This window comes from Bos grunniens, chromosome 24 (assembly GCF_055505025.1).
Source record: "Bos grunniens cultivar Pamir isolate PY7600 chromosome 24, Bosgru_T2T1.0, whole genome shotgun sequence".
Lineage (NCBI taxonomy): Eukaryota > Metazoa > Chordata > Mammalia > Artiodactyla > Bovidae > Bos > Bos grunniens.
In genome coordinates, this window is record NC_141188.1 from 1,879,616 (window position 1) to 2,001,511 (window position 121,896).

Genomic DNA, 121,896 nt, shown 5'->3' on the forward strand with positions numbered 1-121,896 from the left:
ATCCAAATAGTCTTTAGAAAATTACATTATACTTGATCAGACAGAACATTGAGTGTTTACTGCTTGATAATTTTCTTAAAATTAAATACAAACAGAACCAGCAAATCCTAGTAAAGCAGTTTTTAAAGAAAAGAGTTAAAAAAAAACAAGGGTAAAGAGATTAAGGGATGTCTCTTTATCTTAAACATATATGTGAAAGATAGTCATTGAATCTAATTTTATACAACACAAAAAGTTTTAATTTTTATAGCCATGAATATGTTTAGTATGTTTTTATTAAGGTAAATTGAAAGTGGAAGGAGTTGGACTGTAATTAATTTCCTAATATGTGAAATATTCTATGAACAACAAATATATTATCTGGAATATAAAATAAAATATTTTAGAGTAATATATACTTTTGTGTTAAAACTCAATTCAAACAGTAATTGAAAGCAAATAACCTGCTGATAATTATGTTTTAATGTGTTGCTTTATTCTTATGATATTTTAAAGTACATAGTATTCAGCACTTTTATGCCTAATGAGATATATAGAATTGGAAAAGAAATTAAATTGAAAACCTTGTATAACTCATTATCCCATCCTCCTGGAATCAGAAAAGAGTGACCCCATGTTCATTTTTGATGATGTAAAATAAAGTGAGTGGTCATGACAACCTGATATAATGTTATGTTTTTCATAAATGGATTAACTGCTAATTTATTACTGTGAGAACAACCTAAGCGCTTAATTTAGTGTTACAAAGTGAGGATTACTTAATATCCATCTACTTGGCAATCACCACTATTTAAACTGTTAAGAATACAGTTCCTGTTTATTTCACAAATACACAGAGAGCAAATATAAGTACTTACAAATGGAATACTAATACAAATACTACTTTTTCCCCATTGAACACAATTTTTTTAATAACCATTCCTTTACAACTGCAACTGTATTAACCAGTTTGTTTGTTTTTTGGATTTTTTTTGCTAATTTTAAGAAGAATGCTATGAGCACATGAAAAGAGATGGAGTCTTCTTTTCTAGTGAGCTTTAGAGAGGGTCCTGGTACATTGCCCCCAGCTCCCATTCACGTAGTTACTACCAAGTTGTTCCCGCTGATGTAATCAGGGCAGAATGACGAAGAATAGAAGATTGAGAAATTCTCTACATCCAATGACCCCTGCCTCTGATACATATTTAGCCTATGCCAAAAGATAGACGCATAAGTGAATTTTGTCTAAAATAGACATTCTGGAATAAACTATTAAAAATATAATATTTTTTTATTTCAAAAATTGGCAAAATTCATTTCTGCATCAGTTTTTCAAGGGACACTCATTTATTTATTCATTAAATGTTTCTGAATGGCATCATGAAACCAAGTATTTTAAGTAGCAAAGAAGCTTTGAAACAAGACAGGCTAGGGCCTTGTATTTATGAAACTTTGAGTTAAGGTAGGAGGTTTTTCTTTTCTTTCTTTCTTTATTTTTATTACTTAAGTACTACTAAGTGTCATGATGGAACATGTGTTACTATTACACAAGAGAGGCAAAAACAAATCTTTTAACCCACCAACTCTCACTTTTGAGGGAGAAAGTTTATTAATCCCATTGTTTTTTAAAAAATTACTGGAATATTTGGACCACAAGTTGAATTGGTGTGGGAAGAAGGATTGCTCTGCCCATGATATCTCTCTGAAGCATACACATGAACAGAGAAGAGATATAATATATCTTTCCTAAAAAATAGCAAAGGGAACCCATAACTATTCTTCATTAGTTTAGAGAGACAATGAAGATAAATCATTTTTGACCCCCACATTCATTTTAGGCATAAAGATAAGCGATAGAAAATATCTAGAAGTTATATTGGTGAGATTACCAGACTCAGTCAAAGTACCTGAACATTAGCTATCAAAATCTTTAAATAAATCATTTTGGGTAAAAACGTAATTTAGAGACAATTGCTCTTTTCAGTGCATTTTCACATCCTTGTTTCTTAAACTGTAGATCAGTGGATTTACAGTCAAATCAGTGGATTTGACTGCATCCTCCAGACCAGAACCTGGGGTCACACATCCACCATCTTCATCGTGAATCCACTCCCTACACCCTGCAACTGGGATCACACGTCCACAGTCTCCAGGGTGACCCCACCACCCAGATCCTGCACCCAGGGTCTCATGTCCACTGTCTCCAGGGTGACACCCCTCCCAGACTCTGAACCTGGAGTCACACGTCCTCAGTCTCTGGGGTGACAACACCTCACAGTGCCTCCATCTGAGGTCAAATTTCCACAGTCTCCAGGGTTACCCCCTCCCAGACCCTGTACCTGCAGACACACGTCCACAGTCTCAAGGGTGATCCCACACTCCAGACCCTTTTCCTGGGGTCACACATCCAGTCTCCATGGTGAAACCCTTCCCCAGATCCTGTAGCTGGGGTCATATATCCACAGTCTCAAAGGTGACACCCCTCCCCACATCCTGCACCAGTGATCACATGTTAAGTCTCTAGGGTGATCCCACCCTCAAGACCCTGTACCTGGCTTCACAAGTCCACACTCCCGGGTGACCCCACCTCTCAGACTCCACACCTAGGCTCACACATCCACAGTCTCCAGGTTGACCCCACCTCTCAGTACTGTACCTGGGCTCACACGTCCACAGTCTCCAGGGTGACCCCACCTCCTAGACCCTCCATTGGAGTCACACGTACACAGTCTCCATGATGAACCCACCTCCCAGACCCTGCACCTGGGTAGAGGTTACAACAGACAATGCAGAAATATAAAGGATTATAATAGACTATTACGAACAACTATATGGCAATAAAATTGATAAACAGAAGAAATGGACAGATTCTTAGAAAAGTTTGATTATTCAAGACTGTATCCACAGTATCCAAATTTGGTGAAGACTGAAACAGACACCTGGCCAAAGAAGATAAAAAGATTATAAATAAGCATACAAGCATATACTCAAGATGCTGGTGGAATGTATGTTCAGTCAACTTTGGAAGACAGCTTGGCACTTTTCTCCAAATCTAAAGAGTCTCACCTTAGGAATCAAGAAGTGCACCTCTTGTATTTAGACAACTGCTTTGGAAAACTGAAATAAAAACTAGCATCAAGTAATGTACAAGAGTGCTATTCATAATTCATAATAATTAAAAACTTTAAAATATCAGGATATCCTTCCATAGATGTGCATTCACAGGTAAATTAGGGCACAGACATTTCAAGGGGAGCACAAAACAGCACACCCAAAATATGCACATTTGACAAAAGGATTATTTTAGACTGATTAATTAAAAAAAAAAAAAGCAGCCCCCAGAGAATTTTTGAAAACCAAGTAGAAATGCCATGTTATGAAGTAGATTTACATTTATTAAGGATATCTCCATCTGTAGGATATGTCCCTCTCTGGACAAGGAAATGGAGGATGACTAAATATCAAGAATGACTTGACTAAATGACTTGACTAAATATCAAGAAGGTCTATGGAATGGACCTGGATGTTCATCTGCATAACCACCATACCTTTGTTCACTGTGCTTCACTTAATCTCCCTTAAATGGCTTCTTCCATCCCCTAACCTCCTTCTTTCATTCTTAGCTGATGATAGCATTTAAGGTAAAGTCTTGGACCATTTCAGGAAGAGACTTAGTTTTCCCACGTATCTTTCAATTATACAAGAGGTATGCATGGTGGAGCATCTCAATGAAGAACATTGAGGGTAGAGGGAAAAATTAATTTTCTTCTCATATAATGCAATACAATAGTATTCAGAGAAATAAAGGAATGAACAACCAACCCATTTATTTAAAAAAAAAAAAAGGAAAAAAAAAGCATGAATCTAACACTTATATTACTAAGTGAAGGAATCCAGCCTCAAGTGCTACACACTGTATGACCTTATAAGACATTTTAGAAAAGGTAAAACAGACGTGATAAACAGTTTATGGAATATGTGGCTGAAATATTTCATATGGTATTTTAGTGATGAATACCTGCCACTATGCATTTGTCTAAGCACATAGATTTTTGTTTTCAGAACCCAACAAGTAAATTATTACCTATTAACATTTATTTATTTATGGTATGGGAGTGTCAAAGACTGGAATGCAGAATTTAACAAAGAGTCTAACAGACTGAGAAATATATCTTCCATCAGACTTCCCTGGTGGGCCAGTGGTTAAGGCTCCATGTTGCCAATGCAGCAGAGGTAGGTTCAATTCCTGGTCAGGGACCTAAAATCCCACATGCCACAGCACAGCCAAGAGATTAAAAAAGAACAAGAAAGTTTTTTTAAAGCCACTCTTAGTGTTAAGACAAAATTATCTGACTTAAGTTCACTGTGGAAATGATTAGAATCTGCAGGCCAAAGGCAAAATGTACCAAACATAAACAATGGGCTCTGTAAGTTCTTCCCACAGGGGTTGTAGCTAACAGGACGGAAACTACCGTATCAGTCACTGAATGGAGCAAGCACTGAATTTGGTAAATGACAAGTAGTGGAAGCCAAGTTTCTTACCACTGGAGTGGGAAGTGACAGGCAGTCAAAGGGAGAAGGTTATAATACCTGTGTCATAAAAAATCAGGTTGGAGACATTATTATAAACTACTTTAGCCTAATACAGAAACACACAGCTCCATGTGAAAATCTTCAGAACCATGTGTATGTATAGTCTGGGATACATGCATATGTATTTGCATTCATTTTCTGCTGAGATTACTAAGTTCCCACATTCAAATTTTTATTAACATTCTTTAATAAAAAGGAACAAGGACTCTTTAAATATTTGGCTGATACTAGGACTGAGACAGTAAATATGTTAAGCAGCATAATCTTAAAATATGAGAAAGAAGAACCAAAAAACCCCATGAAAGCTGAATTATGTAAAATAAAAACAGGAGAGCATGGAGAAAGCTCTCAATAGTTAAAGCAAGAATGAACTAAGCAGTCTAATTGGATGGATTATAGTCAAAAGAAAGTAAAAGTGAAGCATCTCTGTCGTGTCTGACTCTTTGAGACCCCATGGACCGTAGCCTATGAGGATCCTTCATCCATGAAATTTTCCAAGCAGGAGTACTAGAGTGGGTTGCCATTTCCTTCTCCAGGGGATCTTCCCCACCCAGGGATCGAACCCAGGTCTCCTGCATTGCAAGCAGATGCTTTTACAGTCTGAGCCACCAGTGAAGCTCCCAAAAGTTTAAAATAATTTTCAGGTGTCCAAACAGGTTAAAAAAAAAAAAAACATAGGTTTTATGAGTAATGTTGAATAAAAATCTCTACACAGAAACATTCTAAATAATTGATACAGACACTCAGCTGTCCATCAAGTATGTGACGCTAACTCCCCTCTCCTCAAATGTGGGTCCTGCATTATGACTTCCTCCTTAATAAGGCACTCAGGATGGACGTAGGGGAAATCAACAATAAAGACAAATGACAAATATTGGGGAAAATGTACAGAAATTGGAACTCATACTTTACTTGTGGAGATGTAAAGTGGTGCGATCTATGTGTACAAACCAGCATTTTCTCAAAAACATAAAAATGTAATCATATCACTCAGCAGTGGCCACAGGACAGGAAAAGGTCAGTTTTCATTCCAATCCCAAAGAAAGGCAATGCCAAAGAATGGTCCAACTACTGCACAGTTGCACTCATCTCACACGTTAGCAAAGTAATGCTCAAAATTCTCCAAGCCAGGCTTCAACAGTACATGAACCATGAACTTCCAGATGTTCAAGCTGGATTTAGAAAAGGCAGAAGAACCAGAGATCAAATTGCCAACATCCGTTGGATCATTGAAAAAGCAAGAGAGAAAAACTTCCAGAAAAATATCTACTGCTTTATTGACAATGCCAAAGCCTTTGACTGTACGGAGCACCACAAACTGGAAAATTCTTCAAGAGACGGGAATACCAGACCACCTTACCTGCCTCCTGAGAAATCTGTATGCATGTCAAGAAGCAACAGTTAGAACTGGACATAGAACAATGGCCTAGTTCCAAATCGGGAAAGGAGTATGTCAAGGCTGTATATTGTCACCCTGTTTATTTAACTTATATGCGGAGTACATCATGTGAAATCCCAGGGCTGGATGAAGCACAAGCTGCAATCAAGACTGCCGGAAGAAGTACCAATAATCTCAGATATGCATATGACACCACTCTTATGCAGAAAGCAAAGAAGAACTAAAGAGCCTCTTGATGAAAGTGAAAGAGGAGAGTGAAAAAGTTGGCTTAAAACTCAGTATTCAGGAAACCCGAATTGAAATAGACATGTGTACCCCAATGTTCATCGCAGCACTGTTTATAATAGCCAGGACATGGAAGCAACCTAGATGTCCATCACCAGATGAATGGATAAGAAAGCTGTGGTACATATACACAATGGAATATTCAGTTCAGTTCAGTTCAGTCGCTCAGTTGTGTCCAACTCTTTGAGATCCCATGAATCGCAGCATGCCAAGCCTCCCTGTCCATCACCACCTCCCAGAGTTCACTCAAACTCATGTCCATCAAGTCATTGATGCCATCCAGCCATCTCATCCTCTGTCGTCCCCTTTTCCTCCTGCCCCCAATCCCTCCCAGCATCAGAGTCTTTTCCAATGAGTCAGCTCTTCACATGAGGTGGCCAAAGTACTGGAGTTTCAGCTTTAGCATCAGTCCTTCCAAAGAACACCCAGGACTGATGTCCTTTAGAATGGACTGGTTGGATCTCCTTGCAGTCCAAGGGACTCTCAAGAGTCTTCTCAAACACCACAGTTCAAAAGCATCAATTCTTCAGCACTCAGCTTTCTTCACAGTCCAACTCTCGCATCCATACATGACCACATTACCCAGCCATTAAAAGAATACATTTGAATCAGTTCTAATGAGGTGGATGAAACTGGAGCCTATTATACAGAGTGAAATAAGCCAGAAAGAAAAACACCAAAACAGTATACTAATGCATATATATGGAATTTAGAAAGAAGGTAATGATAACCCTGTATGCAAGACAGCAAAAGAGACACAGATGTATTGAACAGTCTTTTGGACTCTGTGGGAGAGGGCGAGGGTGGGATGATATGGGAGAATGGCATTGAAACATATAAATTATCATATGTGAAATGAATCACCAGTCCAGATTTGATGCATGATACAGGGTGCTTGGGGCTGGTGCACTGGGATGACCCAGAGGGATGGAATGGGGAGGGAGGTGGGAGTGGGGTTCAGGATGGGGAACACATGTACACTCATGGCAGATTCAAGTCAATGTATGGCAAAACCAATACAATATTGTAAAGTAAAATAAATAAATAAATCATTCTTGGAAGAAGATTAAAAAAAAAAAAAACTCAGTATTCAGAAAACTAAGATCATGGTACCCGGGCCTATCACTTCATGGCAATAGATGGGGAAACAATGGAAACAGTGACAGACTTTATTTTGGGGGGCTCCAAAATCACTGCAGATGGTGACTGCAGCCATGAAATTAAAAGACATCTGCTCCTTGGAAGAAAAGTTATGACCAACCTAGACAGCATATTAAAAAGCAGAGACATTACCAACAAAGGTCCATGTACTCAAAGCTATGGTTTTTCCAGTAGTCATGCATGTATACATGTTAGAGCTGGACTACAAAGAAAACTGAGTGCCTAACAAGTGATGCTTTTGAACTGTGGTGTTGGAGAAGACTCTTGAGAATCCCTTGGACTGCAAGCAGATCCAACCAGTCAATTCTAAGGGAAATCAGCCCTAAATATTCATTAGAAGGACTGATGCTGAAGCTGAAACTGCTATACTTTGGCCACCTGATGTGAAGAACTGATGCATTGGAAAAGACCCTGATGATGGGTAAGACTGAAGGCAGGAGCAGAAGGGAGTAACAGGATGAGATGATTGGATGGCATCACCAACTCAATGGACATGAGTTTGAGCAAGCTCTGGGAGTTGGTAATAGATAGGGAAGCCTGGTGTGCTGCAGTCCATGGGGTCGCAAAGAGTCAGACATGACTGAGTGACTGAACTGAATTATATGTTTTGGCAATTCCACACCCATATATACATCCAAAGAATTTAAAGCATGTGTTCAAATATAAACTTGTACACCAATATTCACAACAGCAGTGTTCTTGAGAGCCCAAGTTAAAAACAATGAAAATGCCCACCAACAGGTGAATGGAAGAGCAAATAGGGTAGATCCATCCATAAGATGAATTACTCTTCCATATAAAGGAATATAGTAAAATAGTACCACAGCTGCAGAAAACAGGGGGCTTCTCAAAAACGTAAACACAGAGTTAACATAGAATCCATCCATTCTGGTTCAGGTTATACACCCAAAATATTCAAAACCAAGAACCAGAACAGATATTCGAACCTCATATTCATAGCAGTGTTATTCATAGTACCCAAAAGCTGGAAGCAACACATGTATCCAACAGATGACTGGACAAGCACAGTGTAGTATAAACACAATGGAATATGATTCAACCTTTAAAAACAAGATAACTCTCACACATGCTATAATGTGGATGAAACCTCAAGTTATTATGCCAAGTGAAAGAAGCCCGACACAAAAGGAAAACTGTTCTATGATTCTACTAGTATGAGATATCCATATAAGACAAATTCCAAGTAGAATAAGATGGCCAGGGATTGAGGGTGGTGAGTGTTTAATGGTTACAGTGTCACTTCAGGAAAAGGAAAAGATTCTGGAGATGAATGGTGGGGAAATTTTTACAATGTGAGTGCAGCTAATGCTATAGAAGTGCATACTTAAAATGACTCAAATGATAAATGTTGTTATATGTCTGTAAGCTCAATGAAAAAATGACACGTGGAACAACATGGAAAAGCACTGAAAACATTCTTGGTGAAAGAAACCACACAGAAAAAGCCACCCAGATCATAGGCATCTTGTCACTTTAAATCCACAAAGGTTTTTAACATGAGGGAAAGCCCCAGTGATGGCTACAGAAAATGAAAACTGCATTAGAATGGAGAAGGACATTTGCACAAAGCTTGGACAGCTGATGAAAGTTGAACTGGTCCTATGGATAGGATTGTAATGCGGAAACAACAATTATCCCCCATTTTGGGGTTATGGGCTGGTTCCCCAGGGAAGTGCTCCTGTTTGGGGTACACAAACACAAATACACATTGCAGTGTTTGGTGTGAATGTAGAAAACTTTGTACCATTATTTAAAGTTGAAGCATTCAAAATTTTACTAGAAAGTAAGTTACTTTTCAATACAATCATGTATGTCACAAGCCAGAAAATCAGAGATGACATAGAAAGTTGCAATAGAGGCCAAGACTTAACCAAACCAAATTTAACGAATGTAGTGATGCTAATTGCCTTGTACTAGTCCACATGGTATTAAAAGGCACCATAAGAAGAGTATGTTAGTAGACACCATGCCTTCTATTTGGATGACCCAAATAGAACTAAAACTATGAGATGTCTTAATTCTAGTTTTCCACATAACACTACACCAAAGCAACTTTCAGAACTAAAAAGCGAATTCATGGACTTGCCTGGCAGTCCAGTGGTTAAGACTCTGCACTTCCACTGCAAGGGGTATGGGTTTGATCCTTTGTCAGGGAACTAAGATCCAACATGTCGAGCTGCAGGGCCAAAAGAAAAAAAGAAAGCATGAAACTGAAAGAAAGTAGAACTGTAAGATCATTTGTGATTCTCTACACTAATAATGAACTATTAGAAAGAGAAATTAAGAAAATAATCCCTTTTACAATTGCATTCCCCACCCCCAACCCAGCTAAAATCTAGGAATCTAACCAAGGATTTGAAAGACCTGCAAGCTAAAAAACTCCAAAACAATGATCAAAGAAACTGAATGGACACAAGTAAAAAGATATCCCATGTTAATGGGTGAAAATACCATTAAAATATCCATTCTAACCAAAGCAATGTACACATTCATGCAATCACTGCCAACATTTCAATGGCATTTCTTACAGAAACAAAAGCAATCTTCACATCTGTGTGGAGCCACAAATGACCCAGAAGAGCCAAAGGGACCCTGAGAAAGCAGAACAGGCTGGCAGCATCTCCATCCCTGACTTCAATCTAGAGTATACACCCAGAGTCACCACAAGACGTGTGGAGTTGGCACAGAAATAGGCACAGAGACAAGAGAGCTCAGAAGTAAACCTACAGGTACATGGTAATTAATTTACAAGAAAGGAAGTAAGAACATTCACCCAGGAAAGGACAGCTCCCCCCGACCCCGCAATAAACCGTGCTGGGAAAAACGGAAACCACACACCAAGGAACAATACAGGGCACCATCTTATACCACAGACAAAAACTGACTAAAATCCCACAACTTTCCACATCAAGCCCTAACAGTCCTGGGTTCTCATAAGGCAGACTTTCAGCGACAGCCACACACAGAAAGCTTCTTCCCAATTTTCCTCACATTTTCCATCAGCATCACCACCTCCTTACAGGTCTTGAGGAAACTAGACTCCCATCAGACTCAACTGAACCCCACAATGTCCCAAAGCTGAAGCCCCAGCAGGTCCTGAGGAGACCAGAGTCCTGTCAGCCTCAACTGAACCCCACAATGCCCCAAAACTGAAGCCCAAGTGTGTCCTGAGGGACCAGGCTCCCATCAGCCTCAACTGAGCCCTGCCATGCCCCAAAACTGAAGCCCAAGTGGGTCCTGAGGAGACCAGATTCCATCAGCCTCAACTGAACCCCACCATGCCCCAAAACTGAAGCCCAAGTGGGTCCTGAGGAGACCAGATTCCATCAGCTTGAACTGAACCCCACAGTGTCCTGAAGCTGAGGCCTCAGCAGGTCCTGAGGAGATCAGATTCCATCAGCCTGAACTGAACCACACCATGCCCCAATACTGAAGCCCCAGTGGGTTCTGAGGAGGCAAGACTTCCATCCACCTGAGCTGAACCCCACCATGTCCCAAAGCTGAAACCACGTGGGTCCTGTAGTGACCCATCTCCTGTCAGCCTGAACTGAACCTCACACTGTCCTGAAGTTGAGGTCTCAGCAGGTTCTGAGGAGGCCAGAGTCCTGTCAGTGGCCACCCACAGCCGCTGGAAGTGCTCTAGCAGAGCAGGGAGTTCCCCTTGGGGTGGGGGGATTGTCAGGGAGGCGGGCTCTACATTATCACGGACAGGCTTGATCAAGCAGGTTTGCAGGGGCCAGGACAAGGGTGAGGGAGGCAAGCTCCAGCTCCAAGTATTGTAAGTCCCCACTTTCTGAGACTGCGTGACCTACATGATCCAGACTTTGCAAGGAGCAAGCTGAGTTACAGAGGCAGAAGCGGCAGGAGGTGATGTAAAATTTTAACGTTTCCTCTTCAGGTTCAGGAACACGAAGGCCTCCAAGGTTCCCAGTTCCTTGTGCCCCAGTGACTGTGAGCTCCTCCTCCAGGGCGTATGGCCAACCCCCATACTAAGTCCCTTGACATCCACAGCCCTGGCCCAAGCCTAACCTCTCCATCAGGCCCTGATGAAGCAATCAATGTAATACACCACATTAACAAATTGAAAGATAAAAACCATATGATTATCTCAGTAGATGCAAAGAAAGCCTTTGACAATATTCAACATCCATTTAGGATAAAAACCCTCCAGAAAGCAGGAATAGAAGGAACATACTTCAACATCATAAAAGCCATATATGATAAACCCACAGAAAATATTATCCTCAATGGTGAAAAATTGAAAGCATTTCCCCTAAAGTCAGGAACAAGACAAGGATGCCCACTCTCACCACTACTATTCAACATAGTTTTGGAAGTTTTAGCCACAGCAATCAGAGAAGAAAAAGAAGTAAAAGGAACCCAGATTGGAAAAGGGAAAGTAAAACTCTCACTGCAGATAACATGATCCTCTATATAGAAAACCCTAAAGACTCCATCAGAAAATTACTAGAGCTAATCAATGAATACAGTAAAGTTACAGGATATAAAATTAACACACAGAAAACCCTTGCATTCTTATACACTAACAATGAGAAAACAGAAAGAGAAATTAAGGAAACAATTCCATTCACCATTGCAATTGAAAAGAAGAAAATACTTAAGACTAAAGCTACCTAAAGAAACAAAAAACCTATATATAGAAAACTATAAAACACTGATGAAAGAAATCAAAGATGACACAAATAGATGGAGAAATATACCATGTCCATGGATTGGAAGAATCAATATAGTGAAAATGAATATACTACCCAAAGCAATCTATAGATTCAATGCAATCCCTATCAAGCTACCAATGGTATTCTTCAAAGAACTAGAACAAATAATTTCACAATTTGTATGTAAATACAAAAAACCTTGAATATCCAAAACAATCTTGAGAAAAAACAATGGAACTGGAGGAATCAACCTGCCTGACTTTAGGCTCTACTACAAAGCCACAGTCATCAAGACAGTATGGTACTGGAATAAAGACAAAAATATAGATCCATGGAACAAAATAGAAAGCCCAGGGATAAATCCACACACCTATGGATACCTTATCTTTGACAAAGGAGGCAAGAATATACAATGGAGAAAAGACAATCTCTTTTAACAAGTGGTGCTGGGAAAACTGGTCAACCACTTGTAAAAGAATGAAATTAGAACACTTTCTAACACCATACACAAAAATAAACTCAAAATGGATTAATCATCTAAATGTAAGACCAGAAACTATAAAACTCCTAGAGGAAAACATAGGCAAAACTCTCTCTGACATAAATCACAGCAGGATCCCCACCTCCCAGAGTAATGAAAATAAAAGCAAAAATAAACAAATGGGACCTAATTAAACTTAAAAGCTTTTGCACAACTAAGGAAACTATAAGCAAAGTGAAAAGACAGACTTCAGAATGGGAGAAAATAATAGCAAATGAAGCAACTGACAAGCAACTATTCTCAAAAATATACAAGCAACTCCTGCAGCTCAATTCCAGAAAAATGAATGACCCAATCAAAAAATGGGCCAAAGAACTAAACAGACATTTCCCCAAAGAAGACATACAGATGGCTAGCAAACACATGAAAAGTTGCTCAACAACACTCATTATCAGAGAAATGCAAATCAAAACCACAATGAGGTACCATCTCACACCAGTCAGAATGGCTGCTATCAAAAAGTCTACAAACAATAAATGCTGGAGAGGGTGCAGAGAAAAAGGAACCCTTTTACACTGTTAGTGGGAATGTAAACTAGTACAGCCACTATGGAGAACAGTGTGGAGATTCCTTAAAAAACTGGAAATAGAACTGCCATACAACCCAGCAATCCCACTACTGGGCATACACACCAAGGAAACCAGAATTGAAAGAGACAGGTGTACCCCAATGTTCATCGCAGCACTGTTTACAATAGCCAGGACATGGAAGCAACTTAAATGTCCATCGGCAGACAAATGGATAAGAAAGCTGTGGTACATATACACAATGGAATATTACTCAGCTATTAAAAAGAATGCATTTGAATCAGTTCTAATAAGGTGGATGAAACTGAAGCCTATTATACAAAGCAAAGGCAGAAAGAAAAATACCAATACATTATATTAACACATTTATGTGGAATTTAGAAAGATGGTAATGATGACCCTATATGCGAGACAGCAAAAGAGACACGATGTAAAGAACAGACTTTTGGATTCTGTGGGAGAAGGTGAGGGTGGGATGATTGGAGAGAATAGCATTGAAACATATGTGAAATATGTGAAATCAGGTTCTCAGGTACTGCACAAAGGCACAGACCTGGCTGGGCCTGCGTTTTTTGCCCTTTCCATGTACAAGGAGCTCAGGTGACCAGGTGCTTGGTGAGCGCACTGTCCCACGTGGACCATGCGTCTTAATCACCTCCCTGGTCCCAGCTGCTCGGTTTCCCAGATGCACCGAAAGAGCACTGTCTCAGGTGTGCCGCGTGTCTCCTCTGGGGAGCTGATATCAGGCTGTGACCCTCCTGGCAGATGTCAACCATCCAGGATCCCAGGAAGACTTGGTTAGCAACTGGAAGCCTGCTCGCAGTTTGACAGAGGATGCCGTCTCTGGGGCTGAGTTTGCCCCTTGCCTTCCAGCTCTGGCTGTCGCCCACCTGCCTCTCTGCCTCCAGCAGGGGGATGGGCCGGTCTGCAGCCCGCCAGCTCTCCTCTGGTATTGGCTCAATCCTTTGTTCTATGAACTGGCCAGGCTGTGCCTTAGGTTATAGGTTAGAGCTTTTCACAGGAAAGTTCTCTCTCTCTCTCTCTTTTCTCTCTCTCTGGCTATCCCACAGTTTGGGTTGCTATCTTATGTTAGCTCCTTCAGATTGTCCTCAGGGCATTCATGCCCAGTCCTTATCCTAATCATGCAGCCCACGCCTCCCCTGCCCGCTGGTGGCAGATGCGAGCGTCTGGGCTCTTTATCCACTGGGAGTTGCAGTTAAAGGGCGTATTCTGAGGGGTTGTTTCTTTTCCCCCTCCCCGTTATGTTGCCCTCTAAGATTCCAAAGCACTCCACAGACCCGCTGGTGAGAGGGTTTCCTGGTGTTTGGAAACTTCTCCTTCACGACTCCTTCCCCGGGACAGGTCTCTGTCCCTAACTCTTTTGTCTCTCTTTTTGTCTATTTTGTCCTACCTTCTTTTGAAGTGAATGGGCTGACATTCTGGGTGCCTGGTGTCCTCTGCCAGTGTTCATAAGTTGTTTTGTGGAGTTTGCTCAGCGTTCAAATGATCTTTTGATGAATTTGTGGAGGAGAAAGTGGCCTCCCCATCCTACTCCTCCACCATCTTAGGATCGCCCCCCCTCCCTTCTGTGTATTCTTGCCACCTCTTCTTAATATCTTCTGCGTCTGTTAGGTCCATATCATTTTTGTCCTTTATTGTGTCCATCTTTGCATTAAATATTCCATTGGTACCTCTAATTTTCTTGAAGACAGCTCTAGTCTTTCTTTCCCATTCTATTGTTTTCCTCTATTTCTGTGCATTGATCACTGAGGAAGGCTTTCTTATCTCTCCTTGCTATTCTCTGGAACTCTGCTTTCAAGTGGGTATATCTTTCCTTTTCTCCTTTGCCTTTAGCTTCTCTTCTTTTCTTAGCTATTTCTAAGGCCTGTTCAGACAACCATTTGAGAAGACAAACCAGAGTTGGGCAGGAAAAATGCTGCCGCCTTGTGGCCATTTCCCATAACAACAACTTTAAAACGGGTATGGATGTGAGAGTTGGACTATGAAGAAAGCTGAGCACCGAAGAATTGATGCTTTTGAACTGTGATGTTGGAGAAGACTCTTGAGAGTCCCTTGGGCTGCAAGGAGATCCAACCAGTCCATTCTAGAGGAGATCAGCCCTGGGATTTCTTTGGAAGGAATGATGCTAAAGCTGAAACTCCACTACTTTGGCCACCTCATGCAAAGAGTTGACTCACTGGAAAAGACTCTGATGCTGGGAGGGATTGGGGGCAGGAAGAGAAGGGGATGACAGAGGATGAGATGGCTGGATGGCATCACTGACTCAATGTACATGAGTTTGAGTGAACTCCGAGAGTTGGTGATGGACAGGGAGGCCTGGCGTGCTGCGATTCATGGAGTCACAAAGAGTCGGACACGACTGAGCGACTGAACTGAACTGAACTGGATGATCTCTGAATATTCACAACGCATGCAGGGATGGAAAGGACACCCACTCTCAAGCAAAGTCCTTGGGGTAAATCACCAAACAAAGAATTCAAAACAGAGTCAACGTTCAAGAAGCCAATTGCAACAGCACACTGTACTCTCACTGTATAAGATCAAAAAGCACATGGAAACATACTCCACATGACTTATTATCAAATCAATGCAAATCAAAACACAGGGAGGAATTACCTCACCATTGTCAGAATGGCCATCATCAGAAAGATCCACAAATAACAAATGCTTCAGATCTTGAATACAAGAGGGAATCTTCCTACACTCTTGGTGGGGGTGTAATGGGTGCAGCCACTGTGGAAAACAGCATTCAGTTCAGTTCAGTTCAGTCACTCAGTCGTGTCCGACCCCTTGTGACCCCATATACTGCAGCACACCAGACCTCCCTGTCCATCACCAACTCCTAGAGCCTACTCAAACTCATGTTCATCAAGTCGGTGATGCCATCCAACCATCTCATCCTCTGCCGTCCCCTTCTCCTCCCGCCTTCAATCTTTCCCAGCACCAGGGTCTTTCCCAATGAGTCGATTCTTCACATCATGTGACCAAAGTATTGGAGCTTCAGCTTCAGCATCAGTCCTTCCAATGAATACTCAGGACTGATCTCCTTTAGGATGGACTGGCTGGATCTCCTTGCAGTCCAAGGGACTCTCAAGAGTCTTCTCCAACACCACAGTTCAAAAGCATCAAATGTTCGGTGTTCAGCTTTCTTTATGGTCCAACTCACATCCATACATGACTATTGGAAAAACCATAGCTTTGACTAGATGGACCTTGGTCGGTAAAGTAATGTCTCTGCTTTTTAATATGTTTTCTTGGTTGGTCATAGCTTTTCTTCCAAGGAGCAAGCGTCTTTTAATTTCATGGCTGCAGGCACCATCTGCAGTGATTTTGGAACCAAAAAAATAAAGTCTCTCACTGTTTCCATTGTTTTCCCATCTATTTGCCATGAAGTGATGGGACTGGATGACATTATCTTAGTTTTTTGAACGTTGAATTTTAAGCCTACTTTTTCACTCTCTTCTTTCACTTCCATCAAGAGGCTCTTTAGCTCTTCTTTGCTTTCTGCCATAAGGGTGGTGTCATCTGCATAACTGAGATTATTGATGTTTCTCCCAGCAATCTTGATTCCAGCTTGTGCTTCGTGGAAGTTCCTTAAAAAACTCAACACACAGGTACCATATGATCCAGCAATCCCACTCTTAGACTCAGATATGGAAAAAATCATAATCTGAAATGATTTGTGCACCCCTTTATTCAGAGCAGCACTATTTATTAGAGTTGAGATAGAGAATCAACCAACAAGATCAGGGATGGAAAAGTGAAGACTAAGTGAGACAACTAGATACAGGAATACTCCTCACTCATAAAACAGAATTAAATAAATAATGTCCTTGGAGCAGCAGAGATGGACCAAGACATGACCATGCACAGTGAAGTCAATCAGAGAGAGAGAAATACCATCAGGTATCACCTACAGGTGGAATCTATCCATTTATACCAAAAAACTACTATACAAAAGAGAAACAGACTTACCAACTTCGACAGCCAACTTACAATTATTAAAAAAAAAAAAAAATTAGGAAGAAGGATAAATTAAGACTTCTGCATTATCACATACACTAATATATATCCAATAGATAATCATAAAGGACATACTGAGTTGCACAGAGAGCCCTACTGAGCACACTGTTCAGAGCAAGAATAGATACACATCTACGTATATCTGAATCAAGTTCCTGGACACCTAAAAAAAAACACATTGGACACCTAAAAATCCACACTATTCTAATATATAATAAAGAAAGGCAATGACAAAGAATATTCAAAATACCATACAATTGCACTCATTTCACATTCTAGCAAGGTAATGCTCAAAATTCTTCAAGTTAGGCTTCAACAGTACACGAACCAAGAAATTCAACGTACATGCTGGATTTAGAAAAGGCAGAGAAACTGGAGATCAAATTGCCAACATCCAATGGCTCACGGAAAAAGAAACAGAATTTCAGAAAAACAACTTCTTCACTGACAACACTAAAGCCTTTGAGCGTGTGGATCACAACAAACTGTGGAAAATTCTGAAAGAGATGGGGATACCAGACCACCTGACCTGCCACCTGAGAAACCTGTATGCAGGTCAGGAAGCAACAGTTAGAACCAGACATGGAACAACAGACTGATTCCAAACTGGGAAAGGAGTACATCAAGGCTGTATATTGTCACTCTGCTTATTTAACTTATATGCAGAGTACATTATGTGAAATGCCAGGCTAGATGAAGCACAAGCTGGAATCAAGATTGCTGGGAGAAATGTCAATAACCTCAGATATGCAGATGACATCACACTTATGGCAGAAAGTGAAACCACCCTTATGGCAGAAAGCGAAGAAGAGCTAAAGAGCCTCTTGATGGAAATGAAAGAGGAGAGTAAAAAAGTTGGCTTAAAACTAAACATTCAAAAAACTAAGATCATGACATCCAGTCCCATCACTTCATGACAAATAGATGGGGAAACAGTGGAAACAGTGTCAGACTTTATTTTTTGGGGCTCCAAAATCACTGCAGATGGTGACTGCAGCCATGAAACTAAAACACGCTTACTCCTTGGAAGAAAAGCTATGACCAATCTAGACAGCATATTAAAAAGCAGAGACATTACTTTGCCAACAAAGGTCCATCTAGTAAGCTATGGTTTTGCCAGTAGTCATGTATGGATGTAAGAGTTGGACCATAGAGAAAGCTGAGCACCAAAGAACTGATGCTTTTGAACTGTGGTATTGGAGGAGACTCCTGAGAATCCCTTGGACTTCAAGGAGATCCAACCAGTCCTGGAAGGACTGATGCTGAAGCTCCAATACTTTGGCCACCAGATGTGAAGAACGAACTCATTGGAAAAGACTCTGATGCTGGGAAAGATTGAAGGCGGGAGTGTTGCCGAAACCAGTACTTGAGAAACCAAGCACCACACTTGGAGAGTTGGAGAACTCAGGTTTATTATGCCAGTGGGCCCAGAGGAGTTAACACTCCAAACTCTGAGCCCTGAACAAAGGGATTACAGAGATTTTATAGACCTACTATAGTGGGCAACACTAGCTGGTAATAGGCTGGTTTAAACTAAGGGGTTTCGCACACACAGGAACAGTGATCAAGATGGGGAGGTGAATGCCTGACCTGGACAGGCATGATTAAGCAGGTTTGCAGCAGCTGGGTGGCTCCAAAGAGCAGGACAAGGGTGTATGAGATAAACTCCGGTTCCGAGTATCGCAAGTCCCCACTTTCTAAGACTACGTGACCTATGTGATCCAGACTTTGCAAGGAGCAAGCTGAGTTACAGAGAGAGAAGGAGGTAAAATTTTAACTCTTCCTCTTCATTCCCTCCTCTTGATGCTTCTGTCACTCATTGTAGAAAGCATCATCTCATGTTTTAGTAGGACATTCAGAGCTCCCCATTGTTTAGGGGGCTATATTGAGTGGAGAAGGCAATGGCACCCCACTCCAGTACTCTTGCCTGGAAAATCCCATGGACGGAGGAGCCTGGTGGGCTGCAGTCCATGGGGTCGCTAAGAGTCAGACACGACTGAGCAACTTCACTTTCATTTTTCATTTTCACGCATTGGAGAAGGAAATGGCAACCCACTCCAGTGTTCTTGCCTGGAGAATCCTAGGGATGGGGGAGCCTGGTGGGCTGCCGTCTATGGGGTCGCACAGAGTCAGACACGACTGAAGCTAGTTGTTGGTGGTCTCCCTTGAGCTTTTTTATCACTGGGGGTGGTCTCCCATATAAGATCTCAAAGGGAGAATAGTCTGAGGACCCCACGGTGCATTTACAGAGGGCAATGAGAATAACGCAGCTTGTTCTGGCAGCACTGTCTGGGTGTTGGCTGGGGGATTTTCTTGTCGTACTACTACTTGGAGAAACAAACTTAACAAGAAAGTTAAAGATGTATGACCCAAAGATTAATAGAAATAGGAAAGCTGCCAAGGCACTAGCTAGGAGAACCAGGTCCAGACATTGGTTTGTGACATTAGTGCTTCTCTAGGCATGAGAAGATGTAAGAATTTGGACTCATAAAAATCCTTACCTGAAAACATCTGACTATCCAAAGGCCTGTTTTTATGGGTTTTCCCACAGCACAGAATGCCTTATTTTTTGAACTCCTTTCAACGGGGTGTTGAAGGTTGGCATCTTGTAGTGGCCATGATTTAATCTTTGTAGAGGCAGCTGGCAAGGGCCAACTTCTAGTCAGCAGGGCCCCTTCATAGTCATATTTGACTGTGTTTTGGGGGCATTTCATGGTCGTTGTGTCCTGCGGCGCTGGGAAGGCCCATTCCCAGATCTAACAAAGATTTCACTTACAGGCCACTCATGTGTTGGCACCAGACCAGGCCTTGTAAGTAGCAAGTCTCTGGACCATACCTGTCTTACTAGCCTCTTGTTCCAAGAAAATATTTCCTCTTGTTGCTTCTTCTCATATCTAGAGTTACATTATTACATTTATTGATCTCATATGGAACTGCATATCAGCAGTTTATCACAGGCTCAGTCACACATTTTGTAACATAAATAATCTTCTGAAACAAGCTACATAGAAAATAATATAGCTAGCAATTATTAGTAAAGTCACAAGCAAGAATTTAAGTCAAGAACTTTCATTGGGTATAGCCCAGTATACCCCAGGTCATCTGTCTCAGTTAAATGATTATCAGTTCAGTTCAGTTCAGTCGCTCAGTCGTGTCTGACTCTTTGCGACCCCATGAATTGCAGCAGGCCAGGCCTCCCTGTCCATCACCAACTCCCGGAGTTCACTCAAACTCATGTCCATTAACTCGGTGATGCCATCCAGCCATCTCATCCTCTGTCGTCCCCGTCTCCTCCTGCCCTCAATCCCTCCCAGCATCAGAGTCTTTCCCAATGAGTCAACTCTTCGCATGAGGTGGCCAAAGTACTGGACTTTCAGCTTTAGCATCATTCCTTCCAAAGAACACCCAGGACTGATCTCCTTTACAATAGACTGGTTGGATGTCCTTGCAGTCCAAGGGACTCTCAAGAGTCTTCTCCAACACCACAGTTCAAAAGCATCAATTCTTCGGCGCTCAGCTTTCTTCACAGTTCAACTCTCACAGCCATACATGATCACTGGAAAAACCATAACCTTGACTAGATGGACCTTTGTTGGCAAAGTAATGTCTCTGCTTTTCAATATGCTATCTAGGTTGGTCATAACTTTCCTTCCAAGGAGTAAGCGTCTTTTAATTTCATGGCTGCAGTCACCATCTGCAGTGATTTTGGAGCCCAAAAAAATAAAGTCTGACACTGTTTCCACTGTTTCCCCATCTATTTCCCATGAATTGATGGGACCAGGTGCCATGATCTTCGTTTTCTGAATGTTGAGCTTTAAGCCAACTTTTTCACTCTCCTCTTTCACTTTCATCAAGAGGCTTTTTAGTTCCTCTTCACTTTCTGCCATAAAGGTGGTGTCATCTGCATATCTGAAGTTATTGATATTTCTCCTGGCAATCTTGATTCCAGCTTGTGTTTCTTCCAGTCCAGCGTTTCTCATGATGTACTCTGCATATACGTTGAATAAGCAGGGTGACAATAAACAGCCTTGACATACTCCTTGTCCTATTTGGAACCAGTCTGTTGTTCCATGTCCAGTTCTAACTGTTGCTTCCTGACCTGCATACAGGTTTCTCAAGAGGCAGGTCAGGTGGTCTGATATTCCCATCTCTTTCAGAATTTTCCACAGTTTATTGTGATCCACACAGTCAAAGGCTTTGGCATAGTCAATAAAGCACAAATAGATGTTTTTCTGGAACTCTCTTGCTTTTTCCAAGATCCAGCGGATGTTGGCAATTTGATCTCTGGTTTACAGCTTGAACATCTGGAAGTTCACAGTGTATGTATTGCTGAAGCCTGGCTTGGAGAATTTTGAGCATTACTTTACTAGCGTGTGAGATGAGTGCAATTGTGCGGTAGTTTGAGCATTCTTTGGCATTGCCTTTCTTTGGGATTGGAATGAAAACTGACCTTTTCCAGTCCTGTGGCCACTGCTGAGTTTTCCAAATTTGCTGGCATATTGCATGCAGCACTTTCACAGCATCATCTTTCAGGATTTGAAATAGCTCAACTGGAATTCTATCACCTCCACTAGCTTTGTTCATAGTGATGCTTTCTAAGACCCACTTGACTTCACATTCCAGGATGTCTGGCTCTAGGTCAGTGATCACACCATCGTGATTATCTTGGTCCTGAAGATCTTTTTTGTACAGTTCTTCTGTATATTCTTGCCACCTCTTCTTAATATCTTCTGCTTCTGTTAGGTCCATACCATTTCTGTTCTTTATCGAGCCCATCTTTGCATGAAATGTTCCCTTGGTATCTCTAATTTTCTTGAAGAGATCTCTAGTCTTTCCCATTCTGTTGTTTTCCTCTTTTTCTACAAATGATTATAGCCAAGTGTTACTCTCCTGGTTGTACATCATAGAGCATCTGACCTTTATCCAAAGACTGGTTACTGAGATAAGCTTTGGAAACAATCTTAGAGTGTCCTTTTTAATAATTTAATTAAAACTTTTAGCAATATAACCTAACAAGGAACTATCTCAGAAGTGAGTCTTAGTAAACACAGACCTTAATTAACAAAACTAGAACTTAATACTTAGTGACACATAATTTTTTCTTTTCTTTTTTTTTTTTTGGAGAACTCATTGTGAGGGCATTAACAGTGTAGCCAGGTAAGGCTTTAACCCATCAAATAAAAATAAGGTCTGTCAGGGAACTGGGAAAAGCCAAGGGGCCATCTTGGATTTCCCATAGCCCTGGCTCTTTGATTTTCAGTTGTTGTTTATCCATTTTTAATTTGCTGATTTAAGAGCAGACTATCGCCATGTTTTAAGGATATCAAGATAGTAAAAGTCTAACCATGAGGGGTTATTTTTTGCAGAAGCAGAATGAGCTGTGTCCACAAATACCATAATCTTAAATGTTTATTTACTTTACCAAAGTAACAAAAAGATTTTAAAAACAAATATAAATCACTTAAAGGCAAAGAAATTCATAATCTGTTATCAAAAGCTGCATTTTAAGAAAACTTTGTTCTCTAAACAGAGAGAAGACCAAATTCCAATCTGGTACCAGCTTACTGTTAATAACAAAATTTGTTTATCTGTTTAATCTTAGAAAGTCTTTTCCATAAATCTTGAAGAACTAGCAATATTCTTCTAAAAACATGAGAGTAAAACTGTAGAAGGTATGTTTAAAATCTGATTCTATTGCAATTGACAAAGAAACCTGTTCATAACACTTTAATGTGATAACTAGAATTATAATTGACCATATGTTATCAGGGCATATCAGATCTATATGAATTTCACATAATTTTAGGATATCTATATTAGTAACATCAACCATACAGTATAACCTGAAAAGATTTATCACCCCTTCAACAATAATTCCCATGTAATTTAACATGTCCAATGAACCCAGGTAGCTTAATAGCTCTTTAGGATGTCTCAGGGGCCCTCTGAAGCATCCCAAAGTTAGCTAGAAATCAAGTTATTTAGGAAGTTTTGTTGATAAATATCAAAAGGGTTTATAATAGTCAGGTGGGATCATATAAGTTACCACGAAATAATAGTTATTTACTCAGCCAAAGTTAACAAAAAATTTCAAAGGTAAATATAAAACAGGTCAATTAAGAGGTAAAAAAAAAAATTAAATCTAATATTAAAAGCAGTTCAACACCTGAAGAAAGTATGTCCTCTTAACAGAGAGAAAGGCCAAATTTAAGTTTTTCCACCAGCTTACTTGAAACTCATTTAGGTAAACTTAATTAAATTTATTTTAAATTTAGTCAGTCCTAACCATGCACAAAATTTTTTCAGGGTCCACCTTCCACAAACCTTTTAATTACTTTCTGTAACAACTACCTGTAAATCAAACCTACTTTCTTTTCCCTTTATAAAATGTAATTTTATTTTTTTGTATTTTCTTTATTAAAAACATACATCCTACTTTCTTATTAGATTACCAAACATTAATACTAGATATTTAACATTGAATATTTCCCAGTTCACTTGAATCTGAAATTTATTTAGGCTAGTTTTTCTTGTATTTAGAATTGTTTGATTTGTAAGGGCTTACTTTTCTTTAGGCCAATTAAATTAGAACTCATTTACAACTTCAACAATATTATCAGAAAAAAAGATATATAGTGAGACATACATAAATCCAGACAGACTGACTGACTGAGATCTTATAGTTTTCTGCTTGAGATTTAAAATATACCTTTGGGTCCCAGCAAAGGTCCGTCTAGTCAAGGCTATGGTTTTTCCAGTGGTCATATATGGATGTGAGAGTTGGACTGTGAAGAAGGCTGAGCACCAAAGAATTGATGCTTTTGAACTGTGGTACTGGAGAAGACTCTTGAGAGTCCCTTGGACTGCAAGGACATCCAACCAGTCCATTCTAAGAAATTCTAGCAATGACGAATTTAGTAAGTGCCTATCAGAATAATGACATCATTGAATTTGAAAAGATTCTAAAAACAAATCACAGCAACATCATGGATGATTCCTTCATAAGGGAACACAATGAAGAGCTTTTGCGAAACATCAGAACACAAGTGCTTATAAAATTAATTAAGCTTTACACAAGAATACATATTCCTTTTATTTCTAAGGAGTTAAACACAGATGTAGCTGATGTGGAGAGCTTGCTGGTGCAGTGCATATTGGATAACACTATACATGGCCGAATTGATCAAGTCAACCAACTCCTTGAACTGGATCATCACAAGAGGGGTGGTGCCTGATATATTGCACTAGATAAATGGACCAACCAACTAAATTCTCTCAACCAGGCTATAGTCAGTAAACTGGCTTAACAGAGAACAAGCTTTTACAGACATACTTAAGGCAACAGTGCAGAGATGTAACCCTTAAAAGAACTGGGAATGGTAAAACTACTATCGGTTGATGTGCCCTGAAAATTACTGGACTTATGGCAGAAATGGTTTTTTTTGATCAACTGGTTTGTGTTTTGCTGCTGCATTTATCCCAAGGCCGGGGGGGGGGGGGCGGGGCGGGGGGGAAACAGCTTTAATCTCTAGAAGAAAACCAAAATGCCACAGGATTTATGCTGTATTGACATCTTGCCCTAAAACATACAACATCGTAGTAATTTGTCGTGGGCAACATGACCAGAGAGATTTTTGTCATGATTTTAAATACACTGACACGCTGCTGCTGCTGCTGCTGCTAAGTCCCTTCAGTTGTGTCCGACTCTGTGCGACCCCATAGACGGCAGCCCACCAGGCTCCCCCGTCCCTGGGATTCTCCAGGCAAGAACACTGGAGTGGGTTGCCATTTCCTTCTCCAAAGCATGAAAGTGAAAAGTCAAAGTGAAGTCGCTCAGTCATGTCCAACTCTTAGCGACCCCATGGACTGCAGCCTATCAGACTCCTCCATCCATGGGATTTTCCAGGCAAGAGTACTGGAGTGGGGTGCCGTTGCCTTCTCCAACACTGACACGCTACTGTTGGTTAAATTTAAACATGTTTTACCTGCAGAAATTCTCTCACAAATAACCTGCAATAACTTGAAATGCATACCCTTTTGAACACTTCCTTTTCTCATGTATAAATTAAAATGTTTGCTGAATTTTGCAAAAATAAAATAAAATATATCTTTGACCCCTTTTTTTCTTCACTTGAAGTTTTAATTTGCCCAAGGCTGAGGTCTCAGGCAAAGCTGGCTGTATATTTCAAGGACATGGAAAGGGTTAACTTCAAGCTTTCCCCTGAGCAGGTCTTTTTACAAGCTCATTGTTTTTAATTACATATGCAAAAAGAATTGGTTTTGCAGTTTCCAAAAAGAAAAATTTCTCTCACTCTGTTCCATCAGCCATCACGCACTCACAATCATCAGAGGCTATCACAATGCTTTCCTTACCCTGAGTCCCCAGGTCTCCCTATCTGATGCTCCCTTCCTGGGAGCCCAAGGAGGTGATCAGTCTCCTCTTCCACCCACTGGGGTAGGTTCCTGCCTAGGGATTGGCCTTGGGCCTTACCTTATCCTGTGGCCATTCCTGGTGAGTTGGTCCGTCCCTCCAGTGAGTACAGTTGGGGCTCGGCCGTCTGGAGAGTCGGAACGCAGGTCCAAAAGAGAGCCCGGAATACCGTCAGGTGGCGCGCCTCCTCCTTCGTCTCAGGGTTCCTTCACTCCAGCCCGGCCGAGCCACCAGTCTGGCGCCTCAAGGGCCTAGCGGGGTTGGAATCTGGCTGGGGCCTTCAGAAATGTTGCAGAAACCAGTACTCAAGAAACCAAGCACCACACTTGGAGAGTTGGAGAACTCAGATTTATTATGCCAGCGGGCCCAGAGGAGTTAACACTCCAAGCTCTGAGCCCGGAACAAAGGGATTGCAGAGTTTTAATAGACCGACTGTAGTGGGCAACACTAGCCGTTAATAGGCTGGTTTAAACTAAGGGGTTTCGCGCGCATGGGAACAGTGGTCAAGATGGGGAGGGGGATGCCTGACCTGGACAGGCATGATGAAACAGATTGGCAGGGGCTGGGTGATTGCAAAGAGCAGGAAAGGATGTGTACGATAAACTCCAGTTCCTAGTATTACAAGTCCCCACTTTCTGAGACTACGTGATCCAGACTTTGCAAGTGGCAAGGTGAGTTACAGAGGCAGAAGGAGGTAAAATTTTAACTTTTCCTCTTCAGGAGGAGAAGGGGATGACAGAGGATAAGATGGTTGGATGGCATTGCAAACTCGATGGACATGAGTTTGAGCAAGCTCTGGGAGTTGGTGGTGGACAAAAAAGCCTAGCGTGCTACAGTCTGCAGCGTTGCAAAGAATCAGACACATCTGAGTGACTGAACTGAACAGAACTGGACAGCAAAGAGATCAAACCAGTCAATCCTAAAGGAAATCAACCCTGAATATTCATTGGAAGGACTGATGCTGAAGCCGAAGCTCCAATACTTTGGCATCAGATTTGAAGAGCTGACTCATTGAAAAAGACCCTGATGCTGGGGCAGATTGAGGTAGGAAGAGAAGGGGGCAAGATGGTTGGATGACATCACCAACTCAATGGACATGAGTCTGTGCAAACTCTTGGATTTAGTGAAGAACAGAGAAGCCTGGTGTGCTGCAGTCCGTGAGTTGCAAAGAATAGATGCAACTTAGCAACTGAACAACAATAAAAATGAAATTACCAAAGAAAAAAAAAATAGGGGCATGAAGAAATGCTGCCATCTTGTAGCCATTCACTGTAACAGCAAGTTTTTAAGGTGTGTTTGTGGCTCAGTCGTGTCTGAGTCTTTGCAACCCCATTGATTGTAGACTGCCAGGCTCCTGTGTCCATGGAATTTCTCAGGCAAGAATACTGGAGTGGGTATACATTCCCTTCTCCAGGGGATCTTCCAGACCTGGGAATCGAACCCAGGTCTCCTGCATTGCAGGCAGATTCTTTGCCATCTGAACCACCAGGGAAGCACTTAAAAGGTGCGTTGATGGGCATTTAATGTTCACACGGCCTGCGGGGCTGTACGTAAAACTCACCTGCCTTCAAGAAATGTCATAGGCATGGTCATTAATTTTAAAAAACCCAATACACAGCAGAAGTTCAAGAAGCCAATTTCAAGAGACATGTTTCACTCACACCCTTTTAAAAAATCACATGAAAAGAAAGATGTCAGCATTGCTAAATATTAGAGAAATGCAAACCAAAACTACACTGAGGTATCACCATAGAGTGGTCAGAATGGCCATTGGCAGAAACCCTACAAAGGATAAATACTGGAGACAGTATGGAGAAAAAGGAACCCTCCCACACTGATGCTGGCAATGCAAATTGCGAACAGCCACTCTGGAGGACAGAGTGGAGCTTTCTCAAACAATGAAAAGGCCAGTGAAATTAGAATACTCCCTAACACCACACACAAAATTAAACTCCCAACAGTTTAAAGATCTAAACCTAAGGATGGGTACTATAAAACTCCTGAGGAAAATATAGGGAGATGTAAATCACAGCAAGTTCTTTTGGGATCTACTTCTTACAATAATCAAAAACAAAACAAGAATAAACAAATTGTGCCTAATTAATCTTAACAGCATTTGCACAGCAAAGGAAATCCTAAAATAAATTCATTTCTTCTTCTCCAGAAAATAATTTAGGATGCCCTGTAAATATAACCACAAACTGAGTCAAATATTACAGTAATGCTTTCCTATTATCCAGACAAAACATATCTTAGAGATGTTTTCTTAGGAAATATATATATATATATATATGTATATATCTGATATATATACATATATATATCTGTAACAGATATGCAATCATAAAAGAGTCACCCACTTGATTTTCTCCTAACCCCCACCTTTATGGATTTAAGTCTTGGTGACCAGTGACTATTTAATAAATACATTTAAGAAATTGTTGGCAGAGATGGCTCTTTTAAACAATAACTTGCAGTTATATCTCAGAACATAATTTATCTACAAAAAACACTTTAAGTATAGGGAAAGATTGCTTCTGTTTCCCTCGGCTGCAGGGATGACTGCATTGGGGTGCAGTCTCCCCTCACGCATCACCTTGGACAGGCCTAACCCTCGGTCGCTCGCTGGAGCTCAGCTGCAGGGCTGGCCCAAGGAGCCTCTTCTATCGAGGGGGATTCAGGCTCATGCTCCCCTAAGAGCCCACAACACGTGGAGCTAGGAGTGCTCACTGCAGCCCCCAGGCTACATGGTCTCATGAGGAGCTACTGTGGGAACAGAGGCAGTTCAGGCCTACACTCCACATCAGTTCGATTTACCAACTCTGATTTGTGTCCTGAACTGCTTTTCTTTTCTTCTTCTTCTTTTAGAAAGCTGTTTTTCTGGTTTTATCTATATTTGCTTATTTATTGATGTCACGGTATGGTTTTCGGGATCTTAGTTCCCTGACTACACTGGTGCCTCCTTGCAGGGGAAGCCGGGGAAAAACCACAAGGGAACTCCCTGGAACTGCTGTTCTTGGGGTGGTTCTGCTGTGTCTGTCTTTCACCCTTTAATTTTACATAATAACCATTAGAACCAGTTTGTAGTTGAAGACAAAAGGATGATTTTTCACTGGGAATTAGCCAGTTATTTCGCAAATCCCTTGGGAATTCAAACACTGATGGGTATTCCTATTTGCAAACAGTGATTATACAAGACTAAATGCCATGTTACGTGGTTAGACGATGTTGTCATGCAGAATCCACTTGCATACAACAACTTGCCCCGGAAGGACCCAGAAATCCCAGGTCCTGCCTTGTCCCAGGCCCTGCACCCACCGAGGCTGGGGGCACGTAGAGAGAAAGGTTTGCCCTGCACATCCTGTTCTAGGACTGCCGGTCCAGGATCCAGGCAGCTGTGGTCAGCCAGCCAGCACACCCAATGGAAATTCACATCCAGTGGAAAGGACAGACAGAGAAACAGAAAATGACAATGTGGTGTGGCACGTGCTACGAGAGGAGACATTCAGGGGAACAACTCAGACAACAGGAGGGCCAAGGTGGTGTGCAGGGCCGGCCAGACCGGGTGGATCTGTAGAGGCTCCAGGAGGTGGACACAAAGGTTTCCTTGAACAGCACAGGGGTCAGTGTGACCAGGAAACAACCAGCAGGGGATGCTGAGGACCTGACCAAGCACCAGGAAGAGATGACGGTTGGCCTAGCTCCAGACAATCAGCCAGCACCTTGGGTCACCCAGGCCTGCTCTGGCCTTCTGTTTCCCCAGACACAGGCCACCTCTCCAGACAGCTCTGGGCAAAACCGTGTCTTCACCCACCTCCACCCAACTCCCTCCTCACCCACCTCAGGTCTTGGTGAGCCCAGAGCACCAGGGATGCCCACCATCCTCCCAGTTGAAGCCCACCAGCCAGCCCTTCGAGGTCCTGCCAACACACTTACATGGGCGGTCACGAGATGCAGCTGGAGTCCAAATCGCACAGTCCACTCATTTCACCTTGAGTTCCTAGGAAACAGCTCTTTACCCGTGAATCATACTTTGCATTTGCACTTTCACGCATTGCTGGTCCTTTACAAAACACATTTTCTTAGGGACTTTTACACTAAAGTGTCTTTTGCAAAGCAAGCATTCAGTTATAACGTTGATTTTGGTACAGTTTCATTTTATGTGCATAGATGTGTTAAAGAGGGCCGTGTATAAAATGAGCTGCTTAGTTTGCCACTTCTTTGAAGTCTGAGGCACCTGAGGGTGAGCTCGCCTGGTGTTTAGGATTGTTTTCTCAGAGTCCTGTCTTCCCACCTTCATCTCCAGACACAAGGGAGATGACAAAACAGGTCTGCTGCTGCAAAGTGTCTTCAGGAATCTTCAAACCCAGCTTCTTCCAGGAGTTCAGGGTTAGGGACCAGAACAGTGAGAGGGTGTGTGTGGGAGGCAAAAGCAAGTCACCGAAACCAAGGGTCCGTGACCGGCCCACCTTCTGTCAGGGGCACCACCTGGAGCTGGTCTCCACACGGGCCAGCCCTTGTGCTGAGACGGGGGGAGCAGTTGACCCCAGAAACCACCAGCTAAGTGCCTGTGGGACCGACTGTCAGCCCCGAGCTAAGGTTGAACCATGACTACATTTACCTGCATATTTACTGTGAGTGGCTGTATTGTCCCCTATTCTTTCTATTTTCTATAAACCCGCTTTATGAAGGTATGATTGACATACAGAAAGCTGAGTTTGGAAATAGGTTACATCCACAAAGCCATGACCACAGTCTACACCGTAAACATTTATTTATAATTATCAGTATCATCATCATTTATGTGTACGGTAAGAATACTTAAGATAGGATCCATCCTATCGTAAATTTTAAGTACACAGTGCAGTATTGTGAAGTACAGGAGCCATATTTAACAGCCAACCTCCAGGACTTATTCATCTGGCATCACTGAAATTTGTGCCCTTGCACCAGCACCTCGCAACTTCTCAGGGACTCAGGAGGGTAAAGTATTGCCTAGGGCCTTTATAGCTGGGATTGTAGCAGCAGAGACTTGGTGTCTTTCTGCTCTGTCCAGACCTACTTGAGGTTGGTAAATGCTCTGCTCCCTCCAGAAGCTGGGTTTGAAGATTCCTGAAGACGTATAGAGCCCTGAGTTTGGACCCCACGCCCACCCATTCACTAGCAAACAGAAGCCCTTGCTCCCTGGACCTCTCTGCTCCTCTCTTCTGGTCTTCTCTCCCCCTAATATGCCCCTCCTTGCTTTCCACCAGAGAAGGAGCTGGTGGAGAAAAGGGAAGCCATCAGGCTATAACAGTGGCTCACACATAGGTGTTTCCTGGCGTGAGGGGCTGCTCTGTGTGTCCTGTGGGGTCACACATTAATCTTCATGACAACCTCATGTGGGGAGTTTTCATCACTACCTCCGCTTCACGGATGAGGGCCTGAGGCAGGGCAGTGCGGGAACGTAGCCACCCTCGCACACAATGAGACCCAGACGTCCTTAACCTGTGGCTCACCTGGCTCCAGCCACTGCCTCCTCGCGTTCTTGGAGACTCTGCTAGGTCCTTTCCACAAATCCCCTCAAGACTTACAGGCTCTTAACTAATCTATGTGGGCAAGTTACTTCAAGTTTGCCTGAAAAACAACCCCAGGCAGGTTTCTACCCAGCTATGAGCACACGGAAACCTGAAGACAGACGGGAGAGCCCAGGTCCCAGCAGACAGGAAGCAGCTGGTTTCACTGGAAAAGCAGAGGCAGACCTGGGGACTGGACAAGAGGAAGTGGGCCTGGGAAGGAGGGGCAGCGATACCCCCTCACAGCCCCGTCCTCCACTCGAGCATAAGTCCACAGCAGTGCGCTGGCTCTGCAGTCAACACACTGAAGATGACGTGCCCCGTGGGCCAAGACCAAGTGCCAGCCAACATCCACAGAGGCGAAGGAAAGCAGAAAACAAAGAGCAACATCCACAGGGGCGAAGGAAAGCATAAAACAAAGAGCTGTTTTTGAGATTGAACTGTGATGGGCAACAGCAGCATCACCCCTCTCTAGCACATGTCTGTGCCCAGAGTGGCATTCTCCAAGGGCACTTGTAGACATTTGTGGAACACTGTTGTTGTCGTTCAGATGCTCAGTCGTGTCTGACTCTTTGTGACCCCATAGACTGCAGCACGCCAGGCCTCCCTGTCCCTCACCACCTCCCGGAATTTGTCCAAGTTCATGTTCATTGCATCCGTGATGCTGTCCAGCCATCTCATCCTCTGCCGTCCTCTTCTCCTGCCCTCAATCTTTCCCAGCATCAGCGACTTCTCTAGTGAGTCAACTGTTCGCATCAGAGGACCAAAATCCTGGAGCTTCACCTTCAGCATCAGTCCTTCCAGGGAATATCCAGTGCTGATCTCCCTTAAGATTGACTTGTTTGCTCTCCTTGCTATCCAGGGGACTTTCAGGAATCTTCTCCAGCCTTCTTCGAAGCACGGTTCAAAAGCATCAATTCTTGGTGTTCTGCCTTCTTTTCGGTCCAGCTCTCACACCCACACATGACCACTGGGAAGACCGGAGCCTTGACTACATGAACCTTTGGCGGCAGAGTGATGTCTCTACTTTTCAACACACTGTCTAGGTCTGTCATCGCCTTCCTGCCAAGAAGCAATCATCTTCTGATTTGATGGCTGCAGTCACAGTCCGCAGTGATTTGAGGAAGCTGAGAACCACAGAACTCAAGTCTCCCAGAAAGGAGCATGCCCTGTCCACAGGTTTTAAGTTGTTTCAGAAGGTCAGCACTGCTGGCCAGGCCCCAGCTTCACACAGGGGGTCAAAAGTCGGGCAAGATCCTTTTGCAAAGCTCCCCCACTAAGCTTCCACTCTAAGAAGGTCTTGATTACAGAAATGTATACTCATGCAGATGTTTTTACAATGCAGAAAATAATGGAGAGGAAGTCAAAACTCCCTGTGATTCCATCCCAAGAGATACTCGCCACTAACCTGTGGATCCATGACCTCTCTGCCTCAGGCTTACTGACCTCTCTAACCTGGACTTTAGTCTGGGATGGACATCACATCCCACACTACCCCTAGATGTCCAGGGCAGAGCTGGCAACACTCTGAGGGTCGAGGTGGGGGTGTCTGGCTGGGAGATCCGTCTGAAGGGGCACACTCTGAAGGGCCTGGGCTGCAGACTTGGTGTGCATCTGTGTCCTCGTCAGACCTCTGTTTATCAGCTGACCCCAGAGCCATGTGACTAAAGGGTGCTCCACAGAGCAGCCACGACCTCACTACTAACTGGCCCAGTCTGTCTCTTTCTACCCCAAATTCCACATTGTGTATTACCAGTGAGACCAAGACCAAGCCTGCTAGCACCAAGCCCAGCAGCACCCCCTGACTTTTCAGACCCTGCTCCACAGCAGAGGGGAGGGCAGGGAATTGGGGAGTTAACCAGGCCCTCGATTTCCAACTCCTGAGGCCAGGCCACCAGGTCATTCACAAACACTGGACAACAAAAAGTCCTTAAGTCTTAAGCTACAGGAGAGGCTCGTCCCTGACTCGTGGGCAGAGAGAGGGATGGGCTGTCCTCCTTCTCTGCAGGCTGGCATTACCACATGCCTAGGCTTCTCCCCCTCGGCGCTGCTGACTTTCTGGACTGAACTGCTCTGTGTAGGGCTGTCCTGGGCACTGAGTGTCCCGGCAGGGAGGGCCACATGGTTCTGCTCTGGAGCCCCGCACTTGCCCCCCTGCTCTGGGCAGCCCAGGGCGCCCACAGGCAGGACTCACCAGGCACTCTGGAGTCGGGGGTGGGACTGGAGTCTCTTCTCCACCGCAGTTGGCATCCAAAAATCCTAACTGCTGATTCAGTAACTCATGTGAGGTTGACATTTCTCCTCTCTGTTATCAGGGTCTTAAAAACAATTTATCTCTGTGTTTTCATTATTAAATCCCTTTTCATTCTGATGAAACACCTTTGGTCTTCAAATACCTAGAAGTTTTGGGTTTTTTTTTTAAGATATCCTTTTTTTTCCATTTATTTATTTGGCTGCACTGGTTCTTGGATGCAGCGTGCAGGACCTTTAGTTGCAGGATACTATCTCTGGGTTGCAGCCTGTGGGATCTAGTTCCCTGACTAGGGATCACAGCTGGGTCCCCTGCTTTGGGAGTGTGGAGTCTTAGCCACAGGACCACCAGAGAAGTCCCTAGAGGTTAGGATTTTAAGTCTACTGCTACTTCCATTTTGGATACTGATGACTGTGAGGGCATACCCAGGACTTGGGGAAAATATTTCCCTGGGTCTGTGGCATGTTTCCCTCGATACTGGGGGGTGAGTACCAATTTTGGATGGACTATTTGAAGCCATAGACATGAGGAGGACTGCACCCCTACACCTGCCCGTTTTCCTCCTTGGTCTCTGTCTGTAACTAGTCTGTAGCCGTGTACACATGGGGAGTGTGCACCTCTGCAGCTGCGCCTTCCTTGCAGACTCCCGACACCCTCTCCACGAGACCCAGCCGTGGCTCAGGGAAGGGGCAGCCACTCTGACTGACAGACCTCTTTAAAGACTTCAAAGTGGGGCCACGTGGTGTCCTTTTGCTGCCAGGATACGGCCAGGAAGTGGGTGAGGGAAGAGCCGTGGTGCCCACCTCACAAATAGAGAAGCCCAAGGCTCAGCTGAGAGGACAGTCCAAGCTTGCCCAGACCCAGGGCCCTCATGGGTACCTGCAGGACGCATGACTGAAGTAAAAGGCCTCCCCACGCTCCCAGCCCTCTGCAGAGGGCCTTCTCATTTAACTGCACTCACAGCTCTGGACACCTCACTGAGGCAGCCAGCTCAGTGATGACTAACAGAACCGCATCTTATGTCGGGATTGTGGGGCAAGCGTGTACCTTGCGTCTGCCAGCCGCAGAGAGCCTCCCAGTGAGGCCTCCCAAGGCTCCATGACCCCATGATGCCAGTCAGGTCAGGATGCACAGGGAGGTTTTCAATCAAGCTTCTGGACTTTGAAGAGATTTTCCCATTGAAAGACTTTGCTAGGCAAGTTGATTGTCTACACTGAACCCACCCACAGGCTTGAAGCCCTCAAGGACCTTATTCAAGTCTCAGCTGGACGCTCAGCCTCCACGCACAACCACCCAGTGTTCCCAGCCTTTCCTCCTGCTGATCGCACCAACCGACAAGGGACTGCAACAGAGGAGAGGAGAGATGGGTAGGAAAGGCTGCAGCAGGCCTGGGGGTCACGGACGGCGCCGAGCAGACACGTGACGGGGCTCTGACCGCAGGCCACCAGCGTGGCAGAGGTGACCGCTGCTCCACCAAGTCCTGTGGCCTCAGCCTCCTCTTTCCCCCATCCAGGGAGCTGCTCATCTGCCCTCAGCCTGTTTCCCTCTTTCTTAGAACGTTTGGGCGGGAGCACCCCGTGAGCACGCCCAGAGCTGCTCCTACCCCCGGGGGACAAGCAGCAGCAGCAACCTGCAACTGTCCTTGGGGCCGAAAACCTGCATTCAGCTTAGGAAATGTCCCTCTGAGAGAAAGCCAGCGCTTCTCCATACAGTTTGCGCTGCTGCTTGCCCAGTGTGCATCTTTGACATTTCCTGGTTCTACCTGGAATGTATGAGACTTCGTGTAGATGACAGGTTGATCCTTTTCTAGCTGTCAGAACAACGCTCATGCTCAGTGTGCTGCCTGGAATAGTCTCCTCTTGACTCTGCGGACATCTCTCAGCATTTCTTCTGTCTGCCTGCTTACTTCACTTGTTCTGGAACTCAAGTTCTGGCCAGCCTGCTGTTTCTCTTAAGAGCAGGGACTGTAAATCGCTGCCTCTCTGATCATAGTCCCTGGCATCCAACAGCATATTTATTAAAAGGAAATAAAAATTAAATTTTAAGTACTGCAATTTTGCAATCTGTATTGAAGAGGTTAGAGATATCTGTGCTTTATGGCCTAGTATTTTCATTTTTAGGAGTTGATTGTAATGAAATCAAAAATAAGTAAATTCAAGAAACAGAGGATTATATAAAATCTAAACACTGGAAACACTCTAAATATCCAATAATGAAATGATTAAAATTATACCTGTATTCAAATATTAAAAACAATATTTTCTAAGAACATTTAATGAAAATGCTTTTTATATAACATGAGGTAAAAAAAAGATCGAAATTTTTAAGATATATCAATCAGATCAGATCAGTCGCTCAGTCGTGTCCGACTCTTTGTGACCCCATGAATCACAGCACGCCAGGCCTCCCTGTCCATTAACAACTCCCGGAGTTCACTCAGACTCATGTCCATCAAGTCAGTGATGCCATCCAGCCATCTCATCCTCTGTCGTCCCCTTCTCCTTCTGCCCCCGATCCCTCCCAGCATCAGAGTCTTTTCCAATGAGTCAACTCTTTGCATGAGGTGGCCAAAGTACTGGAGTTTCAGCTTTAGCGTCATTCCTTCCAAAGAAATCCCAGGGCTGATCTCCTTCAGAATGGACTGGTTGGACTCCTTGCAGTCCAAGGGACTCTCAGGAGTCTTCTCCAACACCACAGTTCAAAAGATCAATTCTTCGGTGCTCAACCTTCTTCACAGTCCAACTCTCACATCCATACATGACCACAGGAAAAACCATAGCCTTGACTAGATGGACCTTTGTTGGCAAAGTAACGTCTCTGCTTTTGAATATGCTATCTAGGTTGGTCGTAACTTTCCTTCCAAGGAGTAAGCATCTTTTAATTTCATGGCTGCAGTCACCATCTGCAGTGATTTTGGAGCCCAAAAAAATAAAGTCTAACACTGTTTACACTGTTTCCCCATCTATTTCCCATGAAGTGATGGGACCGGAGGCCATGATCTTCGTTTTCTGAATGTTGAGCTTTAAGCCAACTTTTTCACTCTCCTCTTTCACTTTCATCAAGAGGCTTTTTAGTTCCTCTTCACTTTCTGCCATAAGGGTGGTGTCATCTGTATATCTGAGGTTATTGATATTTCTCCCGGCAATCTTGATTCCAGCTTGTGTTTCTTCCAGTCCAGCGTTTCTCATGATGTACTCTGCATATAAGTTGAATAAACAGGGTGACAATATACAGCCTTGACGTACTCCTTTTCCTATTTGGAACCAGTCTGTTGTTCCATGTCCAGTTCTAACTGTTGCTTCCTGACCTGCATACAGATTTCTCAGGAGGCAGGTAAGGTGGTCTGGTATTCCCATCTCTTTCAGAATTTTCAGTTTATTGTGATCCACACAGTCAAAGGCTTTGGCATAGTCAATAAAGCAGTAATAGGTGTTTTTCTGGAACTCTCTTGCTTTTTCCATGATCCAGCAGATGTTGGCAATTTGATCTCTGGTTCCTCTGCCTTTTCTAAAACCAGCTGGAACATCAGGAAGTTCACAGTTCACATATTGCTGAAGCCTGGCTTGGAGTATTTTGAGCATTACTTTACTAGTGTGTGAGATGAGTGCAATTGTGCGGTAGTTTGAGCATTCTTTGGCATTGCCTTTCTTTGGGATTGGAATGAAAACTGACCTTTTCCAGTCCTGTGGCCACTGCTGAGTTTTCCAAATTTGCTAGCATATTGAGTGCAGCACTTTCACAGCATCATCTTTCAGGATTTGGAAGAGCTCAACTGGAATTCCATCACCTCCACTAGCTTTGTTCATAGTGATGCTTTCTAAGGCCCACTTGACTTCACATTCCAGGATGTCTGGCTCTAGGTCAGTGATCACACCATCCTGATTATCTGGGTCATGAAGATCTTTTTTGTACAGTTCTTCTGTATATTCTTGCCATCTCTTCTTAATATCTTCTGCTTCTGTTAGGTCCATACCATTTCTGTCCTTTATCGAGCCCATCTTTGCATGAAATGTTCCTTTGGTATCTCTGATTTTCTTGAAGAGATGTCTAGTCTTTCCCATTCTGTTGTTTTCCTCTATTTCTTTGCATTGATCACTGAAGAAGGCTTTCTTATCTCTTCTTGCTATTCTTTGGAACTCTGCATTCAGATGTTTATATCTTTCCTTTTCTCCTTTGCTTTTCGCTTCTCTTCTTTTCACAGCTATATATGCAGAAAAAGAAATAAAGATAAAATATACCAAAAGGTAATAGAGTTGATTGCTAAGTAGTATAAGTGATTTTAACTTTTTCTATTTTGTGTTTGAATTCTCCAGATTTATTTCACAATGAATTTATGGGCTTCCCTGATGGCTCTGTGGGTAAAGAAAGAAAGTGAAGTTGCTCAGTGGTGTCCAATTCTTTGCAACCCCATGGACTGTAGCCTACCAGGCTCCTCCGTCCATGGAATTTTCCAGGCAAGAGTACTGGAGTGGGTTGCCATTTCCTTCTCCAGGGGATCTTCCCGACCCAGGGTTTGAACCCGGGTCTCCTGCATTGCAGGCGGATGCTTTACTATCTGAGCTACCAGGGAAGCCCCAGTGGGTAAAGAATCTGCCTACAATGCAGGAGACAATGGAGATGCAGTTAGATCCCTGGAGTGGGAAGATCCTCTGGAGGAGCACTGGGCAACCTACTCCAGTATTCTTGCCTGGAGAATCTCATGGACAGAGAAGCCTGGAGGGCTACAATCCATAGGGTTGCAAAGAGTCGGACATGACTGAAGCAATTTAGCACGGCACAGTGCATTTTAACAAAGGTACAGTAGTTAATTTCACATTCTATTTCCTGTCATTTTATTTTGTGAATGCTGATCAATGCAGCATTTACATATATTAGATCTTCATGTTGGCATACCACCATTTTCATTATAAAGGTTCATTGTGTGTATGTGTTCCAAAAAATAGAGCCTTTTACTTAAATATCATGTAAGAGATTCCAAAGTCTTGTGAAGAGTTTATAACAACTGAGTAAACTTAACAGGAGTAAGGAATAACATTATCCTTAAAAAAAATTTTTTGTCCATACGATTTATTTTTTTCTAAAATCCTCTCCTCTGTGGTATCTCATTTCCATTAAATAGGGTAATGCCTTTGTCCCTAAAGCCACATAATCTTAAATTAAGAACCCCATTTTCTCTCTTCAACTGATATTTTAAATTTCATCCTTTCTATGTCACTTTGTTGTAGTTGTATCTCCTTTACCATTTTTGACTGGGTATTACTTAATGAACAAATCTGGAAGTCTTAAAACAGGTGTGTTTTATCTCATTCACGTTTATAGGCATGCAGATATATATACTCTCAGTTCCTATTTATTTTACATTGTGTTTTCTGTCTGTGGAACTGCTTTCTGGCTGCAGGGGCTCTGCACTGCAGTCTGCAGCTCCTTCTGCTGCACGTTCCCCTTTAGCTGCTGGGCAGCATGTGGGACCTTGGCTGCCTGGCCAAGGATAGAAACCCCGTCCCCGGTAAATTCTTAACCACTGGGCCACCAGGTAAGTCCCTATCTAAAGAATTTTATAATGAATTTTATAAATTCTAAAGAATTTTTTAATTTTAAATTTAAAATTTTAAATTCTAAAGAATTTTACAATATGTTTGCATTAGTTTCGCACTCTATATATACATAGAATGTTCTGAAAATTTGGAGATGCTCTATTTTTGTTCTAATACTGTTTTTGATTACATTTAAAACCATAAATTTAACTAATACACCCCTCTGTATGTATAATTAGCACGTTTGTATTTCTTCTTCCTTTTTCTCCAATTAATTCAACTAAGAAAAAGTGATATATAATCTACTAAATAGGATTGTAAGTTTGTGTAGCACGCTTTCACAGCACTCTGGAAGCACCTACTTGTCCTGTGTTCTTGGCTTCATCAGAGATTCCTCAAGAGCGAGGATTTCGGTTTCCGCAGCCCCGCTTCCAGAGCGCTCTAGATAGGAAACACCCATGACGTTGCTCACAACTGACGGCGTCTTTCTTCTGTTTCTTGCGTCTACCAGCCCTGGCAGAAGTCTTCCTTCTCATCAGACAGGCCTATAGGTGCTTCTGACCCTTCCGAACCCTTTACCTTTGGCCTGTGCTAGACTACGCCTTAGAATGTTGCCTCCGTGCAGAACCTCTGCCCAAACCATCTACCACCTGGCAGCTCTAACGGACAGATGGACCCAAGGGGGGTCAGGCCTCGGTGAGTCCGGTATCACCCAAGACAACGTTAAAAATCAGCCAAAACAGACCCTTTTCCTGGACGACGGAAGGATGCTAACAAAATCTTGGCGGAAGCGAGCAAGGGAGAAAAAGTGTGGGCGCCGCGGTGGGAATGGGGCGACCCGGGCGAGTCAACCGGGCTTCTCTCCCCGGCTCTTGATTTTGTGGACTGAAGTGAGCACCCACCCGGGAGAGGCGTCCTCGGGGGCGGGCCCGTGGGCGGGGCTCGGGGCGGGGACTGGCGGCGGCTCCTCCGGAGGCCGGCCGACGAGCCCTGGGTGGGGCGTCGGGTGAGTCCTCGGGACGGGGGGCGTGTCCTCCAGACTGAGAGGGTGGGTCCTCAGGCGCGAGGCTGGGCCTTGAGGCTCGTGGGGCCAGTCCCCGGGACGTGAGCCGGGTTTTCTCGGCGCCGGGCCGGTCCTTGGGGAACCGGATTAGCGGCGGGTCTACGGGGCGCCGAGCGGGACGTGGGCCCTTGGGGCTCGTGGGGCGGGTCCTCGGGGCTACGGGCGGGTCCTCGGGGGACGGGTGCTCTGGGCCCGGGGCGGGGACTGGCGGCGGGTATTCTGGGCGCTGGGCAGGGATTGGTGGCGGATCCTCCGGGCTCTGGGCGGGACGTGGGTTCTAGGGTATCGGGGGGCGGGTCCTTGGAGCGGCGCGCGCCGCCGTACCCCGCTCCTCCCGCGCGCGGCCCCTGGAGTGCCCAAGGCGCGCGGCCAGCCCTGCTCGGGCCGCTGCACTCGAGCTGCCCCGCGGCCGAGCGAGCGCGGGCAGGGTCCGGGGCCGGGGCCACGGCGGCGGGTGGCGCACCCAAGGTCCTTCTGCAGTCCCCATAGGGAAGAGCGAGGGCGAAGCCAAGGCTAAGCGGGTCCGGAACCATGAACCGGAGTTTCCACAAGTCTCAGACCCTGGGCTTCTACGACTGCAGCGCGGTGGAAGTCAAGAGCAAGGTGAGCCGGGGGCCGGCAGTCTGCGCAGCCCCCCCTCCCCGCCCCACGAATGAATGGGCACCCCAAAGGGGACTGGGCGGCGCGAGAGGGGCCGGCGCCGACCACAACTTCGGAGCGCGGCGCGCGTCCGTGAGATGCGCCGGGGTCCCTCAGTCCTTCCCGCCCCTGCGCGCGCACAAAGCCCAGCAGCCCGGTAAGGTTCGGCTCGAGCCCCGGCGCTCAGAGGGCCGCGCGGCCGCCGGACCCTTCGCAAGAGTGGCTCTTTTGTTCCACAAGCCGGCGGCGATCCGGCGCACCGCGCGATGGAGGGGCGATGTTTCCGGGGCGACCCAGGGGCTGATCGGATTCGGGGCCCTGGAGGGGCCTTGGGGGCCCGGGCCGGGGGAGGGCCCTGGCTGCGCCGCCTCTTTCGCAGCGGAGGAGCCTCGGAACCGACGAGGGGGAGACAGGCAGCGGGTCCTCGATCCCCGGACCGGACCCCCGGTCCCCAGCACGGCCCTGCGTACCAGCCCTTCAGCCTCCCGACGCGCCCCAGGCCCAGATTCCCCGGGCGCGCCGGACCGGCGGCCCCTCCCGCTGCCCGCGCCCCGGCCCAAGCGTGCCCGAACTTGCGGGTGGCTGTGCGCTTTGGATAATTGGCTGATAGGATCTGGCGCTTCTGCCCGTTGCGGGGGCGGCACCTTCGCGGCAGAAGCTTTTGTCTGCGAGGGTCTCAGGGGTGGACCTTGCCGCAGATGAAGAGCAGCAGTTGTTCAGGGTCCTGGAGGAGGGGGCCTCGGGCTTACTGCTGCCTGGGATCGGCTTTCGCCCTTTCTCTGCGCTACACCTCCCCCCCCCCCCGCCCGCCCCCGGCTTGGTCTGGCAAGGAGGAGAACCTGAGTGGTGGCAGAGGGGCCAGACCCGAGGGTGGGCTCTGACCTCCAAATCTGTGCACACTTGGTCGCCAGCGTGTGTGCCCTGGTTCGCTCTCTGGGAAGACTAACCCGATGGCCCCTGTCTGGGCTGACCGTACCGATCAAGGTGGGGTCCTTTGGCGTAGGATTTCCAGGGCTTCCTCTGAGGATGGGGGTTCTCTGCAGGAATCCCACAGAATGAGTTGTGGGATTTCATCACATCTTGTTGGGCAGTCTATTTATGAACCTTCATATCTAATTACCTCCAATGCTAATTCTGTGACCCTGGCCCAGCACTCATCTCTTTTTAGCCCCAGAACTCCCCACACCCCCAAATCAAAAGTGACCTCTGTGAGTTGTGTGGGGGGAAAAACCAGCAAGCCTGAGTGGGAGCACCAAATAACTGACGTTTCTTCAACTCAGTGGGAATGTGGCTTCTTAGAACTCATTGTCCCCTGACAGTAGCCACTGAGCACCCATGGTGTTTCACTTTAACTCTTTATTTTGAGATCATCATAGATTAACAGGCAGTTGGGAGAAAGAACACAGAGACTTCCCACAGGTGCCATCTTGTATCACAGTGTCACATCCAGGGCCTTGCGGCGTTTTCAGGTCACAGTTTGTCATGCGTGCATTCCTGAGGCCCAGCAGTCTCCACGAGGACCACTTCCGTCGCGAGGGGACCTCCTGGCAGCCTTTCACCCCTGCAAGGTGGCCGTGTGGTTCTAAGTGATGAACAGCACAGGCCGTTCACGAGTCTCACTGGCCGAATTCCCTGGGCTCTGCAGCCATGGTGGCAGGCAGCTGCCTGACCAGATGCAAGTCCGGAGGGCTAGCCCTAGAGGAAATGCCCTCACCAGCCTTTATCCTGCAGTCATGCACTCTGGACACTGCGGACCCCTGAGGCCTGAAGAGTAAGAATCTGCCTTTGCCTCTCCCGGGGAACTGGGGGCCATAGGTGTTCTGGTGGCCCAGTGGGTTACCTCAGGCTGCCGCTCCTCCTTGACCCCCAGTGAAGAAGGAGGGCTGCCCCATGGCCCGAGCCTGGGTTCAAGTTCAGATGTACTGACTGCTTCGCCAGGGGTGAGTGGCAGAGGGGGAAAGTTTTGGGAACTGTCCTGGAGGGCCACGCCAGGCTGGGCCCTGCTGGGCTGGCTGGTTACACACAACACCACGGCCCCAGGCCCTTTGGGATAGGTGGCTTGCCTTACTGTTTGTCCAGTGGGGCCACGTGGCTCCCCCTTCTGTACCACTCTCTCACGCACCCACGGGGTCCATCTCTGCAGGGAGCCTTATTCCAGCTGCTCTTGTCAAAATATGGGAGGCAAACCATTATGACAGTGATGTCTTTATCCAATCTAAATGGTTCACCATAACACCTGGGTTTGCGTGTGGAGAAAATTGTGCCAAAATCCAGCCAGTTCTACCACCCAACCTTGTGAGCTTTCAGGCAAGTCATCTAACTTTTCTGAGCCTTAGTCATTTCATCTGTACAATGGTCATTGAACCTATTCTGGTAGCCCGACAGGATCAAATGAGGCAATGAATGGGAAAGCACCTCTAAACTGCAGAGCACCCACAGTTGTAAGAGCTAAGCACTGCAGATCAAGACTCTGTGGCATTTCAGGATATCAGGTCTGAAAATTGCCTCTGATCCTCTCAGAATTGTTGGTATTAGCCCTCTGCCACAGCTGGTCAATTCCCAAAGCCTTGAGACAGAGAAACTGTCTGGATCTGGTGGCTCTCCCCCATCAGATAGCCCCTAACTCTACCCAGCATTTCTCTCAAATACCTGTGATTTGTCTGTCCCTCTCCCAGCCGGCTGCATGCACTTCTGACTCCCCAGTTCTGGTAACGGGGCTGCCATTTCACACTCAGTCTGACTTTTTCCTCTCTTCCCAGAAGACCTACAGTGGGAAGGGGCTATGCAGATGTCTGGGGAGAATGTCTCAGGCCAAGGGGAGCAGTCTTGGCCCTTCAGAGGAATAGCAGGAAGTCTAGTGCTGGGGAGGAGTCTACAGGGCCCAAGTAGTTGGAGCTGACTGGCTGTGTGAGGGGAAGACAGAAGGCCACACAGGCCATTGTGAGCTCTGTAGTAGATTTCACTGTGTGACTGTCTCATCAGTCCCACCAGCATCTGCATATGCCTGGAAAGTCTAAAGGAACACAGCTTCCCCATCTCCGCAGTGTGCTCTACACTGCGCCCCCCTCCTCCACCCCCGCCTGGAGACCCCTGCCTTAAGTGAGGTCCATGGTGTCCCAGCTTCCTTAGCAGGCAGGTCTCTTCCGTCTTCTCTTTGGCCTCTGGGGCCCTGGTTCTGTGGCTTCCCGCACCTGAAGTGTTTTCTCCAAGAATCAGTGCTATCCTGACATTCCTCCTGCCAAGCCGCCTTTGCAGGCCGAGCATTCTCCATCCCACGCCCCTTCCCCACGTTTCTCTCGTTTTGCGGCCTTGATACTGGTGACGGGGGCCCAGGGCTATATGACACACCCGTGGCCTCTGGTGTCCCTTGTGTGGGGGGAGAATAACACCACTAAAGGTTTTAATCCAGTTTGGGCTGCTTGTTTTAGATACTGAAAAGTGAAAGTCTCTCAGTCTGACTCTTTGCGACCCCATGAACTATACAGTCCATGGAATTCTCCAGGCCAGAATACTGGAGTGGACAGCCTTTCCCTTCTCCAGGGGATCTTCCCAACCCGGGGATCGAACCCAGATCTCCTGCATTGCAGGCAGATTCTTTACCAGCTGAGCCCCAAGGGAAGCCCAAGAATACTGGAGTGGGTAGCCTATCCCTTTTTCAGCATATCTTCCCAACCCAGGAATTGTACCAGAGTCTCCTGCATTGCAGGCGGATTCTTTAACCAACCAAGCTATCAGGGAAGCCCTACTGCTGGAAGCTTTTCTGTATTCTAAACAAATACACTATCATTGTGGAAGATGTGGAAACCACAACAGGCACAAAGCGGAGGTAATTCTCACATTCCAAGCGTGGTCGCATGTCCTTCTGACCCTTTATGTGCATCTGTACATGCAGATGTCTTCGTTTGACAGAATCAGGGTCATATTTTATAGGTGTATTTTTCTGTAGCCTTCAGCGTTCCACTTTCAACTTAACAGTGAAGTGTTGTATTTTCTTATGTCATTAATAGTTTCAGAAGACATATTTTTGAAATGAATACATAGTATTCCATCTTATATGTGAACCATAATTAACCTAACCAATATCCTATTTGGGTTATTTTCCATTTTTTTAGAGTAAACAATGTTGTGAATAACAACTTTGCATTTAAACGTTTATATAAACAGTACATATAGAATGTATATCATATGAAGTATATAAAGCATGTCAGGGATTGGAGAAGGAAATAGCAACCCACTCCAGTACTATTGCCTGGAAAATCCCATGGACAGAGGAGTCTGGTGGGCTACAGTCCATGGGGTCACAAAGAGTCTGACACGACTGAGCACACCAAGTTTATAAAGATGTTGATTCTCTTACTTCGCTGCAGGACTTTTATTATTTCTTTAGGACAGATTCTTAGAAATGAAATTACTAAGTGAAACGTATGCAAATTTTTAAGACTTTGAACACATATTGCTGAATTTTCTTCCAAAAAGTCTCTTCTATAAACGTGTACACCCTGCTTCGTGTCTATCCCCTCCCTCCCTCTGGTATACCCTCCAGTACTGGGTATTTTCTTATTCTTTTCAAATTAGATAAGTGAAACACTACCCCACTGTTTTAATTTGTAGTCTTGGGTTATTGGTGAATGGAATATTCTGATATGTGTTAGATATCTCTGTGTCTATTTTTAGCTGCCATATTCTTTCCTGCATTCTTTTGTCAGTGATCTTATTTTTCACTGAGTTATGGACCTGCTCATCCACGGGAGATTTTCCAATCGGTGCAGATGCTGCTAGGTGTCAGTGCACCCTGTGGTCCCAGATCTTGTCTCTGCCTGGCCATGCCCTTGCATCTGGGGGCTGGAGCAGGGGCCATGCCCTCCCCACGCGATGGCTGGGCACTTGCCTCCTGCGGGCCAGTTGAGAACCGCCTGACACAGTTTGACTCACCTCTATGTGCAGCTACACCCTTTTAAGATTCTGGTTCTGTTGTATCGTGCACGTCTGTGTTTAAACAGGTTTGGTGACTCGATTTGGGAAGTTGCGTCCAGAGGAGACTGTCATCAGAGACCCAGGTGGGGAGTGTCACCTGATGGGCATGGATGGTGGTGCTGCCCACACCCTGTGAGCAGCAGAAAGCCCCTGTGGACCTTCCTGGGGGCACCCAGTTAGCAGAGGTTCCAGCCCTTTCCTGGGACTTGTGACATTTCAGATAGAGGGGTCTTCCAATTTTAGGGCAGGGAAGGCATGTCAGGAATTGGGAGATGCAACCATTCAAGTTGCTTTGAGGAGTCAGAAGGTTAGGGTCAGGGTTAGGGTTAGGGCTACTGTTTGTGAATCAGCAGAAAGAGAGAGGAATCTTGCCCCTTTCCCACAGAGGGGCCTCCTGGACTTTTAGAGACAAGCAAGGAGGGAGCCCGGAGTGACATCAGAGCATCGCTGAAACGGACCTTGGGGGCCAGGGAGCTGCAGCACGGTTGGAGTCCAGCGGGTGCTTACCTGCTTACTGCTCCCCACCTCCTCTCGCAGGTTTCTCCTACTGTGATCCTGAGAAGCAACAAGAGGTGCTGTACACCTTCCAAGCCCCAGTACATACCCTGCAACCCTCCTCTGAGGTGCCCCTGAACACAGGGTCCAGGCTGGACACTGCCCTCTGTGAACAGGTTGCATCCAGAAGTATTTCTTTATACATATATATATATATATATATATACACACACACACATATAGGCTTCCCAATTGGCACTAGTGGTAAAGAACCACCTCCCAGTGCCGAATACATCAGAGACGTGGATTCGATCCCTGGGCTGGGAAGATCCTCTGGTGGAGGGCATGGCAACGCACTCCAGTATTCTTGCCTGGAGAATCCCATGGACAGAGGAGCCTGGCAGGCTATAGTCCATAGGGTCGCAGAGAGTTGGACATCACTGAAGCAACTTAGTGTGTGTGTGTGTGTGTGTGTGTGTGTATAGTATATATATATAATATATATATGTTTTTTTAATTTTCCTACACCAGGTGTTAGTTGCACTGTGAAAGATCTTTTAGTTATAACATGTGGGATCTAGTTCCCTAATCAGGGATTGAACCCGGGCCCCCTCCATTGGAAGCACGGAGTCTTAGCCACTGGACCATGAGAGAAGTCCCAGAAGCATTAAAATAAGTTTAACCACATACATATATATTCATAAATACATTTTAGTTTCAAATAATAATTCATTACTCTCCATCACAACCTTGCCAGATAGGTTCTATTATCACCCCCATTATACACGGAAAAGTCCGGGGGGGTCCACTCAGCTGGCCCAGGTCGGAGAACTCAGGCTGTTCGGCTCCAGACTCCAGTCTCTACTATGCACTGTCTGTGGCCCTAGTGAAGGAGGGTTCCTGCCCCGCCTCCTCCGACAAGCCCTCAAGTCCGGTCCAGATACTGACACAGGTATTCCCACATAGAATGAAACAGACCCCTTGGGCTCTCTCGATCCGGAGTTTGGAAGGGTTAGGCCTGGTGCTCTGAGGAAGGAAGTTCTATTTTGCTTCCATCCCTGCAGCAGGTTTTAGCTGTGTGGCCTCAAGGGAAGTACACTCTCCGGTAGGTATTCTTAGAAGTCTACCATCCACTCATGTATTCATTTACTGAGCACCTACTGTATGTGAGGCCTGGGGTTCAGGTTCATGCTGGGGTACAAAGGTAACCAAGATAGCCACTATCCCCAGCTTAAAAGCAAATGGCCCAACGAAGGTCCAGTTGTGTGTAGGCAGTGGGGGGGCATGAGGGTCCTTTATCCTGATGCCCAAAGTATCGCCAGAGCCACAGGGTCACAGCTGGAGGCTGAGGTCTCCAATCCCCCTGCTGCCCGCCCGCACAGCAGGAGCAGTCGTGGTGCTCGGGCCTCCAGGAGCTGCTCTCAGCTTCTCTGGAACCAGCGGCAGCGGCACCTGCGTGGGCCGCTTGGAGCTGAGGCAGAGCGCCCTCTCCCCTCCTTGCTTCCAGGAGCAGCTGGGCTCCTCCAGTCTCCAGTTTTCCTCACCTGGGGACTCTAGTTGTCTCCCAGCCCTGCATTTCTCAGTAGTATACTCCAAGGAAAGATTCAGTATCTGAAGTGACCAGCAGGGCTTTGCATGAAGTGGGTGCCCAGTAAATGTCACTTGAGTTAAATTCAGATGAGGAACAGGTTTTCCAGATAGCTACTAGTGCAGGAGATAGTGAAGAACAGGGGAGCCTGGCATCCTGCAGCCCATGGGGCCTCAAAGAGTCGGACACGACATAGAGACTGAACAACAAGGCTAGTTCAGCAGTGGTCTTTTAGGGTACTTTAGAAAGGAACTGCTTTTTGAGGAAGGTGACCAAAGCTGGATTCACTGAGAGGGCTCAGGGGCCTTGTCCCCTCCCCACTAGTGCCATGGAGGGAAGGGAAAGAAGCAGTACAAGATGAGCTAAACAGAAAAGAGAAGCTTTGGAAGTCCAAAGGAAGCTGATTTAAAAGTCCACATTGGGGGCTTCCTTGGTGACTCAGGTGGAAAAGAATCTGCCTGCCGATGCAGGAGACACAGGCTCGATCCCTGGTCCAGGGAGATCCCACAAGCCGGAGAAACTAAGCCCATGTGCCACAACTACCGATCCTGCACTCTAGAGCCCGGGAGCCACAACCAGAGAAGCCCCCGCAGTGAGCAGCCCGTGCCCCACAACTAAAGAGTAGCCCCTGCTCACCACAACTAGAGAGAGCTCACGCAGAAATGAAGACCCAGCACAGCCAATTAAATAGATAAAATTATTTTTTCAAGTCCACGTTGATAGTGTCACCTAATTTCCTTAGTGCTAGACTCTAGGCTGACAGCTTCGGGGGCTCAGGGCACCTCCTCAGAGCCAGCCCCACGCATCTCTCTATGCAGTGCTCATACCCCTTCCCTAGAGATGGCACTGGCCTCCCTACCTCCTTCAGAGCTGCCCTGTTACCCACAGGACTGGGTGGGGCAGGACTGGGCACTCACTGTTACAGCTGGGGCATCAGTGACCTTTGAAACCTTTCCCCAGTCCCCTCATTCAGTTCTCCTCTGGTTCCTGGGCTCCGGGAGGTGTGTCCCACACCCCACCGTCCAGCTCTCTGACTTCCAAAGGCTGTGTTCCTCTGGGGCTCTGTGAAGATGCTTGTTGGCAGAGGAGACAAGGGAATGGCTCCTTTCACCATCCCAAGCCAGAGCATCTGCTCTATATTTTGGAGAAAGTGTGTAGCATTTTACTTGCTGCTGCCAAGTTGCTTCAGTTATGTCCAACTCTGTGCGACCCCATAAACGGGAGTCCATAGACGGCAGCCCACCAGGCTCCGCCATGCCTGGGATTCTCCAGGCAAGAACACTAGAGTGGGTTGCCATTTCCTTCTCCAATGCATGAAAGTGAAAAGTGAAAGTGAAGTCACTCAGTCATGTCCGACTCTTCGAGATCCCATGGACTGCAGCCTACCAGGCTCCTCCGTCCATGGGATTTTTCAGGCAAGAATACTGGAGTGGGATGCCATTGCCTTCCCTGAATTTTACTTGAGGAAAGTAAAAAAAAAAAAAAAAAATGTTGCTGCTTAAAGAATTCAAAAACCACCTGGACCCTTCTGCACTGCTCATCCCTGTTAATTCTTCGTTTGTTGGCCTCCCTGGGTCCACAGGCTGCCCTTGCACCTGATCCTCTCCTGCAGTTCAGTTCAGTTCAGTTCAGTCGCTCAGTTGTGTCTGACTCTTTGTGACCTCATGGACTGCAGCACCCCACACCTCCCTGTCCATCACCAACTCCCGGAGTCTACCCAAACCCATGTCCATTGAGTTGGTGATGCCATCCAACCATCTCATCCTCTGTCATCCCCTTCTCCTCCTGCCCTCAATCTTTCCCAGCATCAGGGTCTTTTCAAATGAGTCAGCTCTTCGCATCAGGTGCCCAAAGTATTGGAGTTTCAGTGTCAACATCAGTCCTTCCAATGAATACTCAGGACTGATCTTTAGGATGAACTGGTTGGATCTCCTTGCAGTCCAAGGGACTGTCAACAGTCTTCTCCAACACTGCCGATCAAAAGCATCAATTCTTCAGTGCTCAGCTTTCTTTATAGTCCAACTCTCACATCCATACATGACTACTGGAAAAACCATAGCCTTGACTGGATGGACCTTTGTTGGCAAAGTAATGTCTCTGCTTTTTAATATGCTATCTAGGTTGATCATACCTTTCCTTCCAAGGAGTAGGTGTCTTTTAATTTCATGGCTGCAGTCACCATCTGCAGTGATTTTGGAGCCCCCAAAAATAAAGTCAGCCACTGTTTCCACTGTTTCTCCATCTATTTGCCATGAAGTGATGGCTAATAGAGTTTTGCCAAGAGAACACACTGGTCATGTCAAACACTCTCTTCCAGCAACACAAGAGAAGACTCTACACATGGACATCACCAGATGGCCAACACCGAAATCAAATTGATTATATTCTTTGCAGCCAAAGATGGAGAAGTTCTATACAGTCAGCAAAAACAAGACCGGGAGCTGACTGTGGCTCAGATCATGAACTCCTTGTTGCCAAATTCAGACTTAAATTGAAGAAAGTGGGGAAAACCACTAGACCGTTCAGGTATGACCTAAATCAAATCCCTTATGATTATACAGTGGAAGTGAGAAATAGATTTAAGGGACTAGATCTGATAGACAGAGTGTCTGATGAACTATAGATGGAGGTTCGTGACATTGTACAGGAGACAGGAATCAAGACCATCCCCAGGAAAAAGATCCTCTCCTGCACTTGCCCAGAAAGCTCTGCCGTACCTTGAGGCTGAGACTGCTGCCTTTCAGGGACCTGTTCACATGTGACACCGGAGTCATTCCTGTGTGGAGTTCAGTGTGCGTGACAGTGTGTGTGTGTGTGTGTGTGTGTGTGTGTGTGTTAGTGGCTCAGTCATGTCCAACTCTTTGCAACCCTATGGACTGTAGCTCACTCACCAGGCTCCTCTGTCCATGGGATTCTCCAGGCAAGATACTGGAGTGGGTAGCCATTTCCTTCACCAGGGGGCCTTCCTAACCCAAGGATCAAACCCCAGTCTCCTACATTGCAGATGGATTCTTTACCATCTGAGCCACCAGGGAAGCTTGGGCATGGCAGTAAAACACACTAATCTCAGGCGTGCAGTCTGATGAAATTTTACATGTTTGCACACCTGGTGAGCACTGTGCACATCACAGTAAGTGTGCAACATTCCAGCGTTTGAGAAGGTCCCTCCATGTCAGCACCCACCCCCAGCGTAACTGCTGTCAGGGCTCTGTCACCAGGGTGAGCATGCTGGTGCTCAGATTCAATGTCACAGTGCACTCTGCGTCCTGAGGGTCCATCCATGTTGTGTGCGTCTGGAGATCAGTTTTTTTTAATGGATTCAGAGTATTCCTTATGCATCTGTCTGTATGGATGGAGATTCAGGGGCGCAAAGCCTCCTTTGGGCTCCTCTTCAACACACTCTTGGATTCCACTAGTGGTTCTCGATGCTGCTGTGAGCTGGCTGGGCGTAGCCCTGATCAGCCTCCTCCCAGCCCAGTGTGCTGTCCCGGAGCCGTGTACAGACCCCAGCCCTGGACTTGAGTGGACCGGGGTGGAGCAGCTGCTGTCGGAGGTCTGAGGGTTCAGGAGTTCCTGAAGGCCTTGAACCATGGCTTATTAATTACTTGTCGATTACTAAATCAAAACAAATCAGGGATTTGTTTACTGAGTTGAAAGGCTTTCCTAGCCCTTCCTCTAATTCTGCACTTTGACTCACAGCTTTCATGCCATCCTGTGCGTTCCGTTACCCGCTGCAGCCCTCCTGGGGGGCTGAGACACCAGGTGAACAGGGTCGGGCCTGATGCTGCTCAGTGGGTCCAGGACAGCACGTCCCACGGTGTCTTCGATGGAGGTGAACAGCTGTCCTTTTGAAAGTTGTCTTTCACGTGTGGAATGAAGACCCCACAGCAGCCTTGACGGTGGTGGGCTGTGGGGCCACGCACTTCAGGTGGCCTTCACCTGGGGTTTGCCTGTGTCTTCCTGCAGCTTCCCACTCGCACACCTGAGGGTGTTGGTGAGTCACATCCTTTGCCTTTGGGAATTTCTGTGTTCCTCCTAAAAGCCCTGCCTAGTGATCGGGTATGTTTATTTTCCACTTCATCACATCAGTGTGTCTGTCGAAAGCTGGACTGTGTGTTCATCGGTCTGCAGAGCTTATCTCTCTGCGCCTTTGCTTCCGAGACAGGACGCGGGGGACTGATGCACAGGCCCAGAAAGCCCCCTCAGATGGCCTCTCCTGGGAGGTGTGCTGTTGTGCATGGGCCCTGGGTAAGGGCCATGGAAGAAAACCACGCAGGCCGCTAAAGCTGTCATCTTTACATGCTGTGCTAGAGGAACTGGGAGACTAAAGTACTGTTCGCATCCTGTTTTCTGTGGCTCGGGGGCCTGAGCCACTGGCTCCCCGCCCACACATCATGACCTTGCTTCCCTCACCGGTCTGGAATAATAACGGGGTGTTGCTATGGGACAAAACAAATACTCTGCCTGTAGTGTGGCCCATCTCATGGAGGAGGAGCCCCTGGCTCTGGCAGCAGCTGCAGGGATGAGCAGGGCCCCCAACCTTCACAGGAACGCGCTCCTTTTGCCAGAAGGTGATGCGGAGGCTCCACAGGTCAGAATGCTGTTGTGAGAAATGGTATGTTGGGGCAGCTGCGCTCCACCCTCAGGAGAGGAGCTGCCCTGGAGCAGCTTTGTCCCTGTTCACCTGGAGCTGGAGTCACTGCGCTCCCCCACCGCAAACTGGGAACAGTTTTCCAGGAATGTGACCCACTGCTTGTCACTGGTGAGCTGAGGGTCCGGGAGGGGCTGGGGAGGGAGGGAGAGCGACACACGCAAGCATCCACACCAGGTAGGTGTTGTCTGTCTCCTCACAATGCCTCTTCTCCACCACCCAGTCACAGCCATTCATCGGAAGAGGGTTGGCACCTGGCCCTGGAGAGTAAGCCAACGTGCACTGTTGAGGTTGCCCTGTGGTTCTTCCTGGGAAAGAATACTGGGGGGTCACAGTCTCTGGGCTCCCTCCCTGCCCTAGGCAACTGGTAGGAGCACTTGCCACCTGGTCACATCACCTGAGTCCTTCTCTCAGCTTGGGGTTACAATGTCCTTTCTTAGAGCATCGGCTCTGTGCCAGCCCTTCTACTGGGCACTCAGCTCAGGTGCTTCCGTGATGCTCATGACACCATACCTGTGGGCTGCAGAGAGGAAGATCTGGGGTCTGGACCAGGCTGCTAACTCGCCCCAAACAAGGCCCCAGCAACCTTCCATTGCTCTGCCATCCTGCTTCTCACCTAGTTCTCATTATCCCCTGATTCCACCTCATGGAAAACGGACAACACCTACCTGGTCTGGACTGCTCCGCAGCCACAGCACGTATCGCTGTCTCTCCCTCCCCAGCCCCTCCAGGACATGGCTCAGGGCTGCACTGCCTCTTCAGTATCCCTCCTGTGTCCTGAGAATCCCCCTCTCTGAGGCCGCCCCATGCACTTTGGCCTGTGTGCAATCTGCTGGGGGCGGAAGGGGTGCTGCAGGCAGAGCCCCCCTCTGCAGCTGTGCTCAGAGTGTCAGCAGTGACCGAGCAGAGGCCCCTTGGGCTGCAAGGCTGGGATGGGCAGCTTCTGCTCAGCTCAGCTCTGAGTCCCCGTCTAGAGATCCGGGTTAAGGTCATGCTCCTGAGCACCACTTTTCTCTCACAGAGTAATAAAAAAGTGGTTTCCTTGTGAAAAAAAAAAAAAAACCTGAAAATAACTGCCAGTGATGGAAGGGACAGGGCCTAAAAAAGTCATGACTCGTATTCAGAAATTAGGAAGGTGGCTTAACTGAAGAGGGGTGTGCTCCTGTAGGGGCATGCTTCCTGCTCTGTCTTTTATAAACCACACGGGCAGAGGTCTCACTGTGTGGTGCTTGCAAGTCTGGGTGTTTGAGAAGGGATCTGGCAGCCCTGGGGTGCGTGTGGAAGCCTGATGTGCCCTGTACACCTTCTCCATGTGCACTTGGCCAAGAAGAGCACAAGCTCTGGAACAAAGTGATCAAGTGCAAGCTGCTGTTCGATGGACTCTCACTCAGGACACGGATTTGATTCAGGACTCACAACAGCCCTCTGGGGAATATATTGTGTCCTTCTTTTACAAAGGAGGAAATATGCTTGGAGAAGTTTAAATGATCCAGAGTCACCAGCCAGTTCAAGGTGAGTCAGGAGTTTGAACCTAGGTCTCCATCCAGGGCCTTGCCTCTTGATGCCTCTGCCTTCTGCCTGCTAAGACACCACTGACCCAGGCAGCGTCCCCTCAGCCCATCCCGTCCCTGGACACTGCCTCTTTTCCAGGCGCTTTTCCTGAGCTCAGGTCCAGATGTGACCTTGCTTCCCTACTCGGGCTGGGGCTCCAGGCCTCTGCCTGAGTGCGTTTCTGCATTTCTGTTCCGGGGAAGTGCTATGAAGGAGAGATAGGTGAGCAGCCTGGCACTGACCTCCACACTCTGGCCCAGGTGGACCCTCCAGCCCGTCAGCTCCCTGCACCTTTACCTCAGCTTCTAGAGCAGCTGGTTCTGGTCTGTGGTATTCCGCCCACCATGTGTGCTAAGTTACTTCAGCTGTATCCAATTCTTTGCAACTCTGTAGACTGTAACCCACCAGGCTCCTCTGTCCATGGAATTCTCCAGGCAAGAATACTGAGGGCTGCCATGCCCTCCTCAAGGGGATCTTGAGTAACATTGAGTTACTTTTCTTGTTGATAAGTTTGTAAGAGAATACCAGGTATCAATTTAATACTGACTATTTCCCAGTTCAAGTGAACCTGAAATTCACTTAACTTCTCTTATATTTAGAATTGTTTGATTTGTAAGCACTTACTTTTCTTCAAGCCAATTAAATAGAGCTCATTTACAAATTAACCATAGCAATATTATCCAAAGACACATACTGAGACATACATATACCCAGACAGACACGAGGGATTTAGCTTCATTTTCTAAACTTAGTCATGAATCAGCTATCACAATGTAAAATTCACTAATTTATAGTGAATAAATAAAAATTGGAATAAATAAAAATTATTGGAATAAATTGGAATTGGAATAAATTTGGAATAAATAAAAATTCTGAAGGCTTCTCCTGCCCACCATGGCCCCCTTTGTCCAGGCTGCCAGCTGGCCTGGGTGTCGGCCCTCCCACATGGGGCGTCGCCTTCTCGTGGAATTCTCATGCCCCCACTGTCGCCCCTTGGACCTCTTCTAGACCCTCTCCTGTGTCAGCCTCAGGTCCTTTCTTTGCTAGTAGCCTTGTGCCTGTGCACAGTTGTTGAACCTTCTGGGTCTCAGCTTCCTGGTCTGTAAAATGGGAACAGCGACACCTCTGAGGTGCTGTGAGGAGAGCTTGGCCCCGACCACACCTTCTCTCCCACCGTCGGGACCACAGCCGTGTCCCGAGATCTCTCTGCTCCCTTCTCGGCCCTGCCCCACTCCTACATTCAGCAGTCCTGGGTCCATAGGTGCAGATCACACTTGTGACCTGGACAGCACACCGTGTGGAGCACACGCAGGGCTCACTCAGCCCCCGGCAGCTGCTTGGCAGCCTCACACAGGAGCCGCTGCTTGTCTGAGCAGTTCTGCAGGTGCTGACAGCTACGCCATCACTGCTCCGGATTGAGGTGGGTGGACGCGGCACAGCAAGGGGCCAGGCTCGGCTGTCCGCTCCACCCCATCTGACTCACAGGTCTGTGGCCTGATTTTAAACTGTCCCGACGTGTCCGCCCCGGAGGTCACCCCCTGGCAGGTCCCACGCTCTGGCAGATGCCTCGTGAGGTTGGCAGCCTGTGCTGCCTGATCGTCCCAAAAATGGACGTCTCTGCATGATTTTCTTACACAGCATGCATGTGTGCTCATGCTCCTTGGTCCTGTCCTGAAGTGGCCCTGATGTGTTCGTTCTCCTTCGCGGTTGGATGTATTGTGTTGATTGTGACTCCAGGACCCACCTTGATGAAAAGCAAGCAGGACGTGAGGCATCACAGCCCACGGGGCTGCCCTGTAGCCTCTGGCGCGCAGTAAGGTCCTGCCCGCCCTGGTCCCGGGCCATGGTGTGGGGCGCGCTCTGGCCCCTCTCTTCATCTGATTACTGCTTTCCTGATAGGCTCAGTTTAAACCAGGGCCTACGTCTGTCATACAGCGTCTTTGTGTACTTTTCTCAGTTTGTCCTTACACGTTTGCACATGCGATTACTGTTCAACATCTCAACAACGGGCTCTCAAACAAACCGTCAGCCTTGTGAAGACACTCAACACTAGCCCAGGGCCGTACTGGGCATTCAGTACAATCTGAATGGGTACTAAAAACTAGCCTATAACAGTAACTAGCAAGGTGCTTACTGGGATGTTCATGACACAGCTTTTTGGACTTGAAAAGTCCCTGGGGATCTTGTTAGACTGCAGATTCTGAGTCCCTAGACCTGGGGCCTAAGGTCATGCGTCTCCAGCAGGTTCTAGATGTTGCTGGCGTTGCTGCTCAACACACCTTGAGCAGGAGTTGGAACGTGGCACAGGCAGGAGTCCAGGCCTGGGGCTGGGCCTTGCTGCTTTGTTCTGTGTTCAGCCCGAGTACAATATTTTTCGATCTGATTGGGTCACATTGGAAACTTACCCTTGGGTTGTGTTTTCTCTCACTTTCCATATTGTAAAGGCTTCCTTGAGTCCTTCAAGCCTTTCTAATACAGCACTTCTGTTGGCTTCATCCTGGGAACATGCTTCATCTGTTTGATGAGCTTTTACAGTTTCCACTTTTCACCTTTGTGCATATTTTGATGATGATTTTCCATCCGAATCTACCTGTGCTTCTGATGTCCTGTGATTGCTTTCTCCTGAGAGGCCTGGGGTGGTGCCTTGGTATGGGTGGGGCTTCGGGGTGGGGCCTCGGTGGGCGGGGCCTTGTGTGGGGGCGGGGCCTCTGCTGCAAGGTCCGGAGTGCTTGGCTGGGTTTCTATCTACACTGTGGAGCTGGGAAGGTGAGTAATGTGTGGGCTTCCTTTTAACTTCACGTTGTAAGACAGACTTTAATTACAAGGGGTCGTTCGTCTGTGAAAGAACACAATAGCTCCCTCGATGCCCTGAGTATGTATGTTCACGATAAACACAACATTTCACGACAGAACAAGCTGAGGAATCCTGGGTGCTTCAGCCCCAGGCTCCTGCCAGGGAGCAGTCGGTGGATATTGGAATGTCTAGGATTCTTCTGGGTCCCTCAAGACTGGGGCAGTTTCAGGATCACTGGAAGAGTCTAGCCCTGAAGGGTTTTCCAAGGAAAGTACTGCTATCGTAGTAACAGGATGTCTCTTGTGGCACTTACAAGACAGGAGCCAGACGACTTGACCTTTCTCATGTTCAGGAGCACCTGTAAGTTCAAGATACCTACCTACCTCCTAGGACTATAAACATCCAGCAAAAGAATGTTTTTCAAGTAGAGCAGATAAGTGAAAAAAAATCAAAGTAGACCAGTGTGGACAGCGTGCTGCTTGTCAGAGACGAGGTCACAGATACTGCTCTCACGTGCACGAGATGCCTTTTGAAGGAATAGAGGACTGAAATCATTGGTTCCTGTGGAGACTGTTCACTGAATACCTTTTGAATTTTGAGCTGTGTGGTTCTATTCCATTCACACCATAAAGAAAAATATACCAGGCTCTGTGATCCTACTTTTTCTTTAAAAAAAAAAAAAAGCATGTTGGAGAAGATTGAGGAGTGTCCTCTCTCCCATGCAGAGCTTTAGTCACTGGGTCTGCCCAGGTGGGGCTGGGATGGCTGCAGGACAGTGAGCCCTGGGCTCCCAGGGCACCTCAGTGTCACACCACACACTGGACCTTGATTTCCCTCCTTCTTTTCTGTCCATCATGAATCTTGCTGCTTTCTCCAGAGTGACTGTGTTCACGGGCACAAGTAGTCAGCTCTGTGGACTGCCTCCAAGGTGAAGATTACCATGAGCTGTGTACGCAGGAGGGAAAAGAATGTTGTTGTGGGTTTTTTTAAGAGTATTTTAAGGAAATGATGAAGGAGGATAGACATTCAGAGTTGCAGACCTTTGTCCTTAAAGTTCAGTTCCCCCGTTTTTTATGAAAAAAGGGGGGAGAAGGTGATGAAAGGGCGTGAAAGGGCGGAGTAGGCGATCGCACCCCACTCCAGTACTCTTGCCTGGAAAATCCCATGGATGGAGGAGCCTGATGGTCTGCAGTCCATGGGGTCACAAAGAGTCAGACATGACTGAGCGACTTCACTTTTCACTTTTCACTTTCATGCATTGGAGAAGGAAATGGCAACCCACTCCAGAGTTCTTGCCTGAAGAATCCCAGGGACAGGGGAGCCTGGTGGGCTGCAGTCTATGGGGTCCCACAGAGGCGGACATGACTGAAGCGACTTAGCAGCAGCAGCAACCTGAAAGGGAAGGTGAGCTGGGGGTTGGGAGTGGTTGAGTCAGATACAGTCGCAGAGAGTGACCAGAAACATCTCTGGATATCAGTTACCTATATCGGGGATCAAGGACGGGGCAGCTTGAAAGCTACAAGAATGTGGTGTGCTTCCTGCCCACAAAGAGCTGTCAGAGACACAGCCCCTTGTGCACCGTCACCTCTCACAGCCTCTCCCCACGTGATGGAAACAGTGGCCCTGGGGCCACTGAGGGACACCACATGGGGTCAGGTATAGGAGCCCTCCCCAGACAGAAAGACAACAGCATGAAGGCCCGAGGTGAGAAGACAATACCACTTATAATTTTCCTCTCCCTCCATTGATGTTAGATCAGCAGGAGGGTGCTTTACTCAGACTAGGTTTCTTTGGGAATGGTATTCCGGTATTAAGCCAGAAGTGCATCTTAATCATCAAAAACATGCTAGAGTTTTTAAGTGAAAGTAGCTAAGTGACTTTAAGATGAAACCTGGAGACCATGATTTCAGTTGTAAAAAGAATGAGCTTTTTGGTTGGTTTGAAGTGGCAGTAGCTTAGTGCTGCAGACGGAACACAGGACCAGAGGAGACGGGGTCTGTTTCCAACCTGGAATCCAGCAGCTCGATGGCTCTGGGCAGATCTCTCTCCGAACCCCTCAGCATAGGAGTTCAGAAGTGCACTTCTAGGGGGAACTTATGGTTTAGTTGCGAGCATGAAGACAGCCAGCAAGACTTGCAGTGCATACCAAATGAGCCTGGCATGTGCTGAACTAAATGTTTCCGTACAAAAGGGATTTGTTTAAACATATGGATAACTGTAGAGAGAACTCCTCAGGTCTCAAGAAAAAGAAAAGTTTACATTGTTAACCTGGAAAGTAAGAGATAATTATGGTAGTGGTAATGAATGAACCATAGAGTGACGTGACTTTGGATGATGAAAATACATTTGTATTGTCAGAGACTTGTGGCTCCAAAAGCATCATTCATATAAAGTTTTAGCTTCTACATTGGACAAGAGGGCCTGAGGGCCTTTTGCAGTTTGGGGTCAGGGTGGAGATGGGCATGTGAAGGAGGCAAGTCCTACCCTGTTCAGAGTGCCTGCCCGCTGTCTTCCCTACCAGTTCAACACTGTTGGACCAATTCAAACTGGAAAAGCTTGCCCTTCCAGCTTTGATGAAGTCTCACATCCTGTTCTCCTCTGCAAGGGCCAGCAGTAATGGGAGTGGGGGCTTCCCTGAGTCCTTAATACATCTTCATCGTCTAAACTGATGTGTGCCGACGGGGGATGCCTGGACCCTTAGTCTCTTAGTGTTTTCCATCTGCCTGGAGTAAAAGCAGGGCCTCCATGTGCACCAACCAGTCTGCCACCACCTTCTGGAGTTTTCATATTTCTCAACACAAACTTCCAAAAAGCCTTCAATTGGCTGTTAAAAATAATTATTCTTAGGCTTCCCTGGTGGCTCAGTGGTAAAGAATCTGCCTGTCAATGCAGGAGATGTGGATTCCATCCCTAATCCAGGAGGATCCCACATGCTGCAGAGCAACTAAGCCCACGCCCCACAATTACTGAAGCCCGAGAGACCAAGAGCCCGTACTCCCCAACAGAGAAGCCACCACAATGAGAAGCCCATGCTCCGCGACCAGAGAGTAGCCCCTGCTCGCTGCAACTAGAGAAAAGCCCAAACAACGAAGACCCAGCACAGCCAACAATAAATAAATACATAATTTTTAAAATTGTTCTTTGAAGTGAAAGGTCAAAAAGCCCTATAAACTACAATTCATATGAAATAAAATTCATACCTTTGAAGTATAAATTCAGTAGGGTCTAGTATTTTCAGTTTCCCTGGTGGCTCAGAAGTTAAAGCGTCTGCCTCCAATGCGGGAGACCCGGGTTCAGTCCCTGGGTGGGGAAGATTTCCTGGAGAAGGAAATGGTAACCCACTCCAGTATTCTTGCCTGGAGAATCCCATGGACAGAGGAGCCTGGCAGGCTACAGTCCACGGGGTCACAAAGAGTCTGACACAACTGAGTGACTTCACTTCACTTCACTTCAGTATTTTCAGAGTTGTGCAGTCGTTACCATTATTTAATTTTAGAACATTTTCTTCAGCCTAAAAAGAAACCCCATACCCATTAGCAGCCATTCTCAATTACTTACTACTTCTAGTCCCTAGAAACCACTACTCTACTCTCTTTATGAATTTGCCTCTTCTGTATATCTCATATAAATAGCATCATATAATATATGATCTGATGTGTCTCATGTCTTTCATTAAGATAATGTTTTCAAGGTTCAAATTTGTCATACTTCTTTCCTTGTCATGGATGAATAATATTCAGGAATAAGAGTATGTATGACTTTTGGTTTATCCATTCATCAACTGAGTAGTTTTGACTCTTTGGCTATTCTGAATAATGCTGTTATTATTGTACGAGTTTTTGTGTGGACCTATGTGTTCCTTTATCCTGGGTACATGCCTAGGGGTGAAATTCCTGGGCTATATGGCAATTCTTTGTTCAACATTTTTAGGAGCTGCCAAACTGATCACCAAAATACAGACATATTTTCTATTCCTACGAAAATGTATGAGAGAGTCCAGATTCCTCCACATTCTTACCAACACATTGTCATTTCTGTCTCTTTTTTTCCACATCAGATAGCACATAGGATCTTACTTCCCTGACCAGGGATCGAACCCGTGCTCCCTGCAGTGGAAGCGTAACATCTTGACCACTGGACAGCCTGGGAAGGCCCTGTCCCCTGTCTCTTTGATCGTAGTCATGCCAGTGGACGACATGGTGGCTTATTCCAGTTTTGATTTGTGTTTTCCTAATGACTAATGATGTTGAACATCTTTTCGTGTGTTTATTCGCCATGTGTATATCTTCTTTGGAGAAATGTCTATCAAGTCCTTCGCCCATTTTTAATAAGGTTGTTTGTCGTCATTGGGTTTTAAGGGTTCTTTATATATTTTTGGTGCAAGTCCATTATATATATAATTTGATAATTTTCCTCCCATTCTGTAGATTATCTTTTCATGTTCCTGATTCACAGAAGTTTTCAGTTTTGATGAAGGCCAATTTATCTAATTTTTTTCTTTTGTTTCGTATGCTTAGTATCATATTGAAGAAATTACTGCCTAACCAAAGTAATGAATTTAATCCTATGTATTCTTCTAAGAGGTTTATAATTTTAGTTCTCACATTTATGTCTAGGATCCAGTTTTAGTTTCAGTTCAGTTCAGTTCAGTCGCTCAGTCGTGTCTCATGCTTTGTGACCCCATGATATGCAGATGACACCACCCTTATCGCAGAAGGTGAAGAGGAACTAAAAAGCCTCTTGATGAAAGTGAAAGTGGAGAGTGAAAAAGTTGGCTTAAAGCTCAACATTCAGAAAACGAAGATCATCCGGTCCCATCACTTCATGGGAAATAGAAGGGGAAACAGTGGAAACAGTGTCAGACTTTATTTTTTTGGGCTCCAAAATCACTGCAGGTGGTGATTGCAGCCATGAAATTAAAAGACACTTACTCCTTGGAAGGAAAGTTATGTCCAACCTAGATAGCATATTCAAAAGCATAGACAGGGCTTCCCTTGTGGCTCAGCTAGTAAAGAATCTGCCTGCAATGTGGGAGACCTTGGTTCGATCCCTGGGTTGGGAAGATCCCCTGGAGAAGAGAAAGGCTACCCACTCCAGTATTCTGGCCTGGAGAATTCCATGGACTGTGTAGTCCATGGGGTCACCCGCAAAGAGTCCTATAACCAGTGTAGTAAATGGCATGTAGTAAATGTTAATAAATGTCAGCTCTTTAAAAAAAAAAAAAGGCACAGACATTACTTTGCCAAGAAAGGTAAGGCTATGGTTTTTCCTGTGGTCATGTATGGATGTGAGAGCTGGAATGTGAAGAAGGCTGAGCACCGAAGAATTGATGCTTTTGAACTGTGGTGTTGGAGAAGACTCTTGAGAGTCCCTTGGACTGCAAGGAGATCCAACCAGTCTATTCTGAAGGAGATGAGCCCTGGGATTTCTTTGGAAGGAATAACGCTAAAGCTGAAACTCCACTACTTTGGCCACCTCATGAGAAGAGTTGACTCATTGGAAAAGACTCTGATGCTGGGAGGGATTGGGGGCAGGAGTAGAAGGGGACGACAGAGGATGAGATGGCTGGATGGCATCACTGACTCCATGGACATGAGTTTGAGTGAACTCCGGGAGTTGGTGATGGACAGGGAGGCCTGGCATGCTGCGATTCATGGGATCACAAAGAGTCGGACACGACTGAGCGACTGAACTGAACTGAAATGCAGCACGTCAGGCCTCCCTGTCCATCACCAACTCCCGGAGTTCACTCAAACTCATGTCCATCGAGTCAGTGACGCCATCCAGCCATCTCATCCTCTGTCGTCCCCTTCTCCTCCTGCCCTCAATCCCTCCCAGCATCACAGTCTTTTCCAATGAGTCAGCTCTTTGCATGAGGTGGCCAAAGTAGTGGAGTTTCAGTTTCAGCATCATTCCTTCCAAAGAACACCCAGGGCTGATCTCTTTTAGAATGGACTATTGGATCTCCTTGCAGTCCAAGGGACTCTCAAGAGTCTTCTCCAGCACCACAGTTCAAAAGCATCAATTCTTCGGTGCTCAGCTTTCCTCACAGTCCAACTCTCACATCCATACATGACCACAGGAAAAACCATAGCCTTGACTAGACAGATCTTTGTTGGCAAAGTAATGTCTCTGCTTTTCAGTATGCTATCTAGGTTGGACATAATTTTCCTTCCAAGAAGTAAGCATCTTTTAATTTCATGGCTGCAATCACCACCTGCAGTGATTTTGGAACCCAAAAAAATAAAGTCTGACACTGTTTCCACTGTTTCCCCATCTATTTCCCATGAAGTGATGGGCCCAGATGCCATGATCTTCGTTTTCTGAATGTTGAGCTTTAAGCCAACTTTTTCACTCTCCTCTTTCACTTTCATCAAGAGGCCTTTTAGTTCCTCTTCACTTTCTGCCATAAGGGTGGTGTCTTCTGCATATCTGAGGTTATTGGTATTTCTCCCGGCAATCTTAATTCCAGCTTGTGCTTCTTCCAGCCCAGCGTTTCTCATGATGTACTCTGCATAGAAGTTAAATAAGCAGGGTGACAATATACAGCCTTGACGTACTCCTTTTCCTATTTGGAACCAGTCTGTTGTTCCATGTCCAGTTCTAACTGTTACTTCCTGACCTGCATATATGTTTCTCAAGAGGCAGATCAGGTGTTCTGGTATTCCCATCTCTTTCAGAATTTTCCACAGTTTATTGTGATCCACACAGTCAAAGGCTTTGGCATAGTCAGTAAAGCAGAAATAGGTGTTTTTCTGGAACTCTCTTGCTTTTTCCATGATCCAGCAGATGTTGGCAATTTGATTTCTGGTTCCTCTGCCTTTTCTAAGACCAGCTTGAACATCTGAAAGTTCACAGTTCATGTACTGCTGAAGCCTGACTTGGAGAATTTTGAGCATTAGTTTACTAGCATGTGACATGAGTGCAATTGTGTGGTAGTTTGAGCATTCTTTGGCATTGCCTTTCTTTGGGATTGGAATGAAAACTGACCTTTTCCAGTCCTGTGGCCACTGCTGAGTTTTCCAAATTTGCTAGCATATTGCGTGCAGCACTTTCACAGCATCATCTTTCAGGATTTGAAATAGCTCAACTGGAATTCCATCACCTCCACTAGCTTTGTTCATAGTGATGCTTTCTAAGGCCCACTTGACTTCACATTCCAGGATGTCTGGCTCTAGGTCAGTGATCACACCATCGTGATTATCTTGGTCATGAAGCTCTTTTTTGTACAGTTCTTCTGTATATTCTTGCCACCTCTTCTTAATATCTTCTGCTTCTGTTAGGTCCATACCATTTCTGTCCTTTATCAAGCCCATCTTTGCATGAAATGTTCCCTTGGTATCTCTAATTTTCTTGAAGATATCTCTAGTCTTTCCCATTTTGTTGTTTTCCTCTATTTCTTTGCATTGATCTCTGAGGAAGGCTTTCTTATCTCTCCTTGCTATTCTTTGAAACTCTGCTTATATCTTTTTTATACTCTGCCTATAATTATACTCTGCTTATAATTCAGATGCTTATATCTTTCCTTTTCTCCTTTGCTTTTCGCTTCTCTTCTTTTCACAGCTATTTGTAAGGTCTCCCTAGACAGCCATTTTGCTTTTTTTGCATTTCTTTTCCATGGGGAGGGTTTTGATCCCTGTCTCCTGTACAATGTCATGAACCTCTGTCCATAATTCATCAAGCACTCTATCTATCAGATCTAGGCCCTTCAATCTATTTCTGAAGTAGGAATCCAACTTCATTGCTTTGCCTGTATCAAATTCCCACAGCACCATTTGTTGAAAAGTTTATTCTATGCCACCATTCAGTTATCTTAGAATTCTTCTCAAAATCAATTGATCATAAATGTAAGGGTTATTTTCCTGGACTCCCAATTTTATTCTATTGATTATATGTCTACTTTTATGCCAGCAGTACACTGTAAATTTTGAAATTCAGAAGCATGAATCCCTGCTGTTCTTCTTTTTTAAGAATTTTGTGGATTTTCTGGGTCCCTTGAATTTCCATATATATTTTAGGGACAGCTTGCCAATTATTTTAAAAAGGCAGCTATGATTTTGATAGGGCTTGAAATGAATCTGTATTTAATTTGGGGATTATTGCCATCTTAACAGTATTAACAGTCTTCAGTTCATAAACATTGAATCTTTTTTTCCTTCTTTCCTTCCTTCCTTCCCTCGTTCCTTTCATGCCATAAGTAACCATCTGCTTCCTGAAGATGTCTGCCAATAACTTTGAGAAAAATACTTGGCAAAATGTGAACTCATCAGAGAATTATAGGTAATATATAAGAAACAAAAGTCTTACTTTATGAATTAAAGACTTTATTTTGTCCTTTTTACATGTCTATATATGTGCTCACACTATTCAGGTCTTCTTTAATTTTTCAACAATACTCTGTAAACTGTAATTTTCAGTGTACGAGTCTTTCACTTCTTTTGTTATGTTTATTCCTAAATATTTTAATCTTTTCTGATGCTATTATAAATGAAATTTTCTTAATTTCATTTTCAGTTGCTCATTGCTAGTGTACAGTAATAAAATTTATATTCCTGTGTTGATACTGTACCCAGCAATCATACTGAACTCATCTATTCAGTCTAATAAGTAATTATTGCAGATTCCTTAGAGCTTTCTACCTGTAAGAATGTATCATTTGGGGATAGACATATTTTTAATTCTTCCTTTTCAATCCAGATGTCTTTTATTTCCTTCCCTAGGTGCCCTGGGTAGAACCTGTAGCACAATGTTTAAACAGTAGTTGTGAAAGTGGAAATTCTTTCCTTGTTCCACATCTCAGGGTGAAAATCTCTGTCATTAACCATTAAGCATGAGGTGTTGGGACCTTCCTCGTGGCTCAGATGGTAAACAATCTGCCTGTAATGCAGAAGACCCAGGTTTGATCCCTGGGTCCAGAAGATCCCCTGGAGAAGGGAATGACTACACACTCCAGTATTCTTGCCTGGAGAATTTCATGGACAAAGGACCCTGGTGGGCTACAGTCCATGGGTTGCAAAAGGTCAGACATGACTGAGCAACTAACACACTTTCAGGGTTTATTTGGAAAGAGCAAAAAATTGCATTATGAGCATGCAATCTATGGCAAACCACAGGCATGTTCAGAGAACAAAGGAAGGGAATCTGCTTTTATGGGGAAAATGGGGAAGTTGCAGGGTCTGTTCTAAGTGAAAGTTCATTGGAGGAAGGTGGAGGTTCAGACTGGTGATGGCTTCTCATTGGTTGAGCTGTGATGTTTCTCACTGGCAGGACTGTTGCTGAGCAAGGAGAAATTCTTCCTTTGGGTTAGTAATGTAGTCACTTCCTGTTTGGGAGTGCAAGGTATGCTTCTTCCTGTGGGGTGTGCATATGAAGATCAGTGTGTGCAAATGACGGTGAGCGGTAATGCATGAGAGCTCCCTCTGCAGGTCATTCCTGACTCTAATTTTAGTTGCTGTTGCTGCTGCTAAGTCACTTCAGTCATGTCCGATTCTGTGCGACCCCATAGATGGCAGCCCAACAGGCTCCCCAGTCCCTGGGATTCTCCAGGCAAGAACACTGGAGTGGGTTGCCATTTCCTTTAATTTCCAGAGGTTACCTATGGATTTTCATAGAAGCCCTCTATCAGGGTGGAGAAGTCCCCTTATATTCCTAATTCATTGAGTATTTTAGATCATTAAAATGTGTTCAGTTCAGTTCAGTTCAGTTCAGTCACTCAGTCATGTCCGACTCTTTGCAACCCCATGAATCGCAGCACGCCAGGCCTCCCTGTCCATCACCAACTCCCGGAGTTCACTCAGACTCACGTCCTTCGAGCCAGTGATGCCATCCAGCCATCTCTTTGTCAAATGCTGTTTCTACATCTACTGAGATGATCATGTGGCTTTGTTCTTTATTACTATTATATACTACATGATGTTCAGGTGTTAAACTGATCTTGCATCCCTGTGATAATCTCACTGGTCATAATGTATTGTTCTTTTTGTATAGTTCTTTACTGGAAATGGCCTACTAGTATTTTGTTGAGAATCTCTGAGTCTCTGTTTACAATGGATATTTGTTTGTAGTTTTCCTATAATGTCTTTTTCTGGCTTTCACAGGGTAATGCTTCAAAGAATAAGCTGGAAAATGTTCCTTCCTCCTCTTTTACATTTTAGAAGATTTGTGAAGAATTGGTGTTACTTATGTAAATGTTTACTAGAATTCACTAGTGAAGCCATATGGACATGGGCTTTTCTTTGTGGGCAGTTTCAAAATTACTAATTAAATATCTTGTAATAAGTTTAATCAGGTTGTCTATTTCTTGTTGAGTCAGTTTTGGTAATCTGTGTATTTCTAGGAATTTATCCTTTCCACCTTGGTTATCAAATTTGTTGACATACAGTTATTAGTAGCATTCCTTTGTCATACTTTTAAAAAGGAAACTTTTAATTTTAGAACAACTCTAGATTGATAGAAAAGTTGAGAAAATAGTACAGCAAATTTCCATATGTATACCACATTGAATTTCCTCTGTTATTACTATCTAATGTTAATAAAACCTAATGGTACATGTGTTATAATAGGTCTGTAAATATTGATACATTTCAATGGAATGCATATTTATTTTTCCTTAGTTCTCATCTAATATTCTTTTTAGCTTTGTGTTTCAAAATCCTGTACAGTATACATTATATTTGTTGTGATATCTCCTTAGGTTCCTCTTGACCACGAGAATTATGCTGTTTTTTATTACCTCTATAAGTTGAATGTTGAATTTAATCCACATGTTGAACCCCTAATCCCCAGTTTGATGGCATTTGGGAGTTAGTTAGGGTTACATTAGGGTCATGAGGGTGGGGACCTCGTGATGCAATTAATGTCCAGAGGAAAAGACACAAAAGTGCTCCATCATGTGAGGACACACAGTATGAAGGCAGCCATCAGCAGATCAGGAAGAGAGTTCTCACCAGACACCGAATCTGCCAACACCTTGACCTTGGACTTTCCGACCTCAAGAACTGTGAGAAAAAAAAATTGTTTAAACTAGCCAGTCCATGGTATTTTGTTATAGCAGCTCAAGCAGGGACCTGAGCAGTTTTAAGAAGTGTTGGTCACTTCTTAAAAATCCACTATCTTTTGTGGATTGTCCTTCAGTGAGATTTGCCTGTTGGGCTTCTCATTACTGTACAGAGAGTACTGGTTTGGGGAGGAAGACCACAGAGGTAAAGTGCCATTTTCATCACATCTTTTCAAGACTGCGCACTGTCAACACGACCCGTTACTATTGCTGTTGACCTTGATGGCACAGCTGGGAATGTTTGCCCCATTTCTCCACTTATTCTTTCTCTCACTTTCCTTACCGTATTCGGGATGAGCTCTGGGGTATGTTCTGTCTCCTTGAAGGTGTGTATCTACATCAATTATTTGGAGTTATTCTGCATGATAGATCTGTCTATTCTCTCGCAATTACTGTTCACCCATTTATTATGTCATTATGGACATGTGGACATTTATTTTGTACACTGAGTTTAATCCAGTACCACTACTGATTATGTTGCTCATATTATACCAGCTTCAGCAATTGGGAGCTTTTTCAGTTGGTTCGTATTTCTGTTTGACATATCCCCATGCTTAGGTATTTTGCTTTTAGCACTTTTCTTACTGTCTGGTATTATAAAATTTCCCAGGCTCATCTTGTGTGTTCTATATACCATTTTTAGAGTCAGTCAATTCTTCAAGGAGTTTCTTGGGTGTTAGGTATGATTGTTACTACTAGGATGCTTATGATCCTTCTTTTTTTTTAGATATAAATTTATTTATTTTAACTGGAGGCTACTTTACAATATTGTATTGGTTTTGCCATACATCAACTTTCTTAATTCCTTAAGCTCAATAGTAATGTTTCCTCTTTCATTCCTGATTTTAGTACTCCAAATCTTTTCTTCTTGACCCCTCCTACCTAAAATTTATCAATTTTGTTGATCTTTGATCTTTTCAAAAACCTATTTTTGCTTTTGTTATTTTCTATATTTTTTCTATTCTCTATCACATTCTGTTCTAATCTTTATAATTTCTTACTTTCTACTTACAATTGGATTACTTTTGTGCTTTTTTAAAAAGTTTCTAATGGTGGTAGTTTTCAAAACTATGGTTTTTCTAATAGTCATGTATGGATGTGAGAGTTGGACTATAAAGAAAGCTGAGCACTGATGAATTGCTGTTTTTGAACTGTGGTGTAGGAGAAGACTCTTGAGAGTCCCTTGGACTATAGGGAGATCAAGCCCATTGATCCTCAAAGAAATCAGTCCTGAATATTCATTGGAAGGACTGATGCTGAAGGTGAAACTTCAAAGCTTCAGCCACCTGATGCGAAGAACTGACTCATTTGAAAAGACCCTGATGCTGGGAAATTGAATGCAGGAGAAGAAGGGGACGACAGAGGATAAGATGGTTGGATGTCTTCACCGACTTGATAGACATGAATTTCAGCAAGCTCTGGGAGTTGGTGGTGGACAGAGAAGCTTGGCATGCTGCAGTCCATGGGGTTGCAAAGAGCTGGACAGATTGAGCAACTGAACTGAATGGTGGTAGTTTAGGTTATTGTTTTGAGATCTTTTTTTTTTCTTTCACTATGGCTATTTATAGCTGTGAATCTCCTCTAAGCACTGTGTTAGCCAAGACACATAAATTTTTGTATGGTGTGTTTTCATTTTCTTTAATCTCTCTGTGTTTGCTAATCTATTGTGATTTATTCTTTAACCCATTGGTTATTTATTGAGTGTGTTGTTTAATTTCCTCATATTTGTGAATTTCCCCAATTTCCTCCATTGTTGATTTCTAATTTCATTCCATTGTGGTTGGAATTATACATATTTTTTATTATTTCAGTCCTTTCAAATTTATTAAGGCTTGTTTTAGGGTCTAAAATAGGATCTATCTTGGAGAATGTTCCATGTGACAGATTTGCCTAGCTTTTGTTTATTTGGGAATCTCTCATTTTGCCTTCATTTTGAAGGATAGTTTTGCTGGATATAGAATTCTTGGTTGATTTTTTTTTTTCCACCCACAACTTGGAACATGTCATTCTGCAGCATTTTAGCCTCTGTGGTTTCTGATAAGAAGACAATTGTTTTTATTTATTTATTTATTTTATTTATTGAGGATCATTTGTACACAACAAATTGTTATTCTCTTGCTGCTTTCAAGATTTTCTCTTTGACTTTGGATTTTGGTAGTTTGACTATAATTCATCTAAATGTGGGCCTGAGTTTATCCTACTTATAATTTGTTGAACTTTGAGATATGTAAATTAAACTTTTTCATCAGATCTGGGAAGTTTTTGACCAGTGTCTCTTCAAATATCCTTTAGCCTTTATTTCTCTCACTCTCCTCTAGGACTTCCAGATGTGTTCTTTGGTATGCCTGATAGTATGGCACAGATAGTACATCTCTAAGACTGTTCATTTTCCTTCATTTCTTTTTCTTTTCTGCTTCTTAGACTGGATACTCTCAATTGACCTATCTTCAAGTTTGCTGATTCTTTCTCTGCCATGTCTAATCTACTGTTGAGATTAGGGAATTTTTCATTTCAGTTATAATTTTCAACTCTAGAATTTCTATTTGTTTCTTTTCAAACAAAAGATTTTCATCTCTATTATTCTCTATTGGTGAGACATCATTTTGTGGTTTCATTTAGTTCTTTGTATACGGTATCCTTCAGTTATTTGTAAGTATTTATAATAGTTTATCTAAAAATCTTTGTCTAGTATGTGCAACTTCTGGGCCAGCTCAAGGACAGTTTGCACTGAGTGTTTAACTCTGTTTAGGCTTTTTTCACTATTTCTTTGTATATCTTATAATTTTGTTGAAAACCAAATATTTTAAATAATATGATATGGTAACTCTGGAAGTCAGATATGATATGATAACTCTGAAAGTCAGACTGTTCCCTCAAAGGTTTGTGGTTGCTCCTACTGTTTGTTCAATAACTCTCCTGGGTTAATGCTGTAAAGTGTATTTTTCCTCATATGTGACCACTGAAGCTCTGCTCATTTAGCTTAAATGGTCATCTGATGATTGGACATAGATATCTTTAAATGATTTGAACCAATAAGTCTCCTGTCCTTTGGTTTATATGTATGTACTAGGGTACATCTTCAGCACTCCAGCAGTTTACAGCTTTGCTTTAGCCTTCAATTCCTGATTGCAGAATCTCACAGTCAGCCAGCTATGAGAGATTACAGCATTCTCAGGTCTTTCCTGACCATGCCCACAGTCCTGCACATGTATGTGCGCTTATATATTTCCAGGAATATATCAGAGCTTATCAAAGCCTTCTTCGGACAACTCATTCCCCAGCATTTCAAAAATGTTCCTCTATTTTTCTATTGTAGTAAAATTTACCATCTTAGCCATTTTAGGGGTACAGTTTAATAGTATTAATGCATTCACATTGTTGTACAGTCATCACACTATTATACTCATAACTTTTCATCTTGTTAAACTCAAACTATATACTCGTTATGGGCTTCCCAGGTGGCACTAGGGGTAAAGAATCTGTCTGCCAGTGCAGGAGCCTCAGGAGACACGGGTTAGATCCCTGGGTCAAGAAGATCCCCTAGAGAAGGGCATGGCAACGCACTCCAGTATTCTTGCCTGGAGAATCCCTCGAAGGCTACAGTCCATAGAGTCACAAAGAGTCAGGACTGAAGCAACTTAGCATGCATGCATGCATACCCATTAAACAATAACTTCCAGGAGTTCCCTGCAGTCTAGTCATTAGGGCTATACGCTTCCACTGTAGGAGGCATGGGTTTGATCCCTGGTTGGGGAATTTTTTGAGGAACCTCCCTACTGTTTTCTATAGTGGATGTATCAGTTTACATCCCTAACAACAGTGCTCTAAGGTTCCCATTTCCCCATATCCTCCCCAACACTTGTTTTCTGTTTTTTGATAGTAGTCATCCTAAGAGGTGAGAATCACCAGCATTCCTTTTTATTGTCTTTGTCCTAGCTGGTACCTTAACTCGGGTATTTTTGTGGCAATTCCTATGCCCTATGCAGTAATCTTCATACATTACAACCCCGTGAAAAGAATTTTGAGAATTACCTGTATAGTGAAGTGAAGTGAAATTTGCTCAGTCATGTCCGATTCTTTGTGACCCCATGGACTGTAGTCCATGGAATTCTCCAGACCAGAATACTGGAGTAGGTAGCCTTTTCCTTCTCCAGGGATTGAACCCAGGTCTCCTGCATTGCAGGCATATTCTTTACCAGCTGAGCCACAAGGGAAGCCCAAGAATACTGGAGTGAGTAGCCTACTGCTTCTCCAGGGAATCTTCCTGACCCAGGAATTGAACTGGGGTTTCCTGCATTCCAGGCGGATTCTTTACCAACTGACCTATCAGGGAAGCCAATATATTTTGAAGTTTACATCTAAGTTTTCTTGTAATAAATGTAGTTTATTACCCCAGGGACTGTAGCCTACCAGGCTCCTCCGTCCATGGGATTTTCCAGGCAAGAATACTGGAGTGGGTTGCCCTTTCCTTCTCCAGGAGATCTTCCTGACCCAGGGATTGAACCCAGGTCTCCTGCATTGTAGGCAGACACTTTACCATCTGAGTCACCAGGGAAGTCCCTAATAAATGTAGTTACAAAAGATAATTTCTGGGGATTTCCCTGGTGGTCCAGTGGATAAGACTCAGAGCTCTCAATGCAGGGGGCCTGGGTTCAATCCCTGGTCAGGAACAAGATCCCACATGCGGCAACAAAGACTGAGCATGCTACAACTAAGACCCAACATAGCCAAATAAATAATGATTTTTTTTTAAAAAAAAAAAGATAATTTCCATCACATTGTAAAAATTCCATTTAAAAATGAAACTTGTACCATATAATCTTTATTCATTAAACAATTGCTGCTGATTGTTCTTAACAAATGTCCTGAGGAAAGGGCTTTTCCCAACAAGTGAGTTCTGACTCAAGTCAAATAAAGACAAACCCTGTGAACAGGGCTTTTCTAGGGACCTGTGAAACAGGTTTAATGATGACAGCTCTGTGCATATGGGGCTCTGAGGTGAGCTCCAAACCAGTTCTGCCCCCTGTAAAACTATTAGGCTGCTGGTTTCCAAAGCTGAGGAACAGAGGACAGGAAGTTAAAACACCATAAAGCTTGCCACTCTGAGATTCAGCTGCTTTTCTGGAATAAACACACCTTGCATTGTTGCTTGCAAACCTTTGATTAATTTCCAGAATTCTCAAAAAGTTGGATTTTTTTACTCTCTTTGCCAGTGCTCTCATTGCTTTTATGGAGGAGCAGATTTTTGCTGACCATTACTCCACTGTTTTAGAAGTACTTCAAGGTTAACTTTTAGGACAACAAATAACTTGTGTTTCCCAAGTTCTTAGCTTTATTGGGTTTCTACCACTCTTTTTGCCTCTTTGCTTCTTGGCCAAGGAAAGGCTTCTCAGTGAAAAAGAACTTTATCGGAAACATAGTTTACTCAATAGCATATTATGTTTGTAGCAATTGAGTTCTAGGTATTATTCATTCAACAAGCACTTGTCAGAACTATCCCTTCTTCCTGAAGGAAAAGGTGTCAAAATAGATAAGATAGATATAGATAGATAAATCTTTGTTTTGAAATTATAATGGTCATTTTATTACTTAATATTTTAAAGGAAATAAAAATGAGTTTCATTTAAAGACTGATTCATTTTTGCTTACTGACTTCCTTATTTCATTTGAGATAACTAAAAATTTTAAAGAAGTGAACTCCACCCTCCCCTGCCACTTTACTATTCTATTGTAGGAATACGGAGAAGGCAATGGCACCCCACTCCAGTACTCTTGCCTGGAAAATCCCATGGACAGAGGAGCCTGGTAGGCTGCAGTCCATGAGGTCACTAAGAGTCGGACATGACTGAGCGACTTCACTTTGACTTTTCACTTTCATGCATTGGAGAAGGAAATGGCAACCCACTCCAGTGTTCTTGCCTGGAGAATCCCAGAGACAGAGGAGCCTAGTAGGAGGTCGTCTATGGGGTCACACAGAGTCAGACATGACTGAAGCAATTTAGCAGCAACAGCAGCAGCATTGTAGAAATAACAGGTATGGTCAGCTGTAAAATTCAGTAAATATTAATGCTTGATTCTTTCTTTTTATTTACTTATTTTCAAAATAGTAGGTTGGGACTTCCCTGGTGGTACAGTGGATAAGAATCTATCTGCCAGTGCAGGGCACATGGGTTTAATCCCTGGTCCAGAAAGACTCCACATGCCACAGAGCAATTGAGCCTGTAGACCAGGACTACTGAACACATACTCTCAACAAGAGAAGCAATGAGAAGCCCACACACCACAACACAGAGTAACCCTCACTCACAGCAACTAGAGAAAGCCTGCACAGTAACGAAGACCCAGCACAGCCATAACTTAAAAAAAAAAAAGTAGGTTGGTTCCTAGGAAACTTCCAGAAATTATCATCCTTATCAATGATAAACACACAAATGATCCACTGTTGGGAGATTATTCAAACTAGTTCCTGAGTCCTTTTGATATGACCCTAATAGTCTTTGATAATTCCTTGCCTCTTAGAAGGATGAGATTCATAGGCTCATACAAATTTCTTGACTCATATCTAGAATTACCCCGTTTGATGAGGAACCCTAGATCTTTTTGAAAAATTGTGTTAAATACACAGAACAAAATACACAAAGCTAGTGGAGGTGATGGAATTCCAGCTGAGCTATTTCAAATCCTAAAAGATGATGCTGTGAAAGTGCTGCACTCAATATGCCTGCAAATTTGAAAAACTCAGCAGTGGCCACAGCCCTGGGAAAGGTGTTTTCATTCCAATCCCAAAGAAAGGCAATGCCAAAGAATGCTCAAACTACTGCACAATTGCACTCATTCACACACTAGTAAAGTCATGCTCAAAATTCTCCAAACTAGGCTTCAACAGTATGTGAACTGTGAACTTCCAGGTGTTTAAACTGGTTTTAGAAAAGGCAGAGGAACCAGAGATCAAATTCCCAACATCCATTGGATCATCAAAAAAGCAAGAGAGTTCCAGAAAAACATCTATTTCTGCTTTATTGACTATGCCAAAGCCTTTGACTTGTGGATCACAACAAACTGTGGAAAATTCTGAAAGAGATGGGAATACCAGACCACCTAACCTGCCTCCTGAGAAATCTGTATGCAGGTCAGGTCAGTTCAGTTCAGTCGCTCAGTCGTGTCAGGAAGCAACAATTAGAACTGGACATGGAACAACAGACTGGTTCCAAATTGGGAAAGGAGTACATCAAGGCTGTATATTATCACCCTGCTTATTTAACTTATATGCAGCGTACATCATCAGAAACGCTGGGCTGGAGGAAGCACAAGCTGGAATCAAGATTGCCTGGAGAAATATCAATAACCTCAGAAATGCAGATGACACCACCCCTAAGGCATAAAGCAAAGAAGAACTAAAGAGCCTCTTGATGAAAGTGAAAGAGAAGAGTGAAAAAATTGGCTTAAAGCTCAACATTCAGAAAACGAAGATTATGGCATCCAGTCCCATCACTTCATGGCAAATAGATGGGGAAACAGTGGAAACAGTGTTAGACTTTATTTTTTTGGGCTCCAAAATCACTGCAGATGGTGATTGCAGCCATGACATTAAAAGACACTTGATCCTTGGAAGGAAAGTTATGACCAACCTAGACAGCATATTAAAAAGCAGAGACATTACTTTGTCAACAAAGGTCCATCTAGTCAAGGCTATGGTTTTTCCAGTATGGAAAAACCGTATGTATGGTTTCATGTATGGATGTGAGAGTTGGACTATAAAGAAAGCTGAGTGCCAAAGAATTGATGCTTTTGAACTGTGGTGTTGGAGAAGACTTTTGAGAGTCCCTTGGACTGCAAGGAGATCCAACCAGTGCATCCTCAAGGAAATCAGTCCTGAATATTCATTGGAAGGACTGATGCTGAAGCTGAAACTTCAATACTTTAGCCACCTGATGCGAAGAGCTGACTCATTTGAAAAGACCCTGATGCTGGGAAAGATTGAAGGCGGGAGGAGAAGGGCACAACAGAGGATGACATGGTTGGATGGAATCACTGACTCAATGGACATGAGTTTGAGTAAACTCGGGAGTTGGTGATGGTCAGGGAGGCCGGGTGTGCTGCAGTCCATGGGGTTGCAAAGAGTCGGACACGACTAAATGACTGAACTGAACTGAACTGGAGTTGATTTAAAGTATGGGCGTGTGGAGTGTGTGTAGGTTACATTCAAATATTGCAGCATTTTATGTAAGGGACTTGACCTTCTTAGGATTCTGCTGAAATAAAGGTAGGACTGTGCTCACCACTTTTCAAAGCCTTTTTACTCTGTGGATATTGTCCTCTGATGAATAAAATTAAGTTTTTAAGAATTCTAGTGTGTTTTTTATTTTGTTACCTGTGCATTTTGTGTCATATCAAGAAATCATCACCAAACCCGGTGTCCTGAAACTTTCGCCCTATGTTTTTGCCCAAGAATTTTATAGTTGTATGTGTTATATTTAGGCCATGGATCCATTTTGAGTTAATTTTTTATAATGGTGTTAGGGAAGGGTCCAACTTCAATATGACAAAACCATTTTATTTTTTAATTTTCTATTTTTACTTTCCCGTTAGATCAGATCAGACAAGTTTCCTCTAAATGAAGGAATTAACTGGCACAATTCATTGCCATATAATTCTTGGTATAATTACCAGAAATTGAAAAAGTGAATGGCTTTAATGACTGGGCAATAAATCTTCCAAGTCACATATTTTCCAAATCTGTTTTCAGCAAACTTGAATGTGGTCCTAATTGAATTGTCGTCTAATGGACTGTTTGAAATAATTCTAATCATAGGCTGCTGTATGGATATTTCTGGCATAAGACTTGGTGAGACTCACAGGCTGAGCATCTTTGTGCCTTCAGAGCTCTCACTGCTGTCTCCTCCTGTCACATGAAAGGCCTCTCAGTACCAACACCATGACGACGAGAAGCCCCGGAAGAATCAGTGCAAGCCGTGCCACGTTCAGCAATCGATACTTCTCATTAAACTAAAGACTTTTTAAATGTTTACTTTGGAAGGCTAATAATCATTTGTCAAATCTTATAACTATGTTCCAATTTGATTTAATAATTGCAAAGACTCAATCTAGAAATTTTTTTACTGTAAAAATCTATTTTTTTACATTACTTGATTTATAAATGTGATAAAATACACATGCATAAAATTTACTATCTCAGCCACTTTGTAGCATATAGTTTGAAGTGAAGTGAAGTGAAAGTCACTCAATCACGTCGACTCTCTGCAACCCCATGGACTGTAGTCGGCCAAGCCCCTCTGTCCATGGAATTCTCCAGGCAAGACTACTGGAGTGGGTAGCCTTTCCCTTCTCCAGGGTATCTTCCCCACCCAAGGATAGAACCCAGGTCTCCCGCGTTGCGGGCAGATTCTTTACCAGCTGAGCCACAGGGAAGCCCGTGTACAGTTTAGTAGTGTTAGTTACATTCACATTGTAGTGCATCTACTCCAGAACACTTTCCATTTTTCAAAACTAAAACTCTATTCCCAATAGAAACAACTTTGAAATATTTTCACAAAGAGAGACTTAGCCTCAAGGGTAATGTTTAACTTCAATTTATCTAATTTTGTTGTAGAGGAGAGTGATAGGGTAACCAAGCATAAATTATTAGGATAAAATATCAGGATTAGCACTTACAAATAAGGTCTATGGGAGTAGCATGGAAAACGTTTACTGTTTTTCCCTTTTTTTTTTAATTGCTTTTGTTTAAAATTTGATCGCCTTAACTACTGTAAGCATAGCCTATTTTTGTGCTTAAAATACTGAATGGAAAACTCCATTGTGTGTTGCTTTGGACATATTTGGTCAAATGTGTGTTACTTTGGCTGTATAGGCATTTAAAGCAAACAAACAAAAAAAAGCTGTGAAAATGGCCTTGGAGCATTATCTTTAGTTACTTGAAGAGTTTCTAGTTTTTTTTTAAAGTACAGTTTATGTTAAGATAATTTTTATTAATTTAGAGAAGACAATCAATGTCTGTGAGAAAACGGACTTTCTTTTGGATTTTCTTTTTGTGGTCATTGTGAGTGATTGCTTTTTCCTTTTATTAGTTTCACATTCTTCCTTTGTCCTAAAACTTAGACTGACATCTAGCTTTGACAATCATAGTATGTTTTATTTTCCTGAGGGGGGAATAATTTATACTGCTGTTTAGTTTTGTACTATTGGTGTGTTGGTGAATTTTTAAACTGTGTGCTAACTGCAATGAATTATATGAACTGAGAAAAAAAAATATATATATATCAGGATTAAATTCTTCTGGGGCAGTGCAATGGAAACCAGAGATCAAAGAGAAACAACCTTGTTGGATTTTTTGATTGTTATAAAAGAGCTCGTTCATTCTATTTTAAAATGCATGATGGTAGTATCAAATGACTATGGCATTTAGATTTCATTGACTATATTTAAAAGATCATATGATAAAATATTTATTTTTAAATAAAATATTTACAGCTTGCTGGAAATTAGGGCTTCCCTCGTGGCTCAAACAGTAAAGAATCCACCTGCAATGCGGGAGACCTGAGTTCTATCCCTGGGTTACGAAGGTCCCCTGGAGGAGGGCATGGCAACTCAGTCCAGTATTCTTGCCTGCAGAATCCCTTGGACAGAGAAGCATGGCGGGCTACAGTCCATGGGGTCATAACAAGTCAGACACGACTGAGGACTAAGCACAGCACAGCTGGAAATTATATCCTTTGCAACTATTTATTTTTATTATGAAAAATTTAGATGCCAACTTAAAGGTGTATTATCCCTTTTATACTAGTAGGTTTTTCCAAAATTCTTGATGGGATATGTCACATGTGAAGACCACAGCATTAGGGGAGAGGGATCCCTATGGAATACTGAACCAAAATTGAAATTCACTGGAGACTCACATCCTAACATATTCAGTATCTCACTGTGGACAGTGTCTCCACAGCAGGACTCATGAAAGGGTAGCCGCTGAGCTTCACCCCTTCGTCTGTTACATTATTCCATAGTCAACCTGTAAAACAGCTACCAATTTCAAGGAAAGTTTTAAGAAAAACTTGCATTACTGTGCCTGGCCTAGGTTAGGAAGTAAGTTACACAACTGTATCAAAAGTTTATCTTTCCCTCCCAGCACCACAGAGTAAAAGACAGAATGGGAGGAGAGGTTTACAAATCATGTATCTGATAATGAATTATATGCATATACATATATATATATAGAGAGAGAAATCTATACATATGTAGAGAGAGAGAAATCTATACATACGTAGAGAGAGAGAAAAAGCAAAAGCACAGCGGTGGTTGCAGGGTCAGGGAGCCAGGAAATGGTAGTTACTGCTTGATAGGAGCAGAGTTTTAGTTTAGTGAAAATGAGGCAAGTGTTGATAAAAACTAATTGCTCTGGAAATTAGCATATGTGAAATATCAAACAGGAAAGATGACGGGTGACTGTTACTGAAATAAACATCATGACGTGACTGGATAACTGATTATGAAAGAAATCACATTAAACTTGTGTTGTCTGCTTGATCTCGTGTCTTGAAAAGTTTTGCCAGCCTAGGATGTCTCCCTGTGTGTAAGAGGGGGTGTGCCTCGCTCCCTGGCAGCCTGGCAGCCTGCTCATGTGAGCGTGCTTGGAGAAAATATTGAGAAGTAACGGGGAGAGGGCAAAGGGATGGAGGAGAGCGCGCCTCTGGACCTTAGAGTGTGGAGCAGGCTTTACTTTAATTAGCCACTGAAGGTGGCTTTTCCCAAACTTGAAGTTTTTTATTCCAGGGGCAATGAAGAATAGTGTTTTCCTTTGCTTTTTAAAAGGGAAATGGGATCTGAGACTGTTTCTCAGAGATCTGTGTAAGTTGAGGTCTGGTGATATTCCCTTTAAGTCAGTGGTTTTATCTGCGTGATTCCCAGACCAGCAGCATCAGCTTCTCCTGGGAACTTGTGAAAAATGCACATTCTTGGGCTGCATTCCAAATTAGCCAGTTCCAGAACTCGGAGGTCCTCCATGACTGATGCCTCCCCAAATTTTAGAGCCACTCACACCTGCATGGTTTGAGTTGCATTGCCCTTGTAGTTGACATGTCTAGGTGATGTAACTGTTAGTTTTATGTAAACATTAGACATTTCATTTTCGTGTTTTTTGGAACCAATGTAATTAGTTTTCAGTTATATAGAAGAGCACAAAGTCTGTCCTGCCTGATGAATAAAGTTCCCTTTTGCCAAGTGAGGAACAACAGCGTGTCCTAATCCAGCGGCCTCAGGCCAAACAAACAGGCGGTGTCCTTAGATCGCTGGACAGGTCAGCCTGCGGGAGGTGACCTAGGGTACGCCTAGCAGGTGGCCTGGAGGTCTGCAGGCAACGCTGTGGGCATTTGAGCCTGAGCCAGGGGCTGACAGGAAAGAGGTGGGCCCGGCTGTTTCCCAGAGCAGGGCCGAGCTGCATCTTTTTTAAAGGGACCTGCTCTGTCTTTTTAGCCAGAACCCATGCTCCTGCCTCCCAGAGGTTTGTGAAGCTTGGTTTTCACCAGGTTCTTTTCTTCTTTCAATTTTGCTGCCACTTCTGATCCTTTTGAAGTGCAGCCATTTGGTGTTTTTAAAATGCAAATCATATCCAGTCATTTCCTTCCTTAATATTAAAACTGCCCAGGACTTCCCATTCCCCTTAGGGGAGAGTTCAGAAGTTACAGCTGGCCTTTGCTTCACTCACGCCTCTGAGTGTCTGATGGCTGTCAGGGGCTGTGCGGACAGTGTGGCCCAGCCTGGGGATGCTCCAGGGTCCCCAGTGAGGGAGGGGCCCCCACCCTACAGCCTGAGCTGCGCACCTCTCCTGGGGTCCGCAGGACAGGGGTCCATGCGCATGAACTGTTCCCCCACACTGCCGTCTCCCTTCTCTCGAAGCTCCACGAGGACTGGGGTGCTGATGCAGCCATGTCCAGGCCTCCGGGAGGCCCGGTCATGACGCCTCTTCTCCGATGCTGGTCCCTGCTGTTCACACGCCCACTATCTGTTTCCTCCTAGTTTGGAGCCGAGTTCCGAAGGTTCTCTCTGGACCGCCAGAAGCCCGGGAGGTTTGAAGACTTCTACAAGCTCGTCGTGCACACCCACCACATCGCCAACACCGAGGTGACCATTGGCTATGCAGACGTGCATGGCGACCTGCTGCCCATCAACAACGATGACAACTTCTGCAAGGCCGTCTCCAGCGCAAACCCCCTGCTCAGGGTTTTCATCCAGAAACGAGGTACTCAAGAGACTGAGCCCATGCTCCTGCTTGGCGCTCATTTAAAAAATAAATACACCTTCCAGTTTCGTCTGTCATTTCAGAACCATGTTATTCTGATTTCTTTTTTTTATTTATTTTTTAATTGGAGGAAAATTGCTTTACAATGCTGTGTGGTTCCTGCCGTACAACAACACAAATTATATATATATATCCCCTCCACCCATCCCACTTACTCTGTTTTCTAGCCTTTGATGAGAGACTAAAGAAATTAAGATCTGTTTGGTCAACATTAATTTCTTAGAAAACATTCTTAATAATATTTAAACTGCATTTTCCACCTGAAATTGTGTTAACTCATGATTTTTATATACTGAGAGAAAATGACATTGATATTTTCAGTATTTTAACCGGAGTCATTAGCCAGTAACCCAAGAATTAAAGTAAAGGTTGTTAGTATATGTTTTCCACTGTCTTTTTAGGGCTGGGAAAAAATGTAAACTTTAGATTATAACTTTGGTTGGTTTTTAGCTCTGAAGGCCTGTAACAGCAGTATAACTTTATGTGAAAATAAATCGCTAACACAGGTTAATGACTGAGGTGGGGGCATTCCGGTGGATTTACTCCTCAAAGCTGCACATTAGACTTGTTTTCTTGTCTCTGGACTTGGGAGAACCTTAACAATTCTAAATACCATCCTGGAGAGAAGGACACTAGCAGGGGAGGCCTGGCGTGGGGAAAGGGCTCTTTCCAATTCCCGTGGGGTGACTGTCCCTCCTTCCCTGAGGGGCCTCTGCGCCGCCCTGGGGGAGCAGTGTGGTGGGCGGGGGCACCTCTCACAGTGTTCTCTGCTGCGGACTCTGCCGTCTGGGGAGGAGGGAGACTGGCCTTAGTCCCTGGGGCTGTGGGCTCTTCCCACCGGAAGCAGCAGCAGTGTGCGGGCGGAAGGCCCAGACGCGGAGCCCAGAGCTGCTGGCATGGGGCCGGGGACCTGGTTCTCTCTCCTCCACTTGAGTCCCTGCTTGACTGACGGTGTTCTTACATCGCTCGCCACCAGTTGTCCTGTGGCGAGGGGGCCACACATGCAGAGCGCGCTGAGCATCGGCCAGGGCCTCCTGTGTGCGGTGTTGGAGGGGACGTGGAGGAGGGCCCGCAGGGGGGCCGCTGACCTCACCTCGATCTGGTTCTCTGGCACCAGATCAGAAGCGCTGCATCTGCGGCCCTGGCTGAGCCAGTGTGTCCTGCTGCTGGTCCCGAAAAGTCAACACAGCTGCCACTTCCTCACGGTGACTGGGGTGGGGCGGGCGCGGGCGCTCCGGTGCAGTCGCCGGGGCTTCGGGCCCTCCACGGCCCCTCCTGTGTGGCTACACCTGCACCAACTGCCCCTCACATCTGGGTGCCTGTTCTCCTTCGACCCTCTCAGCCAGGCCTGATCTCCACTAGCCTGCATCCCCGCCATCCTCTCGTCTCTTTATTCTGGCTTCTCCGTGTTGTGTCGTCAGTTGCTCCCAGGGCTGGTGTGTTGTCCAGATCCCACGTCCACAGCTCTGCCGGCCATCCCAGGTTGTGGCGTCACCTCCCGAGGTGCAGAAAGTGAGGCGTGGGTGTGAAGCCGTGCGCGTGTGTGAGAAACGGGTCTCTGTGCCGCTGGCACGTGCAGTGGGATGGGAGGCACCACTGGCGCCCTCGTGACACACCTGTGCCGTTGGCAGACCAGGCGAGGCGGGACGCTGCCCGCGGGGCCGCACACATGGCTCTGCTGCTCAGGCGTGCGGCCTCGGGCCCCGCGTCCTGTCCTTTGTACTTTTTGCTTTTTCCCTGGCCTCACAGAAGTGGCCCGAAGATTAACCAGCTGCCTCAGGGCTCTAACCTTTTTGTAAGCATTTCCAGCGCTGGGGCTTCGCCTCCAGCCGCTGCCTTTCTGTTCCGTGACCGCAGGGGGCGCTCACCCCCGACCCCCAGCACTCTCTCAGGGACCCTGACTTCAGGGGGTGCTCACTCCCGCCCCCCCCCCCCAGCACTCTCAGGAACCCTGACTGCAGGGGCGCTCACTCCCGCCCCCCAAGCACTCTCTCAGAGACCCTGATATCAGGGGTGCTCACCCCCGCCCCCCTCCCCAGCACTCTCTCAGGGACCCTGACAGCAGGGGGCGCTCACCCCCGCCCCCCAGCACTCTCTCAGGGACCCTGACAGCAGGGGGCGCTCACCCCCGCCCCCCAGCACTCTCTCAGGGACCCTGACTGCAAGGGGTGCTCACCCCCGCCCCCCCCCAGCACTCTCTCAGAGACCCTGATATCAGGGGTGCTCACCCCCGCCCCCCCCAGCACTCTCTCAGGGACCCTGACTGCAGGGGGTGCTCACCCCTGCCCTGCCCCCCAGCACTCTCTCAGGGTCCCTGACTGCAGGGGGCGCTCACCCCGGCCCCCCAGCACTCTCTCAGGGACCCTGACTGCAGGGGGCTCTCCCCCCTGCTCCCTCCTCCCCCCAGCACTAGTCTATCACGGCCTGGTGGCCCCTGAGCCTACCGTTCTCACCGGTTCTATGGGGGAGCCCACCTCGGGTTGTTGTCAGGCTTCAAGAGAAGAATGTTCCCGCTGTGTAGGAAGCCTGGCCCCTCGATACTATCGCTGTTGCCGGGAGAGGCAGGGGCAGCTGCGCTTCTCCGGACGGCAGGCGGGAAGCAGCACCACCCTGATGCCCGCCGTGCTCAGGAAAGGCCCACCAGCCCTGTGACGGGGCTGTCCTTCCTGGGAATGGACGGGCCTGAGAGTCCTGGAGGGAACTCTCCAACCCCACGTCCTTTCCCACAGCATGGGCTCTGAGCTTTGGGTCACAGAAATGCTATTTCTGTGATTTTACGGTAACCACACCCGCTCTGTCATCTACTTCATAAATTTCTGTAAATTGATGGTGGATGAACAGATAAACGAAATGCGGTGTATCTGCCCACCAAGGTTTTATTCAGCCATAAGAAGGAGTGAAGCGCTGGGGTCCAGCCTGCAGTACAGCTGGGAAGCAAGGCCTCGTGGATGAAACCGGCCTGTGTTGTACGGCTCCACGCACGATCCACCGGGTTCTGTTTGTGACCAGTTTATCTGTAGCAGCACTTTCACGGCTGTCTGCAGACGCGCACAGGTTGCCAACGCACGTTCCCACCGAGGCAGAGTAGGCGCTGCTCTGCCTGCCTGTTTCAGCTCACACTGTGAACTGTGTGCTTTCCACGGTCTATTTAGTGCCACATTTTCCACATTTTTCTTTTTTTTTTTTTTTAATGTATTCAAATACATATAAAATTTAGCAGTGTAGGGGCTTCCCTGTTGACTCAGTGGTAAAGAATCCACCTGCCAATGCAGGAGACACAGGTTGGATCCCGGATCCGGGAAGATCCCACATGCCACGGAGTCCCCAAGTCCAGGTGCCGTAACTACAGAGCCTGTGCCTAGAACCTGGGGGCCACGACCAGAGAAGCCACCACAATGAGAAGTCTGTGCACCACAACGAGCGAGTAGCCCTCCATCTCCGTAACTAGAGAAAAGCCAGCACAGCCATGGAGACTCAGCACAGCCAGATAAACAAACACAATTATAAAAAGAATAGTTTCGTGTTGGGACCATGTAAGTGTTCAGCTCACTGGCTAATTAAATATGCTCCTGCTGTCGTGCAGCACCCACCACCATCCGCCCCGGTAACTTCTTCTCATAAAACTGAATCACTCTACCTGTTAAACACTGACTCCCCATCTCCCCTCCCTCAAACCTGGCAACCACCACTTTTTGCCTCTATGATTTTGACAACTCTTGAGTACCTCATATAAGTGATATTAGACAGTATTTGTCCTTTTGTACTGGCTTATTTCAGTGACTGAGCAAAATGTCCTCCAAGCTTCATCCATGCTGTAACCTATGTCACAATTTACTGTTCCTTTAAGGCTGAATAATAGTACATTCTATGGCTACCACATTTTGCTTTTCCACTCATCCATTGATGAACACGTAGGTTTCTTCCATGTTAAGCTATTGTGAATAATGCTGCTGTGAACATGAGAGACAAAAAGCTCTTCGAGACCCTGCTTTCAATTCCCAAGTATGAACCTAGAAGTGGAATGGTAACTGTATTTTTTATTTTTTTGAGGAAGCCCCATACTGTTTTTCACAGTGGTTGTTCCATTTTACATTCCCACCAACAGGGGTAGGGGTTCCGGTTTCTCCACACGCACAGCAACACCTGTTTTCTGGTTTGGGGGTAATAGCCATCCTGATGGATATGAGCTGATAGCTCACTGTAGTTTTGATTAGTGTTTCCCATTATTAGTGATGTTGAGCATCTTTTCACTTGCTTAATCATCATTCATATGCCTTCTTTGGAGAGATATCTATTCAAGTCTTTTGCTCATTTTGCACTGGGTGGTTTGTTTCCGGTTGTGGAGTTTTGGTTCTCTATTTATCTGGATATTAATCCCTCATTCAGACACATTATTTGCAAATATGTCTTCCTGTTCTGAGGGTTGTCTTTTACTCAGTGGCATGTGTCTTTTCTAAGATATAAATGTACCTTTGTGCCGCATCTCAGTTGTAACATGCAGGACATTTAGTTGCAGCGTGGGAACTCTTATTTGTGGCCCCTGGGATCTAGCTCACTGACCAGGGATCAAACCCACGCCCATAGCCTTCACATCTGCAGGTTCCTGTCCTTCTGCACATACTACACTATCCCTCCTCCGCCCAGGGCTGTCTACTGTTACAAGCTGTGCAGGTTTTCCCCTTGGAAGGGTAAGAGATGTCACTGTACCTTTCACTTTAATGCTTTGCCCACTTAAGAACAGCAGTCCCCAGAATTAAGTACTCACAGTGGAGGAATCCAAATCTGGTCAAAATCTGCTCCCTCCCGGCACACTCCACCCCACCCTCGCCCCACCACCGCCCCCCCCGCCGCCACACACACACACACACACACACACACACACACACACACTCCTGTCCTCCCCGGGCCTGTGAGAACATCGGGAGACTGGCCCAAGGCGGAGGGAATGCAGGAGGAGACCAGCAAAGGCACTGGGAGTGTCTCTATTTTCAGCAGAATAAACAGGAAGTACAGATACTCACTTGTCACCACTTACCCACAAAATAAAACCTCCCAGTACTATCGACCCCTGTGTTCTTATCATCTATGAGATGGGCCTGTACCCTTCAGGCCCCAGACCACGACCAGAGGAGGGGCCCTAATGGAATCTCAGTGGCTCTCTGCCCCTGGGGTAAGGGGCCTCCTACAGTGCCAGGGGAGGCTTGATGACTTAAGTATACCAAAAGATTCCCAGCATAATTAGAGGACTCTCAGCAACTATTTACTTTTAAAATAAACATAAATATGGGTCATTTGCATGTGTCTGTTAACTGTTCTTGGCATTCTGGCATTCTTTTGGGTTCCTAGAATGAGGAAGATACATTTTAAAACTTTTTTGGTTATCAGAAACTGCATGATTGGGGGTAGGGTAGGGAGGTAAGGGTATTTGCTTGTGATGTCACTTAAGTGAGTTGCCAGAAAAAGTAATTAAGGGGTGTTCTTCAAAATAAGTTGGTTGCAAATTTGGTTACAGATACTGGCAGAATCTATAATTTCTGCTTTATAAATGCTTTTCTTGGGTTCTGCGTTAAGTAGCAGGAGGTGTGTTTGGTTTTGGAGTTAGGGGTTCACTGCTGAGCAGAAAGCATTCAGTGGGTGTAACCTTTTAAGTTCCCACACTGAATTTCTGTATTTTTTTCCTCATTTTATTCTGTTTCCTAAGATACTGCCTAAGGTTTTGAGGCTGTGTGTTAAGGGTAGGGTAAAGATGTAATTTCACTGAATTCACTTCCTCTCTGTGCCCACACTTTTCGGAACAGGCATAGAACCTGCAGGTAAACACCCTCTTCTATGGGAGATGTTTCACAAGACACATTTACTTTTTTGTCACTGATTTCTGGACGTTTACATGTTTGGAGAATTTCCTTTTATTTTCTAATTATAAAAAAGGACAAAAATTCTCCCACTGCTCTACCATGGGAACATGCAGAAAACAAAACGCCTGAACCCCGTGTTCACCCTGGAGTGGGAGTGGATGTGGGAGAGAATGTGCTGACGCAGCTCATTAAAAAGCAAACAGAGCCCGAGCCACGCACCGTCCAGAAGAGTCCAGGGCTTGTCCTGGGGAGGCTGGCCACTCTGGAGGCGCCGTCAGACAGCCAGGGCCTCCCCATCTCCTGGACGCGCTCCCTCCATCCGTGTCACTGCAGCCTCTCCTCCAGTTGGGCCTTTGGGAGGGAGGGGAGACACAGCTGCCTAAGCCTGTTCTCTGACCACCCCACAGACACCTTGTGTATAAACAGTGAGCGTTTACACAGATGGAATTGGAATCTGCTCCTTTATTATTTACTTGCTAGTCATATATACTTTTCAATGCTTTTAAGCCCATAGTATATTAATAATTTGGATTCTTTTAAAAATCTTTACACATCACAAACATATCCTAGGTCATTAAATCCTCTGTAAAACATTTGTTTTAAAAAATGTTTTGTTTTGCTTTTTTCTGGGACGTCCCTGGTGGTCCAGTATAAGAATCCACCTGCCAACGTAGGGGACACAGGTTCAATACCTGGTTCAGGAAGATCCCAGATGCCACAGGCAACTAAAGCCCGTGTGACACAGCTTCTGAGCCTGTGCCCTCGAGCCTGCGAGCCACAGCTTCTGAGCCCCTGGGCTGCAACTCCCGAAGTCCGAGCACCTCAAGCCTGTGCTCCGCAAGAGACACCACCATAATGAGAAGTCTGTGCAGCAGCGAAGAGTAGCCCGAGCTCGCCACAACTACAGAAAGCCCTTGCACAGCAACAAAGGCCCAGGTCAACCAAAAATTAATTAATTTAAAAAGAAACGTTTAAATTTTTTTTACTATTTATAACATATTTGTAAAAGAAAATTCAAGCAACATGGAAATAACTCCACCAGCCTGAGACGACCACTGTCAGTAGTTTGGTGAGGCGCCTCCAGACCCCTTGGTGTAGATACAACTCGTTGGATACAGTTTTATATAAACAGGGTCATAATGCACATACTACAGAGATTATTTTAGTCTAGCATCACATTTTTGACTCCTTGTAGATTATATAGTATTTACAATCTTTTTAACAGACATAGCAATTGTATGAATGTAACAAACTCTGACTAATCCCATATTAATTTACACTGTTCCCATTTTTCACTATAGTAAACTGTGTTGTACCTTTTATATACATGTCAGATTCAGGATTAATTGGTATTAATTAAATTGGTATTTATTTATTATTATTCAGGCTCTTGCTGGATTAAAAGGCATATTTTTAACTAAAGTGTATTTATGCCAGTGGGCCTCTCTTTAGCAGGGCATTAAAATGACATTTGAATTGGGTCTTTTAAAACACACCTTGGAAGACTGTTCTTATGTGGCATGAAAACTCGTGAGCTTTGAATTGACCCTCCTGAAGGCTGCAGCGAGGCCAGCAAGGATCTAGCAGCGCTGTGGGGTGAGGGGCTGCCCTCGGCTAAGACAGCACCACCTGGGGCCACGGGGGACTCCGAGAGTCCAGCCTGACCGCACCCCGAGTTCAGGGAGCCCCTCCCAGCCAGGTCTCCCCGGGGGACCTTCAGGACAGGGCTCCAGGGGAGAGGCGGTGCAAAGGGCCGGTACCTGCTGAAGCAGCGTGCTTCCACAGGGGCCGGAGGGTCGTGGGGCTGAATGTGGTCACGGTGTTGTTTTCCTTTCTGGTCCGAGTGGGTCGTTTGCGACAATTAACACGTGTATTTAAGCTGGTTCTTCAGTGAGCATGAGCTCAAGGATTTCCAGTCTGACGGGAAATAAGGCCCCAAAACAGAAGCACGGTTGGGGCTTTCTTTTCATGTTTGAGCTGATAATCCTGGTTGTCAAGCTGCCAGTGTGAGTAGGATTTCTGTTTGTAAAAATCTGTCTAAACACAAAGCAGCAGACTCCTCTGGTAACATAACAGGGCTGTGTTTCTGTTTCCAGAGTGGGTTAGGGTTATGTGCCATTGCCCATTTTTAGAAGGGAGAGATTCTTTGGCCTTCTGAAACCACCCTGCCTATAGACTCTGTGACTGCACTGCCAGCCTCCTCTGTGTGCCTGGCGCTGGGGTACCTCCCACGGAGGCAGAGCCCCAGGGCCCACCTAGCATTCAGGCCGGCGAATATGGCCATTCCTTTCTGGACTTGCTGAGTCTCCAGCGCTGTGGCGAGCAGGTTGGTCCTGTTTGTCCTTTGGGGGTCAGGTCGCGGGGCCACTGCAGCTCCAGAGAGGGGCCGGGTCCCACAGACTGTGCAGGTTGTGCCAAAGCTGATGCAGAACCACGGGGAGGTTTAAGCAGATGCTCTGTGAACTGGTGGAGTGTCCTTGTTTATAAAGTGGCTGGTTAAAACAGGGATTTCCCTGGTAGTGCAGTGGATAAGAATCTGCCTGCCAACACAGGAGACGTGGGCTTGATCCCTGGTCCAGGAAGATCCCACATGCCATGGAGCAGCTAAGCCCAAGAGCCACAACTACTGAAGCACAAGCTCCCTAGAACTCTCATACTGCAAGTACTGTGCCCACGCACCTAGAGCCTGTGCTCCACAACAAGAGAAGCCATCCCAGTGAGAAGTCCCTGCACCGAAACGAAGCATAGCCTCTGCTTGACACAACAAGAAAAAAGCCAAGCAAAACAGCAAAGACCCAGAGCAGGAAAAAAAAAACAGTGGCTGGCTAAAACATCTTTTGTTTAGGTGAGAAATAGTTGATGAGTATTCATCTTAAATGTTTAAAGATCTTAAGCATTTTCTATTTGATGCATTTTTCCTGGAAAAAAGCTCCAGGACACTGGAAACTTAAATCTTCTTTCTTACCCATCTAGTCTACACCTGCCTGTGTTCTCACGGTCAGTGAGCTGAGGAAGCTGTTTTCATTCCTGTTAGTAATCGCTTTGAATCCAATTAAATGCCACTGCATTTGGAGGGAAATCTTTCGGGACGAGAATGAAGACAGCTGGCGGAGAAGCTGCACTTGGTGGGGGCTCCATAGGCGCCCCCAGGGAGAAGGCTGTGCCCCGGAGCAGCTCCCATGAAATCACCCCACACAGAGACACTAAGGGTGTTCTTGCGACAGGCCATTTCTGTTTAAAGGGCTTCTCGTGGCAGAGGACAGCTGTGGAGACGGGAGGCAGGTGGAAATCCAGAGGGTGTGTCTTCAGCCCACCCATCCACGGTGATGCAGCCTCAGTGGGGCTCACCAGTGAGGAGGAGGGAACCGCTGTGAACAGGCAGCAGCCGAGGGAAGGAAGCCCTGCTTTCAAAGAGTGGCCCCAAGCCTGGGATGAAGCCTTCCTGTGCCGCCTTCCTCCAGGCCCGAGCTCTCAGCTCTGGAGATGCTTGCTTGCTCCTTTTTACCTTTTCCTTCTTCTTCTCCTTCCTTCCCAAACTCTGGCCTGGCTCCCCGCACCGCAGACTGTTTCTCAGCCTTCTGCCTGTCTTGCCCCCTCCTCTTTCTCTCTGGCTGCACTGGGCCAGGCTGGCTCCTTGCCCATCACTCCCTCCTGGTTCCACAGCTTAGAGGCAGGACTGGCCCCGACGCGCTGCCCGGCCCCGCAGCAACCTCGGGGATCCTCGTCACATTTGTATTATGGTGCATCAAGGCGTGTCTCGTGGGCATCTCACACTGTGCCTTCTGTATGTTTGTGTCGTTGGCCAGCTCCATCGCAGCCTGCTTGTTTCCCTTTAGCATCCATTCCTGCCTAAGATCCATCGCTGTTACCTGCCCACTCAGGGAGCCCTTAGAAGTGGCTCCTATGTGGTCCGGAGACCACTGGCATCAGCACCCCAGGGAGGTGAGGGGCTTGTGAGCAGCTTGTCCCAGTTGCAGCCAGGACCCCCGGGTGAAGGTCAGGGCTGCTCCTCCAGCGCCTCGTGTTCATGGTGCCAGAATGCACCTATCCCTTCTACTCTCATAACAAACGCTCATTTAACAGTTTGAGGTTGACCAAGGACTTTCCAGCTATCATGTGACTCTCACAACAAACCAGGCTATATGATTGTTCTCATTCTGTGTATGATGAAACTGAAGCTTCAGAAAAGGTCAAAGCTTCCAAACATAATTCTCAACTGAAATTGTTTGGAATCTATTTATAATAGCCCCTGGTGAGGGCTTATCTGGCACCTTTCAACAAAGGATGTACGGGGTGACATCCAGGCATTTCACTGTGATGGGTGTGACATGTGACTGTCGGCAGTCAGAGGAAGCCCCAGCCTTGGGAGCTGGAACCGAGGTGGGCCCCCACCTCACGACCATGTTGTCTTCCTATCGCCAGGAGAGCCCTTATTTAGAATACAGTCAACTTCAGTGGGCGGAGAAGGCGATGGCACCCCACTCCAGTACTCTTGCCGGGAAAATCCCATAGACGGAGGAGCCTGGTAGGCTACAGTCCATGGGGTCGCGAAGAGTCGGGCACGACTGAGCGACTTCACTTTCACTTTTCACTTTCATGCATTGGAGAAGGAAATGGCAACCCACTCCAGTGTTCTTGCCTGGAGAATCCCAGGGACAGGGGAGCCTGGTGGGCTGCCGTCTATGGGGTCGCACAGAATCGGACACGACTGAAGCGACTTAGCAGCATTAGCAGCAGCAGCAGCTTCAGTGGGACCTCAGCGCAAGGTGTTTATCATGGGAATGGTTTACCTGTGCTGGTTTGGAGTCCAGAGATTAACATTTCCATCGTGAACTTTTCTCTTTTCCAGAGACGTAAGCAAGATTTGGATTTCCTCTTGCATAGTGATCTGTCTTCCTGTTTTTGCCCTTTTCTCTGTACTTTCCACCCTCTCCGGTGGGAAAGTGATTCAGCCCGGAGCCGCGTCTCTGTTAGACTCCACCTGCACCCGGGGTCTCATAAACCCGAGCTATCTTGTAGCATTTAACAGGTGCAGGCGGACATGAGGGCGATACTGATGGTTGGCACTGGAGCTGCTCACTCCTGCATTGTCTTCTGTGGGGACACCAGGGCAGGCCATGCCCCCAGCCCACCCACCACACTCCCTGTCCCGCGAGAACCACAGAGGGAGGGAGGTGCCCCGGAGAGCTGCGCCTTGTCGGCCTGCAGAGGAGAGAGAGTCCTGACACTACCCACATGGAAGGCTGTTTCATTGTGAGAAAGCACAGGCAACATCACACTGACCATTTTACCCTTTTTTGAGCGTGCGGGTCAGGGGCACTCAGCACATTCACACTGATGTGCAAACACCACCCACCTCCTAAACCTTTTTGTCTCCCAGCTGGAACTGCACCCATTAAAAATAGTGTGTTTTAGGGAGTTAAATCAAATGCCAAAAAGTACCTCTGTCCATATAAGTATAAATCCCTATAAAATGCCCATGGGGCACATTTATAGCTGATAAACGTCTACAGTCTTGTTAGAATTTCTAATCCAAGGTGAGGGATTACACTTTTTCAAACAGTAAATCACTTAGGAAATAACTGTCACTTGCTAGTTGGAGTCCTCACGTCCCTGCAGAGATCCCACGCCTTCCTGGGGGCTGCGTCTGCAGCTGACCCTCCCCCTGGTTCCCCTGCACTGACTGCCCTGGCCTGGAGGCCGGCAGTGGGAGCTGTGCTTCTTCGACTTCAGCTGTATGTGGAGTCTCAGCAACTCCGGACACGTCAGGGCATCAGCAGTGACTCAGAAGGTCGAGCGCCCTAACTGGTCTTCCTCTTGCTGGGACCCCAGTGAGCTGGCAAGTGCAATCTGTGTCATGACATGTGTTTGCGTGTTGGGAGTAGAGTCCCCTGAGACACTGGGAACCCTCGGCCAACAGCTGTGCTGCCTGTCTGCCTCCCTGCAAACCTTCCTCCTTCCGCCTCCCAGACTCAGGAGAGGGGAGCCAGGTGACGGCCAAGCCCGCATGGCTCCCACCTGCAGCTAGTAAGCCTTTGACCTTGGAGCCACCCCAGTCTCTTTCAGCATCTTTTAGTGAATGAAATTTCTTTGTGCAGTTGACACTGAAGACACCAGATGCATGTTTCTGATGCTCAGGACCATCAGAGGGCAGAATCTGAGACTGAGGTTTAGATTCAGGGTTTGTCAGCGTGAAGAAGAGAACCCCCAAACCATCTCTCCAGCAGCTTTCTGGCGGCCCTCATTGTTGAGGCACTTGGGCACACTTAGCACACACTGATGGATCTCCTGCGCCGGCAGAATCAGTGGAATTGCCGTAATTCAGAAGGTGAGGGGACCCTGCACTCAGTGCGACAGCTCCCTGGGCTTTGCATGAGGAGGTTTCCAGATCCCACGGCCCTGGGTACTCCTCAGGCCCCTTGGGAGATCCCTGCCGACCACGCTCTGTCGTGAGGTGCTTCTGAAACTAAAATACGTCCTCCTCACCTTTGTTACTTTTAAAGTCTTCATCCACTGGTGCCACAGACCAGTTAACCTCGAGTGCTGTGAGCTGCGGGGTTGCGCTGCAGATGCTCTCTGCCAGGCCCCATGGTAACTGACTGGCAGGGGTCCTGGTGTCCCAAGAATGGGGGTGAGGGAGCTGCAGAGACTGTGTGTGTTTCACCAGGAGTCAGGCGTCAGGTTCAGGGCTGTTGTCACAGCAGGAACTCAATGAGCCCTGTTTCCTGCAAAAGGAGCTGGTTTTGTCGGGGAAGACTCCCGGGGCTGCGGAGCCTCACAGGCAAGCCTGGTGTCCTCGAGTCCATGGTCTCTCTGAGGGGGGTGACCTGTCCCTCCTTTACAATGGACAAACTTGAGTCCCAGAGAGGTCATGTGGCTTCTCAGAGGTTCAGGTGTCTCTGCGTCTCCTCCCACAACTGGAGCTGAGTGAAGGAGGCTGCAGCTCTCTGGGGCGGTCAGCAGAGGAGCTGGGCACTTGCACAAGCCTGGCCCACAGGCTGCAGTTTCCATGGGCCTAAAGACGGCATCAGAAAGTGTCCCTGGACAGACCACAAATTCCTCTGGAACGCAAGAAGGATGCACACTGTGGTTCCTGGCTGCCATGGCTTTTCCGTCTTGGATGCCCGTGCTGTCCAGCTCCTCTGCTGACCTGGCTTGTTGCTGGGGTACCAGGCAGCTCTTGAGAAACAGCAGGAAGATGGCCTATTCAGCTCTTAAAATCTGGGTCCTCAAGACGTACTGAGGAGAAAACACAGAGTGCAGAATTGTATGCACACGATGCTACACTGAGCAGGGGGTAAGAGTCTGCGTTCATACCTGCTCATATTTGCACAGACAGACTCTGGGGTGATTGATAAATGAGCAAAGTCACAGCCTCGGGTGGGGTGGGGAGCAGCGAAGGCTTTGGGGTTTGCTTCTGGGGTGATGAGAGTGCTCTGGAATTAGGCGACAGTGATGGCTGCACAGCTGAGTGCACTGTTCTCGAGGGCCGCGCCGAACATGGCTCAGCCAGCAGTGAAAGCGTCTTTTTGAAGCAGGTGTTTCACTTGACTTTGAGCCTCTGCCACATATATAACATGAGCTGGTCTTCGACTCTGCTCTGGATTCTTGGACTGAGGGTCCCTGTGAAGTTGTGTCTTCTGCAGAGTCTTCAGGGTGTATGGAGTAGAGGACCCAGGGGAGGGCTGGCCTGAGTGTGTGCAGGGTCCTGGGTCTGCTTGTGGGTATTCATCCTCAGGGGCTGCTGGTGAGGCACCTGGGTGGCATTGGTGGCCTTTGCCGTGGGCTCACGAGACAGACATCTGCCTGTTGGCATCACGCAGTGCCCAGCGGCCTCTGCTGAGAAAGGGCTGCTGCCGTGTGTGGGCACTCAGCGGGCGGGTGCTGTGAGGCTCACAGTGCCTGGAGGGCGCAGAGCTGGGCCAGCTGAGGGCAGGGGCAAGGGCCTGTACCCCCTGCCCGGCTGAGCTCTGGCACATCCGTGCCCTCCTCTGCTGTCGGGCCCAGCTGTGGGAATTGCTGAAGGAGGTCTCCTCTAAGTATGGGCTTCTCTGCCAACAGTTATTTTCAGCTGTTTGAATTACAGTTGTCCCCTCTGGTAACCACTGTAGTGTCCTGTAAATACAGGCTGAATCACAGCCCCAGGCAGGAAGGGTGGACACGTGGATGGCTCCACTCCTCCTGGTGGGGCCGGCGACCCCTGGGGCTTTAAGTGGCCGCTCGGAGGCAAGGGAGCCATGGAACACGGCCCTTTCTCTCTGATTCAGTCCTGATACTCTTCCCACACCCTCTGCTCTGCAGCTGAACCAGGAGCCCACCATGAGCTGGTGGCAACCCACTGGCTCCAACATGGGTTGGAGAGCTGGCTTTTCAGAAGTGTCCAACCCCGTTCTGCCCCTGGCAGTCCCGTCCTGCTCGCAGACAGACTCCTGAGAGGCCCTGTGTTTTCCTTGGAAATTGAAGGTTCACGTTTCATTTCATCTGACCTCTTGCCTATTTCATAAAAACGATTAAATGTGAGAGAGTGGGAGATGGGGATAGCTCTTCCTGTCCATGTCCATGAAGTGGAAGGCCTGAATCAGGCTTAGCCCCCAACACAGTGTGCTGGGGCTGGTGAGACGAGACCCAGAGTCTTTCATGACTGTTAGTCTTGGGGTGTGGTGTCTGGACCACGAGCCAGCACAGCAGCCCCAGCTGGAGGTGAGGGTGGAGGAGGTGAGGGCAGAGGGCAGGGCTGGCATCAGGGCCCCTGCTTCCAGACTTCTGAAAGTTTGCCTCTTGGGAGAAACACCAGCTCCATCTCCTGATGCTTTGTGAAGCGATGGGTCCACAGGACGGCTGCTCACAGCCTGCTCCCCGGTTGCTGAGCTGGAGCTGTGGCTTAACCACACTGTAGGAGGGCACGGTGCGGAGTCTTCAGCTGAGCTTCTTGTCTGAGGTCAGCACCTCAGGCCCGGAGGCAGGAGGCTCCGGACAAGACCTGCCTGGGGACCCGGGGAGAGGGAGCGGGTCACTCGTCAGGGCCCCACTGTTAGCCCTTCTGCAGTGACGCTGAGGCTTGTGACCCGTGGAGGGCAGGACACAGTCCTGGCAAGCAAAGACTGCTCTCCCGCGACGGCCAGGGGGTGGGAGGCGTGTTGCTGCAGGTTGGGGCGTGCGCGCCTAGCTGAGAAAGATGACTTCACCTGCCCTGGCCTCGCATGTGTCTGAGGCAGCAGCCCCGAGACACACCTGAGTGATTTCAGATCCCGGAGTAACCGAGTAAAAATGTTCCCCTCTAGTCAAAAATATGACTGCAGCCCTCCAGCCAGGCCCTCCCTGTGGGCTAGGCTGTGGGCACAAGGCCGGGAGGCTTGGCAAGAAGTCCTCCCACATGGGCTAGAGGCGGGAACGGCGAGTTCCGATTGGTGCTTTGTGATCCGTCCCCCTTTGTGGCTTCTGCAAATATGTAAGAAATCGGGCAGTTGGCTCTGTGTTTCCCTTGACTCGGCATGTTCTTTATTAACCATCTGCCCAGGCTGGGTTGTCCTCCTCCCTCTTCTTCCCAAGAGGAGCAAATGGCCTGCAACCTTCAGGCTATTTGGAGTTGACATGGCCCCGAAGGTGGGAGGGGGCTGGGGCCGAGGAAGGAGAGAGCGCACCCTCCTGGCAGCCTCTGCAGCTTGGCTTGGGGGATGACATTCAAGGCAGCCATGCTGGATACCCCGAACTGTGTTCCCTGCCCCTTCTGTCTTAGATCCACGCCCTCTTGGAGCAGCAGAGCACTGGCCCCCAGCCCCTCCCATGTACCTGGTCTACACTGCAGGCCCTGGAGTCGGCACCAGGAGTGTCCCCAGAGGACCCATCCTCCTCTATCTTCCAGGCTGATCCTCACCACAAACCCAACCTCTCCTCTCCTCCCAAAGCCCCTCCTTCAGAAAACCGCTTAGGATTTCCTGTTCTCTGACCAGAAAGACATCACGGTGTGTTGCTGGGGCTCGTGGCCAGTTAGGGTCACTGGATTTAGAGATGCTGCCTGCAGCGACATCACAGAAGCGGGCCTGGGGTGGCTCACCATGCGTGTTGACCCAAAGCTCAGCAGCCTCACTTCCGGGAAGAGCCCACGGAGAGGCACGTAGAGTGGGGGCCTGTGGGGGGCCCCCACATAGAGCAGTTGGGGGGTCACATGGGTACGGAGGCCTATCCCTGCAGTGTGCGCTAGACATTGCAGAGTGACAAAGACCTGTCCCACACAGACGGCACTCAAGATACAGTAAACAAAAAGAGCCGGCCGTGAACCGCACACACGCAGCACAGACCGAACTCTGTCCCAGAGCCTCACGTCGAAGCCCTAACCCCAACCTGAGGGTCTTCAGGAGGCAATTAAGGTTAAATGAGGTCACGGGAGGGGACCTGTGTCCTTCTAGAAAGAAGAGAGCCACGAGGGTACCCCCTCCACTGTGAAGAGGCCTCACAAGAATCCAGCACACAGCACCAAGTGCAGCTCCAGCCCCAGGACTAAGAATAAACTGCCTGTGGTGCTTTGCACAGCAGCTCCACCTGGCAAGCTAACACAGCTCCCCATTCCGCTCAAAACATCAAGTGTTACTGAGTGTATTTTCTGCATTTGTGTCACGATGGTTAATCGTACATGTCAGCTTGACTGCCGTGAGTGACGCCCAGAGAGGCTGCGTCTGTGCTCATGTCTCCAGGAGAGATGGGCATCTGAACTGGGGACTGGCTGGGGCCAGTCTCCACCACCCCACCGGCCAGACGACCAAATGAGGACAAAGGTGAACCAGGGAGTCCTCTCTTCTGGGGCTGGAGGGTCTGCCTTTCCTGCCCTCAGACAGGGGGGTGCCCGGCCTCCGTAAACACCACCATGAATCTCCTCTCCTGTCTGTGTCCACATGTGCTACCAGCTCCATGTCTCTGGAGAACCTCCCCACACAGACACGTGTTCGGCGCACGAAACAGCCTGGGAAAGTTTGCACGAGACATTTACTAGGGAGGAGCAGGAATGTCGGGGCGTTTTCTTTGTGTTTTGTGTATTTAATCCACTTGATCCAATCTGTTTAGTGTTGGCTCCCGACAGATGTCAAGCACTTTCTCTGTACATTGACTGAATGAACGAACCAGCAGGAGGGAGTGAGTCTTCCTGACGCTGTCTTCACTCCTGCCACCTCTGGAGCAGTGTGCAGGCGAGCACCGGGGTCCTGTACCTAGTGGTGTCTGCATCTAGCCTCAGAGGGAGGTTCCCTGGGCCTCGGGAACCCTGAGGACTGAGGAGGAAGGGGTGGGACGCTCTTAGCCAGCTCGGCCTCCGGGAAAGGGTGATCCCAGCTGACGTGGCCTCTCCAGGCCTCAGGAAAGTCACCCAAGTGGCTCCTGGCCCCCTGACCTGCCTGTGTCTGTGGGCCTGAGGCTGGGCCCTGAGCACGTGGAGTGGGTTGGAGAGGGTGGTTCAGACATCCTGGCTCCATGTGCCTTTGCTTTCTTGCTCTGGAGCCCCGGGGAGGTCGAGGGTGGCTCAGAAGGAGCAAACCACTCCCTGGGCTACAGTGACCCAGCTGGGCCTCAGCCTGGCTTCTTCCATGTCCTGAAGCCATAAAGCTTCACTGGTCATTGACCTCAGAGGTCCCACCAGCAATCTAGACCCTGAATCTCGGTGGAGAATCTTGGGTGCTGCCCAGAACTGGCCACGCAGGACCTAGCACTGCTCACAGTGGGCTTTGACAGCATCTCAGCCGACTCTTTGGGGAGCGGATCAAACGTCTCGCAGAACTTGGGCATGGCTTCCTCTTGGCAGAGAAAAGTGTTTCAGAGTTGACTTTATTTTCACTTTGAGGTGCTTTCAAGATTCATCTGTTTGAGGAAATTTTTAACAGAAAACACGGACGATGGTCTGAGTCTTGTCTTCCTGGTAAACTTGTTCAGCCTCCTGGCATGCGTCACCCTCACACGAGGCTGGGAAACTGGGAGGGAACGCCGTGCTTCACTTTTCAAATTAGGACTCTATGCATTGTGTGGTTGCATTGCTCATATTCTCATCATGCTGGTTCCAGGAACTTCTATTAACGCATGGTATTTTGTGTTGGGCCTCTTCTGCAGGGCAGACAGAAAAGAGCTCCTAAGACCAGATCCCGCACACACGGTGTTATTTATGTTTCTGTTTTTTAGAACCAGGGCCATAGCTACTTTTGTTTGCTGCTTTACTTAGAAATGCACAGGGACATGACCCTGGGTTAGGCGATGGCTTCCTAAATATAATACCAAAAGCACACCCAACAGAAGGAAAAATAGATAAACTGGAATTCATCAAAATGTAAAACTTCTGTGTATCAGGGGACACTATCAAGAAAATGAAAACTGACAGAATAGAATATTTTCAAGTCATATACCTTATATTTGTATCTAGAATAGAAAGAAAACCCTCACCAATGACAAAAAGGCAAAGGACCTGAACAGACATTTCTCCAGAGAAGATATTCAGATGCCAATAAGCACATGAAAAGATGAAGACAACGAGAAACAAATGTGGAGAAACTAGAGCCTTCACGCCCTGCCGACAGGAATATAAAATAGCATAGCCACCACGGAAAATAGTTCAGCGATTCCTCAAAAAGTTGAAATTATGGTTAGCATACGACCCAGCAATGTCATCCCTAGCTATCTACCCAAGAGAAATGAGCACGTGTGTCCACACAAGAACACTCACACAGCACAGCTCACAAAGGCCCAGAGTGGAGACAAGCCAAGTGTCCATCAAGGAGGCGTGAACTTAAAAAATGCGGTCCATCTGTACAGCGGAATATTATTCAGCTGTAGATAAGAAATTAACTTGAAAATACAATGCTCACTGAAAGACGTCAGACACAGAAGGCCACATACTGTATGAGTCCACTTATATGAAGTGTCCAGACGACAGAGACAGACAGTAGACGAGCATTTGCTTGGGGCTGGAGGGAGGAGGTTGTCTTGAATGGTGTTTTTTTCTGGGGTAATGAAAATGCTCTGGAATTAGATAGTGGTGATGTTTCCACAACATTGTGAATTTACTAAACACTCCAGGATTATACATTTTTTAATTGGTTTAAATGGTGAATTTTATTTTATGTGAATGTTATCTCAAGAAAGCACACAACACTTTTTAAGGCAAACGCTCAGGGAAGGAACACGGGCTGGTGAAACACACAGCTGGGCGGTGCCACTTGGCGCTCCGTGCTGACACCCCTCCATGGACTGGGGTAGGTGTGGGGGCCTGCAAGCTCCTCTGTCTTAGAGATTTTGCAGGGGAGGAGGGTGGTGTGGAAATATCCTCCTGGGGTGGGGATACCCTCTAGCTGCGTCCATGCTCACCTGCTCAAGGGATTCACAGGGGAGCAGGCAGGCACGGCCTGAGACAGTTCTCATGGGAAGAAGATACACCGACAGTGGTGACCGAGCAGTGGGTTATGGCTTTGGGGTCTTTCGAAGGAAAATTTAAACCCTATCCTGCTGATTCCTTCCTTGTGTCTCCTTGTCAGGGCCAGCGACACACACTCCATGCCCTGGACTTGGGGTGGGGAGTGGCCTAAAGAATTCTATGTCCAAGTTACCAAAAACAGTACCCAGGGGGAAACTAGAACAGCTGACCCTCTGTATCCGCGGTCTCACGTCCACGGATTCGGTTGAACTGAGGACTGAAGAGGATGCGGATGCAGAGCCCACAGACACGGAGGGCCAATGGTACTGGGCCATGTAAGAGGCCTGAGCCCTCAGACACCCAGGAATGACTTACTTCGTTTTGTTTTGTTTTCCGTCAGAAGAAAGCTTGTTGTCAAGCGCCCAGCCTTTCTGAAGCTCACATGAGAGGAGTTTACTTTGAAAGAACATGTTTTAAATTGAGGGAAGCCGAGCTAGAGGACTGGAGAGCTTGTTAGGGAGGGTTTCTCCCAACTGGTGCTCCAGCCTCCGCCCTGCAACCACTGCCGTACGAGTTGGAGGTGCTCCTTCCCACCTTCCCAGCTCTCGATGGGCACCTGTGCCCCACCTGTTTTCAGGTTTCTTTGGCTGTCTGCACACCTAGCTGACGGGTGTGTCTCAGCCCACCTGCCTGCGGCTGATGCTCACCTGAGCACCCCAGGGCAGCTTCCAGGCCCGTCACCTGCTTGGCAGATGTAGGACCCGAGGTGCTACTCTGCCGCGAGGTGGTTATAAGTGAGTATTGCTAATAATAAGGGACCAAAGATTCTTAGAGTTTATCAAAAAGGGTGGATCCACAGGTGTGAATATAAGGAAGCTTTGTCACTCAGTCAGCTTTTGGGGTTGCGGGAGGAGGCTGCTGGCCGTCCCACAACCCAACCTATGTGGGAGGCAGAGAGGCTAGGAAGCTGGTTAGTCCCTGGCCTCGATGTAGGTGGAAGCCACTGCCTGAGACCTGCTGACCACCATCTGCAGTCTGGTCAACCGAGAGCCAGCCTCGGGGTTGACAGAGCCGGTCCTGCTGAAGTTGCAGGGGGGTGGGTGGGGGCAGGGGGCAGGTAGGCAACTAGCATCTCTTGTGGAAAGAGGAGGGCGGGGAAGAAAAGTCAAGCAACTGGGAGCAGAACACAAGCACACAAGACACCTCTGTGCTGGTTAAAACAGATGTTGTCACCTGAGAAGCACAAGCCCCAGAAGCCAACTCTAGTTCACGGACACAGTTCAGGGCCCCTGCCTGCTCCGGACGTGGAGCTCACAGCCTCTGAGAAGGCCGCGCCCCGGGAGCCCTGTGAGCGGCCCTCAGCCCTGCTTCCTGTGCTCTCCTTCCAGGCTCCTGACACTGGTCTGTGGGGTCTCTGCAGATGGCACAGACAGTGGACCTGCCTCCCTTCGTCCCCAAGATGGCCCAGTGACCCAGGGCTACCAGGGCTTCCCTGCTGGGATGATTAGCAGAGATGCTTAGACATGTGCTGAGTGTCCACGGCAAGCCCCCCAGAGCCTGTGCACCCCCTGCTAGAACAGCTGTGTCTGCCGTCGGGAGGTGCCACACCCTAAAGCAGCCCCTTCTTCCCAGAGAGAACTGAAATGCAGGTTTACCTCTAGGAAGGGTCCTAGGACCACAGCTCCAAGAGGGGCCCTGACTGGCCTGAGCCCAACCCTAGCCCCGCCCAAGATCTTGGTTCCGGAACCAGCTGAACCATTGCGGGGCAGGAAGGAACAGACGGCCACAGACTGGCAGGTGCCAGGCTGGCTTTCGGCTCCCGAGCCATGCGTTCCTTGATCCTTAGAGCAGTTTACTGCTGGGAGGTCTTTAGGACTCACTGCCCTACACCTGACTCTGCATTTATTTTGAGTCATTTCTTTAAAATCCTCTTTAACTTCCTTTGATTCTGGAACCAGACCTGATAAAAGCAACCATGATGCCAAACCAATGCCTGGCGCATGATCAGTGTGTGGCCCTCGGGTGCCCCTGGAGCCATCCCACCATGCTTCCTCCCACAGGGGCTCAGCAAGCCTGGGGGCTGCACTCTTGGGGCAGATGGGGGCTAACAGGACAGCTTCCTTTGAGGAAAATGGCGGGGGGGGGGGGTGGGGGCCAAGATGGAACATCTGGAAGTGGCATCTGAGTCCCTGCAGCCCAGCGAATCAGAGCTAGGAGTGGAGAGAGCTGAGTGCCTGGGGTTGGGAGGTGGGGGACCCTCCAGGGAGTTCTGATCGCTGCAGGAACTGAGTTTATCAGGGGCACTGAGGGGAAAAAAAAACTAAGGAGACAGGTCTTGAGGCTTCAGGACAAAACTTGTGAGGAAAGAAAACTGCAGGAGTTTCAGATTCCTTTGCAATATGTGGCACATTTTGTTTTTCAGCTTATGTGGCAGACTTTTCAAATGTTGACGTTTCCAGTGTCTCTAAGAATAGACTCGTTCTGACTTGTGTTCGATCCAGCAGTGCAGCTCTTCCGGGAGGTGTCCATGTCTGCTTAATCATGGGCAGGGGAGCTGCTTGGCCTTAGCTACCCTGGACAAGCTCAGACTGGAGGCAGTATTTGCACGCAGTTGGGTGACGGCTAATTAAAGTCCCCGTGTGAGCTTCTCAACCCGTGGGGTACGCGTCACTGAAAGGTAGAAGGATGTTCTCGGGCCACTCCCCCTCCCCACTGCTCCCCTCCGCGCTCTCATTTCTGTCTGGAATCCCTTTCATTTTTAGAATTCTTTTACGCAGAAGCCAGCAGTCTGCTTGCACCACTTCCTGTGCTGTGGGTCTGGGTGCTCCTCCAGTGACAATGCAGCAGTCATTGGGGCTCTCTTGTGATCCCGACAGCGATCACACTCATTCCTCAGCTCTTCCTTCTCTCCATGATGCTAACTCTGCTAGGAGGAAAGCAGACCGCCTCAGCTTGTGTCTGGAGAAACTGAGTCAGCAGCACAAGACGGAGGACAGTGGACCCGGCTTATTGGACGGCAGGCGGGGTGCCTGGAGAGGCCCTCTCCTCCCTGCAGGCCTAGCCTAATCGGCAGGAAAAGCTGAGGACACCCCTCTGAGCACCAGGGCAGGGGCTTTCTGTCAGGTGGGCAGAATGTGCCTTGGTTTCTACATTTGTCTGGAGCTTCCCAACTTGAGCAGTTACAAGAACGGAGGGGAGTGGGTGGGTGGAAGTGTGGCCTGTAGGCTTGAGGTATCTGGGTGCTGAGGTCCGGCACGGCCTGGCCAAGGCCACAGCCACCTGCCTCCCACACTTTATTTGAGGGCTTTTTATTGTCTCATTGATCTGTGTCTGTTTTGCGCCAGTACCATATGGTTTTGGTTAGTATAGCTTTATAATAGCCTGGACTCAGGGAGCATGTTACCTTCAGCTCTGTTCTTCTCAAGATTGTTTTGGCTATTCAGGTTTTCTGTGTTTCCATACATATTTTTTAATTACTTGTTCTAGTTCTGTGGAAAGTCTCATGGGTATTTTGACAGGGATTGCATTACATCTGTAGATTGCCTTGAGCAGTACGGTTATTTTCACAGTATTATGATGACTCTTCCAATCAACAGCGTATGTTTCCTTCTATCTGTGTCATCATGAACTCCTTTCGTTAGTGTCTTCTAGTTTTCCAAGCACAGGTCCTTTACCTCCTGGGATTTATTCCTATGTAATTTATTCTCTTTTGATATGACTATTTTGAATATTAATTTTGTATGCTGCAACCTTATTGAATTAATTGATGAGGCCTAGTAAGTTTTTGGTGGCATCTTTAGGATTTTCTATGTATAGGATCATGTTATCTTTAAATAGTGACAGTTTTATTTCTTTCCAATTTGGATTCCTCTTTTTGCTTTTTCTTGTCTGCTCTGCTTAGGACATCTAATACAATGTTGAATATAACTGGTGAAAGTTGGCAATCTTGTTTTCTTCCTCATCTTAGGGAAAATGCTTTGAGCATTTCACTATTGAGTATGATGTTAGGTGTGGGCTTATCCTATATGACCTTTCTTCAGTTCAGTTCAATCGCTCAGTCGTGTCCAACTCTTTGCGACCCCATGGACTGTAGCACGCCAGGCCTCCCTGTCCATCACCAACCCTGGGAGTTTACCCAGACTCATGTCCACTGAGTCGGTGATGCCATCCAACCATCTCATCCTCTGTCGTCCCCTTCTCCTGCCTTAAATCTTTCCTAGCATCAGCGTCTTTTCAAATGAGTCAGCTCTTTGCATCAGGTGGCCAAAGTATTGGAGTTTCAGCTTCAGCATCAGTCCTTCCAATGAACATTCAGGACTGATTTCCTTTAGGATGGACTGGTTGGATTTCCTTGCAGCTCAAGGGACTCTCAAGAGTCTTCTCCAACACCACAGTTCAAAAGCATCAATTCTTTGGCACCCAACTTTCTTTATAGTCCAACTCTCATATCCATACAAGACTACTGGAAAAACCATAGCCTTAACTAGACTGACCTTTGTTGGCAAAGTAATGTTTCTGCTTTTTAATATGCTGTCTAGGTTGATCATACCTTTTCTTCCAAGGAGTAAGTGTCTTTTTATTTCATGGCTGCAGTCACCATTTGCAGTGATTTTGGAGCCCAAAAAAATAAAGTCTGACACTGTTTCCACTGTTTCTCCATCTATTTGCCATGAAGTGACAAGACTGGATGCCATGATCTTTGTTTTCTGAATGTTGAGCTTTAAGGTAACTTTCCACTCTCCTCTTTCACTTTCATCAAGAGGCTCTTTAATTCTTCTTCATTTTCTGCCATAAGGGTAGTGTCATCTGCATATATGAGGTTATTGATATTTCTCCCAGCAATCTTGATTTCAGCTTGCACTTCATCCAGCCCAGCGTTTCTCACGATGTACTCTGCATAGAAGTTAAATAAGCACGGTGACAATATTCAGCCTTGACATACTCCTTTTCCTATTTGGAACCAGTCTGTTGTTGCATGTCCAGTTTGAACTGTTGCTTCCTGATCTGCATACAGGTTTCTCAAGGGGCAGGTCAGGTGGCCTGGTTTTCCCATCTCTTTCAGAATTTTCCACAGTTTATTGTGATCCACACAGTCAAAGGCTTTGGCATAGTCAATAAAGCAGAAATAGATGTTTTTCTGGAACTCTCTTGCTTTTTCCATGATCCAGCAGGTGTAGGCAATTCGATCTCTGGTTCCTCTGCCTTTTCTAAAACCAGCTTGAACATCTGGAAGTTCACGATTCACATATTGTTCAAGCCTGTCTTGGAGAATTTTGAGCATTACTATGCTAGCATGTGAGATGAGTGCAATTGTGCGGTAGTTTGAGCATTCTTTGGCATTGCCTTTCTTTGGGATTGGAATGAAAACTGACCTTTTCCAGTCCTGTGGCCACTGCTGAGTTTTCCAACTTTGCTGGCATATTGCGTGCAGCACTTTCACAGCATCATCTTTCAGGATTTGAAATAGCTCAACTGAAATTCCATCACCTCCACTAGCTTTGTTCGTAGTGATGCTTCCTAAGGCCCACTGGACTTCACATTCCAGGATGTCTGGCTCTAGGTGAGTGATCACACCATTGTGATTATCTGGGTCATGAAGCTCTTTTTTGTACAGTTCTTCTGTGTATTCTTGCCACCTCTTCTTAATATCTTCTGCTTCTGTCCATACCATTTCTGTCCTTTATTGAGCCCATCTTAGCATGAAATGTTCCCTTGGTATCTCTAATTTTCTTGAAGAGATCTCTAGTCTTTCCCATTCTATTGTTTTCCTCTATGTCTTTGCACTGATCACTGAGGAAGGCTTTCTTATCTCTCCTTGCTATTCTTTGGAACTCTGCATTCAAATGGATATATCTTTCCTTTGCTTGTCACTTCTCTTCTTTTCACAGCTATTTGTAAGGCCTCCTCAGACAGCCATTTTGCTTTTTTGCATTTCTCTTTCTTGAGGATGGTCTTGCTCCCTATCTCCTGTACAATGTCACGAATCTCTGTCCATAGTTCATCAGGCACTCTATCAGATCCAGTTCCTTAAATCTATTTCTCACTTCCACTGAATAATCATTAGGGATTTGATTTAGGTCATACCTGAATGGTCTAGTGGTATTCCCTAGTTTCTTCAATTTAAGTGTGAATTTGGCAATAAGGAGTTCATGATCTGAGCCACAGTCAGCTCCCAGTCTTGTTTTTGCTGACTCTATAGAGCTTCTCCATCTGTGGCTGCAAAGAATATAATCAATCTGATTTCAGTGTTGACCATCTGGTGATGTCCATGTGTAGAGTCTTCTCTGTGTTATTGGAAGAGAGTGTTTGCTATGACCAGTACATTCTCTTGGCAAAACTCTGTTAGCCTTTGACCAGCTTTGTTTTGTACTCCAAGGCTAAATTTGCCTATTACTCCAGGTGTTTCTTGACTTCCTACTTTTGCATTCCAGTCCCCTATAATGAAAAGGACATCTTTTTTGGGTGTTAATTCTAGAAGGTCTTGTAGGTCTTCATAGAACCATTCAACTTCAGCTTCTTCAGCATTACTGGTTGGGGCATGGACTTGGATTACCGTGATATTGAATGATTTGCCTTGGAAACGAACAGAGATCATTCTGTCATTTTTGAGACTGCATCCAAGTACTGCATTTCGGACTCTCTTGTTGACTTTGATGGTTCCTCCATCTCTTCTAAGGGAGTAGATATAATGGTTATCTGAGTTAAAATCACCCATTCCAGTCCATTTTAGTTTGCTGATTCCTAGAATTTCAACATTCACTCTTGCCATTCTCCTGTTTGACCACTTCCAATTTGCCTTGATTCATGGACCTAACATTCCAGGTTCCTATGCAATATTGCTCTTTACAGTATCGGACCTTGCTTCCATCACCAGTCACATCCACAGCCTTGTCTAACGCAATGAAACTATGAGCCATGCCATGTAGGGCCACCCAAGGCAGACAGGTCGTGATGGAGAGTTCTGACAGAATGTGATCCACTGGAGAAGGGAATGGAAAACCACTTTAGTATTCCTGCCTTCAGAACTAAACCATACTTGCTTCCCTGGGATGAATCCTGTGTAATCGTGGTGTATGATCTTAATATATTGTTGGGTTCAATTTGCTAACATTTTTTTGAGAATATTTGTATCTATGCTCATCAGAGATATTGGCCTATAATTTTCTTTTTTGATAGCTTTTTCTTAAAAATTTATCAATTTTATTTATCTTTTCAGAGGACCAGCTCCTAGTTTCATCTGTTCTATTTTTTAAGTCTCTATTTCATTTATTTCTGCTGATCTTTATGATTTATTTCCTTCTACTAACTTTGGGTTTTGTTTGTTCTTTTTCTAGTTCCCTTGTGTGAAAGGTTAGGTTGTCTGAGATGTTTCTTGTTTCCTTAGGTAGGCTTGTATTACTGTAAACTTTTCTTACGTTTGCTGTGTCCCATAGATTTTGGATCAGTGTGTTTTTATTTTCATTTGTCTCCAAATATTTTTTTATTTCATCTTACTAAAGATCCATTGGTTCTTTAGTAGTATATTGTTTAGCCCCTACATGCTTTTGTCTTTTGCTGTTTTTTTTTTTTTTTTTCTTGTAGTTGGTTTTGTCATCTCATAGCATAGTGGTTGGAGAAGATGCTTGACATGATTTCAATGTTTTAAAATTCAGACTTATTTTATGGCCCAGCATGTGATCTATCCATGTGCACTTGAAAAGAATGCATATTCTGATGCTTTTGGGTGGAATTATATAAGTCCATGTAATCTAATGTGTCATCTAAGACCAGTTTCCTTAATGATTTTCTGTCTGATCTGTTTATGTTGTTGTTGTTTAGTTTCTCAGCTGTGTCTGACTCTTTGCAACCCTATAGACTACAGCCTGCCAGGCTCCTCTGTCCATGGGACTTCCCAGGCAGGAATACTGGAGTGGGTTGCCATTTCCTTCTCCAGGAGGTCTTCTCAACCCAGGGACTGAACCCACATTTCCTGCACTGGCAGGCGGATTCTTTACCACTGAGCCACCAGGGACGCCCTTGCTGATGTTAGTGGGATGTTAAAGACCCTCACTATTACTGTGCTGCTGTCAGTTTCTCCCTCTGTGTCTGTTAACATTTGCTTTCTGTATTTAGGTGCTACCGCGTTGAGTATGTATATATCTACAACTATTATATCGTTTTACTTGGGTGATACCTTGATCATTACTTAATGTCGTTCTTTGTTACTTGTTACAGTCAATCTTAACATCGATTTTGTCTAGTATTCTTATCTTGGCTTTATTTCCATTTCCGTTTGCATGGAATAAATTTTGTCTATCCCCTTTCAATCTGTGTGTGTTCTTAGATATGAAGTGAGTCTCCTGCAACATATACATGGCTCTTGTTTTTGTAGGCATTCAGCCATTCTGTATCTTTTGATTGAAGGATTTAGTCCATTTACATTGAAAGTAATTATTAATAGGTACATACTTATTGTCACTTTAGTTAATTTTGAGTTGCTTTGTGCCAGGGTCCAGCCCCGGCTGATCCAGGGTATTCGAAGGAGAGACGGCGTAGGCGACCTATTTATTTAAATATTTATCAAAGATATAAAGAGTAATAGAATGAGGATAGCTCAGTGAGGAAATTCAGTGGAGAAAAGAGGCTGAGTAGCTTGGTTTACGCGGGAGACCAATAAAACTTCAAGACAAGAAGTTTGCACCACATACGTAGGCCGCAGGCATCCTTCCGTTCTCCTGAAGGAGAGGAGACACTGAGGCCTCCCTGGTCGGATCTTAGAAGCCCAGGCATAATTAGTAAGCATGGCGGGTTCTGCACTCCAGATGGAGACTCAGCCAGAATTTGAGAGAGAGAGAGCGACATGGGGAGACCAAGTTCAGTGAACAAGGCCCACACTTTATTTTCCAAAGTAGTTTTTATACCTTAAGTTATGCATAGAGGATAATGGGGGAAGGGGTAGAGTCATGCAAGGACAGCAGTTCCTGATCCTAATCGAAGCCAGGCTTTCAAACTTATCATATGCAAAAGTTTAGGTGATTTACATCATCTTCTGGCCAGGAGGCCTGTTAACATTTTAAGAAACTTATTTTCTCTAAAAGTGATTATTCTAAAGTCAGGCGCCAGCCTCCAGAAAAGCATTGGATAAAGTTGCATTCCTATAGGGCAAAGGTGAGGTGGGCTCAATCAAGAAAAGAATTAACTCAAGGGTCCAAGGTTACAAACATTGAGGCTACTACTTACATTTCTATACACCCATTATATCAATCAATACACTGCCAAGGACACAGTAGGTAAGGGATACAGAAACTTAGCAGCAAACATTGGCCCAACAAGTGAAAAACCCTTCACCAATACAATTTCTAATCAATCTTTTAACTGCTCAAAGGAATCTGTATTTAAACAGTTTAAAACATCTCATGCCTCTCACAGTTGGGAGGCTCTGAGCAATAGCATGTGGCCGGAAAAACCTATTCAGGCAGGCTAGAGGATTTCCAAAGGAGTTTGTAGGTTGAAACACTGTCACACCCAGGAATTATTAACTGGAGCTATAAGCTAACTCTTTTTTCAGAGAGAGGTAGTGGGGGACAGCCCCCCATAAAGTCAGAGGTGTAGGTGAGAGCACAAAGCAGAAAGTAGGCAGACTCTGGTTTTCGGGGGTAGATGCTTGAGAATTTCCAGGGGGACTCCTGAGGCTCGATCTCACCTTTGCGTGTGCCGAGCCTCCTTCCTCATGACCTTTGCCACGGGCGGAGTTCCTCACGGTGGCTCCTGGCAGTGATAGACTTCCAGTTGAGCTATTCCAGATCCTGAAAGATCATGCTGTGAAGGTGCTGCACTCAATATGCAATATGCACTCAATATGCAATATGCCGGCTCCCGGCAGCTTTGTAGCTCTTTTTTGATCCTTTCTTCTTTTGTTCCCTTGTCTTTTGATAGTATCTTTAATGTTATGTTTGAAAATTTTTCTCTTTTGTTTGTGTTATAGGTTTTTGGTTTGTGGTTACCATGAGGGATGATAAGTTGTTGATCTTGCAATTCCAAACACATTTAAACAACTGCAGTTTTACTCCCCTCCCCCCACAATTACTGTTTGACATCACATTTTACCTATTTTTTGTTTTTCTATCCCTTAACTACCTATTGCAGATACAGATGATGTACTGCTTTTGTCTTTTAACTTTCCTACTACCATTGTATGTGGTAGGTTTACTATCTTTCCTATATATTTGGTTTTACTGGTGAGCTTTCTTCCTTTCGTAGTTTTCATGTTTCGAGTTGTAGTCTTTTCTTGTGTGCTTAAAGAAGTCCTTTTAACATTTCTTGTAAGGCTGGTTTCATGGTGCTGAACTCTTTTAGCTTTTGCCTAGCTGTAAAACTTTTGATTTCCATCAGATCTGAATGAGAACCTTGCTAAGTAGAATATTCTTGGTTGTAGGTTTTTCCCTTTCATCACTTTAAATATATGGTGCCACTCCCTTCTGGCTTGCAGAGTTTCTGCTGAAAAGCCCCTTGTGTGTTGCTTTTGTTTTTTCCTTTAATATTAATGCTGCCATTAATATTCTCTGCCACGAATATTCTCTTTATCACAATTTCTGCCATTTTAATTACAAGTTATCTTGGTGTGGTCCTCTTTGGATTGATCCTGCGTGGGCTTTCTACTTCCTGGACCTGGATGTCTGCTTCCTTTCCCAGGTTAGGGAAGTTTTCAGCTAGTATATCCTAAATGTATTTTCAGCCCCTTTTTCTATTTCTGGGGCCCCTTTGATGCAAATGTTAGTACAGTTGATATTATCCTAGAGACCTCTTAAACTATCCTCATTTTATTTTTTTCTGTTCAGCTTGCACTACTCTGATTTCCACTGCTCTGTCTACCAGCTCGCTGATCCAGACCTGTATCATTTAATCTGCTGTTGATTCCTTCTAGTGTATTTTCATTTTAGTTATTGTATGTCTCTGATCATTCTTTATATTTTCTTGCTTTTTGTTTAAAATTAATAACTTTTCAATCTGCTCATCCATTCTTCTCCCAAGTTCTTTGATTACCTTGATGATATTACCATGAGCTATTTACCAGGTAAATTGCTTATCTATTTCTCTTGGTTCTTATGGGTTGTTTTTTTTTTTTTTTTTTTCATTTGGAATCTGTTCCTCTATTGCCTCATTTTGCCTAATTTGCTGTTTTTATTTCTGTGTATCTCATATGTTGGTTACATTTCCTGATCTTAGAGAAGCAGCCTTTTTTAGGAGATGTCATGCTCCTTGCAGCACACACCTCTCTGGTCACCAGAGCAATATGCTGCGTGAGGGCTTGTGGGCTCTTCTGTTGCAGCAGGATGACCCTATGGGCAGTCTGGTAGGTGCAGCTGGCCCTGTCTGCTGGTTTGCCAGGCTCTACTGTGGGTGGAGACCACTGGCCTCTGGGTGGCAAAGCCAGGTCACAGGGCAGCTGGCTGCAGAACCCTGCCTGCCTGCAGGTCTAGTGCTCACTGTTGGGTGGAGCCTGGTTCCAGGGTGGATGGCTGCAGAACCAGATTTCCTGGATCTAGTGTTGGCCTGTTGGTGGGTAGGTTCTCCAGTATCCCAAAGCTGATACCGGCCTGCTGGTGAATGGGACTTTCTCCTCGGGCAGCTGGCTGAGGATTCTAAGGTGTCTCAGAGCTGCTGTTGGCTTTAAGGTGACTGATTCTGGGGACCGGGGGTCCAGGGGTTAGTTCTGGCTCACTGGTGGTTGAAGCCAGGTCCTGAGGCCTCTCACTGAAAGGCCATTGGGGTTTCATAGCAGGTTTCATCCCACTGTTGGTGGGGGCAAGGGGGGGCATTGACGGCTGGATCCTGAGATATCCTGAGACTGTGGCCAGTTTGCTGATGGCCTGAGAGCTGATAAGGCAAGCTGAAGTAATCTTATGACCAGTGTCCACCCACTGGTGGGTGAAGCTGGGTCCTGGAGTCTCTGGTTGTGGTGTTCCTGGGGCTGGTGTCTGTCTGCTGGTGGCCAGGGCTCAGGGGGCTCTGAGGCTCATTGGTGAGCAAAGCTAGGTCCTGGAGTCTCTAGCTGTGGTGTTCCTAGGGGAACCCTGGCTGTAGCTCCAGTGTGTGGTACCAGGGCCTTCTGGTGGAGAAGGTGTTTGCAGGAGTAGCTGTGGACTCAGGGGGTCTTTAGGCAACCTGCATGCTGGTAGGTGGGGCTGTGTCCCTGCCCAGCTCCCAGTGCTGGTGCCTTCAGACTGTTGGGCAGGGGATGGGCTGGGTCCTGAAGCTAATAAGCTAGAGGGAGAAGTCAAAGATGGCACTTTCTAGTGCTAGAGTCCATGTGACAGAATGAGTTCCCCTAAATGGCGGCCACCAGCATCTGTGTCTCTAGGGTGATCTGCAGTCACCTTCTACCTACCCAGGAGACTCTCTGAGATCAACAGGTGGGTCTGCCCCAGCCTCCTTTCATATTACTGCTTCTGGGTTCTGGAGCATGTAAAATTACATTGTGTCTTAATTAAGTTTGATTATATTGTCATCTTGGGTCTCTTTGACTTCTTCTTAGAGTTCGTTGAGCATGGGCTTTTACATTTGCACATTTCATCACATTTGGGAGTTTTTAGCCATTATTTCTTCAAATAGTCCCTCCACCCTTTTCTGTTCTCCTGCTGCTGCTGCTGCTGCTGCTGCTAAGTCGCATCAGTCGTGTCCAACTCTGTGCGACCCCATAAATGGCAGCCCACCAGGCTCCTCCATCCCTGGGATTCTCCAGGCAAGAACACTGGAGTGGGTTGCCATTTCCTTATCCAATGCACGAAAGTGAAAAGTGAAAGTGAAGTTGCTCGTTGTGTCTGACTCTTAGCGACCCCATGGACTATAGCCTACCAGGTTCCTCCGTCCATGGGATTCTCCAGGCAAAAGTACTGGAGTAGGTTGCCATTGCCTTCTCCGCTTCTCCTTCTGAGAGTTTCACAAACTACACGTCAGTTTGCTTAATGATGTCCCGGTGATTGCTTAGGCTCTGTTCACTTTTCTTTAACCTTTTGTTGTTTTTCCTCAGAAAGGATAATTTCTACTGTCCTGTCTTCAAGTTCACTAATTCCTTCTTCTGCCTGCTCAAATCTGCCTTGGAATCCCCCATTCACTACTTTCCATTATTGTAATTTCATCTCCAGAATTTCAATTTAGTTTCCTTTTAGGTTTTCTATCTCTCTCTTGATATTTCCATTTTGTTCACACATTGTTTTCTTGATTTGCCCTATATCTTTTTGTTTTTAATCATGTTTTAGGCCATTGTTTTAAAGTCTTTGTCTAGTAAATCTGCCATCAGGTTGTTTCGGGGCCCGTTTCTACTACGATTTTCCTTTGAGTTGGGGCACACTCTTGTTTCTTTGTAGGCTTTGTGATTCTCTGTTGTTGCTGAACAATGGGGATTCATAATGTGGTAGCTCTGGAAATTATATTGTACCCCTTCCCCAGGATTTGCTATGGTTGTTTTTCTAATTTTTTTTTAATTGTTGTAGACTGTCTTTGTGCTGAGTATCAGCATTAAAGTGTGAACTTAAGGTCTTCTAAGGTCCTTTCTGAGCCTTTCCTTGAGCATGCACAGTCACTTTCTAACTTTCCCTATATATGCAGCTGTTTTTAATGTCCTGGACTTTAAGCTTTGGCTCCCAAAGTGGGAAAAGGTGAAAAATGAAGGGAGAGAAAGGGTGCCAGTCCTCTCACTCTCTGGAATGTTCCTTCAGGTGGAAGGGGAGGGGCTTGCAACAACACAGGGAGGTGCAGCAAAAGCCACCCACCCGTCTACACCTTTGTGATGAGAAGGATCAATCAGTAGTCAGAGAAGATACCTGATGTTTGGAGGACAGGTCCCACAAACTGCTCCAGGATCAGTGCACAGCTGCCTGCCAGGGTGCTGGGGGTGGACTAGGTAGCTGCTACTGCACTGAGAGTTGAATTACCCAGAACTGAGTTCAATTAGCAGCCAGCTCTTCCCTTGGAAGGTGAGCCTTCAACAGACTCTCAAGTTCCAAATTAGTTACATCAGACAGACTCTGCCCCTGCCATTGCTGTCCAGGTGGGGGGCCATTCCTGGAGTCCCTGCTCCACTGTCACTGCAGAATCCAGCCAGGCACGTTTAAACCTTGCATCCACTGTTAATTGTCTTAACCTTTCAACCATTCTGTTGGTTGCCTGTAAAGCTGAATTTAGGGAGGTGATTGTGCTTGAACTTGGCATCCAACATTTGCCTGGTGAATATTGTTGGGCCAGTTTGGCCGATGGCAGGATTGCTGTGGGCTCATCAAAACCACTAGTGAAGCTAGTAGCCTGCATGTCATCCGAGAAGCTGAGACTCTCCCAGAAACTGACATGTGACGAGATGAATTGATGATTCAGCTCCAAGGCATGTGTGGGAGTTCTGTGTTTTAGTTAGTTCTTTACTCCATTTGATTTGCTCACCGTCTCAGACTTCCTAGGATCACACAACACATCAGAGAGGTGGTGGGAGGCGAGCTGCAGAAAGTCAGGACTTACCTGACACTCTGAGTGTTCAGTGCAGCCTGACTTGTGCTTCCCCACTGCCCCCGATCTGTGCTCTCACTGTCCTCTCTGTGCTTTTCCAGAAGAGGCTGAGCACTGCAGCTTTGGGGCGGGCTCGCTGTCCAGGCGGCGGCGCCCACTGGCCCTGCGGGAAGATGGCCCCCGCCGGCGCACACACCTGCACATCGGCCTGCCACACGACTTCCGCCCGGTGTCCTCCATCATCGACGTGGACATCGTTCCTGAGACGCACCGCCGCGTGAGGCTGTACCGGCATGGCTGCCAGAAGCCGCTGGGCTTCTACATTCGCGACGGCACGAGTGTGCGTGTGGCCCCGCAGGGGCTGGAGAAGGTGCCTGGCGTCTTCATCTCCCGCATGGTGCCTGGCGGCCTCGCCGAGAGCACCGGGCTGCTGGCCGTGGATGACGAGGTCCTGGAGGTGAACGGGATTGAGGTGGCTGGGAAGACACTGGACCAGGTCACGGACATGATGATCGCCAACAGCCACAACCTCATCGTGACGGTCAAGCCCGCCAACCAGAGGAACAACGTGGTGCGGGGCAGCCGTGCCTCAGGCAGCTCCGGCCGCTCCTCGGACAGCACAGCCAGCCGCCACAGCCTGCCCGCGGCCCATGTCCTGCAGAACTTGCCCCCGGACGAGATGGAGAGCGACGAGGAGGCCGACGTGGTCCTCGAGGGCGTGCTGGAGCCCCGGCTGGCCCCCAGGCCGCCTCCAGGCAGCCTCACGCGCGTCAACGGCGCAGGCCTGGCGCCCAGCCTACACAGCCCTGGGCGGGAGGGCAGCGTCCAGAGGCTTCTCAGCTCCCTCCGCTCTGACCCTCGCCACAGCCTGGCCCTGCCCCCGGGAGGGGTGGAGGAGCACGGGCCGGCGGTCACCCTGTAGGGCCAGGCACCAGACAGCTCAGTTTACCAAGGAGAAACACTTCTAAAATTCTATTCCAATTTTAAAATAAGAAAAAATTATATACTTCACTCCTCCTATTTGTTGTTTTTACTTATCCCTCCCTTTTCATCCATAACCCTATTCTTTCTTTCAACTCATGAATAGAAAAAAACTTTATAGAGTTTCTCCGTAGAATATAAAACACACACATGTGCACAGTCTATACTGGCCCAGGTGCCAGGTCCAGCACCTTTGTGAAGTGGTAGAAATGACCTAAGCACAGAAAATATTTCATTTTTAAATTTTAAAAACATACTTTTTTTTTTTAAATGAAGCCTTTAAATTACTTTTGTATTGAGTTGGCAAAAAATCTCATTCGGGTTTTTCTGTAAGATGCTATGAGAAAGCCCAAAGAAACTTTTTGGCCAACTCAGTAAATAGTCGTCATGTTTTCACTGTGCTTCCTGCCGACTTGCACTGATCCTGCTGATGGGCCAGAAGGCTGTGAAGACAGAATGTGGCAAGAAGGCAGAGACTGGAATTTAAGAGCAAGTGCACCCAAACCTATACTAAGCATGACTGCAGAGGATGAATTTCAGAATTTCACAGTTTGTAGTCCTGTCTCAAATAGCCAAGTGGGTGTTGAACTCCCACACCTCGCTGGGAAGAGAGAACCCATGTGAAGTGGTCATGGTGATCGTGGCGGGGAACTCGCCCTGTGGGCAACTTTGTGAGACCTTTGAAGGTGAATTTAACTTTGGAAGAGAGTGGAAGGTGCAGCTCACCATCTGTGATCAAAAGCCATTATCTACTCTGAGATAAACACCACTCTGTTCCTGGGACTGTGACTCTGAGGGTGGTTTTGACATGTTTCCATGAGGAATGGTGGCCAAGCCAGCCACATGTCACTCGGGCCTCTGAGAGGTCTCAGCCATTCAGATGTATGCGTTCTGCATCTTTTCTTTTAAATAACAAGTCACATGAAGTGTAAAGATTTTTAACACAGAGTAAATTCATTGTCACTTCCCTTTGATATTCGATCAATATTTACATATTTAGTAATCTTAAAGGTTTATTCATGTTTCATCCAAATTTTATATATATTTTTGCTTGAACCCAGTGTTGAGGAGAAAATGTTACATTTATCCTTTGAAAACTAAACTTTCACCCAAAAAAGTTTCCATGTAAATACAGGTAGATGTATTTTTGTAGGTTGCCCTTTGGGAAACTATGCAGCTGCTTCTCCTGTGGTCTAGCACCCCCTGCTGGTCAGTGGCAGAACTGACTTTATGGATGTCAGTTTGATAACAGATGTCAAACCGTGTATCACAATGTTTTTATTTCTCCTGAATTCATTAAGTGAAAAGAAAGTTATTTTTCTCTTAGAAACTATTTATTGGACATAAATAGCTTTTACTGAGTAGCTGTGGTCTCCTGCACCTTTGTTTTTGTTATTTGTATGCCAAGATCACTGTCTGTTTTGGTCCTAAAATACAGGGAAGACCAAGGATGCTCCTCCTCTGAGGTCTAGGACCCCCAGGTTTATGGGCTCCAATGAACTGTATGAGCATTTGGGGGCCCCAGGAGTAGGAAGTATTTCTTTTACTATGACACGTGTCATAGAACCAAAACTCTAAGGCAAAGTTTCTATCACTAAGTTATTGCTGGTCACTGAATATCTTCTCAAAAAACAAGGTGTGTTACCAAGAAGGAAAGTTATATTTCTTACCGTATCTTAAGTTTTTAAACAAATGTGAATAATTTTTTAAAGAAAAAAAAAGGCTTATGCTGAGATTTGTGTGCTATTGCTCATAATTTTAGGAGTTACAAATTGTCTTGAGCAGCTGCTTGAGTGTATTTTTCTACCCAAGTCTATATTTCTGCAATTTTCTTCTTAAAAAAAAGAAAAAGACAAAAAAAAAAAACTATGTTGTATACACTTGAAAGTCTTCTTGGTTTTTATATATCAAAGAATAAAAACTCTTTCTTTGCTTTTAATATTTTCCAGCTGGTTCTAAATATCGGAGAGCATGTGTGTTAACGATCAGCAGAGATAAACTTACCCTCAGGATGAAACGCCTCTAATGTTTACCAAGTGCCTCTCGTGTGCCAGGTTTGTTCCCTTGATGCTCACACATTCTTCACAGGAAAGCACCAGTAGCCCTACTTTACAGAGGGAAAAATGGGCTCAGACTGAAGTAGGCAGTAGGGCATTTCTAATGACAAACTGCACTCATATTTGACAGGAGGTGGTTGTGTCTTAGGTCCAGAACCTTCTTTGGAAGTCAATATGAAACAGCTTTTCTGAAAAACTAACCATGCAGCTTTTTGAAAATACACCTTAGTTTGAAAATTTTCCAATAACACTTATACATTCAGTACTGTCAATGATAAATACATCAAGATCCACTCATGCAGTAAATTACAAACGACAAGGTGATGGCAGCAAGTACCAATTCCTGGAAGAAATAGCACGTATGCTTTACCAGCATGAGGCACTGCACTACACCCTCCCTGACACACTGGGCTACAGACTGCCCTTTCCATTGGGAGGGAACACCAGCAGTGCTTCTAGAGTGACCCCACACCTGTGAGGGGCAGCTGGGGAGGCGGGGACTGAGGCTGGATCCATGCTCTGAGTTGACTCAGGGGTGGGGTCAGAGATGCAGGGGAACATACCTGGCTGACCAGCTGGGGAGTGCAGGTCACGTGACCTTATAGTGACACATGTTGCCAGCCCCAGAGCCTGCAACACCTCAGAAGAACCAGCCTTGCAGCCGACAAGGAGACCCTATCCACCAATCAGTGGTTATGTAGCGTCTCAGTTTTACAGAGCAGCCAAAGACTGGCAGTGACGTCTTTTGGTGAGTCACAAAGATGTCTGGAAAATGCTGGTACTAAGATCCTAACTTAATATCAGGTAACCTTCAAAAAGTGTTTCCTGATGGGCAGAAATACTATTCAGTGATTAACTTTTTCTTCTAACACCACACCTATTCCTTTCTGCCTCTGACATCAACTTGCTACATACTTCTTATCCCAAAGACCTCCCAGGTCAACACACAAGCTCCTTTTCCATGTTTCCTCATTTATCTTATTTTCTTCAGGATCTTCATAAAAAGATAACTTTCAGGGATTGAGAACTTTGCCTTACCAGACAGTTTCCTAAGGAATGGTCCCCCTTCCAGGAAGCAAGCACTGTTTTCCACATTCCCTTTCCCAGGGAGCTTTGTAAGGAAACATTTCTTGAGTTGAACCCTCTTGACCCCAAGCTAGTGTGCTGGGGGAAGAGCTCTCTCCACACAAGTGTTGCTTCTAGTGGATCCAGTGATTGCATCAAGCATGCCTACACGTGTTTCATGGCAAACCGAGGGTTTGTGTTACTGCTCCAGAACCAAATCACGGTCTTCATACAAGCCCACCCACATGAACTGAATATAAACTGAAGCAACTACCAGGGAAGCACTGCAAATTCCACACAGAATGGAATACTGGTACACACACACACAATGGAATATTACTACATACACACACACACACACAATGGGATATTACTACACATACACACAATGGGATATTACTACACATACACACAATGGGATATTACTACACATACACAAAATCAGATATTACTATACATACACACAATGGGGTATTACTACACCCACACACACACAATGGACTATTACTACACATACACACAATGGGACATTACTACACATACACACAATGGGATATCACTACGCACACACATAATGGGGTATTACTACGCACATACACAATGGGATATCACTACACACACACATAATAGGATATTACTACGCACACACACAATGGGATATTACTATGCACACACACAATGGGATATTACTATGCACACACACAATGGGATATTACTACACACACACACAATGGAATATTACTACATATACAATGGAATATTACTACACACATACAATGGAATATTACTGTACACACACACACAATGGGATATCACTACGCACACACACAATGGGATATTGCTATATACACACACAATGGGATATTACTATGCACACACATAATGGAATATTACTACATACACAATGGAATATTACTACACACATACAATGGAATATTACTGTACACACACACACAATGGGATATTACTACACACACACACAATGGAATATTACTCAGTCATAAGAAAAAAAGGAGTCACTGCCATTTGCAGCAATGCGGGAGGACCTAGAAAATACACTTAGTGAAATAAATCAGATGGAGAAAGACGAATACTATAATGATATTTATTTCTGGAATATAAAACTAATGAATATATATATCAAAACCAAAACAGACTCACAGATAGAAAAAACAAACTAGTAGTTACCTCTGGGGAGAGGGAAATGGGAAGGAGCATGTTAGCAGGATGGGACTAAGTTACAGAAACTACTGTGTATAAAATTCATAACCAGCAAGGATATATTGTACAACACAGGGAATTGTAATCATTACTTTGTGATCATTTTTAATGGTGTATAATCTATAAAAATATGTATTCACTATGTTGTACACTTGAAATTAATGTAATATTGTAAATCTATACTTCAAAAAAAGCAGCAAGAGAAAAACAACATATATACAAGAGAAGCTCCATAATACCATCAGCAGTATTTTCAGCAGAAACTTTGCGGGCCAGTAAGGAGTAGCACAATATATTCAAAGTGCTGAAAGAAAACATTTCCAACCAATAACACTCTCTTGGCAAAGTTATCATTCAGAACTGAAAGAGAGATAAAGAGTTTTCCAGACAAGCAAAAAGTAATGGAGTTCATCACAAGTACACCAGCCTTACAAGAAATGTGAAAAGAATGATTTTAAGCTCTAATTAGTAAAAAGAAAATATATGGAAGTCTAATTCTCACTGAAAAAGGTAAAGGTAGTGGATTGTTGTTGTTGTTCAGTCACCAAGTCATGTCCAACTCTTCAGGACCCCATGGACTGCAGCACACCAGGCTTCCATGTCCCTCATCATCTCCCAGAGTTTGCCCAAGTTCATGCATAACTCGAAATTATGAGCCATGCCATTCAGGGCCATCCAAGATGGATGGGTCATAGTGAAGAGTTCTGACAAAACATGATCCACCGGAGAAGGGAATGGCAAACCACTCCAGTATACCAGCCTTGAGAACCCCATGAATGTATAAGAAGGCAAAACATGGATTTATCACTTATAAAGTTAATATGAAGGTTAAGAAACTAAAGTAGTAAAAATAACTCTTAACTACAACATATCCATAGTAGAAAGGAATCTAAGAACACTAAAGAAAGTCATCAAACCACAAGGGGAGAGAGTAAGAAGAAGCAGAGAAACTACAAAACAGTCACAAACCAGGTAACAAAATGGGAACATATATATACCCGTCAATAATAAATTTAAATTTAAATTGGTTAAATTTTCTAATCAACAGACAGACTGAAAAAAAAAAAAAACAGTGGCTGATGGATTAAAAAAAAAACAAGACCCATCTATATGCTATCTACACATCAGATGTAAGAACACACATAGGCTGAAAATGAAGGGGTGGAAAAAGATGTTCCACAGAAATGGAAACCAAAAGAAAGCTGCAACAGCTATGCTTTAAAACAAAATAGACTTTAAAACAAAGTTTGTGATAAGAGACACAAAGGGCATCACACAATGATCAAGGGGTCAATCCACAAAAGGATATAACATTTGTAAATATTTATGCTGGAGGAGGAAATGGCAACCCACTCCAGTATTCTTGCCTGGGAATCCCATGGACAGAGGAGCCTGGAGGGCTACAGGTCAGACACGACTTAGCAACTAAACAACAAGAAGTACTATTTATGCACCCAACACAGGAGCCTCTACATATATAAAGAAAATACTAACAGGCCTAGTATAATTATATACAGATAATTTTCATTAATATATTTATGTAAACACATATACATACAAAGGAATACTACTCAGCCATAAACAAGAACAAACTCTTGCCATTTGGGACAACATGGATGGACCTGAGGGCACCACGCTAAGTGCAGTCAGTCAGACACAGACAGACACTCGGATCTCACTTATGAGTGGGTCAATTGGATTTAACCACATTTTCCAACTGGTAACCCTGTTAGATGACACA

At 45.8% G+C, this 121,896-nt stretch overlaps 1 protein-coding gene and 1 long non-coding RNA gene across 2 annotated transcripts; one reads left to right on the forward strand and one right to left on the reverse strand.

Annotated features, from left to right (window-relative positions):
- Positions 1-35,666: 35,666 nt before the first annotated feature.
- LOC147345812 (uncharacterized) lies at positions 35,667-40,053 on the reverse strand. The gene is made up of 2 exons (XR_015153632.1): positions 39,360-40,053; positions 35,667-37,664 (listed from the first exon to the last, which is right to left on the reverse strand). It is a non-coding gene; the product is annotated as an uncharacterized LOC147345812 (long non-coding RNA).
- Positions 40,054-40,095: 42 nt separating this feature from the next.
- Positions 40,096-117,751, forward strand: PARD6G (par-6 family cell polarity regulator gamma). Its single transcript, XM_086372505.1, has 3 exons — positions 40,096-40,663; positions 80,835-81,057; positions 114,933-117,751. The coding sequence occupies exons 1-3, from the start codon at positions 40,592-40,594 to the stop codon at positions 115,751-115,753; spliced, it is 1,116 nt and encodes a 371-aa protein (XP_086228631.1). The 5' UTR covers positions 40,096-40,591; the 3' UTR covers positions 115,754-117,751.
- The last annotated feature ends 4,145 nt before the right edge of the window (positions 117,752-121,896 follow it).

Excerpts from the sequence above, each read along its gene's own strand:
- PARD6G (XM_086372505.1), top strand. The coding sequence starts at position 40,592 with ATGAACCGGAGTTTCCACAAGTCTCAGACCCTGGGCTTCTACGACTGC. Across the intron at positions 40,664-80,834 it reads CGGTGGAAGTCAAGAGCAAG|TTTGGAGCCGAGTTCCGAAG; the intron begins GTGAGCCGGGGG and ends GTTTCCTCCTAG. Across the intron at positions 81,058-114,932 it reads GGTTTTCATCCAGAAACGAG|AAGAGGCTGAGCACTGCAGC; the intron begins GTACTCAAGAGA and ends GTGCTTTTCCAG.